The sequence below is a fragment of the Falco cherrug genome, chromosome 15 (genome assembly GCF_023634085.1).
Source record: "Falco cherrug isolate bFalChe1 chromosome 15, bFalChe1.pri, whole genome shotgun sequence".
Taxonomy (NCBI): domain Eukaryota; kingdom Metazoa; phylum Chordata; class Aves; order Falconiformes; family Falconidae; genus Falco; species Falco cherrug.
In genome coordinates, this window is record NC_073711.1 from 12,904,082 (window position 1) to 13,008,534 (window position 104,453).

The window sequence follows — 104,453 nt, forward strand, 5'->3', positions numbered from 1 at the left end:
CACTGCTTTGTGCCAGGCAGTGAGGTGGCAGGGTCTGGTTGTCCCTGGGGCTGGGATGCTGGTGGGCTGGGGGGTCCTGGACTGCAGCAAGCCAGGAACAGGGTGGGCCACCTTGTGGGGACCCCTGCCCCTTCCCCACCCACCCAAACAGCCGCCCATTGGCTTGCCTGCAGATGGGTTGGGGGAAAACACTGCTTGGGCAGCTGAGTAAATAAATGATTCCAGGGCTTCATGGTGGCCAGCTGCACCCTGCCTCGGTGGCACCCAGCTCCTGGCCCTCCAGCACCACTCCCTGCCTCGGTTTCTCACTGTAAGGTAGGGTGTAAGAGGGCTGGCTGGGGTCCCGAGCCAGCCCTAGGGTGGGAACAGCTGGGGAGGGACAGCAAAGCAGGGAGAGCTTCTGCCACCACTGTGGGTGGCATCCTTGAGCACCTCCCTTAGCCTTCCAGGTGGCACCCAGGTGACCTGGCAGCGGTGTCACCTGGCCACGGTCACCTAGTAATGGCCATGGGACAGCTTTGCAACATCCCTTTGGAAACAACCTGTGACCCCTACAGCCACTGGAAACCAGCAGGGCCCAGTCTGCACCCCAGGGCAGCACAAGGGGGGACCCCTGGACGCCAGGAGGAAAAAATACGCTGTCAAAAAACCTCGTAAGTATAACATACAAAATATAACATAATATTAAAAATAAAAAAGACATTGGGGAAAAAAATGCAAGCCCTTCTTTTTCTTACCATAGAAATTCCAGTCTTGCCAGCTCTGTAATTTCTGAACACCCTGGGGGAAGCAGCAGCTTTACCCCATCAGGGAGAAGGAGCGCAGCTAAGAGGGACTGTGATTTCTGCACAAAGTGGCTTAAAATTCCTGGTGATCAAGCACTGTTCGTCAGCATTTCCCCCCTGGGATGGAAACCCGTGGTGCTGCCACTAGCAGCTGGTACCAGCTGTCAGTAGGGATGAGCCCATCTCTCTGCGGGTGCTCCAGAGTGGAGCTGCAAGCCAGGGAGATGGGGGGAGAAGCCGAAAACCCCTCCCTGGATTTCTAAGGCTTGAGGGAGAAGAAAGCATGCAGGAAAGTGGTTTGGGTTGCTTTTCTTCTGCCAGGACGGTGGGTACCCTGCACAAAGCAGCTGAGTGTGCGGCCAACAGCACACCCCAAGCACTGCACCATCTGCCCACGCTTGAGGTGGGTGGAGGGGGGATGGATGCCCCAAGGGTACATGGCCACAGGGATGCTGAAAAGGCCTACTTGCATTTCGCTTGGACAGGCTGTGAGAGCATCTCCTGCAAATCCTCAGTGTGTAACCACAGGCTTCTGCATGCTTGGAGCCATTCTGCAGCTCAGCCCCTTCCTGGATGAGGCCCTGAGGGCAGTGTGTGGCTGCAGGGAGCCTGCCAGTCTACATAAAAGTTTCCTTGTCGGCTTGTCCCTGCCAGAGAAAATGTTGCTATTTCTCAGGCAGGGGAGGGGAGATGCATCCCTATTTGCCAGCCAGGAGAGGGCCATGCCAGGCTGGTAAAAATAAACATGCTTATAAATCAATCTGGATCACCTTGCAATTTGTTCTGACCCTTGGGCAGTGGCCAGTTATGTCCAACACCACCCCCCACCAGGCAATTAAGGGCTTAGCTACCTGCACTCATTAACAGAGCCTGGGATTGCCATGCTGCCCCTTGCAAGGCATGCCGGGAACCAGACACGGAGAAGGCTTTGCTTCCCCAGCCGCCTGCAGTCTGCACTGACACTGGAACGGGCTGCACCAAATAAGTATTGGGAAGAAAACACACACGTACATCTCTAAATACACTCCCTGCATGGTAAGATCTCTCTGGGATGTTTGTGGGTTTTTCTCTTCTCTCCTTGGTTCTTCACAGCTGTGGCTTAGACTTCCCTGGGCCATGGGGAAGGCAAATCTGGGGCTGGGGGGACAAGCAGGTGGCAGTAATGGCAAAGGGAGAGCCACACAGGCACCACTGATCTGCACCGCTCCACCACTTTAGGGCAAAGAAGCAAGATGAGAAATCAAGCAGCAGTGTATGGGGCAGGGGCCCAAAGCATCCTCCCTGTCCCCATCCCCATATGCAGCCACTCCACCCGTAACCACTGCAGACAGTCTGTCACACCTGCTCCCACCACACTGATGGCACAGGACAGCATCCTGCCTGCCCTGGCCCTCTGCACACACTGGGCACGCCGGGCACAGGGGCAGCCCTCTGTGGGGCAAGTTGGGATGCAGCAGGGAGGCCAGTTGAGAGAAGAAGTTTCCCTGCTCACTCCCAGCTGCTGCAGCCTCACAGTTTCGGGGAGGACTTTTCTCCACTCTAATCGATTTCCTTGCTTACACCCCTATAGGCTCATTTTCTGCACTGCCCTGGGCTGGGCACGGGGCTGGGTTTTCAAAGACACATGGTGGCCAAAATCACACACTTCAGTGGGTGCCGACCCTGCAAAACACAGAAAGACCCTCCATCCTGCACCCCCAAAATGCAGGCACAGCCACAATACACCCAAGAGAAACCAGCAATGGTGCGTGCAGCGCCCTTATTCATTATACATGGGGCAGTGGGAGAAATCCCAGTGTATCTTGTCACAGCTGAGAACCTCGCTGCTATTTTTAGACAGCTGCTTCCCCGGCCAGGCTGAATTTCTCATTATCTGCTGCTGATTTTAACTGTCCTTCTTCACCCACCTTGCTGCCTTGGTTCACCCATCAGCAGGGTAAAACCCAAGACTGTCCTGCTTCCGAGTGCCCAGGGGCAGCTCTGCGACCAGGGCAAGCCAGGCAGCTGCACACAGCAGCCAGGGATGCCCAGGGATTTTCCTGCCGTGCAAAATCTCCTGATCTCCCAGTCAGCCCTATCCAAGCGGAAAGGTGATGGCAACTGTGGGAAGGACACGGCAACACCGGCAGCATCTGTCCAGCTGCTTCCTCCCGGCAGCGCCAAGGACGCCTGCCAGAGCCAGCCCCACTCTGCTGCCCGGGCCTGGCTGCACTCACTGTCCTATTTGTATTCCTGGGATGCTGCAAGGCTGCAAAATGTGCTAATAAAAATTAAATTATAAAAAAATAAAAAAGAAGCTGGCAGGGGCTGTCAGAGGACTGGGGAGGCATGCTGAAGGAGAGACTGACAGGCAGGATGACAGAGGAAGGGCAGGGGTTGTTTGGGAGATGAGCGGGCTAAAGCCCTTGCCCGGCTCAGCCAAGGGCTGGGCAGTGGGTACCAGCCTTGGGCATGGGAGCCAGCAGCAGTGGGACCTCACACTCCAGGGATGCTCCAAGGCTCTCAGGACCCCCTAGCAAGCAAAGCTGTAGGCAGTGGTACAAAGCTCTGCCAGACAACCCAGGGCCAGAGCCTTTCTTCCTGGCACCAGCACCCATCACCTGCCTGCATCATCTGCTGGGCTTTATCAGGGGCCACAGCAGCAGCCATGGAGGTGCCGGGCAGCTGAGATGACACTGCAGCTGAGTTCACCTCCTCACCTAGCTGCCCTTTAGAGAAGATGAGCAGATGCCCATGCCTTCTTTTTGAAGTGCCTGGCTGATATTTTCCCCTGCAGGAGCCTGGGTTTTGTAAAATACCAAATTTTAAAATTTGGAGGGTCTTCTCATCCAGCCTGTGCACCGTGCCTAGGCTCGCTGGTGTAGGAGGACCTGCAAGCCTGGGGGGACGAGGAGGCCACCAGCCCCCAAGGCATGCTCAGGGCAGCGTGTCTGGCATCCTGGAGGTGGTGCAGCCAGGAGCCCCGCTGCTGCCCTGCTGTCCCCACACCTTTCACAGGCTGTGAAGCCCAGGGTGGCAGGGCCACGCAGCACAGGTGTGAGGGCATGGCTGCTCCTGCCCGGGGAGGGAGCAATCAGGGGTGCAGGCAGCTGCTGGCAACACAACTCAGGGCTCAGCTGATGCGAGAGGCAGCCCAGGCACCGGAGGGCTTGCTGGCTGCTTGCTGCACCTTTTACCCACCAAATAGCCCTGTTATTTACTGCAGAAATTGGGGATAATATATTGGTCCAAACTGCTTGCTTATTCTAGTTTCTCATTTCCCCCCAAAGTTCTCACCAAACTCTTTGCCTGGTGCAGCGAGTCCCCTGGGTTAATTTCAAGTTTGGAGAGAAGGAGATTTTTTTTTTTCCCCTGGCTGTTTTTCCAGCAGATTTGCCTTTCATATCCACTGCCTTACTCCTTGATTTTCTTCCTAAAGGAGGGTAAACAGATGCCTCACCCTGATGTTCTCCGGGCTGTTCATTACCCTCTCACTCTGCCATTCGTAGGTCATATTCTTGAACTGTTCTCATTTATCTTTCAGAAAATCCTAGAAGGGAAAGGCAGATGTTCTTCTGCCTCCATGGAGCCAGTGGTGTCTGAGAAGAGCAGATACAGATCAGGATCACTCTGTTTCTATTTACCCCTGTGAAGCCAGAATGGGCTCTGTAAAGGGAGGGTGCAGGCAGCGCTGGGGCCAAGCTCAGCTCTGGGGTACCCCCCTTTATTTCTTGCTGCCCATGGGACCCATTTGAAAGGGTCAGGTGAATTCATGTGCCTCCAAACAGACAAGGAGGTGCTAACTTGTCCCACACTTTCCCTGAGCCCAGAGGAGAGACAGTGATGCTGAGGAAGGTCCTGAGTTAGCCAGGGCAGTCCAGGAGCAGCAGAGGTTGTGCCTGCAATGTTTTGTCTTGGATTTCTACCCGGAGAGGGAGCTTTTGCCTGTATTTCCCTCCGGAGCCCAGGAAGATGCTTCTCCTCCTGCCCACCCCCATGCCAACCCCAGCCCCAGCTCACTCACACATGCCAGGGGTGACGCTATCCCAGGGAGCAGGGGACAGGGTCTGACCCATCCACTCCAAGCCCTGTCACCAGGCTGGTGGGACCCTTCCCACAGCCAGCTGGTGCCAGCTGTGGCGGTGGTCTCCTGAGGAATGAGCAAGTGGTTGCTGGGGAGGTGATGGCTGGGCTGGGCAGCAAAAGGGCAGGAGTGAGAGCCTCCGGGGTGGCACTGCTGTCACAGCACCTTGTGCCTGAGCCACAGAGAGCACACTGTGGCTTTTCCTGGAGAGCAAACCCAATGGAAGGACCAAGCGTGTGAGATGCAGACATTTCCTACCTGGCATCCATTGCCTCTCCCCAGAGTTGCAGACACAGGCAGCTCTCGCAGAGTCAGCTGGAGAGCAGCAGCTGCACAACCCTCCTGCGCCCCCCCTGCAGCTAAGCCAGGCAGAAACAACCCATGAATGCCACGCAGTCTCCTCTCCCAGGGTGGCTCTGGGGACAAGGGACTCATTTGCTGCTCCAGTTGTTACATTTACTTAGGTGATGCTGCTGTGAAGCCCCTCTGTGCTGGCAGCTGCACAGGGAGAATCAACCTCACTCCCCCGGGGTGGCAAGGTGGTAACATGGGGACGGATGAGGTGCCTTTGCCAGGATCCACTTGTAGCAGGGACCCCAGGACAGCCACCCCAGAGCCCACAATAGCATGGCAGGCAGAGAATGGAGTGGGGTCACACTAAGGCTCCTCACAGCACCATCCTCTGCAGCCACATGACCACTACCACTGGGGTGGCACCCAGCATGTTGTCCCCTCCAGCCACAGCTTTATTGGCACCACGACACCAGCTCCACGGGATGCAGGTGCCATCAGGGCAACGCTGCACCCCAACTCCCACAGCCAAGATTCCTCTGGGAAGCAGCTGCTGCCTGAGCCACTGCTGTTTGCATCTGTGCAGCAGCGGGAGGATTTGCCGTCTAATTAAACAAATCCTTCATCTCCACCGTGGCAGCCCTGCTGGGGAGGGGGCGGGGAGGAAGCAGTGGGGGGTCGCAGGACAGGGGTCTGGTTTCTCATTCCTTCTCCCTCCTGCTTGCTGCCTGATGCCACAGATGTGTAATGCTTTTTTTTCCAAACTTGTCCCTCCTGGGGTTCTTGAGTGGAAAGAAAAAACCCCATCCAATTAGGCTGAGGTGGACAGCCTGCAGACAGCGCCATGCAACACAACCGCATGTTTTGCTCCCGGTGATGTTCTTCTGCTTTCTTGCTGGGGCTGAGGGCAGGAAAGCCACGGAGGCGAGAACAGCAAACAGAGCTCATCAAACCCCGCAAGCATTCCTGCTGCAGTGAGGGATGTGCATTGCCATGGCAACCGTGGCCAAGGATGCACAGAACTGAGTACCCCAAAGTGGGGAGGAGACTGGAGGACCACAATAATCCTGTCCCACATCCCTCACCTGCCTTTGCTGGTACAACACTCCTTAGCCTGGCATTGGCTGGGCATCAGTTTTACACAGCAGCTCCTCTCCTTCCCAGGCTCAGGCAGGGTGAAGAGCTGCAGGGTTGGGTGGGGCAAGGGGAGGCAGAGGTTAGGGGTTGGGGGGTCCTGCAGTGTCAAAATCCTGTAGATTTTCCCCAGAGTAATTGGAAATGCTGGAGGCAGCTGGGGCAGGAGTCAGGCCAGCGCGGTCACCCCAGAACCGCTCCTCACAGCCCATTGGCACATCCCAACCCCACCAGGTCCCCTTCCTCACCAAGCCGGTCCATTTCTGGGAGCAGAGGTGGGAGCATCCTCAGCCAAGAGACAGTTTTGCTCCATTCCACACTTCTTCCCTGTAATCCTCCAAGTGCACCACCAACCTCAGGAGGGAACCAGCCCACACTGCGTGGCAATTTGGGGACAAGGTAGGCAGCAAAGGGGTGACCTGTGGGAAAAGAGAATGGACACAAAGACGGGAAAAGACCAGGTCACCCTGGGGGAATGAGGCACCCACTGACAGCTTTGGAATCTCTGCCAGGCTTTGCTGCTGGCCCCAAGAGTCTCGCTTGACACTTATCTAAATTAAATCTCCCTGTTCATCGTGCCTGGCTTGCCAAGGTCACAGGATCAGCCTGTACCATTGCTCCAGCCTTCCCTCTATCTGCAGCTCCCTCCATGCTTGCTCTATCCGAAAATACGATCCACGTATTTACCCAAAACAGAGCACCACCAGTGCCAGGAGGCACAAAGGCAAGTTAGGACCATCTAGGTCGTGTCTTCAGGCCAGGGTGGGAGTCTTCTGCTCGTATATGATGTGGGGGGATGTACACGAAATACTTCCTTGAGAACCTGCTATAAAATATCAGAAATGTTATACACGTGAGGGTAAGTGTCTGTTAGATGAAAGGTTGGTTTTGAAAAACATTGGACTCTTCTTTGATAGCTTTTGGGAGAGCAACATCCAAAACACCCTGCGGTGTGCATGGAGGATGCCCAAGGGCTCCAGGGTGCTGGGCAGGGCTCAGGCAGCCTTTGTGCCGGCAACGACCAACTTGACAGAGCACAGGAGAGCTCCCCAGGGCAGCGCTGAGCTGCACGGCCACCAGCAGCACAGCTTATGCAACATGCCCCGACCTTCCCTTGGCCGCCCAGCCGGCTCCCATCTGGCACAGCATCGAGCCACAACAGTGGCTGTGCTCTGCCACGTGGCCTCCATCACAGTGGTCCCCAGGATGGCGTGACATAAGCCAAGGCTGCACAATGGCACAGGGGACCGAATCATTAAGGATCACCCTGAAAAGTCCCATCATGGATGCAGACATGGGCCTAGGACCAGATCCTGCATTTCTCATTGCCCAGCTCTGAGCTATCTGCTTGCAGTGGCAGTGGTGCAGGGCTGAGCTGCCTGCTGTGGTGAGGAAGGTGGTAAAGGTGGATGGGGTTGGTCCAGTTGGATCTTGCCATGTTGGGCCTGCCTCCAAGCTTGGGAGACACTTGGCAACCCTCTACCCTCCAGCCACATGCTCAGGTGTCCTAAACTCATCTCCCCAGCAGCTCAGACACACAGGGACAGGTGAAGTCCATCAACCTGACGACCCCCACCAGCTATATAGAGGGACTGGGAGCACAGTTCCTTAGTGTATGCAGCAGCCCCACAGCCATGGTGATGGGCTGAGCTCCTCATGCCTTGTTGCACCTTGTTAGCAAAATGAGCCCTGCTGTAGCACCCCACCCCCAGGCTGGTCCCCAATGGGCCAGATGCACCCAGAGGAGCTGCTGTATCCTAACCACAGCTCCCAAGGAGCACCCAGATGAGCTAGTGTGAACCTCCAGGATCAGCAAAGGACTGAGTGGTTGCATCTGGCACAGCCCTGGAGAGAGATGCCAGGTCACCTCGGAGCAGGAGGAGACAAGACGTGACCTCTGAGCCTGGCTGCTCAGGGGGTGGGAGGACCAGCCCCATGGCTGCTGGCAGGGCCACCTGAGCCCCACTGGCTGGATGCCTTTTGCCAGTCCTGCAGCACGGAGCATCCCTTCACAGCTGCTGCATGCAGCGCCCGCCCCACGCCGCACCAACAGCAGGGGTATTTTTAGCCTGGAAAAGTGCCACAAAATCATAGAGTGACATTAGCTGGAGTTGGGACCCATCTCAGTTCACCTTGCAGTCTCCTCTGGGTCACCCTGCCCAGCTTGATGAGGCACCAGCAGAGCCCCAGTCTCCTCACCAAAGCGCCACCTCAGTTATTAATCTGAGGCTTACGCTTAGCCACACATTTATTGCCCTAAGATGATTTTAGCTCCTGCTGGGGAAGCAAAGCACCTGCAGCCCATTACACAGCTTCTCCGGGAAAAGACAGGGACCAGCATGACACTGGGGAACCAGATGAATGTGCTGTTAAATGAGAACAGAGCTCCCAAGCTGGGGCACATGCCAGGTGGCCAGGGAGAGCCACAGGCTGGCAGCAATATGCAGCCACCCTCAAGAATGTGTTTTTCCTGGCGTTAATTTCACACCTGATTAGACACCTCAAAATGTTTGCTTTCGAGGAGCCTGCTGCTGTGTCCACCTCTGAGCGGAGGGGGTGGTCTTCCCCCAGATGCAGGCACATGGGGTTTCCTATTTGTTTTGCTGATTTCCTTAGAAACTCTAAGGAGACCGTGTCTATTTTCCCTTGCTTTCATTGGTTGGAGGCTTAAAAAATGGAAAGGGGAGATGGCATAGCCCTAAACCAAAGTCACAGAGGGCTTGACTCTTCCACAAGGAGCCCTTTGCTTTCCTGCGCTCGTTACGCGTTTAACCAATTGGTACAGAAGTGCACAGCAGCGCTTGCACGCTGGCTGGCTGGCAGAGCCCTCCGCACGCAGCGTCTGTTTCACACCTTGGTTTCTGAAAAAAAGTCCTGGTTCTAGGGCAAAAGAGAGAGGAGGATGCCCAAATCTGGCTGGGTTGGCTGGGAGCCTTGGGAGAGGGGAAGAAAGGCAGGAGGAAATTAGGAGACAGGGGATGGAGGTGCCTGCTGTGCACGGCTCTCTAATTAAAATAAGCAGTCTCCTAGAGCCTACCTCTGCCCCTGATTAATTGCAGAGTCGTTATCCTGTCTTTAGCTGGAGGCTGGCCCACGCGCTGCCCCCTCGCTGGGGCTGGGGCTGTGAGATGCAGAGCATGCGATGCCCCTCAAAATGGGAGCTGCCTCTAAGCTGCTATCAACTCCCCCTGCCCCGCCCCCCCCCAGCACCCCCACCCCCCCCCTCCAAGCCTGCTGGAGGGGAGTTGGAGCAGGTTGCTTAAAGCACTCCACAAACCTGTGCCCACCTGAAACTTCTGCTCCTCCTGGTGCTGCAGGTTCTCCTGGCTCTGGGGCAAAGGGGAAGCTCCAAGCTTACTCCGAAGGACAGCCCGAAGAGCAGCGTGGGCAGCAGCACCCCGGTCCCTGGCCTCCTGAGGTTGGCAGGGGAGCCCGGGGGGCCTTCGTGGCCCTACAAAAACAGCGAAACACACTCCTTTGCCTGTTGCCCTCCTTCCCACTCCCCCACCCCCAGCATGAACAGCACAAAATTGATCTTACAGGCAACTGTTCATCCTGAAATTGAGCTGAAGCACCTCTCAACCTTTCCCCTGGAAAAAAATACCAGACCTGTTTTCAAGGGGCTGAATCACTCAGCCCTTTGGAGTTGTGTTGTCTGCAAATGCACTAAGGGTTTATCCGGCAGGATTAAATACATAATGTGGCAATGCGGTGCCGAAGCAGTAGAGAGGGGTTGGGGTCCAGGCAGCGTGGATTGGCACATCCTTCCTCCAGGCTCTGGATCCAGGCAGATTTACAGCAGGTAGGAGTCCAGCCCCAGGGAAGCAGTTTGACGTGAGCTCAAAGATAGCTGAGGGAAAGGGAAAAAAAGATACCACACTTCCCTCCCTGTCTTAGCAACCCCAGCCTCTGCTGCCTGTGTCTCTCCTATTAGCAGAGCCTAGAGCCTAGAATCATGATGAGGATGGCTTCAGGGCAAGGACAGGGGGATCCCCAGAGAGGGCCGTGCCAGTGCTGGCCCTGGGGGCTGCACCAGGCTGGCAGCCGTTGCCCACAGCCCAGGCTGTGCTACTTCCCCCACCCCAGCCTCACCACCGCCGGGGAGAGCAGCCCGTAGGCCAGCCTGGTGGTGGGTGCCTGCTCCGGGACCCCATCAGTGGCAGCTGTCTGCTGGCTGGCATCTTTGCTGTTTACAGAAAAACCACCTCATGGTCTGATTTGAGGAACATGAGGGAGAAGCCTGTTCTTATCACTCCCAAAAATCCCCTGACTGGGATGTGGTGCAGTGCCTGGGGTCCACCAGGAACGGCCGAGCTCTGCTTTTGCAGCTCCTGCTCCATCCTCCCAACCTAGCTGGCAACAAATCAGCACTGCCTTTGCCTTCCCGATGGGATGCTTGCTGCCTTCATTTTCTCAGAGCTCATTTTCAGCACAGCTTTGCTCCTTGCAGTGCTGGCTGCCTGCAGAGCTGCAAGGCGGACAGGAGTGCTATGGCTGCACCATCCCCTGCAGCCCTGCCCCGCAGGGAGCCACCTTGCCGCATTGGGTTCGCCAGCCTCTCCAAGGGCCTCATTAGATCAGCCCCAGTGCCCTGCTGACCACTGCATGTGTAGCTGAGGCTTGTAGCTGGTTATCGTGAGAGCCCGTGCTCATAGCTGCCTGCAGAACAGGCTCCATGGCCCCTCCAGCCATCCCCAGGCCCCTCAGTGGATGCAGGCATGGATGCAGGCATGCTATCCAGGTGCCTCAGTTTCCCCAGAAGGCAGAGAAAGTGTGGCTGTCTCCCTTCCTTCCAACGGTGTCAGGTCCACTTAGCTCGGACAGTCTCTGGAAAAGGAGCTGTCACACAGTGAGCACCCTGGGGCTCCAGATCCTGCCTTGCGCCTACCAGCACTGCAGCCTCGTAAACATTAATGGCAACAGTAATTGGAGGAGACTTCTCCTAGCTCCTGGTGCTGGGAGAACCGATGAGTGGGGATGAGGACTCCTGCATGCTGCCTTGCAGCTGAATGCCTGCTGCCTACAGCCCCCTGCCCTCTCTCCTGCGCTGGACAAGGCACCCCAGGCTTGGCTTCATACAGCCAGCCCTCATTCACGCTGCCTCCCTACAGCAAACAGTGGGGAGCTCTTGAAATCCTGTGCTGGCTTTCGGCTGAGGAGAAGCCAGCACAGACCTGAGCCCCTCACTTGCCCTGGGGGGAGTGGATGTTGGGGGTACCACACTCTTCTCCTCCTCTGCTGAGATCCTCCTTTGCAGACCCCTGCAGCAATGGCTTTGTACGGCAGCTCCTAGCCATTACCAAACTGTAATTAATACACATAAATGAGATGAGCCAGCGACAGTAGGGTGAACAGAAACCTGAATGACATATCCGCCGGGAATCATTTATTCTGTGCTTTGCTCTTTTTTTAATACTATTCGCTTCCTCACAAATTAATCACAGATGGCCTAGGACCAGAGGCAACTCTGAGGCTTGGCCGGGTGGCCCCAGGAGCTGGGGCAGAGGCAGCCTGAGTCCCAGCCCTGCCTATGCTGCCCTGGTTAACAAGCAGCCCCCTTCCCTCTGCCTCAGTTTCCCTCTCCACGGCAGCCAGTGCAGCTCCCTGCATGACGCCGACGTGATTGTCCATCTTGCCTTCTCCAAGGAGCTTACCTGGCCCTACCGAGGGACAGGATTGCCCATCCGCTGAGCCTCTGGGAAAGGCAAGCACAGGGGTCCCAGCAGGAGGGCTGAGCCCCGCGGGGTCTGTGCCCCAGCCTGTCAGCAAGCCGGCCCTGTGCTGCGGCCCCGGGGCGGGCACCGCCAGGCCGGGCAGAGGGAGGAAGGGCCCCAGCTGTTCCCAGCCGCTCCCTCCCACTCAGCCGGGCAGAATCTCCAGGGCATCCCTCAGCCCCTGCGCAGCCTTCGATCCCAGCACGTCCCTCGTCCCCGGAGCATCCCTCAGCCCTGCACGTCCTCTGATCCCAGCACAGCCATCAGCCCTGCCCCATCCCTGAACCCCGGCGCATCCCTCGATCCCAGCGCACTAGCGCACCCCCCCAGCCCCTGCGCCCCCCCGACCCCCTGCGCCCCCGGCCCCTCGCAACCCCCGCGAGAAGCCGCCTCCCCGCCCGGCGCCGGGGCAGGACCTGCCGTCCCGCTCCCGCGGAGGACGCGGGCTCCAGCACAGCCCCGACGGGGCGGCAGAGGTCCCCGAGGCGGTGAGGAGGAGGCGGGCGCGGTGGCGGGGGGCTCCCCGCCGCCGTGCCCGCCTCCTCCCCGCCGCGGCGGGCGAGGCTCCGCCCGGCTCCCGGGGCCCGCAGCCGGCTGGCGCCCACCCCGCGGCGGGCTCCCGCTCGCCCGGACTATGAGGAGCGGGACCGGGCGGGGGGCGGCGGCAGCGGCGGCGGCAGCGGCCCCGGTGCGGCGGGAGCGGGAGCGGGAGCGCCGCCGCCGCCGGCCGGGTCATGCCCGTGCGCCCGGGGCGGCGGGGCTGCGGGCTGCGGCGGGATGGGCGCGCTCCGGGCCGGTGCCCTCGCCTTCCTCCTCCTCCTCCTCCTCGGCTGCCTCCTGCCCCGGCGCGGCCCGCTCAGGTGAGCGCACGGCGCGGGTCTCGGCGCTGCGCGGCCGGCGGGGCGGCCCCGCTCGCGGGCCGGGGGCTGCGGGGGCAGCGGCTCTCCGCACCGCACCCCCCCGCACCTGCCCCCCATCCCCCGGGAGCCGCACTTCCCCTCCGGGACCCGCGCACCACTCCCTCCCGGGGACGGATCTCTCCTGCGGGACCCGGGCAGCATCTCCCAGACCCGGAGGTGCCCCGGGACCCCCCACTCCCGATCCGGACCTCTCTGCAGGGGCTGCTCCCCCCAGCCCCAACCCTCCCAGCCCCAATCCGGAGCTCCACGCAGGCCGCTGGAGCTCCCCCAAACGCGGCCTCACCCTCCTTTCCGCGGGACCTTAACCCAGCACCCCGGGGACCCACCGGACGGTTCGTGTGCAGCTCCAGCGGCACGCAGGTGGGCTCTGCCTGTACCCAGCAGCCCCTGGCCCGGTGCTGGGTCCCCGCTGGTCCCCCAGACCCCAGGGCAGCTGGGACCCTGCCACAGTGGGAGAAGGGGCGAGCTGAGCCAGGTGATGGCCCAGGCAGCTCCTTCTGCAGGGCTGCAAAGCCCCTGTGATGCCCAGACCCTCTCCTGGCTCAGGGTGTTTGGGGGGGCTCAGGACAGTCCCTAACCTGGCCCCTGGCTCACCCAGGCCAGTGGGTGCCCCAGGTCCCGTGGGTGCAAGAACAACTCTTGGCCCACTTGGGTGGAAAGTCCGAAGCCCACCGGTCCCTTTTTCCATCTCTGGCCACCTTGTTGCTATCTGGGACAAGGTGGGATGCAGGGTAGAATGGTCCAGGCAGGGAGTGTTTGGGGGGCTGCAGTGCCCCTGGGCTGAGCCCACTCCCTGCCCTCACTCTCCCTCTCACCAGCTCATCCAGTACAACTGTGTGAGGGAACCGCAGCATTTGTGGTGGGGAGGGGGGAAACCGTATCAAAATGTCATCACTTCACATGCGGAAACTGCTTATCTCAGGTGGCATTTTTAGGCAGGCATGATCATTTTGCAGCCCCATTATCCTCTCGCTTCATGGAGGTGCTGAGCTCCAGGGCCCCGCAGTGCCTGGGTCAGGTTAGTGGCAGAGTCCCCTGGGGCAGGCAGTGCCCAAAATGGGGAGCTACAGCCAAACCTTGGGAAGAGCCCAGACCCAGGGGCTGTGTGCCAGCATGGCTTTGCCAGTGATGGAGGTGGCTGCACCCAGGGCACTTCTGCACCCCCTGCAATCCCCGGGGTCTGAGCATTGCTGGGGCTGCAGATCTGCTGCTGCTTCACGGAGCTAGCTGTCGCAGTGCCAAGGGAGCCTTCCTCCCACATGCTCCGGGGAGAACCCTCATCTTCCTCTCCAGTAGGGGAGGACAAGATTCACAGCTGTGAGGCAGGCAGAGGCCTGATTTAACTCCTTGTTACCCTCTTGCAGCTCTCCTCCCAAAGGTGCACCTTTCTAACACAGCTCCCAGAAGGGGACTTGCTCTCAGCCTTTTGCTCTTGGCCAGGACCAGTCTCTGGTACTCTGCTGCCCACCTCCAATTAAAGGGAAAACCTCCCTGGCTGGATCATTTTTGTGTGGCCATTGTGGCCATTTCTAACTGGCAAGAATGCATATAAGCCCCTCCGGGATGAATCCTCCTCTCCTGAGAGGAGGTAAGGGACAAGGTGTGTTGGTAGGAACAAGGGCCTCAAGGGGTCTCAGCTCCCAGCATCATCCTTTGCTTGTGATAACACGGTTGTAGCTCCAAGCAGGAGTGGGACCCACCTGGGCATGGACCTGGCAGAGTTATGAGGCAGCAAGCAGCAGCACCAGCAATATGCTCAAAGTTCTTTTGGGGTCTAGAGGTCTCCAGCTAATTCCTCTCCATCACAGCCAAATGCCTGTCAATATGGTGAGCGAACATCTCTCGCATTGTTTCTTGAAATGATCATTATAGACTGATGGAAGGAGAGAAACTGGCAGGCTAAGATGCATTCACAAAAATAGCCCCTCCAAGGTCAGTTTAAATAAGTCTCCATCATTATTGGGAGTGCTGCATGGGAAAGCTCATGTCAGCTCCACGCCACAGCCGGTGGGGAGGTAGGTTTTGCTGCTCCTCTCCTGCCACATCATCTTGGTCCCTGGCAAGGTGTCACAACCCCAGCTGTGCTCCTGGGAACCTCATCATTCAAGCCAGAGCAGCCCATGGCTCAGGGCGTGTGTCGTGTCCCGCAAGCCAAGCCCCCCAGGCCATGAGTCTATGCAGGCAGAGTACCGATGTTCGCTCAGCAACTCAAGCCAGGGCTTGCAATTGAACCCAGGGAGGGTCCCTCCCCACTTCCCCCCTCCAGCACTGGAACAGAACCCATCTGCTATGCACAAGGCCATTGTCCGCTGCATCCCATCCCATCCCCACCCCTCCCAGCCCCAAACACCATGCCAGGGGACATGGCAGGCAGGGACTTTGTTGGTAGGGGGACAGGCAAAATGTGGGCGTGTGGCACTCAGACTGTGGCAGGCAAGGGGGCAAGCCACCAGGATCACAGCGGATGGAGGAAGGGGTCCCAGGGTCAGCACGCTGACTCAGCACTGGAGCAGATGCGGCAGGGGCACAGCCGCTTCCCCTGCCAGCTGGCAATCCCGGCAGGGTGCCAAAATGTGCCTGCAGACCCTTGCTGCCAGCAGGCAGCTAACCTGCCTCCTCTGCCCTGCAGGCTGGTCTCAGGGCGGGAGGAGATTAAAGCTGCTTCCCGAAGCTCACCCCAGCCCATGTCACCCTCTGATTTCCTGGACAAGCTTATGGGACGAACGTCAGGGTATGACGCCCGGATCCGACCCAACTTCAAAGGTAAGAGGAAGATGTGAGGTTCCCAACCCTGGCAGTGATCCATGCTTATGGCTGCCCAAAACCAGGGAATGGGCAGGCGTGGGTTTGGGGGCAGGACCCTGACACACATTCTTTCATCCCGGCACCCTCCCCAGAGTCCTGGCTGCTCCTGCAATCACAGCCGCCTTGCACGTGCCTGCTGGGCCTGCCGGCGTGGGCAGCTGCAGTGCTTGCAGGGTGTGCTGGGGTTCACCCCGACACACTACAGGGGTGAGCCCAGCAGGCAGGGGGATGCTCGTGTGCATTCATCCACACAGCACGTGGAGGAGGCATCACCCCCACGTGTGTCTGTGTGGTGCACGTCTCCCCAGCCAGCGGCAAGAGGAGGCTTCATGCTGTTTTCCAGGTCCGCCTGTCAACGTGACGTGCAACATCTTCATCAACAGCTTCGGCTCTGTCACTGAGACCACCATGGTGAGGGTTTCGCCAGCGTGACGGGCTCCTTTCCCAGTGCGTCAGGGCTGGTGGTGGCTCTGCCAGGGATTGTGCATATCCCAGTGCCCGAGCCCGTGGCCGTGATCGGGGGAGTCCTGTGAGCCCTTGCCCAGAGCCAGCTCTGGCACTGTGGTGGGGACATGCAGAGCCATAGCAAATGGTCGTGGCTTTTCTGGGGTCAGTTAATCAGAGTTTGGCTGTGTGGACCACATTCCCCATGCCTGAGCTGGGAGAAACACCCCAAGGGGTCAGGGCGAGGTAGCTGCTGGTAGCTCCACTCCCTGCTGCTTGCAGGCTTCCAGGTACATTATAACACAAATGAGCAATGTGTCCCCACCATCTCCAGCCTCCTCAGGTGCATAAGGAACTCCTTTGAGGATGCCCAAGCGCTAAAAATTCCTTGTTTGTGCCACTGCAAAGCCTTGATACTGTCAACCGTCACATCAACCCCTCCCTACAGGGCCATAGAGCCCTGTGAGAAACACTGCAGGCAGCAGCTGCTGGTCCTCCTACTCCTCCCTCTCCGCTTAGCTGCTGTGGCTTTGGTTTTTTAATTTCCCCTGGCTGCTGGACAGCGTGAGAAGGCTCCTGAGCTGCCCCTGTCCCACGTGTGGTTAGTGTCAGGCAGGCAGCACGTGCAGGGCTGAGCCTCCACCAAGAGACCCCCCTCCACTTCCTCCTCCTCCTCCCTGGGCACCATGGGGTGCTCCCTGCTGATGCAGTGCCTTCTGCCCCAGGACTACCGGGTGAACGTGTTCCTGCGGCAGCAGTGGAATGACCCCCGCCTGGCTTACCGCGAGTACCCTGACGACTCCCTCGACCTTGACCCCTCCATGCTTGACTCCATCTGGAAGCCAGACTTGTTCTTTGCCAACGAGAAAGGGGCCAATTTCCACGAGGTCACCACCGATAACAAGCTGCTGCGTATCTTCAAGAATGGCAATGTGCTCTACAGCATTAGGTAGAACCCTCTCACCCTCTGGTGCAGTGCCGAACTGGCAAGGCAAAGATTTGCTCTTTTCCTTCCACGGGGCAGCTTTTCCACTTCAACTGCCCCAGCCTTCAGCAACCCTCTCCTTTCCTCTGCCTCCTCCAGGCTAACATTAATCCTGTCCTGCCCCATGGACCTCAAGAACTTCCCCATGGACATCCAGACATGCACCATGCAGCTGGAAAGCTGTAAGTATCTAGGGGGCTTCAAGCTGTGCTTCATCCCCCCATCCCATCCCATCCCATCCCATCCCATCCCATCCCATCCCATCCCATCCCATCCCACCCCATCCCAAAGGTTGGCTTCTCCCTGCTTCTGAGGGAGGTGAGCAGGAAGGAGTGGTCATTCATGGTGGGGATGAATGGGGTGCATATCCCCCACCCCAGCCCATGGTTCCCTCTGTCCCCTCCAGTTGGCTACACCATGAACGACCTCATCTTTGAGTGGCTGGAGAAGCAGGAGGCTGTGCAAGTGGCAGAGGGCTTGACGCTCCCACAGTTCATCCTCAGGGATGAGAAGGACCTGGGCTATTGCACCAAGTACTACAATACAGGTGAGTACCCCAGGGACCTGCTGCCATCCCTCACCATGGCCCAGGGGTCCCTCTCACCCATCAGGGCTGTCTTTCCCTGCAGGCAAGTTCACCTGCATTGAGGTGAAGTTCCACCTGGAGAGGCAGATGGGTTACTACTTGATCCAGATGTACATCCCCAGCCTGCTCATCGTCATCCTCTCCTGGGTCTCCTTCTGGATCAACATGGATGCGGCGCCAGCACGGGTGGGCTTGGGCATCACCACTGTGCTCACCATGACCACGCAGAGCGCTGGCTCCCGTGCCTCCCTGCCCAAGGTCAGTGCTGGCTCCATGCTGGGCTCCCACACTGCAGCCTGCCCAACATACCTGGGGTGCCCACTGCCCCCCTGCCCCCGCCCCGTGCCCTAGGGACATCATTCCCTTGGGAATGGCTGGCTCCGTGCCAGCTAGGGCACCACACTTGCTGAGGGGGAAGGAACGTGCTGCTGCTTGCCTGGGCGAGCTCTGGCCTGTGTGTCCCGGCTGAGAGGGCTCCTGTGCTCCTTGGCAGAGGACCTGGCAGTGAGGGGGACAAGTGAGGTGGGGGGCAGTGGGTCCCTGAGCCCCCTCTCACCCTTGCAGGTCTCTTACGTGAAGGCCATCGATATCTGGATGGCTGTGTGCCTGCTATTCGTCTTTGCCGCCTTGTTGGAGTACGCAGCCGTCAACTTTGTCTCCCGCCAGCACAAGGAGTTCATGCGCCTGCGCCGGCGCCAGCGGCGACAGAGGATGGTGAGTCCTTCCTGCCACTGCTGTCACAATGTCTGCCCATCCTCAGCCACCAAGGGGACACCCAGGCCTGCAGGGCCAGCTTCTCAGCAGCTACCGGGGCAGGGCTCAGTGCTGGGCTGTGTCCCACTGCCCAGGGCTTGCGGCCAGCCCCTCCAGCACAGCAGGGACCCATGGGCATCACAGTCCTGTCTGCCTGACTAGCACAGTGCACTGCACCCATGGGTGCCCCAGGCCCTGCCAGCACAAACGTGCCCAGGGTGCCATCCTCCTCCTGCTGGAACATCCCTAAGCTCTGCTTCCTCAGAAAAAGCAGAAAAATAAACAGCAATGGTGGGGGAAACGTCATTCCCCCTTACCTGCAGCCCCAAACTGGGGTTCCTCACTGTGCTGCAACAATGACTGGGGCTCACTGCTCCATCAGGGCGGTGAAGCACCAAGGGGACCTGGTGGCACCAAGGGACAGGGTCTGGGCTGCAGATGGGAGCACAGCATGGCCTGGAGAGGCATGGTCCCTCACTGGCAGGACAGCCCTCCCCTCCGGCAGCCCACTGGCACAGGCATAAGGCCTGTGAGATGCTTGGGGAAGGCACACAGCTGCCCCACTCTCATTTTCTTGCCATAAGCACAACATGAGGCACCAGACCTCCATGGAAAACACAAGCACACATACACACCGCACAGGCTCGCAGTGCCCTGTGTGGCCAAATCCCTTTGGCACATGCTGAAGACAGATACCAGTGCCCAGGCACTGCTGGGGGGGGCTTTTCCCCCCCACACAGAGCCCCCAGTCCCCTGTCATCCCCATCCCGGCACCCAGAGCTGCTGTCCCTGGGGTCAGGGCAGAGCCATCCATCACCCGCTGTCCTGTTTCTGTTTGGTGCACTCTGTTGGATGCCAAAAGGGCCTGAGCAGCGGGACAGCCAGCCTGGAGTCCCTGCGGCAGCTGAGCAGCCAGCACGGCGGCGAGCACACCTACACGACGCTCTCGCAGCTCTCCAACTCCCGGGTAAAGCACAACCCTCCAGCAGCTCCCCCCACAGTGCAGCACAGTGCACCCCCAGTCAGCCTCACCCTGCCTCCCCAAAATAAGCCCCCAAGGAGCTGGCCTCAGGGGCCAGCAAGGGCCTGTGGAAGAAGCAGGGCAGAGATTTGCACAGAGCATTTGCCTGTAGGATGGAGCTGCTACTCCCTGGGCTGAAAAGAGATTTGAAAGGGATGGGAATAGAACAGAGTTCCCTGGAGACACCCCCGCTCCGTGCCTCAGTTTCCTTTTCCATAAAGCAGGACCAGTGCAGCCCCCTCTGCCAAGGGGTGAGTGATGCTGGGGCAGACCAATGGCCACCCCTGGGCTGCTGCCCAGCTGCCCAGGCCATGCCCACATCTCTGGCAAAGGTGAGGGCTCTGCCTGTCCGTCCTTCCCGGCACAGGCAGGTCTGTGGCACTTGCGGCTGCCTGCAGTAGCCCCGGTGCGGGCAGTTGCTCAGGGCACACAGGCCCTTTGCAGCTTGAGGTGTAGGGAGGAGCGGTGGGGCAGGGCAGGCTTCCAGGCTGGTGTGGGGATGCCTGGGTACGACCAGGAGAGGAGATCAGGTCTGGTACATCCTTGCCTCCCCACCTGCCTGGGCTGCCCCAAGCCTCTCCTCTGCCATCATCAGGCCTTGGATGCCAGGAGAGGCTTCCTGGCTCCCCCCAGAGCGCTCCCCTGCTCCCTGCCTGTCACAGGCCCTGAGCACCCGCTCCGGGAGACAAACATCCACCTGGACAGGGAGCGGGAGGCTCTGCTGAGCCTAGGAACCATCTGCCGGCTTAAAAGAGACCAAAGTGCCACTGCTCTGAGGTGGAGGCTGCAAAGCCACCCTGGGGTGCCACCAGCAAGGCTCTGGTTGCAGCCAGGAGCACCCTGGCTTGCTGCTGGGTCAGAGACCGGAGCAGAGCCCCGGTGCCCACAGGTCCTGTGCCAGCACTGCCTGACACAGCACAGCCTGGGTGCCACAGCCCAGTAGCAAATCCCTCCCACAGATCCCGCAAAGCTGGGCCCTGGGAGCCCCCTGCACTCAGCCTTGGCACCCAGCAAGCACCCTGGGCTGCCCCAACCCAGAGGGACCCAGCTGGGAGGACTAGCATCCCCAGTTTGCCATCTCCTCCCCCAAATGCCCTGGCTGGGGCTGCTGCCTCCCTGGGCCAGGGGAATAGCTGCTGCCTCCCAGGGCACACAGTCCGTCCACCCCCCATCCCCCCATCCCAGTCCCCCGTTCCCTGGCACAGTGTCCCCTGGGGCAGCCACAAGCACTCAGCCTGGAGCAGGGGAATAAAACTCTGCTGCAAATGAGAACTGATCTCAGCAATTTGAGCCACTGCTGCTCTTCCCACTGAGAAATCTTGCTTAGCTGGTGGATTGCTGAGTTAAATAAAGATACCAGGGTGCAAGCTCTCTGCATGAGATCCCCCTTGCCGGCTGAGCGCCTGTGCAGGCTGACCTCAGCGAGAAAGCTGCTCTCCATGGTTTGGAGGGCAGTGCCAGCTGGAGATGATGTCTGGGATCTGGCACCCGGGCTGTGTGCAGGCATGGCGTGAGGTGAGGGGCTGGCCTCCAGCATGCCCTGGGAGAAGAGACCCACCGCAGCTGGATAGGGCACAAGCAGAGCAGAGGCAACACGAGCCACAGAGACCAAAGTGGCCTGTGGGCTCATCAAGAAGCCAGACACGCAGCCTGGGCTTGCATGTGCCAGCCCCTTGCCAAACCTTTGCACACACAACACCCCAGAGGATAGAAGAGCAGGACGAGGCGAGTCACTAACAGTGGGCAGCTGTTGGTGGGGAGGGGCATGGGCACCACTGGCATGCACCCAAGTGGCCACGAAGTGACCAGAGCCATGCCGCAAACAGTGGCAGTAGACTGCGACCAGAGGGTGAGGGCAGGTGCCTGGCTTACACGGCACTTTTGAAGATTTTACAGGCATGCAGCTTCACAGGGCAACTGCCCTCTCTGTAGCCTCCCACCAGCATGGGGGGAGTTGGGGTGAGCAAGGGCAGAGAGACCAGCAAGGAAGGAGTCCAGCTCGCTCAGCCCCGCTCCTCTGTTGTGCTGGACAGCCCCCACCAAGCAGCCATAGAGAGAAATGGGGGTCTGGGCCCTTGGAGGGACCCGGGGGGCCTGCAAGTCCTGATGGTAGCCAGGCTCCTGCATCCCTGGCCAGCTCTTCCCTTGCAAGCTGCTTGCCTCCTCCTATTCACTGACACAAGCACACTTCCACCCTGCAGCAAACACAGCTGTCACAACAGTGCCTGCACCCCCAGGCTCTCTGCACCCCAGGGTAACCTGCCTCTCAATGCAACCTGCATCCCCTGCACCCATATGTTCCCATCTCTCCCTCCACCATTTCACCCCCAGCCCCTCGGCTGCCAGAGAACCAGGCTTCCCAAGTCCCCAGGCTGGAGCTGGGTGGAGACCAGAGGGATCAGTGTCGGGCTGCCAGGGTCAGGGTTGCCCTTGGATGCTCCCTTAAAACACGGTCCTGATGACAAAGCAGTCGGTCAGTGCTCACCTCCACCTGCACACACCACTGCCTGCCTCTGCCCACAGCCTGCTTTTTCCTGCACACTTTGAGCTTTCTGAAAAAGCACCTAACCTTGTGCTGGGCACTCACATGACTGTATCGCCTGGTGGGGGGTGTCTAGGACATGCAGCCGCAAATGCCTGCTCACCCTGCAGTATCGATGTCCATGGGATGCCCCAGCTGACAGCCTTTCCTTTCACCAGGAGGAAGAGCTTGTCCGTGAGAGTCGCTTCTACTTGCGAGGCTATGGGCTGAGCCACTGCCTGCAGCCAAAGAATGGAGCTGGGGAGGGCCCTGGCATCTACAGCCCCCCACCAGCCAGCATGCTGCTGCGGGAAGGGGAAAGCCTCCGCAGGCGCTACATTGACCGGGCAAAACGCATTGACACCATCTCCCGAGCTGTCTTTCCCTTCACCTTCCTGGTCTTCAATATCTTCTACTGGGTTGTCTACAAAGTGCTGCGCTCAGAGGACATCCACTCGGTGCCCTGAGGCCTGGAAAAGCATGACTGCCTCTCGGTCTGATGTCCCAGTGCGCCCAGGCACCATGACCTCAGCCAGAACCACGTTCCCCTCTGTCCTGGAGCAGCAGCACTGCCAGGCTGGGCCTCAGAGCCTGGACAAGTGGCAGCTCCCATGTCCCTTTGGAAGCTGGGGCACCAAGGGCAGGGATCAGCAACCCCAGGTCCTCTCCTGCCTTCTGCATGGTGTCACCCCCAGGTACCCAGGGATGCTGTGCTGCAGGGGGAGCCCCAGGTACCTGGGGATGCTGTGTGCCAGGGCACAGGGGAGGTTCTGGTACTGAGGGATGCTGGTGGCCAGGGAACACCACTTCCCAGCCAAACACTCTCCACCTCTCCGCTCCTTCCATGTCAAGTTGCTGCTTCTTCAGGCTGCATCACTGAGTCATGGGCCACAAGCAGGCAGGCGAGAGGGTGCAGTCCTCTCTCCTCCCCTGGCCTGGAGCTTGGTTGCAGGAAAGAGCACACAGCACCCCTGCCTGAGCTCGGACTGTGTGGGATGCTGGCTATGGCCCCATAGCCCCCAGTCCAGCAGTGGACAGGGTGCCTCTGGCCCCTAGCCAGCTCCAACGCACAGCAAAGCAGTGGGTCGGGGATGCTTCTCTCCCTGCAGAGCCCAGAGGTGCCCACGATGCCCGCAGCTGCAGGCGGGACTGTGGCAGGGACACCGGGCAGAAGGCTCCATTTTCTTTGAGGAAATGCCAGCCCTGGGGCAGGCAGCAGGTGAGCCCAGTCCTGCTGGTGGTGAAGGGACACAAATGGCCATTGCAGCTGCAGGGAAGAGCTGCTTGGCACTGGGGAGCCAGCAGTGCACTCCCTTGCAGGGCAGGGCCCACAGCCCATCTTCTGATAGAGATTTTTAGGATGAAAGTAGTGGGGGCAGCTTGGCCTATCCTTTTGAAGGAGTAGAATGAGTGGTGGCATCCCCAGACTGCTACGTTCCCACAGCACCACAGTGCCAGCAGAGAGCTGGAGGTGAGAACCGCCCTGTTCCCCAGCTTTTTCCCCACCCTGGCACCCAGGCGCGGTGTCCCCCAGGCAGGTTCACCCCTGCTGCTCCTCCACTGGAGAGGAGAGCATCCAAAACCTCAACAAGACAAGCTCAGCAAGGCTTCCAGCCCTCCAGACCTGGATATCCTCTGTGCTTAGCAGGAAATAAAAGCAGTAGGTGATGTTTTTGTAGATCCTACAGAAAGAAATGTGTTGATGCTCTCCTTTCCCCCTGCTCACAGCCAGCCCAGGGAGGGCTGCAGCCCAGCAGAGCCCATCTCCCCACAATCCCCAGTGCAGGAGGGTGCCCAGGGTCTTCCAAGCAGGGTGGGATGGAAACTGGATTTGCCCCTTTCCTTGGAGGCTGTGGTGCCACCATTTAACAGCGAGGGCCCCAGTGACCCGCCTATCATGGCAAAAGGGACCCTGCAGGGTGGGCAGGAGGCCAGCACTGCCTGATGAAGCCAGACCTGGGCAGAGCCCCCTGCCATGGCCCCCAGCCCCACTCCTCAGGCAGGCATCACCCTCTCCATCGCATGAGTCACTGGGGGCGAAGCCCTGCCATTCCCACCCCCTGCCCAGCCCCTCCAGCCCTGCAGAGCACTCAGCCACATGCACCCATTTCACAGATGGGGCAAGTGGAAGAGAACTGGCCCCAGGCCACTCCCAGGACCCACCAGGACAGCTGAGCCAGCTCCATCCCACCGCCACTGCTGTACATGCCCTCCCAGCTGTGGGGGTCCCCACAGGGCCCCACCGTGCTTCCAGGTCAGGCTTTTGGGACGTGTTTTTGGGAAGGCTCCGTTTGGAGGCAGAGGAAGGGGTTGCACCTCGACTGCTCAGCTCACCTGGCACCCAGTGCCCAGAGGCAGCAACGGGGAGGTGCCAGTGCCAGGCAGCGCTCGCAGGCACTAGGCAGCCAAGCCACCCTCTAGCAGCGGTGGGTTTTTAAACAGCATCAATCTTCCTACGCAAATAAAGCCTTTCTGGGATTTTCAGTGGTGTGCTGGGGGTTTGCCTCTTCCAAAGACCCTACAGCCAGCTCCAGGTGTGTGGGAGGGACGTGGGGACAAGGGTACAACAGTCCTCTGGGGACAGAAGCCCTGAACTGCAATTGCACCCCAAGATCATTACTTCCAGGGGTGATTTTTCTGACACAATTGGCGGTGACTGTCAGGTTTTATCTCCCATGTGGGAGACACCAGCAGGGCTGGGCAGGAGCCCCCCACAAGCTCCCAGCCCCAAACCTCATCACTCTCCTTGCCCCCCTCCAGCTCTGTGGGTACTCCCTGTGGTCACCCCAGCTCCTTTCCACCCCACCCGGGCTTGGCCAGGGGGAAGGACCCAAGATGGGGCAGAAGTCGGGTAGGGGGTGCTTCGGCTCTGTGGTGGAGCTCAGACACCCGAATGCAGGCAAGCATCCTGATGGGTGAGCCTCCCTGTGCGGTCCCTTCGTGCCGGCTCGCTGGGCAGATGCCAGCCTTACAGAGCTGCCAGCTGTCCCAGGGGGCTTACGCCAGCCCTGCAGTGCCATCCGGGGCCAGCACTTTTGTCCCCAGCTGGCACAGGGGCAGGCAGAGCCTGCAGCTGAGGGCTGAGCACCCGAGCAAACATCAATCTCCCTCTGTCCTCCTGGCCAAGTTTCACAGACCGGCTCTGTTGGTACCTCGCAGCCCCATCGCCTGCCCAGCCCCATTGGGGTCTTCTGTGGCAGGGAAGAGAGAAAGCAAATGCACCCATGCTGGTTTGGTGCTGGTTTTTTTTCTTCAGATGGGACAAATCAAACCCCCCAAAACCTTTCTCCTGCCCCCACCCCAAACCTAGAAAGGATGCAGCCAAGGGAAGAGCTGGGAGCTGTTTCACGCCAGTGCGGTGTGCCCAGCTTCTTCACTCCCTGCTTTTCTTTCTCTCCCTTGCTGAACATCAGGTCTGGGCACCTAGTGTCTGGAGATAAACGCTGCCGTCAGCCCTAAGCCCCCTGGCTCTGAGAAACAACACGTCCCAGAAGAACGAATAGGGTAAAAAGCCAATACAACCTTCCTAAGTTAAAGCTCCCAGGTCCCGTGTGCTGGTCACAGCAAAGTGCGGGGGGCCTTGCTGCTGGCACCGCACTTGCAAAGGCATGAGGGGAACGCTGCCCCACAGATCTGCAGACTCTTGCAGCTCCGGTGTCCCTGGGAGCAGTTTCAGGGTCAGGAGCAGCACTTAGCCCCCACCCCTTGTCCTCCCAGCAGCCCAGTTTGGATTGGGACCTGCTGGGACACCCACAGAGCTGCACGGCTGTCATTGCCCTCCAGCACACAGCTCCAGCAGGTTGCTCACATCCTGGGGACAGTGGCAGAGCCCAGGCTGGGGGTGCTGAGCCCCATGCCCTCCTGTGGGTTGCAGCATGGCCAGAGGCCAGCGCAGGTGGCTCCATCCCCCAGCAAAGCCCATGGCCTTCTGACAGAGTTTTCCACTTCCCATCCAAGGCCGTGCACTGCAGGATGCATCCCAGCCACCACGGAAAGCAGCTGCAGGCATGGGACCAACAGCCATGGCCAAGTTAATTGCTAGTTTAAATGGAAGTTAATGGAGTTACTCTGGGTTAATGGGACTTTCAGACAGCAAAATGATCATCAGCAGCACCAGCTGCTTCCCAACAGCCCAGGGGTGGGCAGCCATGGGCACACACAGGTTTGGGGCAGCACAGCCCCCTGCCAGCCCCAAGGGCTCCCCGGGGCTCCTGCATGGGGCCGAGCAAACATGCTCTTGGCCAGGCACTGTGGCAGCATGCCAGATAGGCCCCTACTCTGCCAAGCACAGAGGGCCTGATCCTGCTGGAGCTGAGCTGTGCTGCTGCGCATGGTGGCACTGGGGCACCAAACCTTCCCTTCCTCCCCCTCTCCCTCACCAGAGCCTCCTGCATGCACCCACAGCCTGGAGCTGCCTTGGGGCAACACCAGCTGCCGGAGGTTGAGCAAACCACCCTGTCTGGATGGACCAATGCCTGCAGGAGAGCATGTCCCATGCTGCTCGGGACATCAGCTTCGGGGCCAGGTGAGCTCTATGCAGCAAGAACAGGTGACAGCTTTTGTGGGGCTCTGAATACCCAGTGCCCTTCACATGTTGCCCGGGCACAGATTTTTTGTTAAATATCAAGCTCCAAAGTCAGAAAGCCAGTCCTGAGTGGGCCAGGGCTGGTCCTTAAAGATGGGGAAACCAAGGCACAGGGAAAGTGACAGGAGCTGGACTGGCAGCATGCCCTGCTGCGATCCAGTCAAGCCGTGGTGCACAGGGCCCTCGCAGGACTGCAGTCCTGCTACAGCCGGCCCCATGGGGCAGGATCCTTCCACCCCAGGGAAGGTGCATGTGCAGGGCACTCAGGCAGTGTGGCAGTGCCAGCACCCCAACCCTCAGCACAGCTCTGCCAGCACTGCCTGCGGACAGAGGAGCCCCAGGAGCCCAAAGGCACTTTGGCCCCCAGTGTGTCCCTGTGATCTAAGCTGCAGCATCACCCCACAGCCCACCTCTGCCCGCTCAGAGGGGCTTCACTGTACTCTGCCAAACCCCATACCCCCACGGCCACATCCACCCCCCCTGGCAACACTATGGGACCAGCCTGCACCACCCAGGGGAAGCCAACCAGCACGTGCAGGCCACAGGGCACCTCACAAGCTCCCCAGCCCAAGGGATGTGGGTGCCAGGTATCGCAAGGGCAGGCAGGACACCTGGCAAGGGGCAGTAACAGAGGGCTGGAGCCCAGACACAAGCAGGGATCAGCCCTGCAGTGCTCCCAAGCCCTGGGAATACGGGATAACTGCCCAGCTCTGGGCTGTGGTTTTGAACAAGAAAAAAACAAAGCGATGAGGTTTTCCAGCTCCCAAAGCGGCTTGTTTTGTCCGACTTTGAGAAGCCTCTGCGCTTCAGCCCCTCAAGGGCCAGGGGGAGGACCCCGGCACTGAAACAAGGAACAATTATCAAACCACAGGCTCTGAAGAGCTTTTGTTCCCTGGATGCACCAGAGCAGGGATCGGAGGACACCTAGCGAGATGCCTTTGATGGACATGCACGCGAGCAGCGCCCAGAGAGCCCAACACCATGGCAGCCCTGGCCCGGCAGTGGTCCCATCCTGCTCCCCCCCTGCTGCAGTGGGGCCCACGATGAGAGCTCCAGTGGAGCTGCAGGGGCTGGCCCAGCCCTGGGGGAGATGCACAGTGGAGAAGAATTGGCTCCTCATTCCCTGTTTCCTACTGTTCTCATGGCTGCCTTGGCAGGGAAAGCCTCCAGCCTCCCTGACAGGCCGCACACGCTGCCAGTGCCGGTACCTCCAGCAGGGTGAGGCCCAGCCATGCTCACAGCTGTGAGTCCTGCAAAGGCAGAGATGAAATCTGGGGCTCACCTCAGAGATGCTGACTGGGATGCAGGTGCCCTTTACAGCTCTCTGGGTGCTGCTGACACCCCCATTGCCCATTCCCAGAGGCTCTTGTTTCAACCCCCAGTCAAGCTGATTTTACTGGTGCAAACAGGGCAATGCCTGGTGACTATGACTTATTCTTGTGGCTGAACTTGTTTGAAAAGAGACCACAGTCTTTCAGCGCAAAAATCTGGATGAGCACAGGCACCCCAGGCAGCGATGCGCTGGATCAAGCCCCTCAGGGATCCCCACAAGCGGGCAGAGCAGCAGCCAACAGCCCGGCCATACCCGATGCTCTGTATCACCTATTGCCAGTGCTGGATCCAACCCCAGGCTTCACGGATCCTCGGATCGCTGCCAGAGGAGAGCCAGGCTCTGCAGAGACCCCATTCCCCTACCCCACCTCCCAACCCACAGCCCTGTAAAACACCCCGAGCTCACGGCAGTGGCCCTGCCAGCTCCCCAGCACGGCGGCCGGCACCCGAGGGCCCTGTGCTCCGAACACCTCAGAGGGGTGCAGGGACCCCCGCAGGGTGAGAGGGTAGCGGCGACAGAGGAGGAAGGCGAACAGGGGGACGAAGCTGCCCCGGGGCGGGAGGTGCCTCCAGAGGGTTCGTTACGGAGCTGCTCGCGGCAGGTTCTGAGGCAGGTCCCAGGCCAAGCCCCAGGCCCGGGGGGGCAAATTCCTTCCACAGGGCCCTGCGCTCGCACGGGCGGCGGTGACACCGCACACGGCCGACGCGCCGCCAGCCTCGGTCAGCGCAGCCGCCCAGCACCCCTCGGGGCCGCGGCGCTGCAGCCGGGCCGGGCCACTGACAGGCAACCCAACCCCGCCCCGCCCCGCCCCGCCCCGCCCCGCCCCGCCCCGCCCCGCCCCGCCCCGCCCCGCCCCGATCACATGACCATCCCGCACATGACCGGCAGGGGGCGGGCAGCAGTGCGCCTCGCTCCCCAGGATTGGCGCAGCCGTGGCTCACGCCGCGCGGCGATTGGCCGCTTGGACAGTCCGTCGTCGCGGCGGCCATGGCGGCGGTGCGGGGGGCGCTCCGCTGTGCTCTGGCGGCGGCGGTGCTGGCGGCGGCGCTGGCGCTGGACAACGGGCTGGCGCGGACGCCGCCGATGGGCTGGCTGCACTGGGAGCGCTTCCTCTGCGCCACCGACTGCGCCACCGACCCGCACCGCTGCGTCAGGTACCGCCGGCGGCCGGCCCCGGTGCCCCGCGGCCCGGCCCCGGGAGCGGGATGGGGAGCTCCGGCCCCAGGGGAGCCCAGCGGTCGGCACTGGGGGGGTGAGGGCCGGGGACGGCCGGCCCGGCGCGGTGCTCTGCGGCCCTGTGCGCTGGCAGCTGGCGCGCCCTCCCCGCGGCAGGGCGGAGAGCCAGGCTGGGCCCCGGGCGGGCCTTCCCTGCGCTCCGCCGTCGCTGGCGTGCCCACGGCCGGGCCGGGCCCTCGGCAGGAGCCGCAGGGCTGCCGTGTCGGTGCTGGCAATCGGGCAGCCACGTTCTCCGCTTTCTTTCTGGTGGTGCTGCCTCCCCGTGCCCAGCGAACGGCTCTTCGTGGAGATGGCTGATGTGATGGCTGCCGAGGGCTGGAGGGACGCAGGCTACGAGTTCGTCTGTATTGACGACTGCTGGATGGCCCCGACGCGGGATGAGCACGACAGGCTCCAGGCTGACCCAAAACGGTTCCCCAGTGGCATCCGCAAGCTGGCTGACTACGTGAGTGCCACCCACAGTGGTGTAGGGCAGTGATGGCAGCTGGGGACCCAACCTGCAGCCGTGTTGGGAGCAGGGATGGAGAGGGAAGGCTGAGTGGGGAACAGCTGCGTAGCTGCTGAGCTAAGGCCCTGCCTGCCGGAGTAGGGTTTTGCTTCCCTTGTCATCCCAGTGCTACCTCTTCCTGCCCCACAGCCGCCCCGTCCCCAGTTCTCTTTTCTGTCTGCACATACAGGTCCACTCCAAGGGACTGAAGCTGGGAATCTACAGCGATGTGGGGAACAAGACGTGTGCTGGCTTCCCTGGCAGTTATAACCACTATGACCTGGATGCCCAGACATTTGCCTCCTGGGGTGTGGACTTGCTGAAGTTTGACGGCTGCAACTCTGGCTCGCTGGAGCTGCTGGCAGAAGGTAGGCATGGGCTTGAGGCAATACTGTGCCACCGGGAGGGAACATTCTGCAGGCAGCAGCAATTCTAGGCCCAGGGTGGGCTCCAGGGAGTTGTTTCTCCCTGAGCATACTCGTTTAAGGGATTTGCTTGGAAAAGCAAGTATGAGACTCAGTTTGCAAGCCCAGAGTGGCGAGTGTTTTTTACCTGTTCAGCTTCCTGGAACTTTCACTGCTTTGCACAGCTTGAAAAAGCAGCTTTCTCACACCAGAGACCACATCACAGTGAGCATGGAAACATCAGCAGTGTACTCTGGGAGCTCTCTATGCAGACTGCTGCCTCAGCTCTTAACGCAGCAGAAGCTTTGCCCTTCTGTGGTGCCTTTATTGGAGACCTCAATGCATTTCACACACTTAACACTTAATCCCTTTGCTGAGGCCATGTCAGTGTGGATTAGCTTGAAGCTAGAACAGCCTGTGTCAGTCATAAAAATAGCAGTTATCAGGGCTTTTAACGGGAAAAAAAAAATATGAAGGGAATGCTGGCATGAAAAGCCTACTGGGGTTTTCATTTTAAAGCATGCCAGTGTAAATCCCGGTTCAGAAGTTATTTGCACACAGGTTGGCAAGTCAGCAGCTGAAAGCTCAGTAGTTTACTGTGCTGAGGGAGCTTGGCTACAGACTCTGCAAGCACAACCAAATCCCAGCAGCACAGGAGCAAATCTGCAGAAAGAACGATGCAAGTCAGAAGGCACTTTTCTCTTGACTGAGCTCTTGCTGCTGGCGCAGTCAGCACCATGGTGTTTGGCAGCAGGGATCCGGCATGCAGTCCTGGCCCTGTCTGGCAGGAAGAACCTGCCCAAGTGACAATCCCATCGAAGCCAGTTAGTGGGGCACATGCCAGCTGCTGCAGCCAGGAGCACAGCTCAGCACTGTAAGTGACAGCGGAGCTGGAAGCTCTTGTTGGATCATATGTGTAACCCAGATACAATCCAGTTGTAGTGAAGCAGTTCCAGGGGAGAGAGTAAACTTTTTGTTCCCTCCCTGCTGATTAAAAGGGACTTAACAGAGCTGTCGGGCAGCTGTTGTCCCAGCAGCTTGATAGATAACTTGTAAGCTTGATAAACTTGTATTTCCAGGTATCCAGAGGAAAAAATGCCATACAGCAAAACCATAGCCTCTTCCTACAGCTGTATGTACAAAGAAATCAGCAGTCTCAGAGCAATAAGCCTGCACATGACCTGTAGCAAAGCTGTGAAGAAGCTCACCTGTCCTTGGGAAGCAGGAAACTGGCTGCAGACTATAAGCTCCCCTGTCCTCCCTGTGGTGGTTCAGCCACTGTAATATGTTCAGCCTTGTCTTTGCAAGAGTTGAACTGAAACCTGAACTTGTGACATGGGACTGGTTCCTCTGTTTGATCAAGGAGATTGTGTAACCTCTGTCCTCTTCTTTTAGGTTACAGGCACATGTCTGTGGCCCTGAACAAGACTGGAAGGAGCATTGTGTACTCCTGTGAGTGGCCTTTCTACTTGAGACCCATGCAGCAGGTAAGGAGTGTTTCTCGAGGCTTATCCTGGGGCTGAAAGTGGGAAGAACAGAAAAGCATTAAGACTGCAAAACAGCCTCCTGAGAAACTTGGTGCTTTCTGGTCTGACAGAGAACAAGACTATAAGCTGGAGGAAAACCACCTTTTCCTTTAGGGCCCTGAAGTATACCTGAGGTGACTCTGCTGAAAAGAATTCAGTAGGATCCTGCAGCATGAAGGCACAGCCCAGCTGGAGCATGCCAAAGAACACAGCAGCATCCTTCTGCTTTGTCTCCAAGGAACCCAAGCAACAAAACATGGGCAATACAGACACATAGCTAGCGGATAGTTCGGTGTTATTCCTCCTGGACACAGTGCTGCAGACTCAGCTTTACAGTCACCTCTAGGGACTAGGAGAGAGACTTTAGGACAGCCTATTTAATAGGAATCGCCCACATTGTTTACCAACAGATTTCTGCCTGCCAGGGTCTGTGGCAGACATGTTGCTCTCCACCCAGAGCTGGCTTCCCCTGTGCCACCACGACAGGATGGTGCCATTCTTTCCCACTGGGAGTTAAATGCATTAGTCACCAAAGGGTGTAAACCCAAGAAATGGCAGTAATTACTGGGATGTCACAGTTTAATCCCTCTGGCCCAGTCACACCTTCAGTAAAATAGCACTCAAAGGAATTTTCTAACAAAGCTAGGTGGCCACAGCTGTTCTTCCAAGGGAAGCAATAGTGTTGTCTGAAGCTTGGCAGACCAAAGTTATTTGGCACAAGGCATTCTAGGATCATCCAGGTAGCTGGTGATGGACAATTGTTATTATAGTTCTCCCCTAGATTATTCCCAATCCAATCTAGCCATGTGTACGGTCCTGTTCTTGTACAGCAAGGCTCTCTGGCTAATCACACTCATTGTTTTGGCAGCCCAATTACACGGAGATCAAACAGTACTGCAATCACTGGAGGAACTTTTTTGATGTCTATGATTCCTGGAGCAGTATCAAGAGTATTTTGGACTGGACAGCACTTCACCAGGGCAGCATTGTGAAGATAGCTGGGCCAGGGGGCTGGAATGATCCTGACATGGCAAGTAGAGCAATGCTCACTTCCCTTGTGGCACCAGCAAAAAATCCTTTTGTCAGCTGTAGGCTGAGAAGTATGGGAAGGGAGAGAATCATGGGCAAAACATTGAGAGCAAGGGCTCTGACAGGGCCTGAGGATGAGGAACTTGGTGAGAAGGTCCCTGGCTGGAAAGGGGAAGAACTGCAGCTACAGACAGTACCAAGGAAGCGCTGTCTCTGTGTACTGCAGCCTCTACAAGCAGTGCCAGTGCAGAATACAGCCGTGAAGGTGGGAGGTGGTCCGCAAAGTGCTGGTCTCCCACTAGAGGGAAAACCCCTGGGTGCCGACATTGTAAGGAGTGACTAGCTGCATCGAAAAGCAGATTCTTAAATGCTGCCTAGCATCCTAGTTAGGGATCCTTCTTTACCTCCACCAGTGGTTCATCCTAAATTGCCACACTAGTCATGCCTTGCCTTTCCCAACCAGCTGGTCCTGCTCCTGGTGCTCAGTCTATCTAACTAGTCCCCAGATAAGGGTCCCACCCTCAGCATCCTGTCATTTATTAGTGTGGCCCAGTTTCTCTTTGGCTGGCAGTGTTACTGGGCATTTTTGTTTTCTTGTCACAGCTGGTGATTGGAAACTTTGGGCTGAGCTGGGACCAGGCGGTGACTCAGATGGCAATGTGGGCTATTATGGCAGCTCCCCTCTTCATGTCTAACGACCTGCGACACATTAGTCCTGAGGCCAAGTGGCTGCTCCAGAACAAAGAGGTTATCGCCATCAACCAGGATCCACTGGGCAAGCAGGGATACCAAATCACCAAGGTATGGCAGGACCAAGCTGGGGGTGCAGTGTGGGGTGCAGGCAGCCAGCCCCCTCAGAAAGGGGGCACTACATGGGGTGTAGAGGGGAGTGCTCAGGGTTTGGGAACAGCCCAGCGAGCCTACTTGTTCCTGAAGCTGTCTTTAACAGGCATGAAGAGCATCAGTTCTGCCTCCCCTAACATAAGCCCTGGGTTTATTTTCTCTTGGCAGGACAAGAACTTTGAGCTGTGGGAGCGGCCACTGTCTGGCCAAGCCTACGCTGTGGCAGTGCTGAACCACCAGGAGATTGGGGGACCCCAGAACTTCACCTTCTCCCTCACCTTCCTCGGCAATGGGCTGGCATGCAACCCAGCGTGCTCTGTCCAGCAGATCCTGCCAGCCAGCAGGGACTGGGGGGTTTACAGCTGGGTCTCCTCCTTGAGCGTGGAGGTGAACCCAACAGGCACCGTGCTGCTGAAAGTAGTGGCACTATAGGAAGCACAAATTCAGTCTTTTCATAAGCCTCGGACTCTGTCTAAACTTCTTGTGACAAGAAGCCTGTCTCCTTCCTCCATGCAGGGTCTTTGTTCTTTCCTCAGGCATTCACTAATCAAGTACTTCTAGGTGGATTTTGAACCTTTAGCCTGATGTGACAAATAGGCATCACTGTCACCAAGAGATAACAGGGAAAGGGGTGCTGCTTCTCTTCTGTTTACCCTTTCTCTGGCATCTCTCCTAACTCCTCCTTCAAGGGGCTATAAGGGCCCCAGCTGGGCAGCACCACCTGTTAACATGCACTGCCACTGCCAGTCAAGGAAATGCAAAGGATACATGCAGCATCTTACAGCTCTCCTGGAGCATTTCAGGGACAATAGGGAAATACATCCTGGCTGCCTTGCTCTTGCTTTTCCAGGCTGGGGCACACAGTCCCAAGAACAAGAAAAGCTGCTCCTACCCTGCTGAAGAAACCCAACACTCCTCAGAACGCAAACTGGGGCACACAGTGCATGAGCAAGAAAAGCTGCTTGTACCCTGCTGAAGAAATGATGTTCTCACAGCATGGACATCTACATCTACCTTCTGACAACTCAGGGACTGGCCTAAATCACTGCACTTCTTAGCAACTGCTTCCTTGACAACTGCCTGCACAGTATAAATGTGATTAAGTATTGTGCCTTAGGACTTGGCTTTTGAAGGTGTCTCCTTACCCCAAGAGTCTTCCTCTCATCAGTGGCTGTCACTTCCCTTTAGATGACAATTCCCTGCCTACCCTTCATGAGACCGCTGGGATCCTATTCCTCAGTGAGCCGCCTTCCAGAAATACCAGTGTGCTTTTGCTTTCTGCTGCTGACAGCGGCCTTTGCATTAACAGGTCCTTCTGACACAGGAGATGGATACTAATCACTTATGTAACCATCACATACAAGTATGTCCCCTTTTGCCTCCTACACAATCAGGGCATCTTGATTTGTTCTTATCTCTGTGATTAAGCACTTTGATTAAAATGTCCCTTAACAAGGATGAGCTTTTTCTTAGTTCCACTCTACAGGAGTACAGCATGGTATCTGAAATCAGGTTTTAGAAAACAGGCCAGTCTGTTCCAGTCACTAAGTTCCTGTGAAATTTGTCATAATTACAAGCAGTGCCCAGTAAAGTTGCCAGGATGCAGCTATGCTGTCCATCTCACAGGCAGAGGTCAAGGCCACTGCTGCCAACAGCTTAAGCAGCAGGAGTTTGAAAACACCAGTCACATCAGCCAGTACTGAATAAGCAAAAATACAAACTGTGTTGCAGTTTGGTAACTGAGCACTCTGTTCCTATGAAGATGTGAAGAGGCATTTCTTCATCCTCCAGCTCTACGTTCACTAAAAGAAAGAACTCTGCATTGCATTCCCAGCATCTGCTGCCAGGGGATTCACCAGCAGCACGCTGCCACCTGTGGCTGATCCAGTCAGAGCCCAGTGTAGGCTGTCCTGTAACCCACCGTGCTCTTGGTAGCTGCCTATCAGTCAGGGCTCATTTGAAACTTCCGTGCTGTGTAGGAGCTTTTAGGGAAAATTCTAAGAGGTGCCAACAGCAGCCAGCCACAGGACAGTGGACATGCAACAGCATGCAGCTGGTGTGAAGCTGTCCCTCTCCCTCTTTGAGCTACCATTACACTCACAGCCACAGTATGTAACCACTGCCCAATGGTGCAGGTGATGCTCCTTCCCATTAAGCCCCATACTAAACCCACTAGTTGCTCCAGGGGCTTTGCTGATGCATTGCCCCTTAGGGCAGCACAACTGTTTGTGAAGAGGGGCCTACAGCCAAGTGCAGGGGCTGTTGGGATTACTCTGGTCCCTACTGTGTTGAAACCCTTGCTGGGTGCAGAGAATCTTACCTCCTTCTCCTTTTGGGAAAGGGCAGGGAGAAGAAAAAGGCCTACTCTGGCAGCTCTGCTTCCCCCCCCCCCCCTTCCCAATCATTACTTCATCTAGCAACTATTCAAATTCACCCTCATGTTCCTAAAATGGAACTGCTATAATAAAGACATTACCTGTTTTAAATGAAACAAGCTGCAGAAGTTCAGAGATGGCCCTTTCATGGAAGCTCATAAACAAGCCTGGAGCAAAGCAGCAGTACAACGCTCAGGCAGAGGAGCCACAGTGCAAAAATCCAGTAGAGCCTCAGGCTTTACATATATTCTAAAACACCCCTCCCTAACACAGCAAGGTGATCACAGCCATTGGCAGGGTTTCTTCAAAAGTCATCAGATTACAACTGATCACTTCCTAAGCAGCTTTGCAAGCAACAGCTTCCTGTTGGGTTGATGCATGTGCAAGTCCCACCCCACCAGCAAGAGAAGGTATGCAAAACTAAGCAACAGATCACTTCCAAATACTTTAATAAGGTCCGTAACAACAAGTAGGATGGAGCTTAGAACTGGATCACCTGGCCCTGGAAGAAGGAAAAGACAGAGCAAGTTTATTAACTGCTAAAATGTCACCACCCTTTCTCAGCCACACAGTATACAAACCTACCTTCCTCTTCTTGTCTCCTCCCAGTTCAAAGTGCTTGCACCTCTTAATCGCCAGCATCCTCTTGGACCTGCAGTTGGGCTCCACACACTCCAGTCTCAGCACAATCTTCTTTGTGGTCTTAGCCTGGGAGGAGAGAAGCAGAGTGTATCAATGAACAAAATGTCCACAAGCAAACAAATTGCTGCTCTTAAGAAAAGCCTGTTATCTGCACTCCTGAAGATCAGCTGCTTGCACTCAAAAGTGTAAAAAAAAAAATATTACCAACAGAGTTAGACCCCCTCCATTAAAAGCCAGAAGACACCTTAAGGACCCATGCGGGAGTATAGTGGGTCTGTACCATCACAATAAGGGACGCTGGCAAAAGCTTTTCAGTGCGGCAGGGCTGGTCCCCTGCAGAGATCAGCCATCCTGGAAGAAAGTCTGTGCCAGTTAATGCACCAAGGAACAGGCACTTCTGCAGCGTGGGAGGACGCTGACAGTGCTCAGCAGAAAGCCAGACCGAACAACCATCTGAAAGCAGCACAACTGATAAACTTTCCCCAGAAGGAACGGCAAAACAATGTACTGAATGCAGACCCACAGCTATGGACAAGTTCTATGAAGCCCAGAAGACTACGGAGGGAAGAAACCAAAGCTGTGAGGCTACTGTAGCAGCTGGACAGGGCTGTAACCACTAGTTGCAAGTCTTGGCCAATCATCCATATAGTGCTGACTGGGAAGAAAACAGAAATGGGGATGGCAATGGCATGGTGGAGAGTACCAAGCTGCAAGAGCACTACAGCTGCTTTGTGTACCCTGCTTGCAGAAGCATTTTCTGCAACATCTCCCCACTTCCTGGCAGAAACTCAGCTTGAAAAACTGCTGTACTGTTTTTTTATTCCTGCTGGAAGACTTCCTGAATGTCTCCAGCAGAACACCAGGGCTCTCCAGCAACAAGCCAAACAGCTCTAAGCATAACTAAACAGCTCACACCCATCGAGTTTTGCTGTTCTGCTGTAAACACCATAGATTTTGTCCTCACCCCCACTCCACCTCCTTGGCAGGAGATGCACAGAGGCACAGGGAAAACCTGCTGCAAGATTACAGTCCCAGGCACCCACACTGAAGAGGAAGGACGACAGCAGCAGGTTTCTGCAACTCATCTGTAACAGAATGCACTGATGCCCTTGCACTGCCGCTTTGAGACTCTGAGGAAAGGCCTTATGCAGCAGCTCTCCTTACGCAGCTGCTCTCATTTACTGGCTCAGTAATATGGATTTCCCTGGAGACAGCTGACTGCAAAAAAACAGTGTCATGTTCTGTGGTACCCCCAAGAGCTGCACACGCTTTGTTTTTACCATACCCTTGTCGGTGAAGGCAGCCTCGCTATGCAGAGTGCCTCACAAACCCAGCAAAATGTTTCAGTGAAAACTACTAACACTTTAAGAACATTAGGAAAGCAAGCAGCAGGCTCCTTTTCCCTTTGCTGTACTCTCCCCCTTGGGCAAGCCGTGAAGAAAACACTCCTTTCATCAAAAGTACTGCTTCCAATAATACCCCACTCCCCAGCAGCACCAACACTCCCTGCAGAACCTGCTCTGTAAACACATGCTACACTATTCCTACAAAAAAAAGGAGCACCTACATGAGACAGGAGCAGGAGGGAAGATGAGCAGATGTAGATAAGGAACATTATGCTCCCCAGACAGCACTACCAGCAAAGAGCTGCCATAACACAGCTTGAGCACAGGACCACCACAAGGCTGCAGGAGGCCGAAATATCCCTCTTCAGCTGGGCATGTAGATTGCCAAGAAAGTTTCAGGTCCTCCTGCCAGGAACAGCACTCACCTTCTTACGGAAGATAGGCTTTGTCTGGCCCCCATAGCCGCTTTGCTTCCTATCGTAGCGCCTCTTTCCTACAAGAAGAAACGGCTGTTTAGGCAACAACTCAGGACATGCTACAAGCACAACTGGCACTCCTACTAAACCCCAGCAGGCCTCAGGCTGCAGCTGCACAACCGATGAAGAGCAAACCCCTCTTCTCCCACAGCCACCACCCTGGCAGGCCTACCCAGGCCGTGCCCCAGAGCCCAGCCGTTCCTACCCTGGGCGTAGAGAGAGTCCTTCCCCTTCTTGTACTGGGTGACTTTGTGCGGCTGGTGCTTGCCGCATTTCTTGCAGTAGGTCCGACGTGTTTTCGGGACGTTGACCTGGAAGGGCAGGGAGAAACGAGTCAGCACGGCCAGGACCCACGCTGCAGCCCGCAGAGAGGCCGCCCAGGCCGCGCTCCTGGGGGCCCCTCGCCCCGGCGCTGCCGAGCACAACCCGACCGCTCTCCCCCTCCCCTCGGAGAGGCCCGGCGCCTCCGTCCCGGGCCTACGGCCCCCGCCGCCGCCCTAACCCCGCCTCGCCGCCGGCGAGCACCCACTGCAGCGGCCAGCAGCTCGGGCGGTCGGAGCGAGCCGCTGCCGGGGCGGATGGCGGCAGATAGAGCCAGCCGACAGCCAGCTGCCGCAGGCACTCACCATCTTGCCGCCCGCAGCCCGAAGAGAAGGGGCGCGCCGGAAAAGGAAGCAGAGGGGAGCGGGGAACCATAGAGAGGAGGGCGAGCGGCCCGTCAGGCACGGGGCCTGCAGCGCCGCCTCCCGGTGGGAGGAGACGGGGGCGGCGGGCGGGGGGCGCAGGGGGCTCGGGGGTGCGGGGTTTGCGGGGCGGGGGGCTGCGGAGGAGGGAAATGCCGGGCGTAGGGGCAGCGGGCCAGTGGCTGTGGGGGTGCCGAGGGGTGATGGGGCGGGGGTCCGTGGGGGGCGCAGGTGCGGGAGCGGGGCGCGGTGGCGGGCAGCCCGCGGGGCCATGGCGCTGCCCCCCGCTCGCCCGTAGCTCAGGCCCCGGTTCCGCGCTCCGCTCCCCGTGTCCCGGCCCCGCGGCCCCGGCGTGGTGTCCAGGCCCCCCGCGCGCTCCGTGCGGGACAGGCCCCGGCCCCGCATGGCTCCAGGAGGAAACGCAGCTGCTGCTTTTGACTCAGAACCCAGAAAAGGGGAACCGAAAGGGTGGGGTTGGCCGGCCCCGTCCTTCCTCCCTGCGTGGCCGTGGCCGCCCCGCTGTGCCTCCCGGCCTGGCCGCCACAGCCACCCTGACCCGCCGGCGGCGGGGCGCTCGGGGCGTGGGGCAGCGGGCGCGGCGGGACCCCGGCGGGGCTGGGTGAGTGCGGGGGGCGCGGGGGGCCGTGGCCTGGCACCGTGTGGCGCAGGGCGAGGCGTGGCGGGGAGCACGAGGGCGGCCGTGCCCTGGCTGCTGGTGCAGCCCCATGAGCGCTGCTGCGGGGTGGGGGGAGGCTGGTGGCCTCGCACCTCGGCTCGTCTCCTCGGCGGGGCCGGGGGCCGTGGCGCCTGCCGTGGCGGGAGCCATCGCGGGCGCAGGCCACGTGCTGCCGAGCTGCGCGTGAACCGAGCTGGGCAGGCTCCGCTTCTGTCCTGCAGCCTGGCCAGTGCTGTGCAGGCAGCGCCGGAGCGGGGGTGACGCAGCTGTTGCGGCGCCGGGGGCCATGGGGGTGCGGCACTGCAGAGCAGCTGGGTGGAGGGTGGGTGGCAGGGGCTGCAGGGGTGCAATGGAGTCAGGGTGATGCATGGGTGCCAGGGTGCCTTTGCTCCTTGCTCGTGCTTTTTGCAGGGGACGCTGCTGGGGTGTAGCTCTGGGTTTGTTCGCAAGTCTCTCCCATGCGAGAGATTCCCTTCTTTGTCCCTCCCACCCTTCATTTTTTACACCTCCCAGGCTGCACCTTGGGCTGTGGAGTTCGTAGTTCCCAGACACCCCGTTGCCCACTCGCCCTAAGCATGGCAGCCCCACTCCAGCCCCATCAAGCAGCGGTGGCAGGCAGGCTTAGCTCCTTTGCTGGGGACTGGCAGGGAACAGGGAGCCCGCTTGCAAAGGGGTGGCCCTGGGGCCATGGTAGGACACAGTGTCCAGTGGCATGGGGCCAGTGGTGGTGTCAGAGCACACTTGTCTGAGGTGTGATGGTGGCAGGAAGTCACGTTAGCTTCCACCCACCCACCCACTCATCACCTCTGCTGTCACAATGCGGCAGCGATGGCTGCCTGCGGGGGTGAGTCCCGCGGGGCACCCGCCACCCCAAAGGACAGACAAGGACCCAGCAGAGCCCGTGGCAGTGCCAGGGAGAGGGTGGCTGCACCATGCTGGGTATGGGGAGGCCGTGCTGGTGACTGGGCGGCTGTGCCGTACTAGGGCAGAACAATTTTCTGAGATATTGTCCTTTCCACTCTGGCGGCACTGTCCCTGAGAACACAGCAAGGATGTGTCCCATCTGCCTGGTACTGCTGGCAGTGACCCAGCTGCTGTAACTCAGTGTAAAGCTTCTGGGGACCTGGCACTGCAGCTGGCGTGGGCTGGAGCCCGGGGCCTCTCTGCTCAGCCCCTGTGGCTGTGCAGGGAGGATGTGTGATGGAAGCCCTCCTGTTCTTGGGACACAGGATCGGCAGCCGTATTTTATAGCTAGGGAACCTGAGGCATGGAGCTACAGGGGAATGCTGAGGTTGCTGTGGGCTCACCCACCACCCTGCCAGCAGTCTGTCCTGTCCCCAGCAGGGACCCCAGTTCCTTTCTCCACAGGCCTGGATCACCCAGAGCAGGCTGCTATTTTTTCTAAAAGACTCTGAGAACCAATACTTTAAGTGGGTTTGGTTTGTTGTGGGGTTTTTGATTATTTTTTTTAAGCCATCCAAACAAGCTAGAAAGGCCTGAGCCATGAGAGCCACAAGGGGAGGGAAAGAAGGACCCTGGGAGGGGGGAACCCTGCTTGTCCCCAACCTCTTTGGCTATAGCCACTGCAGTGGGGCAGGGGCAGGATTGCAGCAGCAGGGTCTGGGCATCACCGGTAGATGGGGGGAGACCCCTGCTCCTGCCCTCAGGCTGGGTCATGCCCCGGAGAGAGGCACAGCAGGTGAGACGAGCTCCTGGCATCTTTGGTTCCCACCTGGTCCTTGTGGCTAGTGAGCCAATGCCTGCCTCCGGCATGGGGGGAGCGGCTGGGCTGGGTAGCAGAGGGCTCAGCCCCTGGCTCTGGCCCACCTCTGAGCCTCCCCCAGAGGAGATGGGCTGTGGGCTGCAGGGGAGGGAAAGAACTTCTCTCAGGTTGGCCACCAAAGCTGTGTTTGTAGGAGCAAAAAGGGAACGAGGTGGAGGTGAAGGGGGAGCAGGGCATGTAGGCAGTCGGGGCAGGAGATGTGAAGGGGATCACAGTTAAGCAGCGGCTCTAAACAGCTCATCAGCTCCCGTTAGGTCCAGGCTGGAGTCAAGTATTGATTACAGCCCTCAGAGGAGGAGATGCCCACTGCTCCAGCCACGTGTCTCTTTGGGGTGCTGGAGCCATCTGAGTGTCGCAGTGCCTGGCTGCAGCATGGAGGGGCAGGGTGGATTTCCAGCTTGTTGAGGGCAGCGCAGTGGTGGGATGCAGGGCTCTCATCTGAGCCCTTTCTTGCCCTCACTGCCCCTGGAGAGGCTCAGGAGGAGAGCTTTGCTGAGGAGGGCTGGGGGAGGATTTAAACCCTCTGGTTGCTGGCTGGAGGCAGCCCTTCGAGCCCGGCCTCCAGCCAGCACTGCTCACAGGGGAGGAAAGGGGTTGAGCATCACCCTGCGCTGCTGCAGGCTCTGTGGATGCAGAGGCGAAGCATGACTTTAGAGCTGCTCTGCTCTTGGCAGTGTGGCACTGCGACTGTTCGGGGCCAGGACCTACCCACAGCATTTTTCCCACTGGTCTCTGGTGGCCATCCCTTGCACGTTGCCAAGTCAGCAGGTCCCCAGCATGAAGCGCCTGCGGTGTGGCAGGAGGAAATGCCCCCCCCCCCCCCCCGCAACACGCACGCACGCATGATGTTGGAGGGGAGGAGGGAGCCTGCTGAGTGTAGCTGCTCAGGCTCTGCGCTCCTCCCCAGGGCTGCGCTTCTTGCAGCCTCCCCGGCTCCCTCCCTCTCCAGCCCTCTGTGTCTATCTGTCCAGCCGGGGCCCCTCCAGCATCCGGCTGGGTGGTGGCTTGGTCCACAGCCTGGTGCTGGAGAGGTGATGGGAAAGGGAGAGGTCCCATCGCAAATACCCCACACGGGCCTGCCAGCACACCTCTGCAGCTGATTCCCCCCGTGGAGGTCCCAGCATCCCCCAGCTGCCCCTCAGGCAGCGGGGAGATTGCCCCTGGGTGAGGTCCAGCAGTGGGCAGGTCTTTGGCTGAGCAGGTGCCGTGTCGGTGTTGTCCCCACAGCAACCCAGTGAGCACAGTTCGGAGGAGACTGGGAGGCCGACATGGCCAGCGTCATCCTGGAGAGCATCTTCTTGAAGCGCTCACAGCAGAAGAAGAAAACGTCTCCCCTCAACTTCAAGAAGCGTCTGTTCCTGTTGACAGAAAGCAAGCTGTCCTACTACGAGTATGACTTTGAGCGAGGGGTGAGTTGACGGCCACAGGGCCACAGCAGTGCCCATGGGTCGCCAGTTGTCCCTCACCAGCACCCAGCCCATGGAGCGGTTGGTTTGAGTCTCCCCAGGGCTCCCCCTTGGCAATCATTCAAACCAAATCCATCTCTTGCAGCGCCGGGGCAGTAAGAAGGGCTCAGTGGACATTGAGAAGATCACCTGCGTGGAAACGGTGGTACCTGAAAATAATCCTCCTCCTGAGCGGCAGGTCCTGGTGAGGAAGGTCCTGGGGTCCCTGCTTGTGTCCCCCTGTCCCCTCGTTGGGGAAGTAGGGAGAGTTACCCTGTCCTGGGGTGGTGGGAATTGGGACAGCCCTGCTTGGCACAGGGGGCTCTGCACCCACAGCCCTTGCTATACCCAAGGTCTAGCTTGATGCAGGGCAGGGGGATGCTAGCAGCCAAGCAGCAGGATGCCAGCCTCTATCTCTGCCTCTGTCTTCCAGAGGAAAGGAGAGGATTACAACAACATGGAGCAAATCTCAATCATCGAACGGTTCCCCTACCCCTTCCAGGTGAGTTCTCACTGCAACCCCTTTGCCAGTCCACTCTGCCCCCTTGCAGGGTACTGAGGGGAGGACCCCAAGAGGGACCTGGGGCCAAACAGCATCGCTGCCCCAGTGCCAGGTGTCACTCAGCTGTCTGGGGACATCCTGCTGCTGTCCACACTGCGTACTGCAGGCAGGTGAGCCTCTGTGAGCCCTGAGGATTTTGGCAGCTTTATTTAAGGGGGCTGTTTAGATAGAAACCTGTTTCTGGGCACTGCCCTACCCCTTTTGGTCCCCTAGCCAGTGCTGGAGGGATGCTGCCTGCCCACTCAGCCCCCAGCCCAGCTGCCTGCCCCTGCTGGCACCCACTGTGGCCCCCGACACACTGAAAGTCAGAGAAGGAAGTGGAAAGTCTCGGGGGAGGGGGCTTATTTATAACCTCTCCGTCACAGTCCCACGAGCACCGTGTGGGACCAGCACACGTTGTCATGGCTTGTGCTCTGCACCGGCTGCTTGCGGTGGCCACGTGCCTCAGCTGCCCCTGTCCTCCCTGGGAGACCCCCAGCTGAGGCACTGAGGCGTGTGGTTCTGCAGGTGGTATATGATGAAGGGCCCCTCTACGTCTTCTCTCCAACGGAGGAGTTGCGCAAGCGCTGGATCCATCAGCTGAAGAGCGGTGAGTTTGGGGGCTCTGTGGCTGCTTTGGAAAGCAAGCACAAGCAACAAGCTGTGTGTGTGGCACAACCCAGAGCGCCGGGTTTCCGAGGGCTAGCTATCTTGTGGTTACCTTATCCCATGTCTGCGGAAGAGCAAGTGCTGATCAGAAACTTCTCCCGTGATGAGCAGACTTGTAAGGCCATGTCTCCACACACACGCTTCTTAACATCCCTGAGCTGACATCAGCCGTTCCTGCCTGGGGGAGATGGACATTCACCTCTGTCACCCTCTGACTTCTGCAGCACCACAGCCACCTTGGTTGAGGCTTCTCGCCCTCTCACAAGCCTGCTCCAAATCAGCCCAAGCAGGCTCAGAAGTTATTGAGGGCAAGAGGAAATAGCAGATGTGGCCACGCAGCTGTACTGGCATGCAAGGCGAGAGTAGAACCCCCAGTACTTTAGGGAGCATGGACAAAAAGCCTGCTGAAAGCCAGGGAGTGTCTTTCCTAGCCCAGCCCAAGCCTCGCTCAGCGCTGCTGAGCTAACGCTGAGCTGCGTGGGTGCTACCTCCTCGAGCTGAGAGTGTGTTGCAGCAGCGCTGCGCAGAGGGGCTGGGGTGCTTGCAGCTGGCTGAAATCTGCTGGAGCTGCCCGTCTGTGTCTCTTGGTGCGTGTGTATTTTTCTGTGGCTTTGTGCTGGTGGGGTGAGATTAGCTGCTCAAATTGACACAGGGAAGTTTGCCTGAGCAAGGCGGAAGCAAAGCAGGCTGATAACGGGGAAGTCAGTTATTTCACGAGAGCCCTGCTGCTGTGCCCCGGCAGGCAGCCAGTCCTCTGCCTGTTCCTCTGCTGTGGCAGCTGAAGCCAGCGGAAAATCCACAGGGAAAAGGGGAGAGAAAATTCTGGCCTTTTGCAGCGGGGATGCCCTCATCCTGCTCTACTAGCAGGTTGCTCTCTTGCAATCTGCAGAGCTGCTGTGGGACACCACCGTGCTGCAGGGGTGTGTAGGCACATCCAGTTGTCCCTCTAGCCTGAGGAGAAGTACAAGGAAGTTGGTTGGAGCGTGCCTAGCAAGGGAGCGGTGTCCCAGCAAGGGAAGTCTCTGAGCAGGCAGGGGATGGTAGTAGTGCCCTGCTCTCCCTGTGGACAAGCCAGGCACAGCACTGGCCTCCCTCCCTGCTTCTGAAAAAAAAAAGGGTTCAAAAGGACTGCAAACCGTGGGCCTCAGCAGCCTGGGGGATGCTGGATGTTTCATCTGGCATGAAGGCTGGTCACAGCAGGACCTGGCCCTCCAAGCATGCCTGTGTCCCTTTGCAGAGCTGCTGAAGAGCTTTGATCAAATCTGAGAGGAAAGCCCTGGCCCCTGCCCCAAGCTAGGGGGTTTGTGGCATGGGGTTTGCATAGCCACAGCACCGAAACATGAGTGATGAGCTGAGGGAAACCTGAGCAGCAGGGCGGCATGTGACTGTGTATCAGTAGCATGGCAGAGGGTGAAATGATTTAATGGGGCTGGTCATTGGCATTCAGGGAGCAGAGAGCCCTCTGCACCAGGCAGGGGGCCCAGCCCTGGGTCACACGCATCTCCCTTTCTCTGCCAGTGATCCGGTACAACAGTGACCTGGTACAGAAGTATCACCCCTGCTTCTGGATTGATGGCCAGTACCTGTGCTGCTCCCAGACAGCCAAGAATGCCATGGGCTGCCAGATCCTGGAGAGCAGGAACGGCAGTAAGAACTGGGCACCCTCCCCTTGCCCCAGCCCCAGCCCCTGGGGACCACCACAGCACAATGCCAGGGATCTTTTCTCACCTTAGTCCCTTTTCTGTTCTGAAGGTTTAAAAGTTGGGCGGTCTTATCGCAAGACAAAGAAGCCTCTTCCCCCCACTCCTGAGGAGGACCAGGTGGGGGTCTGCATCAGCATGTGGGTTTGCTCCAAGGTGTTTAAGGAAAGGTCTACCCACGAAAAGCCAACGCATTCAGTGACTGACAGGGCATTGCTCGGAGTTGTACAGGCCAGCGCTCTGCTCTGGAGAGGGATGTCAAGATAGTGCCTAAGGGAGAAGGAAGAACCAGGGGATGGAGCCCAAAGGCCTAGAGGAGAGTCAAATGATCTCACCCCTGAGGTTTCCCAGGAAGCTGGGGTGATAGCTGGGAGGATAGAGAAGCCCTGGTATAGGGTGGAGGAGTCACAGGTTAAGCCAAAAGGTAGAGAGAAAACTGTTATATTTTGTTAGGATGGGTCTCCATGGAGGAAATGTTGCAATAACAAGCACTGGAGGGGGAGGTTGGTCTCCTGGTGGAGACACACGGTGGGAGCTGAGATGAATGCTGCACTGACCTGGCCTGAGCTCACTGCCCTGCCAGGCCTGGGGAGGGTCTCACCTGGGAAACAGTGTGTCTGCCAGCCTCACCGTGTCCCATGCTTTCCCTCGCTCTGGGGAAGATGGTGATGAAGCCCCTGCCTCCTGAGCCAGCCCCCAGCACAGCAGGCGAGATGAAGAAGGTGGTGGCTCTCTATGACTACCTGCCGATGAATGCGCAGGACCTGCAGCTGCAGAAGGGCGAGGAGTACTTTATCCTGGAGGAAAGCCACCTGCCCTGGTGGAAAGCCCGTGACAAGAACGGGTAAGAGCTCCCACTGCCCGCAGCACTCGCCGTGCGATGGTGTCCTCTCCTGGTGCCAAGGCACTGGTGGGCAAACACCCCCCCAGCACCGCAGGGTTAGCACCAGCTGCCCACCTGCCTGCGGGCTCACGTGTGGGATGGCACATGAGAAGGGTGAGGGAGACTGAAGCAGGTTGTGGTATCAGCCCTCCCCAAGCATGAACCCAAATAGGACTGCACCAAGGTTTTTGAGCCTATTTCTACTCAGCCTTCTGGGACAGGTACCTGCTTTCCCCTTGACCTCCTCCATCAGTGTGTTCCCCTTGTCTCCTGCAGGAGGGAAGGATACATCCCCAGCAACTATGTCACTGAAACCAGCAACTCCCTGGAGATCTTTGAGTGAGTAAGAGAAGATGCAGGGATGTGGCAAGTTGTATTTGGTCAGAGACTTTTTAAATTCAGCCCTGTGAACCTATGCAGCCTGCAGGCCCAGCCTGGCTGAGTCACTCTCCCTCTTGCACACCCTTCAAGAGCCTCCAGCCTTGGCTCTTGACAAGCCATCCCTGCCCTTCTCCCTGCACTGCCTGGGCTGGCTGGGCCAGGGTCAGACCAGGCTGGGAACAGTGGTGGCTGTAGTGATCTCCCTGACGGCTGTGTCCCTGTTCCAGGTGGTACTCAAAGAATATCACTCGGAGTCAGGCGGAGCAACTGCTGAAACAGGAGGTAAGTGTTGGGTACCGAGGCTGCGTCCTTTCTACAAACCAACCCTCCGTGGGCTGCTGTCGTGTGTCTAGCATGGGACCAACCCTGGCTTGCGCCGGGAGGGGAATGTCACCCCAACAGCCCTAGGAACCATCTCTACTCCAACATGGCCTCCTCCTGGCAAGCACTTCAGCAGGTGGCCCCCCAAGGCAGGGGCTGGAAGTAGGACTCCTCTGACTTCTTGCACCCTCCCCAGCCACGCTGTGATCTTCAATCACTTTAAGTCTTGCCTGTTACAGTCACGCCTCCCCACAACCACCCCGTCCCCTCTCCCCTTTCTGTTGTAGGGTAAGGAAGGGGGCTTCATTGTCCGAGACTCTACCAGCAAGACAGGAAAGTACACGGTCTCTGTCTATGCCAAGTCCTCTGCGTAAGTGGGTCTAAGAACAGCTTGTTCCTACTTGAGAGGGTCCCTCCAGGCACCCCTCACACTGCCTGGCCTTCCATGCCACTGACACCCATGTACTGTCTCTCCAGAGACCCCCAAGGCACAATCCGCCATTACGTTGTATGCTGCACCCCCCAGAATCAGTATTACCTGGCAGAAAAGCACCTGTTCAACACCATCCCGGAGCTCATCACGTACCATCAGCACAACTCTGCCGGTCAGTATTTGGGGGACAGGGTGAGGCCAGAAGTGCTTTCACTGACACAACAGTATCCTCACCTTCTTGCACTGAAGGCCGGAGGCTTGTGCTCTCTGCTGGAACATGGCAGTTAAGTGTGGTGTGACAATATACCTTTTTGTGCTTCAGGGCTTATATCCAGATTGAAGTACCCTGTGTCTCAACATCAGAAAAGCGCTCCTTCCACAGCTGGCCTTGGCTATGGTAAGCTGGGCTACCTCATGGTTCCCTTGTTGCAGGGCCCACCTCTACCCGCAGTGACTTTCCAGGGCTGGAATCCTGCCTGTCCCGTGGCAGCAGGGCTCACAGCCTTCCTAGGAGTCACTGCCTGACACTCGCTGGTCCTCTGCTGACAGTACTGACCAAGAAATGCCACAAGCTAACTTTGCTTTCCATCCCCTGGAGGAACAGGTCTCAGATTGTGTGGATTTTTTAGGATGGTTTTTCAGGGAGCACACACTCCTGAGCTCTTGGGTGTCTGTCATGGTTTCAGCTGGGATAGAGTTAATTTTCTTCCTAGTAGCTGGTACAGCGCTGCATTTTGGATTTAGTATGAGAATAACGTTGATAGCACACTGATGGTTTAGTTGTGGCCAAGTAGTGCTTACTCTAAATCAAGGACTTTTCAGTTTTCCGTGTTCTGCCAGTGAGGAGGTGCACCAGAAGCCAGGAGGGAACACAGCCAGGACAGCTGTGGGATATTCCATACCATAGGATGTCATGCTCAGTATATAAACTGGGGGGAGCTGGCTGGGAGGTGCCGATCGCTGCTTGGGGGCTGGCTGGGTGTGGGTCAGCAGGTGGTGAGCAACTGTATTGTGAACCACCCATTTTTCTTGAGTTTTCTTCTCTTTTTTCTTATCTCCCTTTTCATTACACTTACTATGAGTAGTAATAGTATATTTCACTTTATTCCAATTATTAAACAGTTCTTAGCTCAACCCACAGGTGTTACTTTTTTCTGATTCTCCTCCCCATCCCACTGGGGTGTGGGGGACAGGGAGTGAGCGAGCGGCTGTGGTACTTAGGTGCTGACTGGGGTTAAACCATGGCAGCTTGCTAGATCTGATGACTGGGAGCACCCTGTAGGGTGGTCACCTGCACCCACGTTACACTCACACTCTTTTTCCTAGGGTCGTGGGAGATTGACCCGAAGGATCTGACGTTCCTGAAGGAACTGGGTACAGGACAGTTTGGCGTGGTGAAGTACGGGAAATGGAGAGGCCAGTATGATGTTGCTATCAAGATGATCAGGGAGGGCTCCATGTCAGAGGATGAGTTTATCGACGAAGCCAAAGTCATGATGTAAGTTGCGTGCAGCCTGCAAGTCAGTGCTGGATATGCCTTGCCAGAATGGCTGCACTCCTGGGTGGTGTGGAGGGACTCCCAGGCAGTCTCATACTGCAAAATTCATCCAAGAACCTACTGCCTTTGTGCTGATTGCCAGTGAGCTTTTCCACCATCAGCTGAGCTAGGAGTACCTTCCTTTCCCACGTTCTCTTTATTCACAGATGCTTCTTTTGCTGCTTGACCTTCTAGATGCTCAGAATTGCCTTTCTTGTCCCCCACACAGGAATCTCTCTCATGAGAAGCTGGTGCAGCTCTATGGGGTCTGCACCAAGCAGCGTCCCATCTTCATCATCACCGAGTACATGGCCAACGGCTGCCTCCTGAACTTTTTGAGGGAAACTCGGCGGCGGTTCCAGCCTGCCGAACTGCTGGAGATGTGCAAGGATGTCTGTGAAGCTATGGAGTACCTGGAATCCAAGCAGTTCCTGCACCGAGACCTGGTAGGGCTGTGGCTGAAGGACACATCTCCAGCTCTGCAACAGCCACAGCATGTCCTAGACAGGGTCCAGCTAGTTCATCAACATGAGGAGAGGCAGCTCTGCAGCCTTTTCTGCAGAACGTCCCTTTAAGCTTCCCTGCCCGCCTGAGCACAGTGGTGTGTTCTGAAATCACTCCTCTGCAGCAAGTTAGCAGAGGCTGCAAAAGGGGCAGGACTAGGTAGTTTTCCAGGGGATGGGAAATACATTTGCAGCTAGGGGAGTGTTTGTGTTAGGCAGCACAGGCAGCATCGCTGTCTCAGATGTGAAAAGGGACCTCTTGACTCCCATGAAAAGCTGAGCCTGTGGTTTGTCAGGCCTTGGGCTGGTATTGCCAGCTTGCAGTCCTGCCAAGTGCTGTACTTGTTCAGGCAAAATCCCACCAGGGAAGTGGCCCTTCTGTAGATAAGCAGGATGCCTGGAGGCCTCTCGCTATCTTTGCTGAGCACTTTGCAGGTTGCCCCAGTCCGGGTGAACTTTTGGGACAAAGTGAGGCAAAGTGTTAAGCAGGTGGGGGCAAGATGAAGTTCCAGATGGTACAGGGGGATGGGAGAGGCAGGAACAGGTAGGAGTGACTGCCTCCATATCTCCATCCACAGGCTGCTCGCAACTGTTTGGTGAACAACGAAGGAATTGTGAAAGTATCAGATTTTGGCCTTTCCAGGTCTGGTAGATCCATCTGTGTCACCTTCTGGTCTCAAGCCCCCATCTCCTCCTTCAGTCTCTTCTATACCTCAGTCTTTCTCCTCACCATCCTCCAGCTCTGCTTCATATTCTACTGTCTTTCCACTTTATCTGTCTGACTCAACCTTCTGCTTCTCCACTTTCTACCATCCCTTTCTTACTCCCCCCATCCCTTTTCTCCCCTCTCTGCTTTTTCTTTCCCCCCACCTCTAGTCTCCTGGCTGCAGCTTTCTCTCCACATCCCCTTTTTGCTATGCTTCTGTGTCACCCTACCCTTTCCCTAGTCCCGACTGACATACACTTGTTTGCAGAGGGACATTTCTGCCTGTTGAAACCCATGCAGAGTGCAACCTCTGATCGCTCCGAGAGCTGTCGATATTCCTTTTGGGCTGGGTTGGTTGCATGGAGGAGTGAAATGCAAAATCCAGGAACAGGCACCCTGATCCATTTATTGTGCTGCAGGTATGTTCTAGATGACGAATACACCAGCTCCATGGGGTCAAAGTTTCCTGTGCGGTGGTCTCCCCCTGAAGTGCTTCTGTACAGCAAGTTCAGCAGCAAGTCTGATGTCTGGGCCTTTGGTAAGAGCACAGCATTAATGGCTTGGAGGTCAGAGAACAGGGGGCGGGGGGGGGGGGTGGGGGGGGGCAGGGGCAGCAACAGCCAGCTCCTCTGCAAACCAGCTTCAGGCACAGGCGCTCCCGTGCCATTAACTGTCCCTGCCATTCCTGTAACAGGCGTTCTGATGTGGGAAGTTTACTCTCTGGGAAAGATGCCTTACGAGAGGTTTAATAACAGTGAGACAACAGAGCACGTCATCCAAGGCCTGCGCCTCTACCGGCCGCAGCAGGCCTCGGAGCGGGTCTATGCCGTCATGTACAGCTGCTGGCACGAGGTAAGTTGTTCTCACCCTTGGTGGCCACCGCGGCTGCCCAGGGGGGTGCCAACATGGCCCTGCGGCTCCCCTGGGGAGCGGTGGGGTGGCCGGCAGGCTCCAGCTGGGCTCTCCCTTCCCGCACGGCAGAAGCCTGAGGAGCGCCCGACCTTCACCGCGCTGCTGGGCAGCATCCTGGACATCACAGACGAGGAGCCCTGACCCCGGGCCGGCTCAGCCCGGCCTGCTGACCCCCGCCTGGTGCCGGTGGCTGGTACTACCGGGCCGGCGCTGCCGCACCACCTGCCGGGACGGACCTGCGCACCGGACGGCACCTCAGAACCACTGTCATGGACACAGCTCACACACCCCCACCCCGCGAGCAGGGGCCTGCGGGGCCCTCACGGCTGCCACCGCGGCCCGTGTCACCGGCAGGGCCCCTCACGGCCAGGGACAGAGGCGGGGCCGCTGTCCCACCCAGGCCCGCGCACAATAAACGGTTCTAAGGCGCACCCCTCCCTGCGTGCCGCCCCGCCCTGGCACCGCCCCGCCCTGGCTTGGCTCCGCCCCGCCCTGGCTCGGCCCCGCCCCACCCTGGCCCCGCCCCGGCGGCGCGGGGAGCACGCGCAGTGCGGCGGAAGGGGCGGGCCCGGCGCAGGCGCGGCGGCGGCGCGGCGCGGCACGTGAAGGTCGCGGCGCGGCGGTACCGGTAATACCGGTCGCGGGATGGACGCGCCGTCCGCCGCCGGGCTGGGCGGTGCCGACCCCCAGCTCCAGCGTTTCATCGAGGTGGAGACGCAGAAGCAGCGCTTCCAGCAGCTGGTGCACCAGATGACCGAGCTCTGCTGGGTACGGGCGAGCGGCGGGCTGGGCCGCCGGCTCCGATGACCGAGGGCGGGGGGGGAAGGCGGGGTGATGTGGGGCGGGTGGGCTGGGACGTCGCGCTGCCCCTTACGCCCGGGGGGAGGAGGGAGATGAGGACAAAACGGGGCCGCCGTGGGAGCCGTTCCCTGCCCCGGTGATCCCCGGGTAGGGCGGGTTCTCGGGGGAGGCCGGGAGGAGCCCCGGCTGGGGCTGGGGGCTAGGTGCGCCCGGGAGGGTGGGCTTCCCGAGGGAGGGTGGGCTTCCCGAGGGAGGGTGGGCTTCCCGAGGGAGGGTGGGCTTCCCGAGGGAGGGTGATGCCGGTGTGCTGGAAAAGCCCGGGAGGCATGGCCCTGGGTGTGGGGGGTGTGTGCCGCCTGCCCCGGGACCGACGGCCCCCCCCCGCTGTGTGCAGGAGAAGTGCATGGACAAGCCGGGTCCAAAGCTGGACAGCCGGGCCGAGACCTGCTTCGTCAACTGCGTGGAGCGCTTCATCGACACCAGCCAGTTCATCCTGAACCGGCTGGAGCAGACGCAGAAGTCCAAGTCGGCCTTCTCGGAGAGCTTGTCCGACTGAGCAGGACCCGCGCCCCGGGGGACACCAGCCAGCCCCCTGCGAGGCCAGGCCCTCCGCCGCGCCGGCTCCTGGCCGCTCTGCAGCCTCAGTGAGCCAGGATCAGTTCTGGGGTTTAGGATTTAATTCAATGCCAGTCTCGGGGAAGTTGCAGCCAGATGAGAGCCCACGACAGAGGCACGGCCACTCCGCTGCGGGGTGACGTGCTGCTCGCAGCCGTCTTTGTGCTAGGACTCTGGGGCTACCAGTGCTATGCAGGGAGAGTTTGGAACGCACCCACTCAGCTGAACGGAGGAGCGGCGACACTTGCATCGCGGGATGCTCCTAGCGCTGATGTGAATCTCGGCTCTGGGCGAGGCTAGCCTGCAACCGCTGCCTTAAACTGTGCTGTACAAAACGAACCCTCCTGGGCAGATGCTAGCAAGCCCTGCAGGTGCCATTGCTGCACAAGTCCGGTACAGGTACCCTTAGAAAGAAGTGCTTGTTGGGCACAGTGATCATCCCAGGCAGTGTCACCACTGCAAAATACTTTCAGGCTTCCATAGGTAAATCATTCATGTGGCCAAAATTTTCAAATTGCATCACTACTCTGTCAGTACTGACTTGCTCCCTTAACTGCTTTCCCCTGGTCAATGTAATAAATATTAACTGGGTCATTTTTTAACACGAGATTCTGCTTTATTCAGGTAGATGACCACTGAGAACTGAAAGTCTGGCATTCTTGTCACTCCCCTTCCTTCCCAGTGATCCTGTTTATTGCAAAATTAGTAGGGAATGGGCATAATTGTCTTCTGGCTAGAAGGTCTGCTGGGAATTCTGATTTGTTGCTCAATTAATTTGGTCCCATAAACTTATTTCTGAGAGAGGCTGTGGCCTTTCTTCCTCTTCCCCAAGGGTTAACAGGTCCTACTGTCCTGTAAAGGAGTAGTTTCTTTAGGGAGACTAAATGCAGGAAATAAGTAACCAGCTACTTGAAACCTAATGCATCTTTACCTGTGGAGATCACTGGAGGGAGGCCTACGGCTGTGTCTTCTGAACTCTGCCCCCAGGACACAGGGAGGAGCTTTTAACTGGAAACTACTGATCCACCCTCTGGAACAGCAGCATAGCTTTTCATTTCAGCCATGTTTACGTACAGGGTGGCTCTGGGAACCCTGGAGTGACCCATTGACAGTGGCTTAGAGCTCTACACAGGAACCTGGTAAAGCAGTTCTGCACATGTCCATTGGCCAAGGGTGACTGTACAGGGTGAGTTCCTAACATGAGTAGCATGTAGCCAGCAGCCTTCCCGGGAACAAATTCAGGATGTGTTAAACAGAGCTGTGCAGATACTAACCCACATAAGTGAGGACACAGCCGTCTAGTTATCTTTCAGAAACTTACCTCAATAGCTAAGGACTCTTAGGGCACTCCTGTTCCCAGAGTAAGCAATTCCCTCTCCTGTCCCTATCTTGAGTTTCTTTTGAGCATCCACATGGTTCTTCCTACCCCCCGTAATCCTTCGGCACTGGCCCAGCTCTCGGTACAAATGTATCACTAGCCACTTGCTAACCGAACAAACTGTTTTTTAATAGAATACAGTAAGCAGGTGCTTCATGAACCTGCACAGCAGATGTTGCATGAAGAGGTTGATCCCTCTGTAAGAGTCCCAGCAGCATGTGGCAGCACCATTGAAGTTTTCCAATTTTGGCTGTATTCTGTTCTTGGATGTGAATCTGTAAATAAATTCTAGCAGAGTGAGCAAAACAAATACTTGATAGAGGAGTTTTTGAATTAATATTCTGGCTATGTCATTTTTAAAGCCATACATCCATGTTCTCTCCGTAATCTTAGCACCATGTTAGATTATTTTGTAACTGTTAATCTTCTGAGTATATTTTTTAAAAATGCTGTGAGGCCTCCCCAAATGCATGGTCTTTCCGTTCAGTAAGGGTTAGCACTGTGTTAGTGCTGCAGGCCTCTGCGCAGCCAAAGCCAGTATCCTGATGAGGGCAGATCAATTCTTCATGTAAAAGAACAGTGAAGAGGCACCAGATCCTGGGAACTGGGTAGTTCCCAGGGCTCCTGTCTGTAAGTGCAGGAGGCTGCTGTCCCCGTCAGCCTCCTGGCAGTGGCAGGTCACCCATCTCACACCTACCTGGGGCAGGTAGATGGTAACTGCCAACTCCTGCTAGTGCAGCAGGAGCTAGCAGCAGCTGAGGCAGCATGTTCAACCTTTCAGCGAAGCTGCTCAGCAGTGGGAGCAGAAAGCCAGCAGTTCAGAGGCTTCCTCACATGCCTTCACCTTCCTCCTTCTCTTCCTCCTCCGCACTTTGACAGCCTTTGTCCTCAGAGGGCAGAAGAGGCTGGTGCTGGTATGACTGATGTCTGTCTGTGCTCCTCCACGAGGTGTGCAGGTCTGCCCTACCTTGCTGCAGGAAGAGGGGCAGGAGGTCAGGGGTGAAGGGCACGTCCCTGAAGGCGTGTAGGAGAAAGATGCCAGATACAATGGTGAGGAAGCCGCTGATGGTGCTGATGATGTTGTCTAGCACCATGTGTTGCCACTCCTTGAAGAGGATGGCAGAGCACATCATGACTGCTGTGGTGAACAGCACGTAGTAAATGGGTGTGACCACAGATGTGTTGAAGATGTCCAAGGCTTTGTTCAGGTAGTTGATCTGGACGCTGATGCAGATCACCAGGCACACCAGGAGCACCCAGCCTAGTGGTTCTTTCAGGACTGGCTTCCCGGAAAAGAGTTCTTTCAGGGCAATTCCCAAACCTTTGACGCAGGACACAGAAAGCGAGCCGATGGCGGAGCAGACCAAAACATAAACCAGAACGTTGCTCTGCCCGTAACGGGGTCCAGCCACAAAGATAAGCAGAAGGGAGCTCACCAGGACACACAGAGCAAATACAATGAATCCTTGGGGAAAGAAGAATTAAAGAGCTCTATCAGAGAACAGTAGCACCAGTGACAGATATAACTGAACAGCAAGTAGAGATGGAAGATGGTGGCTAACTGCCCCATCAGTCTTATCTTTTTAGGCTTCCCCTGTAGGGACTGGGGTTAGAAGCAGAGTTGGAAGCTCCAGCCTGAGCAAAGCTGCAGAGTCCACAGCAGCTCTTGACAGTGGTGATCACAGCACCACCCCACAAGTCAGCCTGTCGGGGGATACAGCCATCCATGCTAGGAGGGGTAGGGGCATAGCCAGGCTCTGCGGCACTAGCAGAGGTTGGGGGCTCGTTGATCAGGAAGATGAGGGCGCACAGCTCTGCAAGAGGCCCAGGAGGGTGGCAGAAGGCTTGGGAAGCCCTAGCTGAACTCTGCGAGCTGTGGTGGGATAAAGAGGAAAGTGCCACATCACAGGACTGTGAGGCCCTGCCAGACTGCTTCCTCTCATGAGCAGCAGCATCTGCCTGCTGCCTGCTGCCTGCTTTGGTCTTCTCCCCGTGCTTCATTCATCCATCCCCTTTGCTTATTCTGCCACTCATACCATTGCCCAGATCATATCCTTGCAACCTGATTCATCCTCTTAACATAAGTATCAGGACTACTTGATCTTGGGTGCAACTTCTTGAATTGCTCCTTCATCTTTGCTTGAGGTTCTTCTTCACTTTTCTCTGTCTTCCCTCAGCCACACCACTGGCCACCGTGGTGTACAGGAATTCCCTCTCCTATCCCAGCACTGCCACAGGCCAACCCCTTCTGCTGACAGCTGATTCCCATGCTTTTCACTTTTTGCATCTATACTTCATAGAACATACGAGGAAAGCACACTTGGTAACTGTTAATGACCCAAGTTCTCATCCTTGCTTCAGCGCAGACCCAGTGACTGGGGAGTGTCACCCAGACTCCCTCTCTGCAAAGTGGAGTTCTTTCATCTGCTTTTCATCTACATCTTTCATCTCCTTTTTTCATCTGGGGTCAAGAGCGTGTCCTAAAAAGCCATTCTGAGGCTGACGTGTCCCCCTATGTTTTGAGCTACTTAATAAGGTGTAAATCCTCTGAGCACATGTGTCAAATGCTGTTTTGACACCAGTCTTTCACATTTAGAGTGTGGAGACCCCAGCCTTTTCCCACCACAGGAGGCAACCCACAAGCTATCCTGGACACAAGGGAATGTTTCCTCCACTGCTAGGCAGAACAAGGAACAGTTCAAGTACTGTTTAGTTCAGTCCTTCCCAATATAGCCAAGTTGTATCCTACCTTCTACTGTCATTTCCAAGCCTGAAGTTGATGTGATAAAAAAGTAAAAAACCCTTTTATTTAAGTACCTGGATCTTTCAGCTTCTCTGCCATTGACTCCAGGCTGGAAACCTCTTCTTCCTGTGGAGCATGGATCACCATCACCGTGGAGCCCAGGATACTCAAGATGCAGCCAATCTTCCCATGAATATTCAGCTGCTCATTCAGGAAGGCAGAAGACAGAACTGCACTGAAAGAAGCAAAAAACCCCAAAACCAATTAGGCCAAGAGATGGAGTGCCTGAGGGAAGCGACAGAGGAAAACAGAGCAACTGCTTTCACTCCTGCGGGGTGGTAGGTGAGGTAAGAGTGTTTCTGAGGCTGCTTACCTAACAAGGACACTTAGAGCACCCAGTGGAGTTACCAGCGTTGCAGGGGCAAAGGCATAGGCAGCAAAATTTGCTGCTTCTCCAACTCCCACTGCAAGAGAAACCGTCAGGTGAGCATCAAAGCAGAAGGAGTTCAGCATAATACAATTTTGAGTGCAGTCAGAAGAGAAGCCTCAGTTTCCCCCAAGCATCCTGTGTTTCTCTAAGGTATGTTGTGCAACCAGGAAAGAACAGCACCAGCAAGAACAAGCAGAAGCCTGATACGAGTTCTCTTGGGAAGAGAAGACTTGTAGTTACGCATGGTGATCCTTAGCCACGTGTGACTGTGCAGCTGAGCAGCAACTACAGAAAAGTATTTCCATAATGTTCTCAAAGCTGAAAGGAGTTTTGACCAGTTTCGTATTTCTAAGCCATATTCTTCTCCTGGAACAGCTTTTACAGACTTCTAAAGGTTAATAACCAATTGTATTTGATTTAATGTTGAAAAGTGTAAAACAGAACTTCTAAAATTGCTGTAGCACTAGGCCCACGGTGCTGGATGTGCTGTTAAAATTCCATTATCTAGGCAGGCCATTTCAGAAGCACTTAATCCAACCCAGTCAGACAGCTCCTCAGCTCTTATTTAGCAGTGAAGGCTGGTAACGCATGAGACTTCAGAATATTTTAAGAGTTACAATTCAATCAACAACATCCTCAGACACAGATCAAAATCAAGCAATCAAACAACAATCGTAATAATAAAACAGGACTGAGACTGGAAACAAATGCACGTACAGTGTCAGAGCAGGTACTTACTGCACAGCAGCCCTGCCCACCAAAGCCATTCTTGCAGGTACGCGTGGCCTCCTTGCCCTAAGTAAGGAAGAAATAACAAGAAACCTCATATAAAGCCACGCAAAAGGCACCTTGCCCTGTCAGAACTGCCTCGGAAAAGCAAGTGGGAGCAGCCTGAGCGCTACGTGCGAGGCTGCCATGGGTCTGCCCGCCTCGTCAGCCGCTGGCCGGGCCCAGCCGTGGGCAAGCGCTGGTTCCCGTACCCCAAAAGCAAAGGTTTCAGCCCCGGTTCTCCTGCGTTCGGAAGGCGGCGCGGGCGGCTCTGCAGAGCTTTGCTGGCCACGGCCGGCAACCCCCGCGGGAAAGCCCCACAAGCGAGCGGGTGGGCGCCAAGGCCCGGCGTGCCCGGTGGGGGCTGCCGCGGCCTGCAGCGACAGTGACGGCGGCAGCGCGGGGCTGGCCGCCAGCGGCCCGGGCCGGGCTGACGGGCCGCCCCCGCCGCTCAGCCCAAGCCCCCCGCCCCGCTCCGCCCCCCCGGCCCGGGGCCCGCGGTACCTGCCCTGGCGCGGCCGCGGCGGCACAAGCGGAGCAGTCCCTTCTTCTTGAGGATGAAGCTGCCGCCGATGAAGGCGCTGGAGGCCAGGGCCAGCCCCAGCCCCACGTAGAAGCCGGCCCGCCCTGCCGCGGCCGCCATGGCAGCGCCGCCGCTTCCGGTGCGCCGCCAACAGCCTTCCCCGGCGCCGGGCGGGCGGAGCGGGGCGGGCGCACCGGGCCTGGCTTCCGTGCGCGGCAGCGGCGGGGCCGGGGTGTCCGTGAGCGGCCGGGCGGGCCCTGCCCGGGCTGGAACCGCGGCGGCAGCGCGGCCCCGGGAGGCCCCAGCGGCCCCGGCCCTGTGGGGACGCCCGGCCCTGCGGCTGGGGTTACCTTGCAGGAGCCTCTCGGCAGCGAGGTGACCGCGTCGCGTTGTGCGAGCCGGAGAAGGCGGGATGAGTAAGAGCAAGGACGATGCTCCGCATGAGCTGGAGAGCCAGTTCGTGCTGCGGCTGCCGCCGGTAAGGGCCGGGGGCAGCGGGCCGTGTCACAGGCCGCGCCGGCGGGTACCGGGCTGAGGAGGGGCTGGCAGGGGGCCTGAGGCGAGGAGGGGGAGACATCTGCGGCCTGGGCAGCCTAGGGCCACCCGTTTGGGCAGATTTTCCATGGCCTCCGCTTGGGAGGAGCGGCTGCACACAGAGCAGGAAGCTTGGAAGACAACTGAGAGGGTTAGGGAGGAAAGTTGTGCAAGTCCAGAGCTTTGGCGGGTGCTGGGTCTTCAGGTGCCGTGGCCGTCAGCACAGGTGATGCTATGTGTTAGGTGCTTAAAGTGAGCCTGTCCTGCTGAGAGCCCGAGGGGAGCTGTGACAGCCCCTCGAGCTGTGGCCCGCTGGCAGGGTGCCTGTGGCAGCCCCTCACCCCACCGCACTGTCGCAGGGGGTGAAGGGCACTGGGAGCAGCGGAGCCACAGGGTTAACGCATGATGTTGGGAGAAGGGTACAATCTTCACTGACCCTTACATTGTTTTTCTGCATCGGGATGGCAGGGGGTTTAAAGCTGGGTAGGTTGAACAGAAGCCTTAAGTGGTTTTCAGGGAAAGCGCACGCTGTCCTGATGTAAGTCTGTCCAACCTTCCCAGGAATATGCCTCCACTGTGCGGCGGGCAGTACAGTCCGGGAATGTCAACTTGAAGGACAGGCTTACCATTGAGCTACACGGTGAGTGAGCGGCATTGGGGCATCTTAAAACTCCTCTTGACTGTCCACAAGTGAAACTGTGCAATTTGCATGCATTTTCCTGTGAAATTCCCTCTGCCCAGGAATGTATTGCTCAGTTTAATTGTTGAGTAACCGCAGTAACCTGTCCCGTGGCTTTCCGCAGCGGATGGGCGCCATGGGATTGTCCGTGTAGACCGGGTGCCGCTGGCAGCCAAGCTGGTGGATCTGCCCTGCATCATTGAGAGCTTGAAAACCATTGACAAGAAAACCTTCTATAAAACAGCGGATATTTGCCAGGTATGGGCTCTCCTTGCCTGCCCCAACAGCTTGATTCCTTGCTCCCCTCTCCAGGAAAACCCTTCTACACTTTGGCAGCTAGACACTCTGTGTAATGGGGCAAATTTCTGTATTCTCACAGTATTAGCAGTTTAAAATTCCCCACTCAGCTTGGTGTTCAGAAATCCTGTTTCTGAAGCATGAAATGTGATGGTCCTTGTAACAGCTTAACTGCTGCTGTTAGATATAAACTGAGCTGAGCATGAAACGTTGTGGTTTTCATATCCCATGCCCATCAATCCCTTTGGCTCACAACATGCAGTGGGCATCACTATTCATTTTCCAGAAAAGCTTTCACATCCTTTTGTTCTTATGAAAAGCACCCTTTGTGTTTTTGTGGGGATTCCAGATGCTTGTTTGCACTGTGGATGGTGATCTCTATCCGCCTTTGGAAGAGCAAACTGTGAGCACTGACCCCAAGGCAAACAAGAAGAAGGACAAGGACAGGGAGAAGAAGTTCATCTGGAACCATGGCAGTGAGTATAGAAGCTGTGCCAGAGCCCTCCATCCCATCATCCCAGTGTCCTCAAAGCTGTGCAGGGGGGGCATTCACCACTGCCGTATTCCAGCTGTGCTGCTGCTCTGTTTTCAGTGCGCTCTCTGTTCCTGAAGGGAGCATCTCCCTTTTGGCACGCAGCTCTCCTATTAGACCGTCTGTCTGACATGTGCAATCTGTTTCCTCTGTCACAGTCACTCTTCCCCTGAAAAACGTACGGAAGAGACGGTTCCGGAAGACAGCTAAGAAAAAGGTGAGTTGCTTCTCACACAGGTGCAGGTGCAATAACTAAGGGATAGGAAGGCAGAGACATTAGAGCTGTAACTGTCTATTAGTCCAGAAAACATGGAACTTCTTGACATTGCTTCACATATTTCTGTGCCTGAGATGAGGATGAAGGGAGGGTAATGGATTTAAATGCTTCTTTGGGTGCTTCCTCCATGTTTTCCAAGATGCTTCTGAAGGGAGTATCCTCTGTGCAGAGAACTGCTGGACTCCATTCCTGCTGCTGCCTTGCCATAGCATATCTCATCCTGCTCATAGAGAAGAAAGGAAAACTTGCATGGAAATGAGGCATCACTCATTCTTGTTTTCCCAGCTGAAATCTTCTCTCTATGCAGGGCCTGTTCTCTTCCCCAACAAGCAACACTACAAATAGAATAACTGTCATTTCAGCTGAGGGAGTGACAACAGATGGAGCTCAGATACTGTCTCTGTGCATATGCACAAGCCAGGCAAAGTGTTGGGGAGATGCAGCACCATGAGGCTTGGAAGACTTGTTCTTCTCTGCTTTGCAGTTTCTGAGAACAGGATGAAGTGCTATTTTGCATGACATTTGAGAAACAGATTACTTGAGACATTCTTACAGACTGTAGGAGAAGTTTGATGTCACTGCATTAAGATTTCTGGCCAATTTAAAAGTGAAAAATGAAACCTTCTTTTGAGTGGGATGGGAAGGAGTTGAGTTGACCATCCATCAGGAAACAGCACCTCAAGGACTTTCTGCATACACATGGAAAGTCTTATTTCATAAGTAGTGTAAGTAGAAAAGTGAGAGAATACAACCCACCAAGCAGCTCTGTACAAAAAAGATAGATTGCTTTCTGGAGGTGCATAAATCACTTTCAGAGTAAGCATGAGCAAAGGCTGAGCAGAAAGCATAAGAGAAGAGAGGCTTGAAGTAGGGCTGTGGAGGGTTGGAGTTGACCAGCAGCACGCACAAGGCATTTAACAATGTCTCTGTTCTCTTTCCCCTCTCTGGCCCAGTATATTGAGTCTCCTGATGTGGAAAAAGAGGTGAAGCGTCTCCTGAGTACAGATGCTGAAGCTGTCAGTGTTCGTATCCTTTTAGGAGAAAAAGCGTTCCAGCTGGGGACAAGAGACAAGGAGATAAGCACACAAGAGGAACTGAAGTTTTGGAGCTTCAACTTTGCCTTGTTCAAAGCTCATTGTTTCTTCATAGTGACTTACCTTGCAGACTATACTGAGCAGGAACTTCAGTAACAGCAGGGGGTTATGTTACTGAACCACAAAAGGGGGCTGGGGTGTTCATCCTGAGTATTCCTAGCTGCAGGGCCAGGCTTGTTGGAGGGGCAGTGATCTCCTGGAGTTTTTAGCATTCTTTTGTTGTACTGCATCTTTCATGTTCTTCTTTTTCCCTTAACTTGTCTGTTCCTGCTCTCAGGCTGGGAAGTCATTGCTGAAGATGAAACAAAAGAAGTAGACAACCATGGTTCTCTCACCAGCCTGGACATTTCCTCCCCAGGGATGGCGGGACATAAGCAAGGCCATGGCTCCTCAGGTGCAATGGGGAAGGCTGTTGTTTTCTTTCTAGCCACTAAGTAATCAGTTGGGTCCATTCTGTCTGGGGTAAGCCCTAACCAGAGTGAAGGAGAGAGGGTGTTGAGACAGGCACCCTGTACTGACATGGTCCCTGGCAGGCAAAGGGTGCTAGTAGGTCATCAGCTGTGTTTTTCCTCTTCCCTTTTGCACCCTCCTAGAACATGATGAACTGCGGGAGATATTTAATGACATCAGCAGCAGCAGCGAAGATGAAGATGAGAGGGATCATCATGATGACGAAGACCTGAACATCATGGACACTGAGGAGGACTTGGAGAGGCAGCTGCAGGACAAGTTGAATGAGTCTGATGGGCAGCAACAGGAGAATGAAGGGTCCAACCAGATAGGTGAGTGGGTGGCAGAGCACAGCAGAACCACTGGGGTGCTAAGCAGGCTGTGCTGCCCAGCTCTGCTGCCGCTCTGGGTCTGAGCTCACTCTCTCTTCCAGTCACGGGGATCCAGAAACAGATTGACAACCTGAAAAGTAAACTCCAGGAGACCCAGGACAGGAGGAAGCGTCAGGAAGATCTCATCATGAAAGTGGAGAACCTAGCCCTCAAGGTGAGAGCTCTCTAGGGGTCTTTTCAAGTCTTCTGCTTAGCACTGGTTTGCCATTAGATTCAGCAGACTGATTCAGCTGCTGCCCTGGAAAAAACAGAGGCATTTGCCTGCTAGGTTAAAAATAATTGTGGTGTGACCGTACACACTCAGTGTTTCCCCATGGAGGCAAAACAATCCATAAAACTGCAGGAGATAAGGGACTGGCAGTGCAACTTGGGGCTTGCTGCACCATTTAACATGTGCCAGCACCCATTCAGCTGAGAATACACTGGTAACTGTGGTCTGGCATATTTGTCTCTGCAGACCCGTCTCCAGGCTGTGCTGGATGAGTTCAAGCAGCAGGAAGAGCGAGAGAAGCAGCAGGTGAGGAAAATCCCACAGTGGAGTGAGAAGTACTGGGGCACAACACGGTTCTAGGCTTGGCCTCTGAGAAAGTTTCCTGAATCTTGTGCACCAGATTCCTTGAACCCCAGTATTACGGGTCACGTGTGGATGTATCTCGTCTGTAGTTGCATGGAGCTTCCTGAGGGATGAGGTGTAGGAACTGCGGTTGATTGCAGCTTTCCTTCTGGAGGAGCAGTAAGCCAAGACGTTTCTAGTCAGCAGTCCAAGGCTGCTAGGATTGCTGCCTGGGGTAAAACATGACACAGAAACCCACTAGCACCCATATACAAGGAAGGCAGTAGCTGTAGGATCTTGGCAGGTTCCCTGCCTAAGCGCTCTGCTGAGTTTCAACCAGGTACCAAGGCAGGAGGTTCCCACTCCCAGGTTCCTGTTGTGTGGCTTCACCTTGTGAAGCTGACTTCTGTCGCAGAGGTACCCAGGCACAGCTCCCCGCGATGTACAGGCAAAGCAACCACTAGTGCAGGTGGGAAGGTGTGCAGAAACACAGAAGTGCTTGGGTTGGAGCTGCCAGGAGCCCCAGCCGTGCCTTACTGTAATGCCTCGCTCCCTTTTCCAGATGATGTCCCTGCAGGAGCAGCTGGAGTCCCTCATGGAGAAGTGAAAAGTGAGCCTTTGTACCCGTGAGCAGAGCTGGAAGTGGTGTTCATCTGCCATGCTCAAATCTTTGCTCTAGTCACACACCTTTGCTGCCAGATGTGCTGCTGGGCAGTGCTAGAGGCTCTGTGTCCAGAGCTGCTCATGCTTATGTTGTCCTGGGCTTGGCTGGTGGAACTAAAGGATTGTAAAGGATCATCGTGCCTGTGAGAGTAGCCAAAATACTGGGTTTACAGTAAATATTCAGCACCGTTCTCCCACGGGGGTTTGCTTTTCCCTGGGACAGTGCAGTGCAGCTTTCTGCATCTTACTGACTCTTGGATTTGGTAGCCTTGTAGGAACTTGTTCTTGTGTTTGAGGAATGCTTGTGTCTGCAAACGAGACTCAATAAAGTACCATTTCCAGCCCTGGTCTGTTCCTCCATGGTCTCTGGAGCACAGACTAGCGTTGCCTCCTGCCCGGTTATGCCTGACCGCATACGCAGCCCCTGGCTTGTTCTCACACCAGCATTGCGGGGCTCCTTTGCTGAAATGCTCCATGCATGGCTGGGTCAAAGGGAGACTGTGTGTGAAGGGGACCCCGTGACCTGTCATTCTGTAGAAGGAACAAGGCGCTCCTGATCAGGGGGTTTCTTTAATTCCTCACAGACTAGGCAGGCAAATCCCAGATTAACCTGGCAGGGTGGAAAGAGGATTAGAAAGGCAGTTCCAGAATGTGACAGAAGGTACCACGGGCTTCAGTGAGGGTGTGCCACGGCAGGACACCTCTCTTTGCAACCCGGAGGGCAGGAGAAGGGGAGAAGGCTTCCAAGCTCTGCCTCCAGCACGGAAGGCAAAAGGCCAGTGGCACCCCTGGGAGATGACATGTGTGTCCAGATAGTCAAGAAAGGGGGATACCCCGAGGAAGACGTGGAGCTCGGGAAGGGCCAGAGTGCACCTGTGTGCATGTGCCTGTGACCTGCTCCTGGGGGCCAGCAGGAGCAGCCATGGAGGAAACCTACCTGCTGAATGTGGAAGGGGTCAAGAAGAAGATTCTGCATGGAGGCCAGGGGGAACTGCCGAAGCTGCAGGATGGGAGCAAGGTAAGTCACCTTGGTTGTTAAACCAGAGCCCTAGAGAGGAGTGGGTCTGACACCGCCATCCCTGCCCATTAGAGTTAGTCCTTGATCAAAAGCCAAGCTCCAGGTCTGTGGTATGGGGAGGTGCCATCTCCAGGAGATCCCTCACAAGGAGGTTGCGGGACAGGCTGTTTTGGGCATAGGCAGCTACACTGTCCTCACAGTGACAGCTGGCGTTGCCCACTGCCTTCGCCTTGCATTGGTGCTGTTACCCGGCTCCTGCCTCTGTCCCGGTGCCATCAGAGCTCAGCAGCCACGATGGGGTGCTAGAAATCTGCCTTTCCTGACATGTCGAACAGGAGTGAGAGGTGCCAACGGGGAGCTCTTGAGGGTTTCTGAGATTCCCTAGCCTGTGGGTATGGGCAGATCAGCGTGGGTTCTGCCAGGTCCTGGTGCGTGCTGTGGGAGCTGTCTGTACTGGGTTATAAAGGGGGATCCAAAGAGAGCAGCAAGAGACAGCACTGATGGGCGTTAAGACGCTCCACCATCTGCTTGCTGTCTAAGGCAAGTGGGTAGGAGGCACAATCTCCTGCTGCAGATGGAGAGCTGCCAATCAAACCAGCGTGTCGCTGAGAGCAGGCTTGGCCCTGCATCCTGGCCTCGTGGCAGAGGGATTTGGGGATGGAGGGCTCTCACTGCGCTGCCTGCCCCAGCTCAACACTGAGCTTTCTCCGGGGCAGATCACCTTCCACTTCCAGACGCTGAAGGATGACTTTGAGCGAACAGTGATCGACGACAGCCGGGAAGCTGGCATCCCCATGGAGATCATCGTGGGCAAGATGTTCAAGCTGGAGATCTGGGAGACGCTGCTCAGCTCCATGAGAGCCGGGGAGGTGGCCGAGTTCTGGTGTGACACCATCGTGAGTGAGGGGCCCACGGGTGCCCACTCCCCTCCTTTCTGTAGAGCCAGGGCATAGTACCATGCACCCCAGAGATGCTCCAGCCTTGCCTAGTGCAAGCACAGGGGGAACAGGTGTCACTTAGTCATGGCACCAGAGGGGCTGCCCCAGAGGAGAGGGGTGCAGGCTGGCCTCATGCAGCTGAGTGGGGTGCTCCCCCTCCTTGCAGCACACAGGGATGTATGCCCTGGTGTCCAGGGGCATGCGGAGGATTGCGGAGGGCCGGGACCCCCTGGAAGGGCAGAAGCACCGCTGCGGCATGGGCAACATGTTTGACTACCACAGCACAGGCTATGATGACCTGGATGAGCTGCAGCGGACACCGCAGCCCCTCATCTTCATCATGGAGTTGTTCCGGGTAAGGAGGAGAGGCAGGGATGGCTGCCAGCGCAGGGGTGGCCAGGGCAGGCAGCTCAGCTCCTGCTGCCCATGCAGGTGGAGGAGCCCTCAGCATACAAGCGTGACACTTGGGCCATGAGCAAGGAGGAAAAGCTGATGGCAGTGCCTGTGCTGCACAAAGAGGGCAACCGCCTTGTCCTCCTCAAGGAGTTTGGGCAGGCAGCAGCAAAGTACCAGGAGGCTGTCATCTGCCTGAGGAACCTCCAGGCCAAGGTGAGCAGGACCTGGCCACCTCCTGTCAACCCAGCCTGATGTTTTGCAGCAAAGCACTCCCCTGTGGGCCCTGGGTGTGCAGGAGGGGATGGCCACAGCTGTGAACTACTCTCTGTGGCTTCCTGGGGCAGGAGAAGCCTTGGGAGGATGGATGGCTGAAGCTGGAGAACCTAGTCACGCCACTGGTGCTCAACTACTGCCAGTGCCAGCTAGAGCTGGGCGAGTACTACGAGGTGCTGGAACACACGACAGAGCTTCTCCAGAAACACAATGGTACCTGTGCCCTGCATCCCATGCTCCCCTGGGGCCTCTGTCTTCTAGGTCCCCCATCCCTGACAATGCTCATCCCACATCCCTCTGCCTGTGATGGTACCTATGTCACCTGGATCCCCATGTCCACTGCAGCACCTGTGTCCCAGGTCCCCCTGCCCATATCCCTGGGTCCCCCAACCCATGATGGTACCTGCACCCTGTGTCCTCTAGGTGCCCCTGCCCATGATGTTGTCCCATATCATTTAGATCCACCTTGCCCATGATGATCCCTGCACCTCATGTCACCTGGTGCCCCACAGGGGTACGTGCACGGCCCAGGTCCCCCTGCCCCTGATGGTACTCCCACCTACAACCAAGTCCACCCCATGTTCCCCTGCCTCTGATGGTACCTGTGCTCCAGGGCCCCTGGGTTCCCAGGGTCCCCAGCTCCTGTGGCTGGTCGCCCTGAGCTGCAGGACCCCTACTGGGGGCTCTCCTCTCCCGGCAGACAATGCCAAGGCCTATTTCAAGCGGGCGAAGGCCCACGCTGCTGTCTGGAATGAGCGGGAGGCACGGGAGGACTTCCTGCGGGTGGCTCACCTTGACCCTTCCATGGCAGCCGCTGTGAAGAAGGAGCTGAAGCAGCTCGGGGAGAGGATGAGGAAGAAGCATGTGGAGGATCGGAAGCGCTACCAGGGGCTTTTCCAGGGGCCACAGGCCAGCAAAGGGCAGGAGAGCGGGAAGGTGGGTGGTGAGGTGATGCTGCAGGAAGAAGCACCCCAGGGTGAGGTTGGGGTCCTGGAGACCCCTGGGCAGGGGGAGCAGGGTGCTGAGACCAAAGAAGCAAAACAGCCATGGGCAAACCAAGGAACCCCTAGGGCCGGGAGCGAAGGTGCAGTGCCAGGAGGAGAAGCAGCCCAGGGACAACCTGCGGGGATGGAGTTGGGAGCAAGGGATGGGCTAGGGGAAGAAGCAAACCTGGGCACCTGTGGGACAAAGCCAGAGAGCTGGGAAGCAGAGGAGGAAGATGAGAAAAAGAAAGAGGGGGAAGAGAGGCAGAAGGTGGAGGATGAAGAAAAAGAGGAGAGGCAGGACAAAGAAAAGGTAGAGGTGGTGGAAGAGGAAGAAGAGGAGAAGGTGGAGGATGAAGAAAAAGAGGAGAGGGAGGATGAGGAGACAGTAGAAGAGGTGGAGAAGGAGGAAAAAGAGGAGACGGTAGAAGAGGTGGAGAAGGAGGAAAAAGAGGAGACGGTAGAGGATGAAGAAAAAGAGGCGAGGAAGGATGAAAGCATAGAGGAGAAAGTGGAGGAGGACAAAGAGGAAAAGAGCCCAGCAGCAGAGGTGCAGAAGGAGGAAGAAGAGGAGGTGGAAGATGAAGAAGAAGAGGAGAGGGAGGATGAGAATGCAGAGGAGGAGAAAGTGGAGGAAGATGAAGTGGAAAAGAGCCCAGCCACAGAGGGGGAGAGGCTGGCTGTAGGGCAGTGTGGGGCAGCAGCGGGGACAGGGGCAGCAGGACTTGGGTGGGGGCTGGAGTGGGGAGCCAGTGGGGCAGAGGGAGCTGTCACAGGGAGCACGGCTGGGGCAGAGGGACAGGAGCACCCCCCTGCCCCATTGCAGCCAGGGAAAGCGGTGATGCACCCCCGGGGCAATGCGGCGAGAGCAGAGCTTGAGGCCACGACCCTGGGGCACAGCCAGCCCTGAGCAGGGCTGGTTACCGCAGCATGGGGGAAAGGCTGCCGGGCTGCTAGCAAGCAGGCACAGCACAGGCAAGAGGGCTGCTGTACCCTGAGAGGGAGCGCCAGGGCTGGGGACTGTCCCCGCAGTGACACGGGAACAACGCTACCTTCACCCCACCGCCGGCACCCTGGCCCCACTGCGCAGCAGCGCCTGCTGCCTCCCTGCCCTGCCTCATCAGCTCCAGCGCCTTTCAGCTGGGTCCCGCTGAGCTTTGCTGGCTCAGAAATAAAAGCTCTTCCCTGGCAACATGTACTGGATTTGTTCCTGGACGTGACCGGCTTCCCTGATGACAGCCCATAGCTCCTGCCTTGCCCTGGAGCCCACAGTGCAGGGATGGGGATGGAGCATTTTGCTCTACCCACGAGAGGGGGATTTAAAGAGGCTGCATTTCACCCCCATTTGAGCTCCTGAACCTCTCCCACGTGAGACCTGTCCCTCTATGTCCCTGCAGTAGCACCGTGTCAGGCCTTTGCCCAGCACCGCCAGCCCTTCCAGACAGCGCTGAGAGCAAGTCCAGCCCTACAGGTCCCTGTCCTGGGCAGGCTTCTCCCCAGCGGAGGCTGGGCTGTACCCTGTGTGGTGGGGAGGGCCCGAGGCCCCCTGGCCTTGCCCCAGGGTAGTCCTCAGCTGAGTCCCTCATGTGCCACAGAGACACGCGGGCAGCGCTTGGAGCACGCGTCTCTGGGCGCTGGAGACCTGATGGGGCTCCAGGGAGAAAGCACGGAGGGAGAGGGCTGCCTGCCCAGCATCCCACTGCTGCCTACACCCTTCCTGGGGCTGAAGGATTTCCTACAGCAGAAGTTCCCAGGCAAGGAAGAGGGACTGTCCCCACACAGCTCCTTTCCCAGCCCCCAGGCTGCTGTGTGGCCCTGAGCAGACCTTACTGGAAGAAGATGAAGATGGTGCTCAGGAGACACACCTGTGTCTGGGGAGCCCAGAGCTTTGGTCACAGCTTCTGCTCTGCCTTGAATGGCGTGGACAGTCAGGGTGATACAAGGGACAGGGACATCCATGTCCCAGCAGCCCTGCAGGAGCGATGCCAAGATGGCACAGTGCTGGGAGCTGCCCTGACTCAGCCGAGGTGCATGGATAGAAGAGGCCAGAGCACCAATCCAGGTCTCAGTATCAATACAAATTTATTCTCTTTCCAGAGCAGAGATTGCATGAAGCAGCAAGGACAGCAGCACCACAGTACATGGTTACCAGAGCGTTAGCCAGCCTGCTCCCCTCCCTGCCACATCCTGGCTCCCAAACACAGCCTGAGCACCCAGCCTGGCCGCCGCTGCTCCCTGCCCTGGCACTGGGACCAGCAGCTCTGCCCTCATCCTGCCTTTTCCTTCCTCCAGCTCCCCCCAGGCTGGGTACTCCTGACCTCACGCTCAGGCCAAAACTCCGCTCCTCCCCACACTCCCCCCATCCTGCCACTGGGATTACAGGGGGTCCAGCCAGGTCTTGCAGGCTGGCACATGGTCCCTCACCATGGTCACACAAGCAGCCTGACACAGAACATGCTTACAGCCAGCCTAACGCCAATGCCACTGTTACTGCACTCCTGCTGCTCACCCTGGTGTGAGAGGGGGCGGCAAGGACAGCAGCCCGTGCCACTGTTAATGGACACTGCAGCACAAGACCCCAGACACCTGGCTGTAAGGCTCACACCATCTCATCCCCGGTGTGGGCACTGCTTTGCATCTCTGCCAGCACACTGACCGCACAGCCGTGTGCCCCCACACGCTGCCTTGGTTTGGATGTCCCCAAACAGCTCACCACCACATCCCGTCACAGCCAGCGACAACAGCCCCGTTCCTGTCCTCACAGCAAACCCTGTTTTGGGCAGGATGCTGCTTCTTCACACCTGCATGCAGCCCTGCCTGTGCCCTGCCCTGCCCTGCGAGCTCAGGAACCTCTTCCCTCCGCAGCCCTTGGCCCCAGAGCACCGGGGCAGTCTCAGCCTCTGCTCTGGGGCACCCCACGGCACATGACTCTACCTCCTTCTCGACATAACACAGCATGAGACAGACAGCCCGAGGGAGCCTTTGGGACCAGGAGCCACCACTGAGCTACCCTGCCACCTTTGAAGAACAGCCTCCCCCACTGCCCAGTGGGACTCACCTGCTTCCAACGAGTGGCTCCAGCCCCTCAACCCAGCTCAAATTGGGGGACAGCAGCAGGGAAGCTGATCCTTGAGGGTGGCAAGGAGGTGCCCTGTGTGTCCTGCTGCCTGCCCACACCACTATGCTCCTGCATCACAGCCCAACATCCTGGTGGCTCCAGGGCTGGAGAAACCCCTTCGTGCAGCACTGTGGGGATGGGCAGCTGCAGGAGCTGAGGCTTCCCAGGGATGGAGCCAGGCGCAGGCAAGACAGGCTCTCTGTGCCATGGCAAAGGCACAGCTCCCCAGGAGATCAGACAGGATGGTACCTGCTGCCAGCCCAGCCCTCCACTGAGCTCCCCTCACAGCAGCCCTGCTCCCAGGCAGCATCAGCAATGGGGAAGGTGCTGGTCCCCATGGGAGCAGATGCTGGGCTGGACTGAAAGTGAAGGGCAGCTACACTTACAGTATTAGAATTTAATGGAGTGAGTCCATGAGAGTATTTAAGTACAGAATATATATATAATATATATAGAAATATATGCAAATTAAATGATAAGGCTCTGTTATAAAGACCCTCTCAAGATAAGGCTACTAGCTGGGCTGAAGCTCTAACATGGACTCATCCCTACCCCATAACCTCGCAGCCTCTCCCCACCAGATGGTATGTGCCTGTCTGGCTGCAGAGCCCTGGGTGGCAGAGTTCAATCTGTAAGGCTGGCAGCTGGATGCTATTAGAAAGAGTTCTTTTAAAAACTGTGTGGCTCCAGGAGTGCTTGTGTGCTGATACAGGAGGCCCCTGGACACAACTGAGGAGGAGCAGGATGCTGAGCTCTGCATCCCCCGAGGGCTGCGGCAGCAGCCCATGGGTGCTGAGGAGACAGGCAGTTTTCACAGCTTCAGTTCTTCCTTCTGAACCTTTCCACCCAGGCTTGGATGCTGTGGCCGAGTGGCCGAGCCAGCCTCCTGAGGAGTCCACAGTCCTGCTCCTGCATGACCTATGATCCCCTGAGATCTTCTGGAGCTGGCAAGCATCCTGCGTGACCAGCTTGGAGGAAGTCTGTGCAAGGTCTGCTGCAGCACAGGGAGCATGGCAGGGAGAGGAGGGGGAGGAAAGTAGCTGGTTAGGAAAAGCCTCTGGCTCACAGGAGGTGTTAGATAAGGGAGGTCATACCTGAAAAAGAAATGGAGAGGTCAGAAAAATAGGACCTGGAGCCACCTGGTTAGCATGGACTTGCTGCAGAGCCAGAATACTGCTCAGGAATAGCAGAAAGTGGGTAAGGGTCTCCATGGGCAGAGAGGGAAGGTCTCCCCTGCCTTGTGTTAGTGCTGGCACCAAGCAATGTCTCCTCCCGGCACGCACACGGGCAGCCTGGGCGCGGGACTGAGTGCTGCTCGCAGGCTGGAGCACAGAGGGACAGCAGAAAGAGCAACACCAAAACCCACTGGGTGAGCGGAGTGCCGTTCACCGTGCATCCCCCAGTCCCCACCCCTGTGGGGAAGGGCTGTCCATGAGCAGGTAGGAGAGCTGGCACTATTGCTTCCATTTCAACAGGTAACTGGGGCCTCAACCTCTCTTGGAGAGGGGTCTGGACAGGGACAAAGCAAGGAGGTGGCTCAAAGAGATCGCTGCAAACTCAGTGGTGGCAGGTCTGTCCATCTTCGCAGCGGGGAGCCCCGCAGGGTGCAGGATCCCAAGGAGGGGAAGAGGCTGCCTTGCAGCTCGTCTGGGGGAATCTAGTTGGTCCGTACTCTTGGCAGCTCTGATGGTCTCTCCTTGTAGGTGCAAACCCGCCTCCTCATTCTCTGTGCCCAGGGCACACACCAGTCCTAGCAGCGCCGCAGCATAGCTCTTGGCTGTAGGCACTACAGGCGATCAGTGGTCGCAGGGAAGCTGGGATCGGGGCAGGGCTCCGTGGGGCAAAACCTCATCAGAGGAAGCAGGAAGAGGCCAGAGAGGGGGATTTCACTCTAGTACCTCGAGAGTTGGGGAAGGCGCTGCGCAGCTTCTCCATGATGTCTTCCAGGCACACACTGACTTCCTGGGTTTTGGCTTCCACCTCATCTGTAGCGGGAAAGAGGAGAGGGGTTGGGGTGGTGATCAGGCTCTCTGGGCATCCAGCTCGAAGGCCACCATCTCTGCAGGGTGGGCACAGGCAGCTCCCTGCAGCATTGAACCAAGGGACTGGGGCGAGAGCTCAGCCCAACCCCAACCCTCACCTGCAGCTCTAGTGTCAGGGGTGCTGTGCTCTTTCTCCTTTGCCTGGCTGCCTTCAGACTGATGTGGAGATGAAGCCAAGGAAGAGGCTGCTGACCCGTTGGCATCGGTCTCTGCTGGAGGCTGGAGAGAGGAGGAGGATTGTCATGATCCTCTGTCCTCGTCCTCCCCTGCTTCTGACCATCCCTTTCTGCCACTGCCCCAGCTCTGTTACGGCAAAGCCCACCCCAAGGATCCTCGCTATGGGAAGAATACCTGCAACAGCAGCTCCCTCAGTCGGTGCAGCTGGGACTCCAGCTGCTTGTTGTGGTCCTCCAGGATCTGCATGCGGGTCTCCAGGCGGCTCTTGTGCTGCCGAAGGATTCGTGCCTCTGCCAGGAGCTCATCATTACGTGGGTCTTGCACTGATTCAGGAGAGCCTGTAGCCAAGGTTGGAGACTCTACAGCCTCATCATGCTGCCATTTCAAACGCCTCAGCTCTCCCTGGAGGATCCTGCAAGATAGCCTAGGTCAGCATCACCACTCTCCTTTCTAGAGACTGCTGGAAACACCCGACAGCTGCATACTGGGGATGGCCCATGACTCAGAGACAAAACACCCCTGGAGGCTTTGCCACGTGTGAAGCTTGAGGACCAGCACACTCCTGGACTTTGTCCCTGCACGGCAGGGTGGCCTGCCTGCAGCCCTAGGTGACTACAGAGACATGCAACTGCTCCCTAAGAGGCTGAGAACCTAAGGGCAGGGAAAGCATGTCCTCCTGAGCTGATCTGCCTTGCCTAGAGCCTCACCTCACGTGGTCCAGGGCAGCACCACCACTGTTTGCAGGGGCTCAGCGACAAGGGAGACAGTAGTGCCCTGGGGTCACTTCAGCCAGTTTGGGGTTCAGGAGGGGAACAGGTTCTGGTGACAGGGGCAGAAACATTTAGGGAACAGAGTCTTCTCCCTTCCTCAGACAGCACACCCTCACTGAGTGCTCCCATGAAGGTTTTAGGGCTCCAGTGTAGACACCCTCTAAACAAGCCCACCCAGCTTCTCCAGTCCCCACCTCCAGCCCCAGCAGCTACCCCTGGCTCCACTCTGATGTCTACCAGGCTTCTCCAGTCCCTTCCCCTTAGGCTATAAAGCCCACTTTCAGAGCTGCCCATGCTCCTACCTGTTTTCATCCTCTAAGTGGGCCAGGATTCGCTCCAGCTCTCCCTTGTCATCCATGTTGAGGCTTCCTGGAACCTGCTGGCTGCCCCCAGGCTCTCTGTCGGTGATGGGGCTGGAATGGCGCAGCAGGTACTGGTCCTCATCCCTGTGGCAGCAGGTGGAGAAACACCTTAGTAAGGAACATCAGTCTCACGGGAGTTGCATGCCCTTGGGGAAGGACAGTTTGGAGGAAGGTGATTTCATATGGGAGCTTTTTTTGGCTGCTCCAGCTCTAGAGCTCAGAGCTCAGACTCAAAGAAGCTGGGAAGGAAAACATTTCTGTGCCCTGCCTAGGCAGCGATGGAGCCACAGAAGCCCTGACTCCGCAGGAAGCAAGGAGAAGGGAAAGGGGGCAGAACTCACAGGCTATCGTCAGGGGACAGGCTGTCACTGAAGAAGGAACAATTCTGGCTTTCCATCTCTGCAAGCCTGGAGGAAAGAGAAACAGGTTTGAGATATGGTCAGAGACAGCCTGAATGTCTCTCCGTGCACCCTACTTACAGCAGCCCCCACAAGACCCCTCTCTGACAGGGCTCCCAGCTGGCCTGCACCAGTCTGCCCCTCTTTACAGGCTCTAGAGAGTTTTGCCTTTTTATAAAACGAAGACACTGCTGCTCTGGGGTGACAGTCTCTGGAATAAAAGAGCTGCTGCCATGCAGCTGGCTCAGCCTCCCCTCGCATAAGCAAAGCAAAGGGGTGAAAGGATACCAGCTCCAGGCTAGGGTCTGAGCTACAGGCTCCCCGTGCTCCTCAGGTCCCTGCTCTGCCTGGACCCGTGGCGAGGGCAGAGGCATTACAAACCACAATGCAGCAGCAATGGCAAGCGTGCAAACGGCACTGGTGAGCACGCAAGCAGAGCAAGACACTGAGGGATCTGCCTGGTGACAATCCAACCAGCAGCTCAAACTGGGAAGAGCAGGAAGGTACATGAAGGCCGCTTCATCACTAGGAAGCTGTCCTGGTCTCAGCTGGGATAGAGTTAATATTCTTCTTATAGCTGGTGCAATGCTGCGGTTTGGATTTGGTGTGAGAACCATGTTGGTAGCACACTGATGGTTTTAGTTGTTGCTACATAAGGTTTAAACTAAGTCAAGGACTTTTCAGTTTCTCAGGCCCTGCCAGCGAGAGGGCTGGAGCGGCACAGAAAACTGGGAGGGGACACAGCCAGGACAGCTGACCTGAACTGGCCACAGGGATATTCCGTACCGCAGAAAGTCATGCTCAGTATATGAACTGGGGGGAGCTGGCTGTGGCCTGTCAGTTGCTGCTCGGGTACTGGCTGGGCATCCGTCAGTGGGAGATGAGCAACTGTATTGTGCATCACTTGTTCTTTCTCCCCTCCCTTTGGGTTTTGTTCTTCTCCCCTTCTCCCTCCTTTTCATGATAATTGTTATTATTAATACTATTGGTTTGGTGGGATTTCTCCTATTTTAACTATTAAATTGTTCTTATCTCAACCTTCAAGTTTTACATTCTTTTCCAATTCTTCTCATCTTGGAGGGGGCAGGGAGTGAGTGAACGGCTGCGTGGTACTTAGTTTCTGGCTGGGGGTTAAACCATGACAGACGTCTGCTGTCAAATGAATGGTGTCTGCTACCAACTTGTGTGGCATCAGCCGTGGCCCAGGCAGGTTTGCCTGGCGCTGCAGCTGCCTCTTCCCAACGGCAGAGCCAGGCAGTATGCTGGGAAGCGTGGAGGGGGGTGCAGGCAGCAGGAGCTCACCGTACATCTGCCCCAAAACCCCTCCACACCCATCGGAGTTATGCTCCATGCCCTGGTGTGACAGTGGTGCCCAGTGGTGATACCTGCTGGCAAAGTGCTCGATCCGGGAGTGGGTATCGGCATGTGGTAACATCGGGGAGGAGGCTGGTCTGGAAGAGATGCACAGTGGTCAGCAAGGCTTGGCTGTCCTCACTCAGAGTTAGGAGCTAGAAAAGGCTGCCCTGGTCTCACCTGGGCTGAGAAGAGCCAGGGACAGGCTGGAAAGGGAGGCTGAAATATCTGCTTCTCCAAGAACTAGGTGCCATATCACCCCCAAAGCAAGTGCCCCATTCAGCCCTCCCACAGGAGCCCTGTCTCACAGCTGAGATGCCGCTTCCATCTGTGGAGCCCACGTATCAGGCAGGGTTGAAAGACACAGCCAACTCACGTCTCTGAGAAGTCAGCCTCCAGTATGGACTGGACGGGCAGGTAACCTCTCTGTGGGTGCTTGCTGAAGTACTGCTTGGACCGAAACTTGTTCTTCAGTGTTGTGGCAAAGTCTCTCATGTTCTCGCTGGATGTGGTCTGCAGAGACACAAACATTACCAAGGTGTTGCTTAATGAAAAGGGGGGATCACAGGGCAGCATCCGCAGGAAAGAGGTCTCTTCAGTCTGGGCACAAGCTCCACAGAGGAGGCAGACACAAGTGAGGAAGCAAGGAGGGCACGGCAGCTCTGTCAGCCTGGCACGGGGCCTGGCACAAGCCAAGCTGGGCACTGGTGCATGCCATGCATCCCGCTCTCCCTGAGCCCCAAACCAGCAGGGACACAGGCAACTCCCAGCATGCGGACGGGAACAAAACCATACAAGGGATCTACTTCTGGGGCTGCACCAGCCTAAACACTGCCAGGCTGCTGGTTTCAACAGGGACCTGCTCTGAGTCAAGGCCCTCCCAGCCCAGCCCAGCCCCATACCGGGGTGTAGTACTCCATAATGGGGTAGTGCAGCTTGTTGCCCTTGCTGGCTCGCCCGGTGAGGAAGCAAGTCTGGCAGATATCCACATTGAACTGCTTCAGACTCCGATACCTGGAGAGGTCGAGAGGCCATAGGGAGGCAGAGTCAGCAAAACCACATCATTTTGGAGCCCAAGAATTGCTCAGCAGGGGACAGAGGTGGTCTGTGTTGCTCTTGCACCCCAGTGAACCCACAGTGTTGATAGCTGAAGCCCCCAGAAAAGCATCCTGCTCCTTCCCCTTTGCTGGCACCGGGTCCGACCTGCCCAAAACACTGCTGCTGCAGAGCTCTAGGTTCCCCCAACAGCACAGAGCAAATTCAGCTCTCTCCTGCAGGTCATCATGCACTTTGCCTGGGGGCCAAGGTCTCATATCACAATGCCTACCTGAAGCCCTTGATGGGGCACTGCCGGCAAACAGAGCACTTGGTCTGGTGCTTCACCTGCTCAGCCATGGTCACCCGGTGCAGCACAGCCAGCCACACCATGGACTGCGGCTCCAGGTTGGCCCACTCAAGGAACTGGGACACCTCGATGGTGGGCTTCCCGTTGCTCTGGGGAGGGGAGAGGAAGCAGCTGCTCAGGGCTGGGATCCAGCTGTGATGGGGTGCAAGCTCCTCACCACCTCTGGGAGCCTCTCCCCAGCACGGCTGCTGCAGAGGGGATAGCACGGGCCACAGCACCCTACTCACAAAGCGGAAGCAGCTGCGGATGCTGGGCTCCACATTGCTGCCCCCAAACGCTGCCACCTCTCCCAGCTGGCGTGGGACCTGGATGGCCTCGTGGAGCAGGACGCCAAGGTGCCGCTGGTCACAGAATCCCCCAGCATTTGCCACTTGGCTGAAGAGATCTGCCAGCAGGACAGACACACAGCCCCATTAGAGACACAGCTGATGCCCCAGCACACCAGGCAGGACGAAGGCACGTGTGGATCAGACTGGGGGCCCCACCACCTGTCTCCAGCAGGGAGCTCAAAAAAGAGGGAAAAACTGAGCTATGGTTAAGTAACCTTTACCAGTATCCTTCCAGCTCCCAATAACCAGGAGTTTAGAGTCTTCTTGAGGCAGAGGTTACATATTATCACTTCTTTAGCAGCCACAGCTGGTCTGTCCGCTATCAATCTGCCCATACCCTTTTTTTAACCCTTGGGGTGCTTCCTGTGCTATCCCCTCCACAGTATCCCACAGCAAAGACTACCATGGTTAAAACACAGTGAGGAATGGGGCTTCCTTTAATTTGCCTGAAACCTACTTCCCAGGCTTGCACCCCCAAGTTTTTTCTTTCTGGGAAGCACTGGATAACTGTTGCCTCTTTGCCTTCTCTGCGCTGTTCCTTACAGTGAGTGCCATGCAAGCAAGATCACCGCAGCACCAGTCAGTCTACCAAAAAGCCCCCTAATTTAGGCAGCGTAGGCCTGGGGAGGGAATGGGGGGGAGGAAGGGAGGGGTGGCAACGTAAGCAGATTAGTCACTGCAAGAAAGCTGTTTCTCTGCTCTTCCTGGGAAGAGAAGGGCTAAGCAAGGAAAGAAAAGCACTCCTGCTTTCCCCAGGTTACTCTACACCAGGCCCTGGGGGAGGGAGACGGGGGACTCACACTGAAACTTCTCCTTGACTTCTGTCCCACACAGACATGCAATACCCGTCTTGAAGGAGAGAGCCCTCATCTTCCCACTGCGGCCACTGCAAGGCAAGATATTGCACAGGTTTGCAAATGTTTTGGAGGCTTTTTTATGCAGGGGATCAGCAAGGCAAGCCCATGCCAGGCAGCCCCCTCGCTAGTGGCCAGGACCTTTTTGCAGCACTGCCAGCTGGAAGAACACCACAGAGGTTTCCTTCCAAGCACAGCAGCCCTACAGCTCAGGAGGACACCTAGGGACCGGTACCTGTCGAAGACATTCAGCAGCCAGTTGAGACTCATGTCCACACAGAGTGGCACGTTCACCAGGATGCCCCGCTGCTCCTCCAGCCTCTCGTAGAGGGTGGTCAGGCAGTGGATGACCTCCACCACGTCCATTGCGCGGTCACTGGGCTGCAGGTCGTGCTCATTGAAGATTTCCAAGGCTGTGGCCAGGGTCACCATGTCCACTGCACAGAAAGCACAGGCGGAGCGATCAGAGGCAAAGAGGAACATGGGAGAGGTAAGAACTAAGAAGAGGGAGATGCAGCCCTGCCTTGCCTTGGAGCTGTCTCAGCCCCACTGCAGCAGGGAAGATGCTGGCAGGGTGGGCAGAGCTCCCAGAATTGCTCTCCCACCTGCAAACCCCTCCAAAAACACCCACATCACCTATAAAGTCAATTTGAGCCACTTCTGTGTGGTGGTCTGTGTGACCTTCCTTCCCTGTTGCTGCGGCCAGCCATGGCCAGGAAAATGCTGCCCGTGAAAGGCTCTGTGTGGAGCCACCGGTGCCCAGAGCCAGCCTCCGCACATGCCATGTCCCTGCGGGGCTGGCACAGGGAGGTGAGGGGGCACAGAGCCACACAGACCCCACGAGCAGTTACCCTGAGGTGGAGCAGTCCTGTCTGCAGCTCTGACCTGCAGCAGGTGCCAAGGCACAAACCTGAAATGGGGTGAGGACGGGGTGGGCTGCCCTGGTTACCCTGCATTCAGATTGCTATGGCTGCAGGTTGTACGTGCTACCATGTTTAGCAGCCAGCAATCTTTCTTTTCCTTAAAGTCTTTCCACTTCTGAGATCATTTATGTTCTCAGTGCTCAGGGGATCATGTGCCATTTCCACACTGTAACTTCACCCTGTGGAAAAGTCCTCCCTTCTCCTGTCAAAGCTGCTGACAGGCGCACTGGGGATCCCCAGTTCACACACTGGTACCACATCACTCCTGCTCGCCCTCATGCCCACACTGCCCATGACTGTGTATGGCTCTGACACGTTCCACACTGCTTCTTTCCTACGTGGCCACTCACTTCTGCAAACCTCTCATCGTGGGGAAGCTGTCTTGGCAGCCTCTTGCCCTTCTCAAGTATGTCTTGAATAAGAAGCACTTATTCATGTTCTTCCACATCATTTCTGGGCTGGAAAGAAGGTGTCAGCACAGCGTATGAGATGCAGGAGACAAGCAACCAAGAATGCACAGGCAGCACAGGGGAGGGCTCTGCTTTGCTCTCTGCCCTCTTCCTCACTATGCTGCTGCATAGACGTCTTTGCAGGGTGGCAGAAGCTAACTGCTGCTTTACCCCAGTTGCACCATGTCCCTGGGTATGGGACAGCCTGGTCACCACAGTGTCATGAAACTACCCCGCAGCCAGGGTTCAACTCCCCCAAACACCAAACCTCCTCTCAGCCTCTCGTTGCCTCTTCCAGGTTTTCACAAGACATCAGGGAGCACAGGTCCACCTGGGACCCCACTGCTGCCTGGTGTATCTCCTCCCAGTTGGGAACAATTAATTCAGGAGGGAGTTTTCCCTCATCCTGCCGCTGTTTAATTTTGACAGAGCCTTAGGCAAGAGGCCTTGCCAAAAACCCTCCAGCAGCCAAGGATGCCCTGTCTATTAGCTTCCCACCTGCCTGCTCACTGATTCCCTCAGAAACTCTTCAGCAGTTTCCGAGGAGCAGCCACCTCTCTGAGCGCCACACATCATGTTGAACTCCTATTGCATTATGTTCACCTGGATATTAGTCCTCGTTTTAACCGGAGTTCTACCTACAGTGCAAAAGTCGGGTTATTGGTTCCCTTCCTCCTCTAAGCAGTGGAGCGCACTCTGCCCCTGCCAGCGAGGCTGGTTTTGGCTCTGGTACATCCACGGCTTCTCAGGGCTCTGTTGGGCCTCCTGGGCGAGACCCTGACCGGTTGCACAGCTCCGTAACTCTGAACTGGACCTCTTTCTTCTCAAATCCCTTTGCCTAACACCTGCTCTTGAGGCGTTCCCAGCCTAAGCCTGCAAAAAAAGGTGCTGACACAGACAGCTCGCTGATGGATTTGCTCGGCTTTCCAGCCACAGGCTCATCTTCCTAGTCCTTCTCGCCTCAGCCGCCTGGCCCCTGGTGGGATCCTGCCTTTGATGTGCTGATAAAAGCTTGTGTTAGTTTAATGCCATTACTGAGGGAGACCCAGCAGGAGGGAAATACTTCCCACACTCACATCGCAGGGCTTTTTGCACCCGTCGTAGTTTCATAGCCGTCCGATAAGCTGAGAACTTGATGTTGTTCAAATCCGCTGCAATAACATAGGAAAAGAAGAATTAAACCACAGCTTGACAACCTTATCTCCCGAGCAGGCAGCAGCAGCTGCAGTTCCCAGACACCAGCCCCACCAGCAGAAGCAGAGTGCGTACTGGAGGAGGAGGGGCAGAACCTGGCAGGGGGTCGCACCCCATTGCTTTGGGGGACCCTGTGCCACAGAGAGGAGCAGGTGCGCTGGGGGATCTCATACAGGACCCCACTGCAAAAAGGCAGATGCTACTGGGATAGTTTCGTGGCAGCCTCCTTACCCAGTGTCTGGTACAACTCCGTCATCTTTGGGTGGTCCCAGCATGTCGTCTGGGCCTGGTGGCTGGAAGGAAAGTAGAAGGAGATCAAAAGTCAAGCTTGGAATTAAGCAGCTGCCATGAGAGAGTAAAGAATGAACCCATCTGGCCCTGGAAGCCAGTCCCCCAGTGCTGCAGATGCTGGGGCTGCTGTATGCTAGTGAGCACGCTCCCAGCCACAGCAGCATGGGGGATGCCCACAGGAGGATGCCCCCATGTGCTGCCAACCTCCCCTCCTTCAAGCCAGAGTCCACCCTCATCTGGGGCGTCTTATCAGGCAGGAAAAGCCTGGCTCTGCCAAGTAGGGGATGACATGCTTCACTGGAGGTCAGTGCTCAGACCAGTCTGCCCAGTGTTCCCTGCTCCTAATTGGTCCCCAGTTTGTTCCCACCGGTCCAGAGAAGACCACAGGCTGCAGCTGGGAGCACACTCACTTGATGTAATATGGCACTTTGTTGGGGGAAATGGCTCGCTCCCAGGGGACCTGGACAGAGGCTGCAAGGAGAGACACACAGATGTCAGTTCAACACCCAACACTCCTTTAGGCTGCTGCTGTTTCTGATGAGAGCCCAGCGGAACTGTGCTCGCATACGGGTGCCTCTGACAAGGCTGTGCCTTCCAAATCACCCACTGGGGCTGCCGGAGTGGGCAAGCAAGTATCACCTATAAGTGGCACAACTTCTGGTCTTGTCAGAGGCGTCTTGCCTCTCTTGAGGCAGGGTATCTAAATCTGGCTGAGCTCAGAACTCGAGAAGAGACACTTCCTGACATTTTTGATGATGCTCAAGGCAATGCTGTGGTCACCAGTGAGCAGGGCTGGGATTCGGGCACACACACAACACTGCGTGTTATGACCAGGCTTGGGCACCCACAGTATCTACTGTTCCCGTTACTCATGCTCTGTGTCAGCTGCAGTATCTCAGGAAGATGAGGATGCATCCCATACCAGTTGCCTGCCACCCTATGTTTGTTATCTAGAGGATGAAAGCCCTTTTTATGACCCACAGCTATTTTCCCTTGTCACAGGCAGCTTATCAATTCCAGCAACTGGAAAAGTCGCTCTTCCTTTCAGAGGACATGGTCTGCAGAGAAACACAGGCCAACAAACCCCACTGACATCTGAGGACCCTGCAGAGCTCAGCTTTTCTGAGGATGTACCCCAGACTCTGGAGCACAACCTGCTGCCTATCCTTCGCAGGTCTGAGAGCCAGCAGCCGGCAGCAGCTCATCTCTGTAGGAACGGCACTGCTCTGTCCGGCCACATGAATGAAAATCTCCTTAAGGTACACATTTTTGGCCTCTGAGTGACTAACATGGGATGTGGAGGACTACCTTTTCCTGCCATCTATCTTCCTTCTGTTGTCTTGCCCACCCTGTCTCTGAGGCTGGCACGGTCCCAGTATCACCTGGGAGCTGCTGCTGCAAGTGTCACAGCTCTGTGCTCTGAAGGGAAACCACACTGATGTCCCACCCTTGGTCCCACAGGGTGAGGTAGCACACTAACTTTGGGAGATGCCCACTGCTCTGGTTCCTGTGAACCAGGCACTGGCCTGGGCCCTTTTCTAGCTGCGTGTGTGGCTCTGGGCTCAGCAACAGGACTCTGCGCCCCCTTCCCCGGTGCCACAGCCCCTGCTATGCCATGCTGCAGAGGCAGCCGCATGGCAGGAAGCCAGGAGGACCCACTCACGTACAGGAGAGGAAGTGCTGGGAGCCTGGTCCAAAGTCCCGGTGGGCATCTTGGAGCTGCTTCAGGCGTTCATTTATGGAGGCCTGGGGAACGGGACAGAAGAATTCCGTGGCAGCCCATCAGGCATTTCAGAATGAAGCCCCATGCAGGAAGGCTTGTGGATGGACACAGATATGCCCCAGCATGCAGGTCCTCTTCCTTCCTCCCCTGCCTTAATATTTGCATTTCCCAGTCCACTTAGTCCTCTACACCTCCTCCCACAGGCTGAGGCAGCACAGGCCACATCACCAGCTCATCTGTATCCATATCTTCACAGACATCAACAAAGCCACAGCTGGTACTGGCCTCCTCACCAGATCCCAATTTTCCTCAGACAGCATCTTTTGTTCCTCCCATAGCTTTTTCCTGCTCAAGACCTCTACAGATTTACCAGCCACTTTCCTCACACTGAACTAATGCTCTTCTCCAGGAACACCAGCTGTACCATTCCTGCTATGCCAAGCCTTACTGTATCATCCTTGAAACTCAGCAGTAACAGCCTTTCCCCAGCATCCCCCAGCCTGTGGTTTATTTGCAGTGCTTGGTCCTGACTCCTTCCCACCTGCAGCTGCTTCCAGCGCGTGTTGATCTGCTCCAGGGTACGGGAGTTCTCCATGGATAGGTGAACATCTGAGATGGCAAGCTGGTGTGCAAGATCATTGACCACTTTCACCCCATCCTTCATGGGGGAGAGCTCCTCTTTGAATAGCTGGAGTCCCGTGCCCAGGGGAACAGGCACAGTGTAGGGGAAGAAGGAAAAGAAGCAGGTGAGTGGTCAGGACCTGGATCTGATTCCTCCTCTACAAGCTAGGGTGGGCCAGGGGCTGGCAAGATGCTGCTGACTAACCCTCCCACAGGATACCTTAGTGGGGGGAAAAAAAACCCCGAAACAAAAAAACTCAAACCAGCCAAGCTGGAGATTACTCAAATCTCCTGAGAAGCGAGATGTTGACAATGGCTCATCTATGCTGAGCTGCAAGGGACTCAGCACAGCCAATTCATTGCTCAGGACACTGTGGGCCAAATCCACACTTACAAAGCTAGGGGACTGTCTGAGGAAGGACCTAGCCCCTGAGACCCCAAGTAATGAGGCTGCATTGGACAGAGTAGTCAGAAGGAGCAGCACTGCCCTCCTGGGAGACAACATCTCATCATCTCTGGGGCCAAGGCTGGAGCATTCTCAGAACCAGAAGTACCTTGGTCGACTGGATGTGCTCTGGCAAGGAGTCAATGAAGAGGTCCCCAATGGGTTCCCAGGTTTCACGCACACTTTCAGCCTCATCCAGTGTTGTGCTGAGCTCCTCCATAGCCCCTTTAATCTCTAGCAGCTGCTCCAGGGTCCGTTCGATGTGACGGTGCTGGTCCACGCACCGAGCTGTGAGCTTCTCCCACAGCTCGCTGGCCACATTCGCCTGCTTCCAGACAAAGCGGCTGATGTTTTGGATCCGGTGCCGGGGAGAGACATCTGTGAAGGCAAAGCAGAAGGGGAATGCAGAGCAAAAATAAGAGCCCAGCCCAGAGGAGAGTGTGCAAGAACTGGAGGGAGGGTAGGGGAAGAAGAGACATTGAAAAAGATCTAGGAAAAACTGGAAAGAGGGAGGGAAACCAAGTGAGAATAGTATCTATCTCTGCACCAGCTCCTCTAGGTATCCAGCCTGCTCACAGACCTTTCTGCTCTCTGTCTGTCCTCACAGGCAGAAGCCCTGCTACCCTTTAAAATCCCACCCCAGAGCACATCTGATGCTGTCTCATAAGATGCCCCATCATGGGCTGTGCCAGCAGCCTCTGCCTTCACCAGGACAGAAGCACAGCTCTATACCAGCCCAACCTTTGGCCAAAGGGCTGAAAACAGCCTGGTGCATGATGGCATGAGGCAGAGCATTGATGTGACCCTCTGTGCCACACCAGCCACCTCTACTCCATCTGCTCCAGTCCAGCCCAGGAGAAGCTGTGCTGTGCTATGGGAGAACGAGGAAGGGGGAGCTCCACAGACCTTTGCTTTCTGAAGTTGGTTCTTCTAATTCCTCAAATGGATGCTGGGAAAGGAAAGCCTGTGCTGACTCCAGGACAGAGTAAATGTACGGTCCCCGAGACTTCACTTCTTCCATGAAAGCCTGGAGAGCAGAGCGCAGAGATGAGATGGCAGGCTGAGCTGGAAAACCATACCCCTGCTGCTCCCTCCCCCAGGGCTGCATGATTTATTTGCTCCAGGGCCCAAACCTCACTGGAGATATGGAGAAAAAATAACAGAAATATTTTTGCAGTTCAGGGAAAGAATGACCACCTGCAAGAAGGTGGTTCCTGCAGAGGTTTGGACTGCAGTTTTGCTGGAGGGGGGAGATGGAGCAGTGAGCCCAGAAGGGTGTGTTGAGCCAGGGCTGCACAGGAGGAACTGCTTTATCGATGATGCTTTCACAGGCGCTGCTTGGAGACACTCCTCACTCATGCAGCAAGAGCATGGTCCTGCAAGCAGTCCTTCCAGCAGCTGTTCAGCAGCAAGTCCAGCTGCTGGAGGAGCAAGGAGGGAACAGCAAGATGCCCCAGAGTAGCACATCTGCCAGGGCAGACTTTGGAGGCAGACTGGTTTAGGACATCCTCTCCTCCCCTCCAGCTGCAGCCCCCCACTGGTGCTGTTTGCTGGATCGGCTATTTGTGCATCAGGAAAGTGGCTAGCTCCAGCGACAGTGAGGAGTAGCAACAGTGAGCAACAGTTTAGTTTTGTTTCAAGGTAAAAACAGCTAAAGCCCAACAGCTACTGGCAGCAAGAACAAAATGCTCTGATCAGGGAAGCAGGAAAGCCTGATCTGCCTGGGTTTACCCCAGTTTCAGATATGATGATGGTGTGCTACTGCAGGAATCACTCTTGTCCTGATTACCGGGTCACCCTTAGACGAACCAACCTCCTGAGGCCTCAGGGTCCCAAAAGCAGAGGCCAGCGAGAGGCAGTTCCCTCTCTTGCAGAAGTAGGACATAAGAAAGAAACTAGGAGAGAAGCGATGGGGCCCACCAGCAGCTGCAGCACCTGCAGATGACTTGGGGCTGTAATGCAGATTTATTGTCTAACACCAGATGGGCTCTGTCTGTCTCATGCCGTGGGTATTTGCTACGGGGCTGGGGCTCTGCCTTCCCACAGGAGGCAGAGATGGAGATGGGCAAGGACCGGTGCACTCACAGGCTGTGGTCCTAGGCAGGGCTGCCCACTTGCAGCTCATCCTAGCAGTGAGTGGCAGCAGGGGAGGCATGAGGGAACGTACCGCGTGCATCTCCTTTTCCTGCTGCACCAGGAGGATGTCACCCCGTAGGGGCAGCTGTGCTGACAGCTCCTCATCCTTCTGCCCGAGCCAGTCTATGATCTCCTGGAGAGGCACCTGCAGCTTCCCACTGTGGTCGGAAAAGGCCTCCAGTCGAGCCCTGGCAGGAGAGCGAGGACAGCAGCAGGGTGGTCAGACAGGCAGGAGAGGAGCAGGTTCCGTTGGGAGGGGAGGCGTAGCACCGTGGTGGGGGTGGTAACCCCTGGGCACCCCCAGGACCCCACCAGTGCCTGGCAGCATGACTCAGCACAGGCTGTGCGTGACCCTCAGATGGCACAGACACTGCACCATCAGGTTGGGTGCAGCACAGAGGCACCGGGGAGGGGACATCACCCCAGAGCAGAGGACAGTCACTCCGCATTCACCGGTGTGTCAGGGCTGTGCTCTGGCCAGCACAGGGGGCTTGGCTCCACATTTACATGACTGGGCACCCTCCAGGAGCCTTGCATTAAGGCAAGAGACGATTAACATGCCCCAGTTAAGTTCTCCATCATGCTGGCTGTGGAGCTGCAACCTCTGATGGTTTGGAAGTCATGTTCCGCCCACACCACGGAGGGGGCTCCTGATAAAGGGACAAGCACAGAGGAGGTGGCAGCAAGGCTGCGGGGCAAAAAGAGACAAACCACAGAGACAGCAGTGGCAGAGGATGGAGAAAGCAGCAGAAAGCAATAAGGAGTGAAGGGAGGGAGAAGAGGATGAGATGGGTGGAAACAGAGGCGGTGATTTTCAGCATGAGGAGAAAGACTCAGAGGTCTGTGTACAAGAGGGGAAACCAAGCCAAGGTCACCATGAATTCGTGTGGCTCATGAAATGAGCAAGTGGAAAAACCTCCTGACAAGCACATGCAGCAGGCAAGGCTGGAAGGCCAGGCCAGCCCTGGAGCTTTCTCCAGACAGGGATTCTTACCGAAGGCTGTGGGATTTCTTTTTGATTTCATTCCAGCAAAGATTCATCTCCAGAGGGGCCTGAGGCCCGGCAGCACCACTCAGAGCCCGGGGGGTTACACACGAAGGTCCTGCACCATCCTGCAAGGCTTCAACCTGGGCAGAAACAGAGCCACACTGCATCCAGAGATCACTGCCCGGTGCTTGCGATCCTCAGATGGCACAGACGCTGCACCATCAGGTTGGGTGAAGCACTTTCTGGGGGACACCTACGTGCCTCTGTCCTGACCCTGCCTGGCTTTTCAACCTGCAAGGGGAATGCCCTGCTGCTGGAGGGGTCTGTTAGCAGCTCCAGGGAAGCTCGGGGCCACGCCTGGAGGAAGGATGCAGTGCCGACTCCAGTAGCGCTAAGAGCAAAGGTCGAAGGGAGGGCTTACTGCACGTCTCCTGTTCTGCAGGATCCCTGTTATCCAGTTATGAATTTACCCCCCAGTTATCCAGCAATGAACTTATCTCACTGCTAAGTGTTAAATCAGAGCTGGCCTGTGTGTTACAGCCCCTGCAGGGCTAACAGTGATTTCTTTCCACACCATACAGGGCTGCTGTGATTCAGGAAGAGACAAGCACCATGGGTCCTTTACACCATCCCCAGTACTGAGACCTGCCACCTGCTCCCCTACAGAAGCACAAGGATATTCCCTGACTGCACAGCAAATCTGAGATGCTGCTTCTCATCCACAGATGCTGCTTCTCCTCCACACCTCTCCAGAATGAGCAGTGGTGGGAAGGATGTTCTTGAGCGGCCGGGGAGCAGATGGCAGCAAATCCTAACCCAGCCGCATGAAGGAAGCACAATTTGCACCACACCGTTCAGCCTGGAAAATGAGATGCTGGTCCCTGGACAACAAATCCTCATTGGATGGGGGAAGGAATCCTCTCCTAAGCCTTTAGCACTGCATCATGATGGCAGTGAAGACATCGTTGCACTTTCTGGTGACAGCAACACACACCAGCAGGACTAGGAGCATCTCACATAGGACTCTGAGTGAGACAGAATTTCCTCTCCAAAAAAACATAGCTTGTTGTGCAAAACACAGCGACACACTGCATTTCCACAAGTGAGACGCTGATGTGCTTTGTTGGGGAAATGTCAGCCTTTCAATCTAATGCTACTTTGATGTTAGAGCTAATTTGTGATAATTATCCCCAGATGATTAATCAACCATAATGAACCACATTAGTACTTTCTAAACAGCACATGCAACAGGTACTCCTTTGCGAGAGAAGGGCAGCTGCTTCTGGGGGAAAGCAGCAGCTCTTCCAAGGGGAACATGCAGATATTTGTCACTTATCCTGTCCAAGAGCTCACAGAGTTGTCCAAGGGACAGAGCCAGCCAAGCCAAGGAGAACATCAGGTGGGAAGAAGCCACCAGACAAGCAATTTGGCCAGACAGCTAAAGCAATATCCCCTTCATGCCAGTTCTCAGAGAGAAATCAAATTATCAACAAGACAGGTGTTAAGTTTGCTTCATCTAAAAACATCTAACACCAGGCTGTTCTCTGCCTCCCCAGCCTGCCACTCCAGGAGCATCAAGAAAAGAGAGAAAACCATCACCCACAGAGTTCACAGGAATCTTGGGGCCATGAATAATAAACCACTCAAGGTAAAACTTCTGCTTACACATAGAAAAATCAATACTCTGCATGTGCACATCCTCATGACACAGAAGTAGGTTAGCCCCACAGTACTGCCAGGGAGCACTCAGCCTCCCCTCTATCCCAGGGGATACCAAAGGAGGGGATCAGCTCCACCTGGGTGCAAGTGTAACTGCAGCACAACTCAGCAGACAACACAGTCCTCCCAGCCTTGTTTAAGAAAAGACTAAAAGCCCACAAGCCTGTGCCTCACAGGCCATGCCCAGTAAATAGCCAGTGACAGTGGCCAAGCAGGGGCCAGGTGTTGAACATCTGCTTCCCCTAGAACAAAAGCCTGCAAATGAGCAGAGGGAAAAAGCAGTGCCTTCCCTCTGAGCATCCCCTAGGCATCCCTCCGCCAGAGCCCCAGCAGTGGGAGCCTGGCCCTGCATTCCCCCTCCACCCTTGAACAGCTTTATTTTCAGGTGCAGAACACTCACGCAGGCTCTGACGAGCGCATCTACCTGTGCTTAGCCACAGATCCTCCGCAGGGCCGCTCAGCTTTGCCGGAGGAGCAGGCATCGCCTCCCACCCCTCCGGGTGCCACCAGGCACCACTCGCAGGGAAGCAGGCAAGTGCTGTGTGCTTAGCAGAGCAGGGCCACCCTGAGAACTGACCCCCCAGGAATGTGGAGGGGGGCGGCAATGCCTCGCACCCAGCCTCAATCCCAGCTTTGTCCAGTGGCATTCCAGCAGCCTCCAACCTGCCTTAACCCTGGTAGTGCCACCGTGACTGCCCGCAAAGCAGGCAGAGATCTGTCCCCTGCCAGGCACCCTGGTGTGGGAAAGACCCTTGTGGGAAGTTGGCTGGGTGCAGAGGGATTGCAGCAGGCACCGGCGAAGAGCCGTCTCTGCAAAGGTGATGGTGAGCTGAGCTGGGGTGACCAGCAGAGACCTTGGCCTCAGATGCAGGGCAGGATGCACATGCAGCACAGACAGGAGTGTCTCCTAGGGAAGAGATTTACCCAGGGAATGGTCCCAGCAAGCTTTGGCTACTGAGAAGGTAAATGGGTCCTTGAGACCTAACCCCCAAGAAGCCAAAGATGCTCTCCTTACCCCCCACATGACCCAGCTCAGTGCTGGGGCCAGCACAGATGTTCCTGCCTGCCTGGACTGGGTGTAAAAGTTTGTTTTTGCCAGAAGGCTCTGGGCTGGCTCCTTGTGCCCCCCACAGTTCTGCCACCCAGCATTGTTTCCATGCTCTCCTCCACCTACAGGGAGGGAATGAAAAGCTCCCTGTATCTCTCCCTCTCTTGCCCTCCTTCCCTGCCTGTATATCAGACTGCTGCTGTCTCTTCCCCTGGGACCAGCACGGCCAGCCGCTTCTCCTCGCCACCTCCCAGGCCAACAGATGCAGGACCAGCTCTCAGACTGGGGGAGGCTTCAGCAAGGTCAGGGCGCAGCTAAGGATGGGCTTTCTGCAGCCTGCTGGGAGCTTTCAGGACAGGCAAGGACAAGAGAGGAAGGCTCTTTCCTAGGTGGTAGCACCTACACCTGTGAGGAGGGCATGGCAGAACCTCTGAACGAAGTGAGCTGTCACTAACACTGCAGCAGCCAGCAGGTACATGGCACCCAACACACTGATGCACACACAGCAGAAAGCCAGGCTCAGGTGGGGACCAGGGGAAAACTGTGGTGGGTATGACCCAACCTGAGGATGTTTGCACCCTCCCTGTGTGTCATCTTGCAGCTTAGTGGTGGTGGGTCCAACAGGTCATCCTTTCTCAGCCCCTCCCCCCTAGCAAACCCCACAACACTCTGCTCCTGTCATAGAGGCTTGGACTGCTCAGGCAGCTCATTTGCCGGTTCATCCTGTTCTATCCCTCTCCCTCCTTACTTCATCTGCTGGGCTGTTCATTAGCTACCCATGCACTGGCCCGGTAGTGGCTACCTAACAGCCACCCCAGGGCCAATAAGCTCCGACTCAGCTATCAAGAGCCTGCCCCAGCTGTAAGCCTCATCCTTGCATGCTGGCAAGGCTCCAGAGACAGCTCTGCCTTCTTCCTGCAGACTCTGGTTCTCTGGGGCAGGATGGCAAGGCACAGCATGGAGGAGCCCCAGGCTGAGCTTTTGCTCTTCATGTTTGAAGCATGATGAAAAGGGGAAGGCAGAGCCAGAGACCCCATTCATCCTGGGAACAACACTGCCAGTGCCCGAGGAAAACTTTGGCACCGTCCATCAGGCTCTTGTCAGGTGAGAGATGCCCTGGGGCCAACAGCTACAGGCAGCAAAGGGTGAGCCCCGCTCTAGCAGAGCAAGGCAGTGCTTCCCCAGCCTTGCTGTCCTGGGTGACCCAGGGCAAGGTGCTAAACCAGCTTGTGACAGCTCAGTGCAGAGCACAGGCAGCTTTGCAGACAGTTGCCAGCACAGCTGTCTGATCTGCTATGCTCTCCCTGCCATTTACCCCGGGACCCCAGAGACCTTTACCTCTGCCTGGCTTTGGTGAGCAGCCTGACCTGCCAACTCAGAGACCCTCGGGGAAGGAGGAGAGACACCAACAGTAAGAACCCACTCTCCGTTCCTCAAGATAACTAGACTAGAAAGAAGTCAGATTCCTCCTTTGCCTTACAGCATTCACCAGTGGCTTATCCCAAGCTCTTCTCTGCAACCAGGAAGGTTAGAAACATACATTTTCAACAAAAGCTGATGTTCTTCCAAGTTCCCAGGAAAAAAAGTAAACCCAACCAAATACACAAGAGCTGTTAATGGTGGCCTCTTGCTCTTTATTTTGAAGGAAGCTTGAAATCCAGCTCTGCAGGTTGTCTCTATTCCTCTACTTTGGGAAACACTTTGCAGCCAAAACGCTCGAGGAAAGCTAACGCTCTCATTAAATGCGAGCCAATGGGGGGTTGGAGCTAACAGCTTTCCCTGCCATCAGGAACAGAGGTCCGTCCTGGTTTGCTCCACAGATATTTGCAACCGCTGCAAAAAGCTGCCATGTGAAAGGCTCCCAAACCCAGCTCTTACCTGAGACAGCGGGTGGGCAGTGCTGCTGTGCTGCGCCTGGTCTGTGACGTGCCACTCAGGACACCGTGGGAGGACATAAGGCCATTCCTGCATCACCAGGGGCTGCATCAGAACCGATGTTCATGGGGATGGAGACAGCTCTAGGCATGAGCACCTGAAAAACAGTGTGAGAGTCTCTGGGTCAGCTTGCACCTCCTCATGGAGCTGAGCCCCTTCCCAGCTGCCTAGCGTGCTGTCTTCACCAAGGTTGAATACTAAAAGGATAAATTTTTTTTAATATATTTGTACTAACGTTGCAATTTTTTTTCATCTAAATGTACCTTTTTTTTTTTTATTTAGTTATACAGTTTGCGGTAATGATAAACTGTATTAGTGAGTCCTGCAAATTATGTTGTATTTTCAAAAGGTGTTGGGTTTCTTGAACCACAGGGGATGCCCAGGTTTTAAAGGAAGAGTGGAAGAGAGGATCTCACCATCACGACCACTTATTTTTAGAAATACTAGGCATATCTCCATTAGTAGAAAGGAACATTGCCTAGACCGTTAGTCCTCCATACATGCATCTCATAGTACCAGCTACTTTTTTATGAGTTTTTACTCATAAAGTAATGAGTTATAGAATTTCCATTTGTAATTCCATTTTTAAAACTGCATGACCTGTAAAGCCAGTTAGCAGCGGTCCCTTGTCTGTTCTATAGGTCTGAAATGCAACCTCTGGTCACAGTGTTGCTTCTTTTGTTGTTTGGACTCTGATTAAGCTAAAATAGTGATTTATCCCACTGCCAGCATCATCTCAGCTTTACAGAAAACCATGAGAAAATAAAGCCCAGAGAAAATGGTTCAATGTAATATTTACCTGAATCTGGCAAATTTCTAGAATTGAAGCACAATCCCACAAGTCTGCATTTGGCCATGAAAGGAGCTGAGCACCAACATGTTCATAGCAGGATGGAGACCTAACAGCCAAAAGCTGTGAACACTATGCAGGGCTTTGCCCAGACCAGATGCAGCACACCTGAGGTCAGATGAGCAAATCAAGAGTGATGCTTGAATACTGCATGTGATGGGTCAAGAGGCAGTGCTGAGGTACTATGCTGTCTCCTGTCCAGCCTGCTGCCTAACTTGGCGATGGCTTTTCTACTTTTAGAGGGAAGGCTCCAGCAGCCAGGCCTCATATCCAAGTGGAGATGGGGCTGCTTCCAAGGTACAGACAGAGCAATGCTGCTGGAAGAAGGTCATGGGGTCCTTCACACACAGATCACTTGGACCAGCTGAGAAACTTCCTGCTTGGCCTTGGCAGGGCAGGAGCAGGCAGCGTGTCCTGCACAGCCAGCAATTGCATCGGGCAGCCGGGCAAGGAGAAAGCCCCTAGGCCCTAGTACACACTGCCCATCTCTCATGCTTTCACATCCATCACTTGCCCACCTGAGTTTTCGCTGCCTCTGCCATTATACACATTAAAAGAACAGCTTATCCCGTTATGATTGTTTTTAATCCCTTGGCAATTTCTACAGCCGTAATTCTCTCCTCGTCCCACAGAACAGCCTGTGCTGAGCTCTCCAACATGCCGATAATCCAAGGTCCTGTCCTCTACCCCTCCTGCCCATTTGCACAAACGAACATCACAGACTGTGCATCACAGCACCCTCACCCTGCTCCTTTCCCAGTGCAGGCAGGGTTATTAGGACACATTAATAGCTACAGACTCCAGGGTCTCCAAATGCCCCCAGCCTCCCAGGGTAAGTTCACCTCATGCCAGGCAACTCCAAGGGTACAGTGGATGATTTCTGTCTTACCACATCCTATTACCACGACCCTACCAGGCTCCTGAACTCCTTCAGCAATGAGAAGGTCTATCGGGACACAGAGCCATGGCACAAGGGAACTAAAGCCCATCTGAGTCAGCAGTCAAAGAACAAGATCAAGCTGGAAAGCTAAGTGCCAGCAAAGGCCACTACCTCAAGCATGTCCTGTGCAATACCCTGCTTACATAGAAAACTTCCTGCAAGTTTGATGGCGATGGCTCCGCTGCTCTTTGCCACTCTGCAATAGCAAAGACAAAGCCCAGGTGTGGAGAACGCAAGCTAATGTGGAAATAACTCAGCCACACGGCAGCCAGCACAAAGCAGGACATTCGGTGGGAGAGAGACAACCAGATGGTGAGACGCGACTGCAAGCAAACCACCAGCTACATATGATCCCTTGCCAAATTCCCTGCTATTATAGGAACCAGGCAAGGAGCAATGCTCTTGATCTGCTTTGCTCCTCTGCCATGGGACGCAAAATAGCTCCAGCTCTTGCACTTTTACTGTAGTGCTTCAGTACGGCACTGTGTCTGGGCACTGCAGCACATGGAGTAGATGTTTTGTGGATGCTTCCTGGCTAAATGTCTGCTGCTGGCTGCCTGCAGCTGTCAGAAACAAAACCTGTGATCCACCTTGCCTCTTCCACACCAGCACTCACCCTCTGCACTCTGTTCTAGGTTGGTGCTGGAGCCCCAGCACGCTACAGGCAAAGGACAACATCAATCAAAAAAGATTGAAGTTTTGGCAACTAAAACAACCATCCCCACAGCCTACTACAATCCTCTACTTGAAAAGGACTTGAAAAACTCTCCTTTGGAGGACTTGGGGAGCAATGTGGTCAGGCAGGCCAATCAGATTTAAAGCAAGGTTGATCCCCTGGGCACATTTCTGTGCAAGAAGGAAAAATATCACGGCCCATGGGAGCAGAAGGAGGTGAGAATTTCCATAGGAGAACATCACAGGAATTTTACAGTTACCATGGTGCAGGCACTGGGGCACTGCACCCATGCAGTGGAGAGAGCAAGGAGTGAAACCTTTCCCACAGGTCTGTCTCATCTTTGCTGGAGGTCCCCACTCCAGGCCCAAAGGTGATCAGACCCTTCCTCAGAAGGATCAGGTACAATCCCGTTACACCATGCTGTTTTGCATCCTATCCTCCCACATGAGAAGCACCCAACACTTGCCTCTGCTCTTAGTACACCTTGAGGAACGAAGCATGAGACATCTCAGTGCTGTGTTACGTTTCAACAGTTGAATGCTTGGGCATTAGGGTGTATTCAAAACAAAGTCGTTGCCTTTTTCCTCTTCCTACCTGAGCTGTACCTGTTCAGTACACTTCAGCAGTGGGGATGGCCTTTGCTCAACCAGTTCTGCTGCAGCTCTGCCACACAACGTACTGCTCCGCTCAGTGATCTCTGCACTCTTACTATTTACAGACCGATTGCAGCAGCAGCACAGGCTGGAGAGGCAGCGTTCAGGTGCACAGGCTATGCCCCGTCTCCCGCAGCATCTCACCTCCATCCCGGCCAAGGGTAAGATCGCAGCTTGCCACCAAGTGTGCGTGCTGCGCGGTGTATTTCTGCCATTTCGCGCATTTGCTTAAAATCCTCCTGATGCAAATCCACATCCAAACTCTCTCAAACAACAAGGGAATTCACACTGCAGCTGACCTGCTTCAGTAAACATGATTCCCAGGATTTGGGACGTGCCGAGGAAGCTAGAGACCAATGTCAGATGTTGAATTTCCAGCTCTCTACTACGTATAACAGCAGCAAATACAGCATATAGGTCAAGAGGTCTCTCAATCACAAGGCTTATGCTTTGAATTACTATTTTCCTCCAAAATGTTCTTTCTGGGCTACAACTTTTTTGCCTATAAGGAACAAAATATGGCAACATTTTGAGGCAAAGCAGTTCAGCCTTTATCCCATGAAGGGAATGGAAATATAAACATGTCCCATGCTGCTGGAAATGTTAATGAATTTGTTGTTGTTTAACTTACTGCGCAAGAGAAGTAATAACATTTTAGCTCAGCATGCTCAGTGTCCTTTAAGGGGAAAGGTGGGAGGTTTGTGGATATTTCAAAGTTCAGCTCCCATGTAGATCCTAACAAAGGGAGCATTCCCAAGCTGGCAGACAGCAGGGCTCCCTCGACAGCGCAATTGCACATCCTGTTCCAGCAAAAATTGTTTTCTGCATGTGTAAGTAAATAGTTTAAGCCTTAGATCGAGGGCCAGCAGACCTACTTCTCAAGACCCACTAGGTCAAGGTTTGGTGAGAGAGAAGGAAGAGAAGTCTTTGTCCTGCTGGGACCAAGCATACAAACAACACAACTCCCTCTTAGAGCACGGGCCTTTAGTCTCCATCTCTTTACAAACCAGGAATAGAAACCCAAACACACTCCTTAAAAAGAGTCACCTCAGTCTCCTGGTTCTCACTCGCTCCTGTGTACAAGGAAAAGGGAAAAGGACTATCAGCAACCTTCCACACGAGCGGGCATTTACAATCCCATCATCCAAGGGCTAAAATCCAAGATGCCAAAGCTGCGGCTAGGCTTCATACTGCACCTCCACCTAAGCACCGTGTCCCCTTCAATAATTAGAATGAAGAGTCCTTCAATTAAGCCGCTGTCCTTAAGAAGGAAAAAAATATTTTTGCTATATCTGCCAGTGAGCAAGTGGCACAGAAGATGCCTTTCTCACTGAGGGGGGTGTGTGAAGTGGGGCACTCCCGCATCTAATGATCTGCATTCTTAAATGATCACTTAGACTTTGGGCTCATAACCAAAACGTTATTTTAATTCAATGGATAAATAGGTGCCACAGGTCCCAGTAAAGAAGCAACACCTGTTCTGCTGGCTCACTTGCTCTCCACTTTCCCAAGCAAAAGAATACGCAAAAACTCAAGCTGAAAAATTTCACCAGTTGGTTTTGCACCAGGAAACTGGGGCGATGATGTCCCCAGCTAACCAGGTGAGTGTGGGTGCATGACTACAACATGGCTGTGCAGAACCAACTGCTCCTCTCTCTGCTTAAAAATAACTTCCAGGAATTCATTTAGGAACACTGAAACAAAAATTTCTTTCACATGCCATTTCAGACTCCTGGCTGGGTTTTAAGCTGCTGTCTCCAAAACTCAGTTTGCCTAGGAATTCTTCCCATCTCCTTTCCCTTCAATTAGACAAGTACTACGAATAATTACCTGAGCACCTTGAGGACCCAGCTGTAAACACACAGCCCTGCTGTGCTGGACACAGAGAAGTTGCAGTCTGATGGACCCCACAGACAAAAGGAGCAAGGGAAGGAGCAAACATCCTCCAGCCTCCCAAAAGGGACAGCACGCGAGCAATAACCTGCCTAATGACCAAAAGGTTCCACCAACCATAGAAATTGAGCCCAGTTCTTCAGAGACTCAGTCGTGTTCTGTAGCCCTGAAACCAGCCTGTCTAAACCCACTAAAAAGCCTGAGTCTTGTCTTTCTCCTCCAAGCGTTAGAGGCAGGAAAGGAGCCTTGTCACCTTGTGAAAAATGCCCCTTGGCCAGATGGTAGAACTGACCAGCCGTGGTGGGAAGGGGCACCCCTACCCCACCGCAACAGCCAAGGTAACGCTGCCCTACCTTTTGGCTTCCTCCACACTTTTTTCTCATTCTCATTGTCAAACTAACATCTGTTTCTCTGTACTGAATATTCCACTGTGACCCCACCAAGTTTGTCTTTACTATAAAGTCCCAGTCAAAGCCTGGGATGCTCCAGCCTCCTGAGGCCACGCATTTCATAAGCAGGCTGCACACCACATGAAGCCACGTTTCCTTCCCTTTCTTCAGATTTATCAGAGTGACCTTATTCTTATGCTAAGGGAAACAGCAAAGGAAAATGAGATAGAACTATTTTGGCTCGATTCTGAAAAGCTCAGTTTCATCTTTATACACCTTTGAAAATAAGGTTTTTTGAAGACCGAATTCTTTCTGGTCAGTATGGCTTGTTTCATGAGACTTGCAGTTCTTCTTTTGTGCTTTTGTCATAGGCATCCAGCCTAAAGTGAAGGTCTTGCCTCACATGGAATGGTCAGGGTTGGAAGGGACCTCTGGAGATCACCTAGTCCAGCCCCTCACCAAAGCAGGGTCAGCTGGGGCAGGCTGCACAGAGTCATGTTCAGCTGGGTTTTGAACATCTCCAGAGAAGAAGACTGCACAACCCCTCTGGGCAGCCTGTCCCAGGGCTCTGTCATCTTCATGGTAAAGAAGTTCTTCCTCATGTTAAGAAGGAACTTCTTGTGTTTCAGTTTGTGCCCATTGCCCTGTCACTGGGCACCACTGAAAGGAGCCTGGCCCTGTCCTCTCGACACTCACCCTTAAGGTATTTGCAGACATGGATAAGACCCCATCTCAGTTTTCTCTTCTCCCAGCTGAAGAGGCCCAGCTCTCCCAGCCCTCCCTCATCAGGGAGATGCTCCAGTCCCCCCATCCTTTCTGTAGCTCTGAACTGGACCCTCCCCAGTATCTCCCTGTCTCTCCTGAACTGGGGAGCCCAGAACTGGATGCAGCACTCTAGATCCAACCTCACCAGGGCAGAGTAGAGGGGGAGGATCACCTCCCTCAACCTGGTGGCCATGCTTCTAATGCCCCCCAGGGTCCCATTGGCCTTCTTGGCCACCTGGACACACTGCTGGCCCATGGGCAACTTGCTGCCAACCAGAACTCCTAGGTCCTTCTCTGCAGAGCTGCCTCCCAGCAGGTCAGCCCCAGCCTGTACTGGTGCCTACGTCTGTCCCTCCCCAGGGGCAGGACCCTACACTGGCCTTTGTGGAACTTTATTGGGTTCCTGTTCACCCAACCCTCCAGCCTGCCCAGGTCTCACTGAATGGCAGCACAGCCTCTGGGGCATCAGCTGCTCCTTCCAGTCCTGAATCATCACCAAACCTGCTGAGGCTGCTCTCTGTCCCTTCATCCCAGTCATTGGTGGATAAATGGAACAGGACTGGACCCAGCGCTGACCCCTGGGGAACACAACAAGCTACAGCCTCCAGCCAGACTCTGCAGCATTGATCACAACCCGCTGAGCTCTGCCACTCAGCCAGTTCTCAACCCACCTCACTGTCCACTCATCAAACCCACACTTCCTGAGCTTATATACAAGGATGTTATAGGAGACAGTGTCAAAAGTCTTGCTGAGGTCAAGGTGACAACATTCACCACTCTTTCCTCATCTACCCAGGCAGTCATTCCATCAGAGAAGGCTATCAGGTTGGTCAGGCATAATTTCCCCTTGGCGAATCCATGTTGACTGTTCCTGACGACCCTCCTTTCCTCCATGTGCTTCAAGATGACCACCAGGATGAACCGTTCCATCACCTTTCCAGGGACGGAGGTGAGGCTGACCAACCTGTAGTTTTCTGGGTCCTCCTCCTTGCCCGTTTGGGAGACTGGAATGACACTGGCTTTCCTTCAGCCCTCATACACCTCTCCTGTTCTCCATGACCTTTCAAAGATGATGGAGAATGCCTTGGCAATAACATCTGCCAGCTCCCTCACCTCTCGGGCGTGCATGCCATCGGGGCCCATGGATTTGTGGGTGTCAGGTTTGCTTAAGTGGTCTCTAACATGATCCTCCCCAACCAAGGGAAAATCTTCCTTTCTCTAGACTTCCTCTCTTACCTCCATGGTCTGGGAAACTGGAGGGCTGGCCTTGGCAGTGAAGACTGAAGTAAAGACAACATTTGGTAATTCCACCTCCTCTGTGTCCTTCGTCACCAGGGCACCCACCTCATTCAGAAGTAGGACCACATTTTTCCTAGTCATCCTTTTCCTGCTGATGTACTTGAAGAAGTCCTTCTTGTTGTCTTTGACCTCCCTCAACAGATTTAATTCCAAACAGACCTTAGCCTTCCTCACCACCTCCCTGCATGTTCTGACAAGGTCCTAAGTGGCCTGTCCCTTTTTCCACAACCCATAAACTTCCTTCTCCTATGTGAGGTTTGCCAGAAGCTCCTTGCCTATCCATGCAGGCCTCCTACCCCCTTTGTTGGATCCCTTACTCATGGGGATGCACCTACCTCGATCTTGGAGGAAGCAAAGCTTGAATATTAGCCAGCTCTCTTGGACCCCCCTACCTTCTAGAGTCCTAACCCATAGGATTCCTCCAAATAGGTCCTTGAAGAGGCCAAAGTTAGCTGTCCTGAAGTCCAGGGTTGCAATCCTACTTGTTGCCCTGCTTCATCCATGCAGGATCCCGAATGCCACCATCTCATGGTCACTGCAGCCAAGGCTGCCACCAGCCTTCACATCCCGAACCAGCCCTTCTTCGTTTGTGAAGACAAGGTCTAAGAGCACACCTGGCCTCATTGGCTCCTCCACCACCTGGGTCAAAAAGTTATCATCAGCGCTCTGCAGCAACCTCCTGGACTACATGAGCCTATCTGTGTTGTCCTTCCAGCAGATATCAGGGAGACTGACGTCCTCCATGAGAACCAGAGCCTGTGATCATAAGGCTACCTCCAATTGCCTGCAGAAGGCCTCACTGACTTCTTCCTGACCAGGTGGCCTGTAGCAAATGCCCACAACAGTGTCCCCTGTGTTGTCCTGTCCCTTAATCTTTACCCATAAGCTCTCAGCTCATTCTGCATCCACCCCTGTGGAGAGATCTATACATTCCAGTTGTTCCCTCACACAAAGAGCAACTCTACTGCCTCTCCTTGCTGGCCTGCTTTGCTAAAAAGTGTGTAGCCATCCATGACAGCATTCCAGTCACACAAGCTATCCCACCACTCCTCTGTAATTGCAATGAGATCATGGCCCTGCAACCACATATGGATCTCTAATTCTTCCTGTTCATTCCCCATACTGCATGTGTTGGTTTCAGAGATGTAATTGAGCATGCAGGTTTCCCAGGAGGGGTGCAGGAGGGTCCACCATAGTGACACACACTCCTAAGGTGGCTGGTCTTCTGGTACTCATCTTGGGAGGCATCTAAGGAACACATATCATTGCTTTGGTTGGGCTGGTGTATTGCCCAGTTGGATGTGATGGCACAAGCATTGCCACGTTGGACTCCTCCCCCTGAGCCCTTCAGTTTAAAGCCCACCTCACCAAGCTGGCCAGCCTGCTTCCAGAGTCCCTTACCTCTTCTAGACAGGTGGATGCCATCCCACCCTATTAGGTTATAGCCAAAGAATGTCCCCCTGTAGATATCAAAACCTCTTACAACAGCACAAGCCATGAAGCCAGAAGCTGATGTGTGTTATATGCCTATTTCTGGCTGCACCCTTTCCTCTTACTGGTAAAATGGAAGAGAAGAGCAAGCTGGGCACCAAAACTTTTCATCTGCACCCGAGGTCTTTATAGTCTTCCTTGATTCTGGCTTGTGGTGTTATTCGTGCCCACGTTAAAGAGTACCAGAGGATAATAGTTGGCACTTTGGACAGGTTGTGGCACCCTCTCAGCAATACCTTGGGTCTTAGCTCCTGGAAGGCAGCACACCTCTCGTGGCTCCCCATCAGGCCAGCAGACGGGTGCCTCCGTGCCCCTTAACAGAGAATCACCCACTACAAGCACCCAATGCTTATTTTTGCAGTAACCAAGGTGTGCTGCTGAGGCAGTATCTCCATGCGTATTTCTCAAAATAGGATTCACCATATGTTTCCAGAACTCAAGGCTTTGTTTGAACCCATTCGTTTCATTCCTTCCCTATCTCACGTAGTTTAGAAAGCAGTCACTCCAACCTGAGCAACCCCATTCACTGTAGCAGTCCTGGCCAATTTTAGCAAGTAGAATTGATCTGTCTCAGGTATTACTTCAGAGAGAAATGGTCCTCATCTTAATTTTTTCAATTAAGAGGACCTGAACACAGTAACGCATCACAGTGCCCACTCCAATGCCTTTCCATCCTAGCACTCCAGGCACCCACGTTCCTGGGCACAGTGTTGCAAAACAAGACTGTTTGAAATTGCACATCTATAGTCTGGTCCCTTTCTGGGGTGCCACCACACACTGGTTGTCACCAGAGCCCTGCCTGGCCCATTCCTGCCACAGCAGAGAAAGCAGCTTTCAGGGTGGGGAGCTGGCAGGAGAGGGTGTGAGATGGCACCAGAGCCACAGCAGGCACATGTGCTACACACGGCTGCCAGAAACACAGAAACCGTCCTGTGTGACTGAGCCTTGTAGCCGGGACTTCGCACAGCGTGTTGCTGTAGGATACAGTGGTTGAGCAATAAAAGACATTAAAGAGAACAATTAAGCAAGAACTCCGAGAGCTCAAGAGACTGGTAAGCAGCAGAAGGAGAGAAGGTGTGAAGGACCTCGGATTAGGGCACAGGTAGACCAGACTGACGTAGATTTGACTGGAGGCTTTTATTCAATGCTAAAAACCAAAACTCAAACAAACCACAGTTTCTCCCACAGACAGCACAGCCTTTAAAAGTGTGAAATTAATTGCTCCACGCCCCCGTCACTGCACAGGGGCAATCTCATCATTGAGACCCCGTGAATATGATGCTGGCAACTCCACCAGTTGAGCTCTACACCTGTGATGCCGTGCTGGGGGGAAGGCTGAAGGGAAGAGGGGGCTGGACTGGGGACTGGTAATAATCTCTTGTGCAAAGTGGCACTAAATCTTAGCGAGCCACTGCCCAGGCTGCCCTGTCTGGCACGGAGGGGGAGGCAGAGTGCTGAGCCCTAGGCAGCAGGAAAGGTCCTGTGCCTCCTGCAGGTGGTTCTGCAACTGGTCAGGGCTGCCCACAGCAAAGGGAAGGTCAGCAGCGGCAATGTAAGGCCTTGAAAGAGGAGAAGGAGAAGGAATGAGTGAAAGGGGTCGGGGAGAAGCTGGGGGAGGGGAGGGCAGACACATAAAGGAGCAAGGCTGGAGTGGGCAAGGTAGTGAATGAAAAGGGCAGAGCTAGGACTAGAGTCTGATCCCAGCTTACTACTCAAGAAATATTTGGGTCCCTGCCTTGCCCTGCTGTCTGATCCTCCCAGGAGGGTGCTAGAAGGCCACCCCGCGCCCCGCTGGGAGCAGTCCTTCAGCTCAGGCGAACACACTGCCAGGGTAAATAAGCCTTCAGCGTGCGAAGAATCAAAGCTGGTGAAATCAGGATGCTGGCTACTATTGTTTGCCTTGGGAATCTGCATCACTCACTGGTTCACAGCCTCTCCCTTGTGGAAATGGTCCTGGGCACCTCTCTCTCCCCTACTGTGCCCCCCTGACACCCTTTTCTTCTCTGCATGTTTCTCGCCCGCACACACACAGACATTGTTGCTGTGAAGGGATATGCACATGCACACATGCCCAAAGAGCGTATTTCCGAGGTTAACCATCTGTCATTATTTCCCCCTTTTCCAGCCCAGCCAGGATCTGAGTGGGAAACAAATTTTGTCATGGCCTACCTTCTGAGTCCGCCAGGTCTGAGACGCAGGGGGCAGCGGCTGCCAGGCTTTGGGAGCAGGGACGGGGGCTGCCTCTGTGAATCAGCAAAGGAGTCCTTGTGACAGGGATGCATGCTGAGGCTGAGCGCTGCTGTCTGCACACTCCCTGCCTCTCCTCCTCCACCGCCCAGCGCTGCTGTGTTGCTATGCAATCACATCACCAGCAGTAACAGCATCTCTCCAAGCCTGCAAAGAGATACCCTTGACTCGGCAAATACAGGAGGAACAAGGACAATCCCACAAAGTGTCCAGCCCTTTGGAGAGGTCTCCTTGGCCAGCGGCTGATCCAGAGGAAGGGAGGGAGAAGTCACACACACACACACACACACAGAGGAGGAGGAGGAGGAGACAACATACACATGGAGAGGAAGAAAAGGGAGTGGTGGAGAAATACAAATGCACAAAAGGCGCTGTGGTCCGTCTTCCAGAGACCTGACACAGACACTCTTCCCGCTGCTGGCCGACATCTCCCCACCACCTTTCAGGACTGTCGGCTCTCATTTTAGGTTAGATATGGCCATGTGTGCACTGGAAAAAGCCAGACACATTCACCTCCTTTCTTAACTGCAATTTGGGTGTCTGGCGTAAGGTTTAATAACTTACAAATAGCCTGTTTTAAAGTTAAAATTGAGGAACAAAAATAGGATAATCAATTTTGGGTATGCTTACTCTTTTTCTTAGAAAAGAAAAATAAGTAAAGGAAGAGCCGGTTCTCCAAGCTAGAGAGAAATCCTGATCCAAGATTTTTTTAAATGTCAGGGTGTCTTGTCAGGGTCTCACAAGAAACAGAAGCATTTGAGGCTGCTGACTTGGCTGAAGACACGAGCAGACCTGGAGTTAGGGTTTCGGTCCATACATTCCAAATAGCTTGCAGTTCTTTGGATCATTCCACCCAAGGATTTCAAACTGCTCAAGATGCCAGCGATGTTATTCTCATATTACACAAAAAGGAATAGAGAGAGGTAAATGACTCAATCAGAAAGAAGGTTCAAATCTGATCTCAGCCTCTCCCTGGGAAAATTAAACCTTGGGAAACATGATCTTCCTGGTCCTTGTCAGAACAGCCTTTAATGAGCCTTAGTCCTTTTCCCAGAGCTGACAGACAGATGTTAATTTTCTACTCATGCCGTCATGTTCTACAGAAATATCACTGCTGTTTATAAAGGTTGCCCATTTTCATACATCTATTCCTCAC

General features: G+C 56.0%; 9 protein-coding genes across 17 annotated transcripts; 6 read left to right on the forward strand and 3 right to left on the reverse strand.

The window, feature by feature from the left end:
* Positions 1–12,473: 12,473 nt before the first annotated feature.
* On the forward strand, positions 12,474–24,484 carry LOC102046711 (glycine receptor subunit alpha-4). 2 transcript variants are annotated; one of them, XM_055727768.1, is made up of 10 exons: positions 12,474–12,847; positions 15,537–15,670; positions 16,056–16,123; positions 16,882–17,105; positions 17,241–17,323; positions 17,548–17,688; positions 17,771–17,985; positions 18,292–18,441; positions 19,343–19,447; positions 22,202–24,484. In XM_055727768.1, exons 1-10 carry the CDS (start codon positions 12,765–12,767, stop codon positions 22,487–22,489), a joined length of 1,491 nt encoding a protein of 496 aa, XP_055583743.1. In that variant the 5' UTR covers positions 12,474–12,764; the 3' UTR covers positions 22,490–24,484. The 2 variants fall into 2 exon arrangements, with proteins under 2 accessions (XP_055583743.1, XP_055583744.1); XM_055727769.1 differs by lacking the exon at positions 19,343–19,447 and having other exon boundaries at positions 12,476–12,847.
* A 4,418-nt stretch (positions 24,485–28,902) lies between these two features.
* GLA (galactosidase alpha) lies at positions 28,903–34,923 on the forward strand. Its single transcript, XM_055727086.1, has 7 exons — positions 28,903–29,094; positions 29,447–29,621; positions 29,854–30,031; positions 31,463–31,554; positions 32,462–32,623; positions 33,226–33,423; positions 33,634–34,923. The coding sequence occupies exons 1-7, from the start codon at positions 28,928–28,930 to the stop codon at positions 33,895–33,897; spliced, it is 1,236 nt and encodes a 411-aa protein (XP_055583061.1). The 5' UTR covers positions 28,903–28,927; the 3' UTR covers positions 33,898–34,923.
* A 1,349-nt stretch (positions 34,924–36,272) lies between these two features.
* RPL36A (ribosomal protein L36a) lies at positions 36,273–39,407 on the reverse strand. Of its 2 annotated transcripts, XM_055727089.1 has the most exons (5): positions 38,931–39,407; positions 38,510–38,615; positions 38,254–38,321; positions 36,426–36,548; positions 36,273–36,342 (listed from the first exon to the last, which is right to left on the reverse strand). In XM_055727089.1, the coding sequence occupies exons 1-5, from the start codon at positions 39,390–39,392 to the stop codon at positions 36,322–36,324; spliced, it is 780 nt and encodes a 259-aa protein (XP_055583064.1). In that variant the 5' UTR covers positions 39,393–39,407; the 3' UTR covers positions 36,273–36,321. The 2 variants fall into 2 exon arrangements, with proteins under 2 accessions (XP_055583064.1, XP_055583065.1); XM_055727090.1 differs by lacking the exons at positions 36,273–36,342; positions 36,426–36,548 and having other exon boundaries at positions 38,253–38,321; positions 38,834–39,407.
* Positions 39,408–39,472: 65 nt separating this feature from the next.
* On the forward strand, positions 39,473–51,908 carry BTK (Bruton tyrosine kinase). Its single transcript, XM_055727082.1, has 19 exons — positions 39,473–39,606; positions 42,674–42,855; positions 42,998–43,096; positions 43,325–43,393; positions 43,961–44,042; positions 45,620–45,748; positions 45,854–45,921; positions 46,464–46,645; positions 46,961–47,023; positions 47,293–47,347; positions 47,674–47,756; positions 47,864–47,991; positions 48,142–48,216; positions 49,146–49,317; positions 49,586–49,802; positions 50,438–50,502; positions 50,985–51,103; positions 51,260–51,417; positions 51,547–51,908. Exons 2-19 carry the CDS (start codon positions 42,715–42,717, stop codon positions 51,616–51,618), a joined length of 1,977 nt encoding a protein of 658 aa, XP_055583057.1. The 5' UTR covers positions 39,473–39,606; positions 42,674–42,714; the 3' UTR covers positions 51,619–51,908.
* Positions 51,909–52,027: 119 nt separating this feature from the next.
* TIMM8A (translocase of inner mitochondrial membrane 8A) lies at positions 52,028–53,495 on the forward strand. The gene is made up of 2 exons (XM_055727091.1): positions 52,028–52,245; positions 52,673–53,495. The coding sequence occupies exons 1-2, from the start codon at positions 52,123–52,125 to the stop codon at positions 52,832–52,834; spliced, it is 285 nt and encodes a 94-aa protein (XP_055583066.1). The 5' UTR covers positions 52,028–52,122; the 3' UTR covers positions 52,835–53,495.
* Positions 53,496–54,379: 884 nt separating this feature from the next.
* On the reverse strand, positions 54,380–58,939 carry LOC102050914 (magnesium transporter NIPA2-like). The gene is made up of 5 exons (XM_055727087.1): positions 58,717–58,939; positions 58,183–58,239; positions 57,388–57,478; positions 57,089–57,249; positions 54,380–55,736 (listed from the first exon to the last, which is right to left on the reverse strand). Exons 1-5 carry the CDS (start codon positions 58,853–58,855, stop codon positions 55,102–55,104), a joined length of 1,083 nt encoding a protein of 360 aa, XP_055583062.1. The 5' UTR covers positions 58,856–58,939; the 3' UTR covers positions 54,380–55,101.
* Positions 58,940–58,963: 24 nt separating this feature from the next.
* TAF7L (TATA-box binding protein associated factor 7 like) lies at positions 58,964–64,553 on the forward strand. The gene is made up of 11 exons (XM_055727088.1): positions 58,964–59,213; positions 59,831–59,909; positions 60,073–60,206; positions 60,595–60,721; positions 60,936–60,994; positions 62,008–62,080; positions 62,426–62,542; positions 62,742–62,930; positions 63,032–63,144; positions 63,448–63,507; positions 64,106–64,553. The coding sequence occupies exons 1-11, from the start codon at positions 59,148–59,150 to the stop codon at positions 64,148–64,150; spliced, it is 1,062 nt and encodes a 353-aa protein (XP_055583063.1). The 5' UTR covers positions 58,964–59,147; the 3' UTR covers positions 64,151–64,553.
* Positions 64,554–64,832: 279 nt separating this feature from the next.
* Positions 64,833–68,987, forward strand: LOC102051083 (aryl-hydrocarbon-interacting protein-like 1). Of its 4 annotated transcripts, none has more exons than XM_055727083.1 (7): positions 64,833–65,224; positions 65,941–66,120; positions 66,329–66,517; positions 66,595–66,771; positions 66,903–67,044; positions 67,532–68,160; positions 68,221–68,987. In XM_055727083.1, exons 1-7 carry the CDS (start codon positions 65,129–65,131, stop codon positions 68,722–68,724), a joined length of 1,917 nt encoding a protein of 638 aa, XP_055583058.1. In that variant the 5' UTR covers positions 64,833–65,128; the 3' UTR covers positions 68,725–68,987. The 4 variants fall into 4 exon arrangements, with proteins under 4 accessions (XP_055583058.1, XP_055583059.1, XP_027662290.1 ...); XM_055727084.1 differs by having other exon boundaries at positions 67,532–68,133; positions 68,212–68,987; XM_027806489.2 differs by having other exon boundaries at positions 65,959–66,120; positions 67,532–68,987.
* Positions 68,988–69,390: 403 nt separating this feature from the next.
* On the reverse strand, positions 69,391–104,180 carry DRP2 (dystrophin related protein 2). Of its 4 annotated transcripts, XM_055727081.1 has the most exons (24): positions 103,220–104,180; positions 92,038–92,191; positions 87,399–87,532; positions 86,436–86,592; positions 85,175–85,295; positions 84,378–84,646; positions 83,744–83,890; positions 83,147–83,225; positions 81,890–81,950; positions 81,420–81,481; positions 81,071–81,145; positions 78,858–79,059; positions 78,569–78,654; positions 77,667–77,824; positions 77,362–77,528; positions 76,937–77,048; positions 76,411–76,547; positions 76,067–76,132; positions 74,625–74,690; positions 74,224–74,367; positions 73,326–73,563; positions 73,073–73,193; positions 72,831–72,917; positions 69,391–72,026 (listed from the first exon to the last, which is right to left on the reverse strand). In XM_055727081.1, exons 2-24 carry the CDS (start codon positions 92,143–92,145, stop codon positions 72,007–72,009), a joined length of 2,817 nt encoding a protein of 938 aa, XP_055583056.1. In that variant the 5' UTR covers positions 92,146–92,191; positions 103,220–104,180; the 3' UTR covers positions 69,391–72,006. The 4 variants fall into 4 exon arrangements, with proteins under 4 accessions (XP_055583056.1, XP_027662285.1, XP_027662287.1 ...); XM_027806484.2 differs by having other exon boundaries at positions 69,391–72,917; XM_027806486.2 differs by lacking the exons at positions 92,038–92,191; positions 103,220–104,180 and adding an exon at positions 89,536–89,663 and having other exon boundaries at positions 69,391–72,917.
* Between the last annotated feature and the right edge of the window lie 273 nt (positions 104,181–104,453).

Excerpts from the sequence above, each read along its gene's own strand:
- LOC102046711 (XM_055727768.1), top strand. The coding sequence starts at position 12,765 with ATGGGCGCGCTCCGGGCCGGTGCCCTCGCCTTCCTCCTCCTCCTCCTC. Across the intron at positions 15,671-16,055 it reads GATCCGACCCAACTTCAAAG|GTCCGCCTGTCAACGTGACG; the intron begins GTAAGAGGAAGA and ends GCTGTTTTCCAG. Across the intron at positions 17,689-17,770 it reads CACCAAGTACTACAATACAG|GCAAGTTCACCTGCATTGAG; the intron begins GTGAGTACCCCA and ends CTTTCCCTGCAG.
- GLA (XM_055727086.1), top strand. The coding sequence starts at position 28,928 with ATGGCGGCGGTGCGGGGGGCGCTCCGCTGTGCTCTGGCGGCGGCGGTG. Across the intron at positions 29,095-29,446 it reads GACCCGCACCGCTGCGTCAG|CGAACGGCTCTTCGTGGAGA; the intron begins GTACCGCCGGCG and ends CCCCGTGCCCAG. Across the intron at positions 29,622-29,853 it reads TCCGCAAGCTGGCTGACTAC|GTCCACTCCAAGGGACTGAA; the intron begins GTGAGTGCCACC and ends CTGCACATACAG.
- RPL36A (XM_055727089.1), bottom strand. The coding sequence starts at position 39,392 with ATGCGGGGCCGGGGCCTGTCCCGCACGGAGCGCGCGGGGGGCCTGGAC. Across the intron at positions 36,549-38,253 it reads AGCCTATCTTCCGTAAGAAG|GCTAAGACCACAAAGAAGAT; the intron begins GTGAGTGCTGTT and ends CTCTCCTCCCAG. Across the intron at positions 36,343-36,425 it reads GAGGAGACAAGAAGAGGAAG|GGCCAGGTGATCCAGTTCTA; the intron begins GTAGGTTTGTAT and ends TCCTTCTTCCAG.
- BTK (XM_055727082.1), top strand. The coding sequence starts at position 42,715 with ATGGCCAGCGTCATCCTGGAGAGCATCTTCTTGAAGCGCTCACAGCAG. Across the intron at positions 50,503-50,984 it reads TCAGATTTTGGCCTTTCCAG|GTATGTTCTAGATGACGAAT; the intron begins GTCTGGTAGATC and ends ATTGTGCTGCAG. Across the intron at positions 51,418-51,546 it reads TGTACAGCTGCTGGCACGAG|AAGCCTGAGGAGCGCCCGAC; the intron begins GTAAGTTGTTCT and ends CCCGCACGGCAG.
- TIMM8A (XM_055727091.1), top strand. The coding sequence starts at position 52,123 with ATGGACGCGCCGTCCGCCGCCGGGCTGGGCGGTGCCGACCCCCAGCTC. Across the intron at positions 52,246-52,672 it reads AGATGACCGAGCTCTGCTGG|GAGAAGTGCATGGACAAGCC; the intron begins GTACGGGCGAGC and ends CGCTGTGTGCAG.
- LOC102050914 (XM_055727087.1), bottom strand. The coding sequence starts at position 58,855 with ATGGCGGCCGCGGCAGGGCGGGCCGGCTTCTACGTGGGGCTGGGGCTG. Across the intron at positions 57,479-58,182 it reads GTGGGCAGGGCTGCTGTGCA|TGGGAGTTGGAGAAGCAGCA; the intron begins GTAAGTACCTGC and ends TTTCTCTTGCAG. Across the intron at positions 57,250-57,387 it reads GCTCTAAGTGTCCTTGTTAG|TGCAGTTCTGTCTTCTGCCT; the intron begins GTAAGCAGCCTC and ends TGCTTCTTTCAG.
- TAF7L (XM_055727088.1), top strand. The coding sequence starts at position 59,148 with ATGAGTAAGAGCAAGGACGATGCTCCGCATGAGCTGGAGAGCCAGTTC. Across the intron at positions 60,207-60,594 it reads AAACAGCGGATATTTGCCAG|ATGCTTGTTTGCACTGTGGA; the intron begins GTATGGGCTCTC and ends TGGGGATTCCAG. Across the intron at positions 60,722-60,935 it reads GTTCATCTGGAACCATGGCA|TCACTCTTCCCCTGAAAAAC; the intron begins GTGAGTATAGAA and ends CCTCTGTCACAG.
- LOC102051083 (XM_027806488.2), top strand. The coding sequence starts at position 65,129 with ATGGAGGAAACCTACCTGCTGAATGTGGAAGGGGTCAAGAAGAAGATT. Across the intron at positions 66,121-66,328 it reads AGTTCTGGTGTGACACCATC|CACACAGGGATGTATGCCCT; the intron begins GTGAGTGAGGGG and ends CCCTCCTTGCAG. Across the intron at positions 67,045-67,531 it reads GCTTCTCCAGAAACACAATG|ACAATGCCAAGGCCTATTTC; the intron begins GTACCTGTGCCC and ends CTCTCCCGGCAG.
- DRP2 (XM_027806484.2), bottom strand. The coding sequence starts at position 92,145 with ATGCAGCCCCTGGTGATGCAGGAATGGCCTTATGTCCTCCCACGGTGT. Across the intron at positions 83,226-83,743 it reads CGCGCTGGAAGCAGCTGCAG|GCCTCCATAAATGAACGCCT; the intron begins GTGGGAAGGAGT and ends CCCGTTCCCCAG. Across the intron at positions 81,482-81,889 it reads AAAGTGCCATATTACATCAA|CCACCAGGCCCAGACGACAT; the intron begins GTGAGTGTGCTC and ends CTTTCCTTCCAG.